The 124,660-nt window shown below is 41.9% G+C and overlaps 2 protein-coding genes across 9 annotated transcripts; one reads left to right on the plus strand and one right to left on the minus strand.

Moving 5' to 3' along the window:
• Positions 1-22,507: 22,507 nt before the first annotated feature.
• Positions 22,508-60,251, minus strand: PTCD2 (pentatricopeptide repeat domain 2). Of its 4 annotated transcripts, none has more exons than XM_043514286.1 (10): positions 60,119-60,251; positions 50,504-50,596; positions 47,134-47,263; positions 46,391-46,508; positions 43,945-44,023; positions 42,519-42,610; positions 39,030-39,143; positions 36,688-36,726; positions 29,913-30,026; positions 22,508-25,580 (listed from the first exon to the last, which is right to left on the minus strand). In XM_043514286.1, exons 1-10 carry the CDS (start codon positions 60,249-60,251, stop codon positions 25,356-25,358), a joined length of 1,137 nt encoding a protein of 378 aa, XP_043370221.1. In that variant the 3' UTR covers positions 22,508-25,355. The 4 variants fall into 4 exon arrangements, with proteins under 4 accessions (XP_043370221.1, XP_038258269.1, XP_043370223.1 ...); XM_038402341.2 differs by having other exon boundaries at positions 36,688-36,762; XM_043514288.1 differs by lacking the exon at positions 60,119-60,251 and adding an exon at positions 58,869-59,137 and having other exon boundaries at positions 36,688-36,762.
• Positions 60,252-60,296: 45 nt separating this feature from the next.
• MRPS27 (mitochondrial ribosomal protein S27) lies at positions 60,297-121,355 on the plus strand. 5 transcript variants are annotated; one of them, XM_043514285.1, is made up of 12 exons: positions 60,297-60,531; positions 66,932-67,009; positions 74,608-74,678; positions 77,184-77,242; positions 104,523-104,637; positions 105,229-105,307; positions 106,027-106,142; positions 110,378-110,480; positions 112,399-112,541; positions 116,725-116,799; positions 117,189-117,273; positions 119,207-119,241. In XM_043514285.1, exons 1-12 carry the CDS (start codon positions 60,297-60,299, stop codon positions 119,224-119,226), a joined length of 1,179 nt encoding a protein of 392 aa, XP_043370220.1. In that variant the 3' UTR covers positions 119,227-119,241. The 5 variants fall into 5 exon arrangements, with proteins under 5 accessions (XP_043370220.1, XP_038258265.1, XP_038258266.1 ...); XM_038402337.2 differs by lacking the exons at positions 117,189-117,273; positions 119,207-119,241 and adding an exon at positions 120,975-121,355 and having other exon boundaries at positions 116,725-116,880; XM_038402338.2 differs by lacking the exons at positions 117,189-117,273; positions 119,207-119,241 and adding an exon at positions 120,975-121,355.
• Positions 121,356-124,660: the final 3,305 nt, after the last annotated feature.

A 124,660-nucleotide genomic window follows, 5' to 3' on the forward strand; every position in this document is an offset into this window, starting at 1 on the left:
AAAAACAGACTCCAACGAGAGACTGCTGAATTGGAATTAATTTGCAAACTGGATACAATTAACTTAGGCTTGAATAGAGACTGGGAATGGATGAGTCATTACACAAAGTAAAACTATTTCCCCATGGTATTTCTCCCTCCCACCCCACCCCCCACTGTTCCTCTGATATTCTTGTTAACTGCTGGAATTAGCCTACCTGCTTGTCACCATGAAAGGTTTTCCTCCTTCCCCACCCTGCTGTTGGTGATGGCTTATCTTAAGTGATCACTCTCCTTACAGTGTGTATGATAAACCCATTGTTTCATGTTCTCTGTGTGTGTGTATATAAATCTCTCCTCTGTTTTTTCCACCAAATGCATCCGATGAAGTCAGCTGTAGCTCACGAAAGCTTATGCTCTAATAAATTTGTTAGTCTCTAAGGTGCCACAAGTACTCCTTTTCTTTTTGCGAATACAGACTAACACGGCTGCTACTCTGAAACCTGTGATAGAGGAAATAGCACATTCCTCTCTTATCTGGATCTGAAAAAATATAATGTCCTGGCATAATAGATTTTAAGGCCAGAAGCATAGGTGCCAACTCCGTGAATGCTCCAGGGCTGGAGCACCCATGGAAAAAAAAAAACAGTTTTGCTGAGCACTCACCACCCACCTGCCAACAGCTGTTCGATGAGCCTCACCAATCAGCTCCTCCCCTCCAGAGCCTCCCGCCTGCCCGATCGGCTGTCTGGCGGCAGGGAGGAGGCACTAGGGGGATGGGGGAGGAGCAGGGGCAGGAAGAGGTGGAGCAAGGGCGGGGCAGGGCATCAGGGGAGGGAAGAGCAGAGGTGGGGTCTTGGGGAAGAAGCGGTGCCTCAGAGCAGAGTGGGGTTGGGGTCTTGGGGGAAGGGGCGGAATGGAGGCAGGCCCTCAGGGCAGAGTGGAGGTGGAGAACCTACAGGGAAAGCTGGAAGTTGGCACCTGTGGCCAGAAGATCTTAAAAGAGAATTACGATCATGTAGTCTAATGTAGTCTAGAGAAGTCTACGATCAATGCAGGCCATAAAATTTCACTAAGTAATTCCTGTATCAAGTTCATGGCTTCTGGCTGAGCTAGACATAACTTTTAGAAAGACATCTAATCTTGATTTAGATATTGCATGTTAGAACTGATCCAAGGAAATACTTTTTAGAAAAATGTATTTTAGACACTGCATAAGTAGTATGTGTATCTCATTGTCACAAGATGTGATTGAGGTCAAGAGCTTAGCAGAATTCAAAATAGGTTAGCCATCTATGTGGAAAGTGACCACACACAAAAAATCTAATGTTACCATAGCGTTAAGTTTGGAAGGGTTAGAAAACCTTCATTCATCAGAGCACAAAAGCCAACCTCTAAATAAAGGGTTAGGAAGAAACTCTCTATCTGGATGGGTTATTCTATAATTGCCCACTTCTGGTTTTCTTGCAGCTTTCTCTGAAGCTTTTGGTATTGGTCACTGTCAGAGACAGGATACTGGAAAATAGGGCACTGATCTGATCCAGAATAGCAAATCCTGTTTTCCTCGGTTGTGTGAGACACAGTGATTTCCTTCCGGTGTGCATTAATGTGTAATGGTGGAAGTGTGTGGCACCAACATAACTTTTCATAATTCTGTATTTCATAGGGCTGAGGTCACAATGAATTATTACTCTTAGAAAACTGCCAATAAATACTGGAAATAATATGTATTTTATTATTTTTCTAAAACTCTTTCACAGGACTCACACTTTCAAGCGGGGACAGTTCACCACTCAAAGGCAGTGTGGGATGACCTCTGTGCCTTCTGCTCCTGAAGTAATCCCCAAACTCAGAGATAGCTAGTTTCTCCATATGTATACCCATGACTGAAGTGTGATGCAGTGCATCATCATACTTACATTCCCCATGAATAAATATAGGCACAAATACATCATACTGCCCACAAAAGATCAGGGAGGGAGACAAAGATGTAAAGATGGAGGATCCTGGAGATTAATAGCACAGGATGCTGGCTGTATAAGAGACCAACCACAGTGCTAAGAAGAATTGCTAATAATAAGCATATTCAGTTTGTCTATGATAACCAATTGACTGCCCAACTAAAGCAGCATGAAGAAAAATATATCGCAAAGGCTAAATGCCACTTTTCTTGAAGTTGAATACATTATGTAAATATCTCATTCATTTCTCTCTACAACTCACTTGATGCACAAATCAACTGTGTGTTGGTCAGCAAAGAGCATAAATTTTACATGATGACCTGGGGTTATGGCTTGAAAATTAACAAAATATTGAACGGCAACTTTTCAATCATTATCATTTTGGCAATACAGTTTTTCCCCTATTACCTGCACCATAAGGTCTATGAACTTACAATATTAGGGACAACTGCTATGATTGTATGCCAGAGATGGGCAAACTACGGCCCGCGGTACCCTTCTGCTCGGCCCCTGAGCTCCTGGCCCGGGAGGCTAACTTCCAGCCCCTCCTCTACTGTTCCCCCTCCCCCGCAGCCTCAGCACACTGCACCGCTGGTGCAATGCTCTGGGCAGCAGGGCTGAGAGCTCTTGCCAGGCAGCAGAGCTGCAGAACCGCAGCCTGACCCAGTGCTCTGTGCTGCACGGTGGCATGGCTGGCTCCAGCCGGGCGGCACAGCTGCCTGCCATAGAACATAGAATATCAGGGTTGGAATGGACCTCAGGAGGTCATCTAGTCCAAACCCTGCTCAAAGCAGGACCAACCCCAACTAAATCATCCCAGCCAGGACTTTGTCAAGCCTGACCTTAAAAACCTCTAAGGAAGGAGATTCAACCACCTCCCTAGGTAACCCATTCCAGTGCTTCATCACCCTCCTAGTGAAAAAGTTTTTCCTAATATCCAACCTAAACCTCCCCCACTGCAACTTGAGACCATTAGTCCTTGTTCTAGCACTGCCAGCCACCGGTGCTCCAGGCAGCGCGGTAAGGGGGCAGGGGAGTTTGGGGTGGTGGTCAGGGGATGGTGGTGTGGATGGGGTTGGGGCCGTCAGGGGGCAGGGAACAGGGAGGTTGAATGGTGGCAGGGGTTCTCAGGGGGGCAGTCAGGAAAGGGGGGTTGGATGGGGCAGCGGGGGGCAGTCATGGGCAGAGGATCCGGGGGCAGTTAGGGGACAGGGGGTGGATGGGGCAGGGGTCCCAGGGGGGCCATCAGGGGACAGGAAACGGGAGTGTTGGATAGGGGGTGGGGGCCAGGCCACGCCTGGCTATTTGGGGAGGATGTGGCCCTCAGGCCAAAAAGTTTGCCTGCCCCTGCTGTATGTAGCAATTGATAAAATAAAACTTAAAATGAGGCATAATGCTGGGGGTCTGATCTACTGGTATGTGTAAACTTGCATTTGTTGGATGTGGTCAACTAAAGACAACATGGTTTCTGTGGCCTTCATTAAATTATTAAAGTAATTGCCATTCATATCACAGGCAACAGAATAACAGGTTTTCATTATATACTCGGAGGAGTCAGTTATCACTGGTATCTGAAATGCAATAGGAGTTTTTATAGCAGATACTCGTGCAGAAATTTGTAAGTGTCCAAACAATAAACACCACTACCAACTACATGTATTTCTGCAATAGGAGCAGCTTGCACAGCACCTATTTTGTTGGGATGAGGATATGGAAATGTCTTAGGACAGCTGTTTTCCACTGTATTTACCTAAATCATATATAAGTGTTTGCTCTTTGAATAATACACACTTGAAAAAACATAACTGCCCCTCTGAAGAACCCCACTGCATGCTATGTAATTGCTCAGCCTTCCTAAAATACATATACTATCCTAACAAAACTGAGAGCATTTCACTGTTTGCAACAGATATTGAAATGTGTCCCACTGCCCTGGTTATCCAAAGACTAAGCTACCTAGCCTGTGGTGCCACATCCCTTAGAAGCCATGTTCCTCAAAGCCAGTGCTACTTCATTGACATTGCCACATCTTCACTCACTCTTCCACTGAATAAATCAGTTTTGTGACCCCTACCCCACCCCGCCCATAAACAAAATCTTAGCCCTATCAACCTGGCAATCCACACACAACATGAATCAATTTGTGCTGGTTCCAACCACCAATCTATTATAAGCTACTTGGCTTCCTTCTCCCTTTGCCTCCCACTCTGTGAAAGCAACAGGAGCCTGCAGTTCCCCAGCCACACTCAATCTATTCCTCTCAGTCCTGTTTTTCTATTCACCCTGGGCAAACAGAGCAGTGGTTTTCCAAAAGCCCTAATTTACAATCCATTTTAAATCTCACTTGCAGTAGTGCTGCCCTTAAACAAAAAGGCTTACTGTCCTCTAGTACATAGGTGTCTTTGTAAACATTGCTCATCAGTGTAGTTGCCCACAGCATGACACTATATCGAACAATCTATGACAAACAGAGCTGATTGGAAAATGTGATATTTTTACTTGCAGAAAACTTCAATTATATATGTTTGCATCTCAATTTTTCATGGAATTTTTTGAATATTCTGGAAAAAAACCCTAAAGTATTTTGACTGAAAACTAAAATGTTTCAATGCTGAAATGGTGCTTTAGTACCTCATGGTGCCTTTCTCTTCAACAGTTCAGGTTTCCTGACTGGAGAACTTCTCCCATGATGCACCATGCTCTCACCTTTCATGGTGGGAAAGGCCAGTCATCATGGCAATTGCATAGGAGATGTAGTCTGGTAGAGGATCCTGATCTACAGAAGAGAATGGGATCATGATGTACCCAAACTACAACTCCCACAAGGCACCACAGCAGAATCAAGATATTTCAATTTGGGGCCAAAATATTTTGTTTTTTCACCAAAAACCAAATACTTTTCAATTTTCAGGTGTTCAGTTTTTCAACAAAATATCAATTTTTTTTCTGTGGAAAGTAGATACTTTTCACAAACAAAAGCTTTAGTCAAAAAACTAATTTTCTGTTGAAAAACAATTATGATGGAAAAATTTCAACCGGGCCTTATGCCAAAACTAGGTATAGTAGGTCAGGGAAATTTGCCTGCATTGTACAGACACAGATCCTATCCCCAAACAACACCAAATATATGACACAGGTGGAATCTGAAAAACTTTTTAAAATTTACTCTAATGGAATGCCTAATTACAACATGTCTATGCAAATTAACAGTAGGCGTGTTTGCAAATACCAAAACTGAGTGCATAACAATTTCAGCATTGGCAACACAGTTAACTGTAGGTTTCAGAGTAGCAGCCATGTTAGTCTGTATTCGCAAAAAGAAAAGGAGTACCCGTGGCACCTTAGAGACTAACAAATTTATTAGAGCATAAGCTTTCGTGAGCTACAGCTCACTTCATCGGATGCATTTCCGATGAAGTGAGCTGTAGCTCACGAAAGCTTATGCTCTAATAAATTTGTTAGTCTCTAAGGTGCCACGGGTACCCCTTTTCTTTTTACAGTTAACTGTATTCACACTGCCTGTGTAACTTACGTTGGTTACCTATGTACATAGCTTACATATGTAGCTTTTAAAAAATTCCTAGCATCACAATGTGTGTGCACAATGAAGGAAAGTCACACAAATGCATGCATTTTAACATAAATCGTTCTGTATTTCTGGTTCACTGCAGACCTCAGTGCTCCATTGCCATCTATTTCCACCTGCCATGTCCGTTCATACTTTATCTTGATATCCATGTAAACACATAAATCCTTGACGTATTCTGACACACCTCTGACAGATTTCTTTCCAGGCCATCACAGCTATTTCCTCAGACCCTGCTGCCAAACATGACATCACTAGCTCATGTATTATTACTCCTACATGACACCAGTCATTTCTCTCTAGGAGATAGTTAAGTGAGTGATTTTTATATATGATTTACATTTTTAAATGTAAGCATTTCTTGTTATAATTCCAAAGTTCACTTTATGTTGTATCTGCCGCATGTGCAATTTAACTAATAAATATGTCCCTCCTGCTATCTGGCCCCCTGTACAACAGCAATAAAGGCATGCAATTAATGCTGAATTATAGAGAAAATCCTCAAAAAGAAAAGGAGTACTTGTGGCACCTTAGAGACTAACAAATTTATTAGAGCATAAGCTTTCGTGAGCTACAGCTCACTTCATCGGATGCATCCGATGCATCCGATGAAGTGAGCTGTAGCTCACGAAAGCTTATGCTCTAATAAATTTGTTAGTCTCTAAGGTGCCACAAGTACTCCTTTTCTTTTTGCGAATACAGACTAACACGGCTGCTACTCTGAAACCAGAGAAAATCCTGTTGAAGTACTTATGATAGTTAACTCATTTGGTATTAATGTGTCTAATGGTCAAGTTTATTATAAGAAATACCAAAGAAATTAAGGATTAGGCCAATACTTTCATAAACTTACAAATGATTTCTTCTAGTCTCCCTACACCAGTTGCAGTCTCTCTCTCTCTCTCTTTGTGTGAGCCTGGTCTAGACTCTAGTAACCTCTTCACAGGACAGGGAAACGAGATTTGGTTTCTTTTACCAGTGCTGACACAGACTTCCTACGTGGCAGTTGGGCAAATATCATTAATGCTTGTGAAGTGGTTTGAAATCTTCAATGGAAAGACTCTCTAGAAGAAAGTATGTTGAACCAGATATGTTCGTATAATTCGCTCCCTAATTTGTTCCTCATTACAGGACATAAGACTAAGCTATATCATTGACTTGCAAAACAACAAAATACTGAACTAAAACAATTCCTGCTGTCCTTTACTATGTAGTACTGTAGATAAACATGTAATTGAAACTGGGAGTATAAAAGATATAATGATCATCTTTCAGTAGCTGACAAAGCTAGCAGCCCCACCTTACTCACCTGGGAATGGGAACTTGTCCTGACAGATGCTGCGGGTCTAGACAATCACCTGTTTGGGTGTCAGGAGGGAATTTTTTCTCCTATGGGCCAACTAACAGAGGACCAGGGAACTTTTTTTTGCCATCCTTGCAGCACCCTCAAGCCACAGTGGGTCAAGCAGGAAAGCAATTAATAGCAAACAGAGGTACTGGAGTGGAGTTGTTTATTGGTCGCAGCTTGCAACTGGTTTCCATGGTGGATGAGAGAATAAAATGAATGATTTGGAGAAGTAAAAGATCTGGGATTTTGGTGATGGGCCTTGGGCTCATGGGATAGGGTGAGACTTTGTAGCCTCCACAGGCCGAGGTCAGACCTTGTGACCCTCATGGGCTGAAATCCCCACCCTTCTGCATCCTCTGTCCCCCTCATGGAAGGGAGGGTGCTAGAACTCAGAAAGAGCTGAGTCCTGGAGGATAGACTGAAGCGAGTCTACCATGCATATATGTAAGGAGCCTTGTAACCCCTGCACCAGAACCAATTAAATGCCTGTTATACGGGCACCTCCCCCCCAGAGGCATCAGGGAGTCAGTATGCCTGCTGGACATTTTGTCAGGGGCCTGGCTTGTGGCTGCCGAATTGCACAAATAGCAGTTCAAAGCTCTGAAAGGTGGATTAAGCAAACAACCAGTTGGCCGGTAGCCCAGGCCTCCTGGTGGGGTGTGAACAATAGTCTATGACTCGGGCCTTCTGAATGTGGGATGAGCAATCAAACAGTCTATATTGCTGGCCTGAAGATTAGCATACAACCAGCTTCATGTACGGAGCTGGGGAGAAGGAGACCCCAGCCCAAGGCCTTAGAAGTGGCAGCCGATCCAGTCACTTGGTCAGTGGGGAAATGTGCAGTCACTGCCTCCCGTTCCAGCAGCACAATGAGACCAAAGTCTTGTTTCCTTGGGCTACTTCCTACCAGTTCCTGCTGGCACTGCTCCATCACTGCTGGGCCCTGGTCCTCAGTCTCGTGGTCAGGCTTCTGGGGCAGCCTTATTCCTTGTCTGGTTGCAGGCTCGGAAGAGGGCTCTGCTCCCTGAGAGGGACATCTGCCTCTTGGTCTGGCCCTGACTGAGCTGCAGGGTCCTGCCCTTGCACTTCCTGAAGAGGGGGCAGGGTACAGTCAGCTGTGCCCACCAGGGGGAGTTAACCCCCTCTGTACTGGAGGGAAGTCACTCTGCCTCGCTACAGGTACGGTTGGTGCATGGGGCTCTCCACCCTTCAGACCCCCAGCGCGTACTCCAGGAGCTGGGGGCAGCCTTGTTGCCCACCTCTCAGGTTTTCCTTGAGCGGGTCCTGCGAGGGTGCTCCCCGCCCACCACTTGCCCCAAGCCCGCCGGACCTTTTTATCAGGCCCCTGTCCTGCGAGCCCCCCCTGGCCTCGGGTGACCAGATATCCCAATTTTATAGGGACAGTCCCAATATTTGGGGCTTTTTCTTATCTAGGCTCCTATTACCCCGCATCCCCGTCCCAATTTTTCCACACTCACTATCTGGTCACCCTACCCTGGCCCCCTCCCTTCCATAACCTGAGCCAGCTGCGTGCCCTGCAGCTGGTTCGCCTCCGAACAGCGCCAAGGAAACAAGTTTACACACTCATTCTCCATACGTTTCACTTCTTCACCCTCATGTCCTGCCCCGAAACCAAGTGGTAGGACTATGTACTATCTGTAGGAGGAACCCCGGTTCCTCTATTCCACCTTGGTGCCGAGGCCCGCCGGGGACATCAGTTGGTGGCTCCTTCATGGAGCTGTGAGCACGGGCATATACTTGGCATGGTTCACTCCCATCCCCTCTTTTTGCGGTGTGAGGGAGACTCTGGCGCATGCCTATCTCGGAGGTGCCAGGTTGTAACCCCTATTCCGGCTCCTCCAGAACCTCCTTTTGAGGTTTTGGCTTTACTTTTCCCCACGCCTCTTCATATGTTCACAAAGTCACGAGACTCCTCATCAACAGCCTCCTAGCCCTGGCAAAAGTGGCTATCTACAATACCAGGAGGAGGATGCTAGATGAGGACGCTATGCTCTGCGACTGTGGGGCCTATTTCCGTTCCTCCCTGGTTTCACACATCCAGGCAGAGTTCCTCTGGGTAGCATCCGCTGGCTCCCTAGACAGCTTTGAGGAGTGCTGTCCACAAGTCTCTGCTCGGTGTCCCCCTCTGGGTCCTTAGTTTTGAACCTGTGACCTCCACTCCTTGCCCTGTTATTTTTTAGTTGCCCCCCATGTTTAGTTAGATCCTGCATCCAGTGGTCCCTCCCGCAAAGTTGGAGGAGGGGCCTTTAGCCAGAGGAGGGCTTGTGCCCACCCGCTTCCCAGAATATCCAATAAGGCCTCGCTTCAGATAGGTATCACCCCTCTCCTTTGTTAATAGTTTAAGAAAAATTGCACCTCTCACATAATTCCATGCATTTGTTCTGATTTTGCTGCTCTGTCCATGCAAATGCTTAGCTATCCATTTTAAAACTTTAAATTACACATCTTTCAACCTAGAGAAAAATATCTGTCTGGAAAAAGAGCAAAAAAAAAAAAAAGAAAATTGTTAGGAAATACAAAACCAACCTCACTAATAATGATGCTTTCAACAATGTGGCATAAAGATTTGAAAATTCTAACATTTTATTTCCATTACATGGTGAATACATTAGATTCTTTGGGCCAAAATTAGCTTTCATATCATAGAATCATAGAATCATAGAATATCAGGGTTGGAAGGGACCCCAGAAGGTCATCTAGTCCAACCCCTTGCTCAAAGCAGGACCAAGTCCCAGTTAAATCATCCCAGCCAGGGCTTTGTCAAGCCTGACCTTAAAAACCTCTAAGGAAGGAGATTCTACCACCTCCCTAGGTAACGCATTCCAGTGTTTCACCACCCTCTTAGTGAAAAAGTTTTTCCTAATATCCAATCTAAACCTCCCCCATTGCAACTTGAGACCATTACTCCTCGTTCTGTCATCTGCTACCATTGAGAACAGTCTAGAGCCATCCTCTTTGAAACCCCCTTTCAGGTAGTTGAAAGCAGCTATCAAATCCCCCCTCATTCTTCTCTTCTGCAGACTAAACAATCCCAGCTCCCTCAGCCTCTCCTCATAAGTCATGTGCTCTAGACCCCTAATCATTTTCGTTGCCCTTCGTTGTACTCTTTCCAATTTATCCACATCCTTCCTGTAGTGTGGGGCCCAAAACTGGACACAGTACTCCAGATGAGGCCTCACCAGTGTCGAATAGAGGGGAACGATCACGTCCCTCGATCTGCTCGCTATGCCCCTACTTATACATCCCAAAATGCCATTGGCCTTCTTGGCAACAAGGGCACACTGCTGACTCATATCCAGCTTCTCGTCCACTGTCACCCCTAGGTCCTTTTCCGCAGAACTGCTGCCGAGCCATTCGGTCCCTAGTCTGTAGCGGTGCATTGGATTCTTCCATCCTAAGTGCAGGACCCTGCACTTATCCTTATTGAACCTCATTAGATTTCTTTTGGCCCAATCCTCCAATTTGTCTAGGTCCTTCTGTATCCTATCCCTCCCCTCCAGCGTATCTACCACTCCTCCCAGTTTAGTATCATCCGCAAATTTGCTGAGAGTGCAATCCACACCATCCTCCAGATCATTTATGAAGATATTGAACAAAACGGGCCCCAGGACCGACCCCTGGGGCACTCCACTTGACACCGGCTGCCAACTAGACATGGAGCCATTGATCACTACCCGTTGAGCCCGACAATCTAGCCAGCTTTCTACCCACCTTATAGTGCATTCATCCAGCCCATACTTCCTTAACTTGCTGACAAGAATGCTGTGGGAGACCGTGTCAAAAGCTTTGCTAAAGTCAAGAAACAATACATCCACTGCTTTCCCTTCATCCACAGAACCAGTAATCTCATCATAAAAGGCGATTAGATTAGTCAGGCATGACCTTCCCTTGGTGAATCCATGCTGACTGTTCCTGATCACTTTCCTCTCCTCTAAGTGCTTCAGGATTGATTCTTTGAGGACCTGCTCCATGATTTTTCCAGGGACTGAGGTGAGGCTGACCGGCCTGTAGTTCCCAGGATCCTCCTTCTTCCCTTTTTTAAAGATGGGCACTACATTAGCCTTTTTCCAGTCATCCGGGACTTCCCCCGTTCGCCACGAGTTTTCAAAGATAATGGCCAAGGGCTCTGCAATCACAGCCGCCAATTCCCTCAGCACTCTCGGATGCAATTCGTCCGGCCCCATGGACTTGTGCACGTCCAGCTTTTCTAAATAGTCCCTAACCACCTCTATCTCTACAGATGGCTGGCCATCTCTTCCCCATTTTGTGTTGCCCAGCACAGCAGTCTGGGAGCTGACCTTGTTAGTGAAAACAGAGGCAAAAAAAGCATTGAGTACATTAGCTTTTTCCACATCCTCTGTCACTAGCTTGCCTCCCTCATTCAGTAAGGGGCCCACACTTTCCTTGGCTTTCTTCTTGTTGCCAACATACCTGAAGAAACCCTTCTTGTTACTCTTGACATCTCTTGCTAGCTGCAGCTCCAGGTGCGATTTGGCCCTCCTGATATCTTTCCTACATGCCCGAGCAATATTTTTATACTCTTCCCTGGTCATATGTCCAACCTTCCACTTCTTGTAAGCTTCTTTTTTATGTTTAAGATCCGCTAGGATTTCACCATTAAGCCAAGCTGGTCGCCTGCCATATTTACTATTCTTTCGACTCATCGGGATGGTTTGTCCCTGTAACCTCAACAGGGATTCCTTGAAATACAGCCAGCTCTCCTGGACTCCCTTCCCTTTCATGTTAGTCCCCCAGGGGATCCTGGCCATCTGTTCCCTGAGGGAGTCAAAGTCTGCTTTCCTGAAGTCCAGGGTCCGTATCCTGCTGCTTACCTTTCTTCCCTGCGTCAGGATCCTGAACTCAACCAACTCATGGTCACTGCCTCCCAGATTCCCATCCACTTTTGCTTCCCCCACTAATTCTACCCGGTTTGTGAGCAGCAGGTCAAGAAAAGCGCTCCCCCTAGTTGGCTCCCCTAGCACTTGCACCAGGAAATTGTCCCCTACGCTTTCCAAAAACTTCCTGGATTGTCTATGCACCGCTGTATTGCTCTCCCAGCAGATATCAGGAAAATTAAAGTCACCCATGAGAATCAGGGCATGCGATCTAGACACTTATATAAACAAGTGTAAATCATTTGTGTTAAATGGGTTCCCTTTCACTTACAGCAGGGCTGGATTTGGCCCTTTAACTTTAATAACAACTTTTTCAAAACAACCGATATATTACAGCTTTATATCTTCATTTGTTTCCTCAAGATCTCCTGTGGAAACAGATTTCAGAGGATCTCAGAGTAGCAGCCGTGTTAGTCTGTATTCGCAAAAAGAAAAGGAGTACTTGTGCTAAGGACTACACCTTGGAGACGAACAAATTTATTTGAGCATAAGCTTTCGTGAGCTACAGCTCACTTCATCAGATGCATTCGGTGAAGTGAGTTGTAGCTCATGAAAGATTATGCTCAAATAAATTTGTTAGTCTCTAAAGGAGCCACAAGTACTCCTTTTCTTTTTGTGGAAACAGAAAGCATCTTTACTTATTTTATGTCTGCTCATTGAATAAGACTCTTCATAGTGGTCTTGTAATCAATTTTATAAGGACTAGTTCTATATGGACTGGTTCTTAAAGGCTGGATCCACTGGTCAGATCTTCAGCTGATATTAATTGTCATGTCTCCATGGTCTTCATTTTGTACCAGTGGAAGATCTGCTCTATGTATTTTTATAGCACTTGGCACAGTGGGCCCCTAATTCTGAATGTGGGCTGTGAGTCCTACTGCAATACAAATAAGTGCTAATTAAATAATATGAATAATTAAATGTTGAGGCAAAGTCAACTTTATTGAATTATCTTGGGTTTGAAAAATTAAGTTGGAAATTTCACACGTTTCAAATTGTCAAGATTTCTGGTACTTCTTACTTGCAGCCAAGGTGAAATTTTTAAGAGAACTTGCCCTTTCCAATGGTAGTGTGGCATTTCTGCTACTAGTGCTAGAATGGATCATGGAAGTGAGACAGCATGGGACTAGTACACACAGCATGCACCTGGGTGCCAGGACCAACTGAGTTCTAGTCAGGATTCTGCCGCTGACTCACTGTGTGTCTCTCAGCAAGTAGGGCTGCATTGTTCAAAAGTGGCCTCTAATTTGGGGTGTCTCTGTTTTTGGATGTCCAGCTACAGAAACCTTGTGCCTGGTTTTCAGAGATGCTAAACATCCACAATTCCAGCTGAAGTCATCTTTGAAAAATTAGGCCCTGGGTGTCGAAAGCTAGGTACCCAAAACAGAGGCACCCAAAATGAGAGGCTACTTTGGAAAATTTGGCTATAAATCTCTCTGGATCTCTGTAAAATCATCATTGTGGAAAATCCCAAAGGGATGTATCTTCCTTTCAGATTGAGCACCACCTGGATCATTTTCTAACTGGGTCCTTAAGTAGTTTGGTGGATATTCAATTTATGTCTACCAGTGACGATCTTACTGCACCACCAAAGTTTTGGCTACCACATGATCACTGTCCATGTAGCAGTATTCTCTCCGTAATTTATTGGTCTGCCATCCTAAAAATATGCCTGTACCAAGAAAGCTGCTGAAATGGAACCAGTGCTAATTGAGGTGGTTGCTGGGTTTGGCCTCGAGTATCTTCATTTCTGATCTCATCTTGTCATTTAGTATGGAGCAGCTGACAAAGACAATGAGACTCTAAAACATCATTCTGCTGTTCTTCAGCCTTCCTTGGTGCTCATGTTTTACTGCTGTACAATAGCGTTGCTATCTACAAATCCACATCTTCGAAATAAGCTTGATGTGAAATCATCCCCACAGAGTCCACTAAAGGGCTCAAAACATGGCAGCAGCTGCTGCCATACAAGTGTCCACATCCTTTGAGCATCCTTCAGCACTGTCTAAGATGCTTCCCAAGTGTTTGACAGTCTCTGTAAAATGAATAAAGATAATAATTCCATCCCATTAATGATGTGAAGGCTTCATTGGCTAATGTTCAGCTTGGAAGTTTTTAAAGCATTGTTTAAGTGCTAAGAATTACTGAGTGCAGAGGTACATAAAAATAGACACTAATGGAGACAAGCTAACTACACATCTGTGATCCTCAAAATGTTGTTATTCTACTCTAACTAATACATCCATTGCTAGTGAAAACATTTCACTTCTCATAACAGCCACTGATTATGAACATGGCAGAATGGATGAGAAAGCGAGAGATGCTGTTCCATCCACTATTCCATTTACAGGAGATTTTCCTCAATTACTGTATTACATAGTGAAATTGATTTTATTAATTACAGTCATCTTCCATGTTTTTGTAAAAGAATATATTAATCAGGAGCTCATTGAGCTGTTTAATAGGATATCATGGTTATTAATCTATTCCCACTGTCCCTGTGAACATGCTCATTTGCTTTTATTCCCAACCATGTGCTCTACCCTAATTCAATAAAGCAGAAATCCAAATGCATCTTGGCAAAGAAACAAAAGCTCTGACGAAGTGAACATTAACAGTGTGATTTGTTCTAAGATGGTGATACATTCCTCTCTTCCTGCCACCCTTCATTGGGCCCCATCTGATTATTCATACTTAATTAAAGAAATCATTTTAAAATATAGGATAGTATTTCTATAACATGTATCATTCATGCCTTCTTATTAACTGCCCAGATTAACTTAATTATAAATCTTCCTCAAAACACACACATTATTGGTCTGACCCATTGGCTATAAGATTGTCCTTGAAAATTTATAAAGAAAAACGTGCATATTTATTCCCATGCCATAGCTGACAAGAAGACTAAATGTTTATGTGACCAAAATGTTAGAACATGCATTATAATCCCAATTGCAAATCGAGCACGAAGTGTTGTTTTTCTTAGACATTGTACTGATCTTTCAATTTTAGAAATTTAAGAGCAGTACTAGAAACAGATCACAATGGGCAAATCATTGCTGGGCCTGGACAGGTGCACTAAAAAAGAAAAAAATATACATGGAGCCAGGCCATAGTGGAACCATAAATCAGCTGACTGGCTGCAGGAGCATGGAGTGGGGACAAGAGCTAATATAGGGGTATATCTGAGGGATGGAAGAGAACAGAAGGCGTAGCAATTTCCCAAGTTCATAATACTGCTGAGTCCCTCTGTGGGCAATATGCCTTACATCGGACTAATAAGCCAGATTCTGCTCACAATAACACTTGTGTAAATGCAAAGTAACTCCACTGACTTCAGTTAGGAGACTGGACACCTGGGGTCAGATTCTGTGAGGTGCTGAGCAACTCCCACTGATGTCAGTAGAAGTGGAAAGTGCTCAGCAACTCACAGAGTCAGACCCAGTATTTGTTGAAACATTGATCAGCACTCACAAAGCCTGCGTGATGGTGAATACGTGTGTAACCTTACTGTCCTGTAGTTTATTATGCAAATCTGTTTTCAATTTTGTGGCTGTCATTAAATGTCTACTAGAGCCAACTAGATACAGATTCTTTTTTCTATAGACAGTAATTGTATTTTATCATTTTGTGAGATATTTGTGGCTTGAAAGCTTGCATCTGGCAGCACTTGCAAAATTAAACCTCTACGAAGGGTAGTAAAAGTAGAGCAGAACAGATTCTGTGGTCTGAATTTCCCCTGAAAGTACTTTACCACTAATGCAATTTTGTACATGTATCATCCTTTCTCCAACATAGTTCTCTTTTTCTGTCATTCTGATGTGAGAACTGATAAAACTTAAAACATAAAGAAGAAGTTCTTCCTTAGGTCTATGCCTTTTATTTCTCCTTTTTTTGCCATTGAGGTGGTGATGTAAGGAATAGCAATGAGACGTTTCTGAGAAGTTTACTAATGCTCCTAACAACTTAATGTATTGGGGATTTTTTTAAATTAGGTAAAGTGAAATTATGTGAACTACTTTCCTGTTTCTATTCTAACCAATTACACCGGGCAGTCTTTTTGACCCCATTCCTGCCATATATTGTACATGGGCCGACCTCTGCACCTGACAGAAGCTCAGTTACTTCATGGAGCTCTGCATGGTATCAGGGGTCCACCTATATGCAACACATCACAGGACTGAGTAGGACATTTACAGTGACTAAGTAGATACTGCCCCCCTCCAAAAAAACCCCCACACAAACAAAAAAATAACAACCAACTGAAAAATCCTAAGGTCCTGATTCTTATTCACAAAGGTCTCTTTACACCACTCTGACAGCACAATCAGGCACTGAAGTGTATGTAAGTTATATTAAATGTAAATGTCATTTACATGGGATTGTTAACGTACATGACAATTTAGGCTTCAATGTCTCAGGAGTACAATATATTCAGTTACCTCTTCCATTATCAACTTTTGAAATTGGTTTGTTCAGGATGCATCACCAACTCTCCCACTACAGAATGGTTACTTGAACCCAGTTCCTGCAGGGCTTAATGATTCAGTAAGTGGGGATGAGGAGGATCCCACTCTAAATGTGCATGCCCCTCCCATGGCTGCAGTCCTCCTTTAGTTCCATCGCAATTAGTAGAGTAGAAGCCTCTTCTCTTGTAGTCCTGAGGAACATCTTCTAAAGCAAAGCAAAAACACTACTTCTTTTTTAATAGGCTGTAAATATAAGGGTCCCTGACGAGGGCTGGGGAAGGAAGAAATGTAGGGGGAAGAGTGTGAAAGCGACTGTGATAACTGTCAGCAATTATAAAGAAAAGGAGTACTTGTGGCACCTTAGAGACGAACAAATTTATTAGAGCATAAGCTTTCGTGAGCTACAGCTCACTTCATCGGATGCATTTGGTGGAAAAAACAGAGGAGAGATTTATACACACACACACACACACACACACACACACACACACACACACACACACACACACACACACACACACACACACACACACAGAGAACATGAAACAATGGGTTTATCATACACACTGTAAGGAGAGTGATCACTTAAGATAAGCCATCACCAGCAGCAGGGGGGGGAAAGGAGGAAAACCTTTCATGGTGACAAGCAAGGTAGGCTAATTCCAGCAGTTAACAAGAATATCAGAGGAACAATGGGGGGTGGGGTGGGAGGGAGAAATACCAAGGGGAAATAGTTTTACTTTGTGTAATGACTCATCCATTCCCAGTCTCTATTCAAGCCTAAGTTAATTGTATCCAGTTTGCAAATTAATTCCAATTCAGCAGTCTCTCGTTGGAGTCTGTTTTTGAAGCTTTTTTGTTGAAGTATAGCCACTCTAAGATCTGTGATCGAGTGACCAGAGAGATTGAAGTGTTCTCCAACTGGTTTTTGAATGTTATAATTCTTGACGTCTGATTTGTGTCCATTCATTCTTTTACGTAGAGACTGTCCAGTTTGGCCAATGTACATGGCAGAGGGGCATTGCTGGCACATGATGGCATATATCACATTGGTAGATGCGCAGGTGAACGAGCCTCTGATAGTGTGGCTGATGTGATTAGGCCCTATGATGGTATCCCCTGAATAGATATGTGGACAGAGTTGGCAATGGGCTTTGTTGCAAGGATAGGTTCCTGGGTTAGTGGTTCTGTTGTGTGGTGTGTGGTTGCTGGTGAGTATTTGCTTCAGATTGGGGGGCTGTCTGTAAGCAAGGACTGGTCTATCTCCCAAGATCTGTGAAAGTGATGGCTCGTCCTTCAGGATAGGATGTAGATCCTTGATGATGTGTTGGAGAGGTTTTAGTTGGGGGCTGAAGGTGATGGCTAGTGGCGTTCTGTTGTTTTCTTTGTTGGGCCTGTCCTGTAGTAGGTGACTTCTGGGTACTCTTCTGGCTCCGTCAATCTGTTTCTTCACTTCAGCAGGTGGGTATTGTCGTTGTAGGAATGCATGATAGAGATCTTGTAGGTGTTTGTCTCTGTCTGAGGGGTTGGAGCAAATGCAGTTATATCGTAGCGCTTGGCTGTAGACAATGGATCGAGTGGTATGATCTGGATGAAAGCTAGAGGCATGTAGGTAGGAATAGCGGTCAGTAGGTTTCCGATATAGGGTGGTGTTTATGTGACCATCGCTTATTAGTACCGTAGCGTCCAGGAAGTGGATCTCTTGTGAGGACTGGTCCAGGCTGAGGTTGATGGTGGGATGGAAATTGTTGAAATCATGGTGGAATTCCTCAAGAGCTTCTTTTCCATGGGTCCAGATGATGAAGATGTCATCAATGTAGCGCAAGTAGAGTAGGGGCATTAGGGGACGAGAGCTGAGGAAGCGTTGTTCTAAGTCAGCCATAAAAATGTTGGCATACTGTGGGGCCATGCGGGTACCCATCGCAGTGCCGCTGATTTGAAGGTATACACTGTCACCAAATGTGAAATAGTTATGGGTCAGGACAAAGTCACAAAAGTTCAGCCACCAGGTTAGCCGTGACAGTATCGGGGATACTGTTCCTGACGGCTTGTAGTCCATCTTTGTGTGGAATGTTGGTGTAGAGGGCTTCTGCATCCATAGTGGCTAGGATGGTGTTTTTAGGAAGATCACCAATGGACTGTAGTTTCCTCAGGAAGTCAGTGGTGTCTCGAAGATAGCTGGGAGTGCTGGTAACGAAGGGCCTGAGGAGGGAGTCTACATAGCCAGACAATCCTGCTGTCAGGGTGCCAATGCCTGAGATGATGGGGCGTCCAGGATTTCCAGGTTTACGGATCTTGGGTAGCAGATAGAATACCCCAGGACGGGGCTCCAGGGGTGTGTCTGTGCGGATTTGTTCTTGTGCCTTTTCAGGGAGTTTCTTGAGCAAATGCTGTAGTTTCTTTTGGTAACTCTCAGTGGGATCAGAGGGTAATGGCTTGTAGAAAGTGGTGTTGGAGAGCTGCCTAGTAGCCTCTTGTTCATACTCCGACCTATTCATGATGACGACAGCACCTCCTTTGTCAGCCTTTTTGATTATGATGTCAGAGTTGTTTCTGAGGCTGTGGATGGCACTGTGTTCTGCATGGCTGAGGTTATGGGGTAAGCGATGCTGCTTTTCCACAATTTCAGCTCGTGCACGTCGGCGGAAACAGTCTATGTAGAAATCCAGGCTGCTGTTTCGACCTTCAGGAGGAGTCCACCCAGAATCCTTCTTTTTGTAGTGTTGGCAGGAAGGTCTCTGTGGGTTAATATGTTGGTCAGAGGTGTGTTGGAAATATTCCTTGAGTCGGAGACGTCAAAAATAGGATTCTAGGTCACCACAGAACTGTATCATGTTCGTGGGGGTGGAGGGGCAAAAGGAGAGGCCCCGAGATAGGACAGATTCTTCTGCTGGGCTAAGAGTATAGTTGGATAGATTAACAATATTGCTGGGTGGGTTACGGGAACCATTGTTGTGGCCCCTTGGGGCATATAGTAGTTTAGATAGCTTAGTGTCCTTTTTCTTTTGTAGAGAAGCAAAGTGTGTTTTGTAAATGGCTTGTCTAGTTTTTGTAAAGTCCAGCCACGAGGAAGTATGTGTGGAAGGTTGTCAGCAATTATCTCCAACATCCATTTGTTTGAGGGAACAAGACAAGGCAGCTCCTGAAGACTAGCTCCTGATTGGTTCCAGTCTTGCTCCCAACATGCCCATTTGTCTGGATGCGGAGGTGGGGTGGGTGATAAAGGAGGCAGTTGACAGATAACTCCTCAAGTATTGAGGTTGTTTCTACAATGGATGCTCTGGCTATGTGCCCCAAGAGCATGGGTGAGCCTTCTGTTTTTGTTGGGGCCGATATTTGGAGGACTTCCTGAAGGGCGTTAATGATGTATCCTCGGTGATCTTAGAGTGGTCCTTTTGAGTTCTTCAGGGAGTGGAATACTTCATCCCTTTTTTTATTAAACCATTCTCTTAGCTTGCGAGTCCTCAGTGAGAAAGATTTACACACTGAACACTTATCTGGGACATACTCTCCTTCAAGAGATATTGGCTATGCCTATTGACCAGGGGAACGAATCCTTTGCAACTCTGAAACAGCTTAGACCCTGAAGGATTAGAATCCGTGCAAAGTGCCTTGCCCCATTGTATTATGCAGTATATAGGGGGGATATCTTTTTATGTTTTGGGATGTCCAAATAAAGAAAATTAACAAAGGTGAGGGTGAAGGATTAAGCCAACTAGTCTAAAAGCTGAGTTTGAAGCTCAAAGAAAAGCAAGTTGGACTTTGGCCAGGTTACATCTTGCTATCCTGGATAGTAAGAGGAAACTGAAGGAGGGTCACAGCTGCTCCATCCTTTAAAACAGTGGTTCTCAATTTTTTTTTCCTGCGGACCACTTGAAAATTGCTGAGGGTCTTGGAAGACCACTTAATGATCTTTCCAAATGTTGTTTGTCCCGTTAGCCAACTATTTTAAAGCATTTTGGATAAAAGCGCTATATATAAAAAAAACAACTTTTTTTGTTCTACAAATAAAAGCACACAACTCAATTTTAATATCAGTAGTCTTACCTTTCTAATGTGATGGATGTGCCGTCTCTCCCCCGCCGCGGCAGCCCCTGAGCTGGGGCTGAGAAGGGGGGGGGTCTCTCCCTCTCTCCCATACCACAGCAACCAGAGTTGAGGCTGGGAAGGAGGGCCATCTCTCCCCGGCAGCCACAGCCCTGGAGCTGCCGCAACCCTGGAGCTGCCGCAGCCCTGCTGGTCCCAAATTCCCCCTACCCCCTCTTCTAACCCCACTGCCCCTCATTCCTTCTGAGGCCACCACCTCACCTATCCTTCTCCAGGATCCAGGCACCTAATTAGTGGAGCCACGCCTGCACAGCTCCACTAATTAGGTGGGTGGCCCTTCATTGTCTCATGTGCAGCCGCCCAGTTGCGCACCTTAGCGGAAACTATCCGCGGACCTCCTGAATGGAGCTCTCGGACCTCTAATGGTCCATGGACCACAGTTTGAGAACCTCTGTTTTATACTCTAGCACAGGAGGAGCATGGCCCCAACAGATACTGGTATTCAAAAATTAGCATGCACATCTACAGTGGAGCAATGCTGACACCATCTCAAAGAACTGGTGTTTTCTTAATGTTTCAGCTCTTAGATTCACCTGATTACCAGATCCTGGAGCTCCCAGCTTTCGTTAAATAAAATAAAAATAAAATAAAAGAGGATGGCACTAGTCATATGTATTATATTCCATGCCTACCTTAAGCAACACTACAAAGATCTAATGAAGGTTAAAGTTACTTAAACTAGTTATGACCTTGTGTAAAACAGAATCAAGACTTATTTTTTGAGGCCTGGGAAGAGTCCTTCTCTCCTACCAATAACATGACAAATGAGTGTTTTGTTGGGAAGGAAAATAAAGTGGGGGGAATCCTAAAATACTCTCTCAAATTACTTGTTGGGAGAGGGAAAATGCACTAAAAAGATATTAAACCAAGAGGAAATGACAGAATGTACAGAGTGACAGTAAAAAGAAAAATCTTTAGAAGGCATCACAGGTGCACATCTTATTTTACTGTGAAAAGTATATGAATATTAATCCCTTGTATAACCTCAAGAGGTACCACTTTAGTCATCAAGATGGTGCTGAGCCTAAAAAACACTTTTCAAAATTTGATGATTTGCAATAAAACATTTGGAAATTTTCTGCAACTCCTAATGAAAACATTATATATCATTCCCTCTTCTTTGATTATGGGTAGATACCTTCTCATGCATGCCATTCAGAATGCTTTAAACACCTTCTGTCGTGAAGTAATGTCAGAGATTATTTTGCTTTAGTAAATTTATTGAGGCAATTTTCCAACTAAATGCCATGGATGTCTGGGTTTTGAGTCTATGCCAAACAAACAAACAAAAAATCACTATCAATTAAAACCCCAATTTCCTATTTCAGATTGTTTAAGCAGGCTTTGGTTGCTAGAGGTCAAACACTTCATTTTGTCATTGTTTTACATGTAATCTCATTAATTAAAAATACCCACTTTTAATCAGATTTTTATATTGCTAGGAGGCATGAGCTGGAGCGCCCTCTGTTGCATGCTGTGTCACATAAGCAGCTAGTGGAAGACAGGAGCATACAGATTTTCTTCTTTCAGACTATACTGTGCAGCGAAAGGATTTTAGTTTGTTTTAAAAATAAAAATACATAATGCGTGATAGAGCCATCAGACTATCAACTGTTAAAGCTGCATGATCCATCATTTATCTATTGTGTGAACAACACAATAAAGATAAACATAAGGAAATGTCATCAGATTATTTATTACTTTGAAATAGAATATTTCTTTTCTTTCGCAGTCATCTGTCAAGAAAGATAACTCTACCAGTTGAGTTTTGTGACACTGGTTTCTCTTTGTTTTTATAGTTTGTCTTCACACATTTTTTTATTCTAATTATTTTTAATTTGTATGGTATTTTGTTGTTGTGTCTGGATGCAATATTGTACAGTGTATTGTATAATAGATGGGTACATTGTACCTGTGAAAGGCTTGATTACCCAGGATTCCAAGCCTTCTGACTCCAATCCAGCAAAGCGCTTAAGCGTGTGCTTAGTTTTAAACATGAGTAGTTTCACCGATGGCTTACATGGCACACATTCAGTCAGATTACTCACATACTTATAATAAGCATGTGGTTAAGCATGCAGCTGAATCAGAGTCAGAGCGGTCAGCACTTTGCTTGGCTGAGCCCTAAATTAAAAGACAACATTATAATACACTGAGATTTTTTTATCACAACTCCAGGACATGCACAATTTGTGAGACCACTGGCAACTTGCTTAGAACTTGACTACATTTAATTTAAACATAACTGTGCATGAATGTAACAAAGCATAAGAACATAACCATAGAGTTTGCTTGTACTCTTATCTTCCTATGAATATGTTTCCAGTTTAAGACTGTTATAGAAACATTACAGTAAACATCTTGGCAAGTATCAACTTATTCTGAATTTTAGCTACCTTTATTTTTTTTTCTTCTCTGAACTTACTATTTGTATTTGGCTGCCTCCTTTAGTTCCCACTAAGGCGTTATTTATTCTTTATACCACACAATTTGGGGCCACCATCAAGCCTTATAATTTTATTACAGTGCTGAATTACACCAGCTCATGTTTATGAGGTCCACACTTCCCTCAGTTTCTTGGAAGGGTGTGGTGCTGCCGATGTGGTATGTAGCAGTTCTAGGAGAGCTTTTCTCAAAGACTGACTCTCTCGTTTTTGCATTATAAGTTTCTTTCCATGATTTTCAAACCTTTCAAAAACACTATCAATACTTATTACAGACTAATAGCGTACTTAAGGGGGAAAAAAGAGCCTCTACTGCTAGGAGATTATTAATCTAATAGACTGATGTATGTTTGATTTTATTTATAAGAGATAGCTAACAGGTAAAGTACATGTGTTTTAAAGTACCAGCAAGAGTTAGTCTCAACATTTTTTCATTCTTGCTTTGTTCTAGGCCTAGTAATCTGAAAAAGAGAATTTCCACCTCCCCTCCTATGAAACACATGCTTCCCATTTTATACATTCTCATTTACCATATTCCACCCCGGTGAGATCATCGCATTTTTGCTTCATTTACAAATTACTATCAAAAGAGTACCAGATTCAATTACCATAGTCACAGTTTTTCCCTCCCGCCCCTGAGGATAAGGGAGTGTAACCTGGTTCAGAGAGAGGACCTCCCTCTGGTCCTCATTTCTCTTACCTCTATGTTCATATCTCTTACCTCTATGTTCATACCTCCATGTTCAATAGAGTGATGGGAACAACCAGAGTGGAGAAATGCCCCTCATGCTATTGTCATGGTATTCACCTCCATCCCAATCAATACAACGGGAATGGAGGGTGGGAGAGAGAGACTGACAGAAACACTTGGCTGGGCAGATGGAAGCTGGTGACTAACCATGCCCTGTTGGCTTTATCCTCCACTCTGGCAAGACCAAAGAAGAGCAAAGGTGGAGGATTAGTCAGCCACGACCTATGCTGATGGTGGACTTTAGCACCATTTTGGCACAAAATAACATTAAAAATAACCTTCCAAGTCGCAGACAGGACAGTGGCTTGGATTGGTTTGAAACACGAAAGAGCGGCCCGGCCAATGAGGAAAGCTGATTTGCAGAATACTGAAATACATACCTAGGAACAGCAGCCATAAAAGGAGCACACATTTTTGTACTAAACATACATTTGGAGATTTAGCAAAAGTAATCTAGCAAAACTGAAGAGATATTAGTAATATAACAAAGACAAGTCGTACTATTTTTCATTATACATAAAAGTGTATTTTACATTAAGCTATTTTTCTCCTAAATGTCAAATGCATCCTTCTGAGTGCATATACAATACTCTGCTCCTTTCAGTCTAACTTCAATTAATGTTTAGCCATTACTGCATTGAAACGCAGTCTTTATCAAATACATTTACAAATATTGTATGAATCTGCATTTCAAAAGACAACATTCTAAGCTTCTTTAGTGTCCATATTGAGTTAGAACTAATGAGAAAATTCCCAACTGAGGATAAGAAGAAAGTTGTCCTGAATCAGTAAGCCAATGAATTACACATCTAACAAAAAGTTAAACATGTTGCACATCAAAACAAGTCTTCCAGAACCAACCGTAAATACCAACACAAATGTGTGTGTGTTGTATTTTATCTTGACTACATGCATGTGGTCATGAAACCAGCACGCAGATTCCTACATTTCTCAAATCATGGTCTGAACTTCAAATGATTAGGTAAATCCTTTATGCTGCAATTGTGGAGGTCACAAAACCAAGCCCATACCCATGACACTGTTTCCATAGTAACTAACGATGACAATACTAAGGGGACAAAGCAGAAGGAGACTTAGTGAACAAAAGACAAGTTGATAGAGTGATGTGTGTCAGCTATAAAATGTGTTGTAGTGCCAGAGCTGCGAGTGGAATTCTGCACCAAGAAGTGATTGGTTGAATAAGACAATGCCAGTTTTATACAACTTGTGCCCCACATGTTTTCAGAGTCATACTGGCTCACGTGAATGACTATGCCTCTGATCCTGCATGGGAAGAGTCCTGTTTCTGCATATAGCCCTACTGACTATAGTGAGGCTACATATAGGTGCAGGGGTCTGCCAATGTGGATTTTATTGAAGGATCAGGGCCTAAGCTTTTACTCCTGCTACTTCTGCAAAGTCACCACAGAGGAGACTGAGTTGGATTCTGTTCTTTCTTGTATGTCTATTGGATTATTTACTAACTTCCACTTATAGGGCCAATTGTTTCAACATGTCCAAACCAACCAAAAGCAATAGAGATACATAGATCACCAAGATCATAACTTGGACTCGTAACTTTTATTACCGGGGGGACTACACAAGAAGGAAAGAACTCTGCTTGACTCTCAGATCCCTGGTTGGGCGTGCAGGGCTAGCAGTCAGAAAACACAACATTTGTTTCAAACAAATGGCTTAAAACATCTGTCTGCAGGATAGGGGAAGAAGAGATGTCTTATTCACACATTTTTTAAAGTGATGTTATTGTTAGTATAATTTTCTGTCAAATAGAGAACTACTCAGCTAACAGAGCAGATTTAAGTGGTCTGAAAGTCCGACGGCTCACTTGCTCTTGCTTTAATAACTGCATATGGCGCTTCTTTCCATAAGGAGTCTGGCACAGCATGTCATCCAGAGTCAGCTTGGTTACCTGTCCTCTTGCTTGCAGCTTGGCACAGATATCTTCTAAGCCGGCACGAAAAACAGAGTTTTCCTCCAACTCTTCCCTGACGGTAGCAAGCTTTGAAGACGAGATAATGGCACATTGTAACAGTCCGGCAAATAAAAATCTCATTTAATCACTGCCTTCCAGGCAACACAAATAACCATTCAATAAAAAAAAAAATGTGGTGACAGTGAGGCGCCAGGTTAGCCTAACCTTCTGCAAGAAGAGATTGTTAAACAGTACGTTACAAGACAACATACCACTGACCATGTGTTGAAAACCAATGAACGAGAGTTTATTAGATTAAGAGCTTCTGTAAAGTATCCAAGTATTCTTTTCAGTCCTAGTACAGACTGTAAAAAACACAATTATTTCTTCTTTAAACCCAAGTGGTATAATTGTATCCTGGAATCTGTTTCCCAGATCAACACTATAATTTAATGAACATAATCTAGCATGTTACACTTACAATGCCATCAATAAAAATCCGGCTGCTATAATGCTCAAAAGTTCTGTACACCATGAAATCTGTACAAAGAGATGAACTCAGAAGAAAATCTACTGTATATGGATTTGATGAATAATGCACTCTGCACAGGAAAGGGGTAAGATTTGTGTTTGGTCTTTGACAAGTTTATAATCTTTTATTTAAAAAACAAAACATTTGTAACCTGGTAAAGAAAATAGAGGGGAAAAAACCCATGGGAGTTGAGGTTTGATCATGAAAACAATTAAATTACAAAACCAGGATGCTGCTTTTTAAAAACCTTATTTTATGTATCTTATTGTTTGTAGTAGTTTAAAAGATACATATATTACATGATAATCTTTCTCGATCACCCCATTGATCCTACAGAGAAGTGTTTAAGCAGGTATTTTTGTATTCTGACAATAGCTCAGTCAGTAAATGTGTTCAAAAGTGAACAAGTTCAACACGCTGCTAAACATTTGCAGAAAAAGGAAAAGCCGTGCTGCCAAACCCAGCTAGTTCAGCGTTCTCCTTGAACATATTCTGCCTATTGATTAATATAGTAATGAAATGATAATACTTTTTCTATAGGAAATCTCAAAATACTTTACAAACAGTAGTAAGCCTCACAACATCCTGATGGGGAAGGTAAGACACGGGTGTACACTTACATGACAGGTCACTAAGTTCCACTGATGTTAAACAAGACTTAGGCTAGTAAGGCCTGAATCCACAAAAGTACTTAGGCATCTAAGTCCTGGTTTTAGGTGCTACTGCGATCCATAAAACCCCCAGTTGACTGCCACCTGACCCTATAGATATCTATGTTTTGGCAGTAAGAAGTTCCCTAGGCACCTAGGTTCTGTCTCTGGGCATGCACACTGCTGCCTTGCTCTAGGCATCCTCAGCTCCACAGGGATCCATAAGCCAGGGGAAGATAGGCATTCCTCTGCCCAACTCACATGTGGGGTCTGAACCAGCAGGTGTGCTCAGAGGCTGCCTAACTCCCCCCAAAACAGTCAACGGGCAGAGGGGAGAGAGAAGCAGCTTCCTTTAACCACTGGGTGAAAGGTTATGGGTACTCATCCGGGATGTGTGTCTCCCCTTCTCGCCCTCTGCCTGCTGAGAAGGGAACTGGGATCTGTCACCTCTCAGGTGAGTGCCCTAACCACTGGACTATAGAGTGAGTCTCACTTTTTCTTTGGCCCAATTAATATTTAATTATTCAATTAAAGAGAAACAACTTCAATAGGACAGACTGAAGGAGACCCATGCGAATATCCTATAGTCCCATGGTTAGGTAACCCATTTCAGAGGTGGCCAGTCCCTGTTCAAATCCCTGCTCCCCCACACTCAGGGGAAGGGGGGGGACTTAAACCAGTGGTCTCCCCCATCCCTAACCACTGGGATAAAGGTTGTAAGAGAGCCTCTTCCTCTGGCTGTTTTGTGTTGAGTCAGGTGGCCTCTGAGCATGCCTACCTGATCAGGCCCTGCATTCGAGTTGGGCGGAGGAACACCTATCTCCCCCAATTTGTAGATCGCCAGCAAAGACAGGTGCTTCCCTGCAGCTCAGACTTAGGTGCTTATCTCCTTGAGAGGGGCGGGGCGTAGCACACACCTTTCTCATTGCCATCTCTCACTGGCTAACTTTGGTAGCTCCCTGCCTAGCATGCTGGCTTTTGTGCATCGTATTCTAAGGAGTCTATCTCTGCCCCATTCATTGTATGGGGCGCATAGGTGCCTAACTCAGGCTTTGTGGACCACAGTGTTGTTCTTATGAGTTTGGAGGAGCCTAAAACTTCAGCACTGTGACGCTGCGCATCACAATGCCTAAGTTGCTTTGTGGATCTGGGCCTAAGTCACTTCTGAAAATGAAATGTAGGCTCCTAAGTTATTTAGGCACTTTGAAAATTTTACCCAGGAAGAACAAGTTAGTAGCTTAAGGTCACAAAGGAAGGTTTTGCCAGAGCCATGAATATAAGACAGGTCTCATGATGTCTAGTCCTGTTTTTAAACAGGTTCATTCTTCCTCCCCATTCCTATTCAACAGAACTGTTGTTATGTTTGAAGAGAAACAGAAAAGTGATCAAGTTTATTCACTTATCGAGTTAAGGTACCTGAAGCTATCTAGAACATTAAATACAATAAGTATAATAGAGAACGGATGATAAACTAGATAAATGAACAGCATTGATGATGATAATAATGAGGTTTTTGAAGTAATGTTTGTTCTTTCACTTATTTTGTTCAATATCTGCAAACTATGCTAAAATAATTACTTAAATAAGCCAAAGCACTAGAAAACATGTTGGAGGAAAAGAAAACCTGCTCTACCAGGGGAAAGGAATCGACTAGATCAGGGATCGGCAACCTATGGCACGCGTGCCAAAAAGACAGCACGCGAGCCAATTTTTAATGGCACGCTGCTGTCTGCTGGGGACCCCGGCAGACAGCAGCATGCCATTAAAAATCCTGCCCTGCCTGGCCTGGCATGCTCTTCTTCACCCCCTGCCCACTGCTCTCTCCTCGCAGGGCAGACAAGCTTCCCCCTCCCCCTGCCTCTTCCCCCAGCGTGCTGGGTTCCTGCCCCTCCTTCTCTCCCTCCCTGCGGCCAATCAGCTGACCGCCCTTGCTATGGAGGGGGAAAGGGAAAACCGGAGCCGCAGCAAGCTCTCTGCTCCAGGGACCTTGGGAATGGGGTGGAATCAGGGCATATCCCCTCCAGCCCCCTGCCATGAGCCGCTCAGGGCAGGGGGCTGGGAGCACCCCCAAGACCCCAACCCACACCCCCAGCCCTCTGCCCTGACCCCTGCACCTCCCACACACCCCCAGCCCTCTGCCCTGAACCCTCCTCACACACACCCCCAGCCCTCTGCCCTCACCCCTGAACCCTCCTCACACACACCCCCAGCCCTCTGCCCTCACCCCTGAACCCTCCTCACACACACACCCAGCCTCATGCCCTGACCCCTGCAACCCCCCACAACCCCAGCCCTGACTCCGGCATCCTCCTCACACACACCCCAGTCCCTGCCCTGACTCCTGCACCCCCCACACACACCCAGCCCCCCCACACCCCATGCCCTGACTCTTGCACCCCGCACATCCCCATCCCCACCCTGAGCACCAAACAGGAACTCCTGCACACCCTCCCTCCCAACGTTCCCACCTGCACCCTTCACACCAAATGGGAGCTGCCCAGGTAAGCACTCCACGCCCAAACCTCCTGCCCCAACCCTGAGCCCCCTCCCTCATCTAGGTCCTGGCCAGACCCTGCATCCCAAGCTGCTCCTTCACCCCCAGCCCTGTTCTCAGCGCTCTCCCACCCTCATCTCAGTGCAAAGAGGGTAAGAGAATGGCTAGAACCAGTGAGAAGGTAGGTACCTACTCTATGTGGACAGGACTGGGACCCCAGACCGGCAGTGGAGCTGAGCAGGGCCGGCAGCCAGGACCCTGGCTGGCAGGAGCCAGTGAATGGAACCGCAGACTAGCAGCAGGCTGAGCTGCTCAGCCCTCTGCCGGTCTGGGGTTTTGGCTGCTGGCCCCTTGCCAGCCAGGGTCCCGGCCTCAGGCCCTGCTCAGCCCGCTGCTGGCCTAGGTGAACGGAACCTCAGGCCGGTAGCAGGCTGAGCAAGCCGGCGGCGTAAGATCAGCATTTTAATTTAATTTTAAATGAAGCTTCTTAAACATTTTGAAAACCTTGTTTACATATGACAATAGTTTAGTTATATAATATAGAGGCTTACAGAGAGACCTTCTAAAAAACGTTAAAATGTATTATTGGCACGCGAAACCTTAAATTAAAATGAATAAATGAAAACTCGGCACACTACTTCTAAAAGGTTGCTGACCCCTGGATTAGATGATCACCTAATAGGTCTCACCTTCAGTGTTAATGATTCCATAATTTTTAATTAACCAAAGTATGGAGTACTCACCACTTGCTCAGAAAACTCAGCTCTTTTCACCAATTGTGAAGTACCTGTATCCAACGCTGCCTCCAATGTCTGCATAAGGTCTTCTAATGCCCCAGACTTGGCCTGTACAAGAATCTTTTTAAAAAGGAAAAAATAGAAAATCATACACACCACCAAAAAGCATGCTTTAAATGTGTTAAAAGGAGGACACTGGCAAGGATGACAGGACTAAATACAAGCTAACTGTAAAGGTTTAAATTTTTAAATGCTCTATTGATCCTCTACCAATCATGGTGGGAGGACTTAACCAGAAGAACCTTTACAGTGTAACAATTGGGCCTTGGAAGGTGAACCATGTCATGGAGACAATGGTCTTCACAGACAGCTGTGTTTGTTGCTCTGGAGGAAACTGGTTTTGATTTTACTGACTTATTAACTTCTGAAAATCACATACAAAGGATTTTCCTCATTAAGCTGGTAAAAAGTGCAGCTAACGAAAGATTCACTGCATGTACATGTGCACAGATCCGAGGCAGGGCTTGGGTGGAACTGGGCAGGGCTAGCTGTAAAGTTTACTTAAGAGTTTTTGCCTGTCTAAATGGTGGTGTTTTAAAACTGTGGTTTTAAAGGGGAGAAAACAGCATGATTAAAGTAACTTGCCCAAGGGCCCAGAGTAAAAGCAATAGCTGAATGAGAATTGGGTCCCAGCTGTACCCTCACCAAACTAGGTCATGCAGCCCCTCTCTGTTACTACAAATATTCAATAAAAACGAATTATTTTTGTAATAATCCAGAATGTGACTTATTTTTAAAAGTGACCATGACAGAAATAGCTGAGTCCATTTTTGGAGCAGCCCATTGCATCATTAAAATACTTACAAGGTACTAAAAACCAGATTCTTCTCCACTGTCTTGCACCTTGTGTAATCATTCACACTTGAACAATGCAAAGGCAAAGTAAGTAAAACAGTGTTGTCTTTCTCTTAGCCTATGTCTACACTACAAAATTAGGTCGAATTTGTAGAAGTCGGTTTTGTAGAAAGCGTTTTTATACAGTCGATTGTGCATGTCCCCACACAAATGGTCTTAGTGCATTTATCTGGCATTTAGTCGGCGGAGTGCGTCCACAGTACCAAGGCAACCGTCGACTTCCACAGCATTGCACTGTGGTAGCTATCCCACAGTTCCCACAGTCTCCGTCACCCATTTAAATTCTGGGTAGAAATCCAAATGCCTGATGGGGCAAAAACATTGTTGCAGGTGGTTCTGGGTACATATTGTCAGGCCCCCCTTCCCTCCCTCCCTCCGTGAAAGCAACAGCAGACAATAGTTTCGCGCCTTTTTTCCTGGGTTACCCGACCAGACGCCATACCATGGCAAGCATGGAGCCTGCTCAGCTCACCGTCACCATATGTTTCTTGAGTGTTGGCAGACGTGATACTGCATTGCTACACAGCAGCCGCTCATTGCCATTTGGCAGCAGACAGTGCAGCATGACTGGTAGGCATCGTCGACGTACTTCAGGATGCTCTTTTAACCAACCTTGGTGAGGTCAGGGGCGCCTGGGCAAACACGGGAGTGACTCAGCCAGGTCATTACCCTTTTAAATTTTGTCTCATGGCGATTCAGTCCTGCCGGTAGTCCTACTGCACTGTCTTTTAATGAGCAGCCAGGAGCCGACAATGGCCAGCAGTCATACTGCACCGTCTTCTGCCAGCAAGATGTATAAAGATAGATGAAGTGGATCAAAACAAGAAATAGACCAGATTTGTTTTGTATTAATTTTCTCCTCCCTCCCCGCTGTGAAATCAACGGCCTGCTAAACCCAGGGTTTTGAGTTCTATCCTTGAGGGGGCTATTCTATTTCTCCTTGATGCAAAGTCACCCCCTTTGTTGATTTTACTTCCCTGTAAGCCAGTGCTGTAAGCCATGTTGTCAGTTGCCCCTCCCTCCATCAGAGCAACGGCAGACAATCGTTTTGCGCCTTTTTTCAGTGCAGATGCCATAGCACTGGGAACATGGAGCTCACTCAGATCACTGTGGCAATCATGAGCACTATAAACACCGTGCATATTATCCAGCAGGATATGCAGGACTATAACCTGCAAGAAAAGCGAAACCAGGTGAGGAGGAGGCAACTGCAGTGTGGCGACGAGAGTGATGAGGACATGGACATAGATTTCTCACAAAGTACGGGCCCCTGCAATGTGCACATCATGGTATCAATTGGGCAGGTTCATGGCATGGAATACCGATTCTGGGCCTGAAAACAAGCAGGTGGGACGGCACAGTGTTGCAGGTCTGAGACGATTCCCAGTGGCTGCGAAACTTTCGCATGCATAAGGGCACTTTCATGGAACTTTGTGACTTGCTTTCCCCTGCCCTGAAGAGCAAGAATACCAAGATGAGAGCAGCCCTCACAGTTGAGACGCGAGTGGCAATAGCCCTGTGGAAGCCTGCAACACCAGATAGCTACCAGTCAGTCGGGAATCAATTTGGAGTGGGCAAATCTACCGTGGGGGCCGCTGTGATCCAAGTAGCCAACGCTATCACTGAGCTGTTGATATCAAGAGTAGTGACTCTGGGAAATGTGCAGGTCATAGTGGATGGCTTTGCTACAATGGGATTCCCTAATTGTGGTGGGGCCATAGACAGAACCCATATCCCTATCTTGGCACTGGAGCACCAAGGCAGCGAGTACATAAACCGCAAGAGTACATAAAACTTCTCAATGGTACTACAAGCACTGGTGGATCACAAACATATCACCACCATCAACGTGGGATGGCCGGGAAAGGTACATGACGCTTGCATCTTCAGGTTTCAGAGTAGCAGCCGTGTTAGTCTGTATTCGCAAAAAGAAAAGAGTACTTGCGGCACCTTAGAGACTAACAAATTTATTTGAGCATAAGCTTTCATGAGCTACAGCTCACTTCACCGGAATGCATCCGATGAAGTGAGCTGTAGCTCACGAAAGCTTATACTCAAATAAATTTGTGTCTCTAAGGTGCCACAAGTACTCCTTTTCTTTTTGCATCTTCAGGAACTCCGGTCTGTTTCAAAAGCTGCAGCAAGGAACTTACTTTCCAGACCAGAAAATTACTGTTGGGAATGTTGAAATGCCTATAGTTATCCTTGGGGACCCAGCCTACGCCTTAATGTCATGGCTCATGAAGCCATACACGGGCAGCCTGGACAGTAGTCAGGAGCTGTTCAACTATAGGCTGAGCAAGTGCAGAATGGTGGTAGAATGTGCATTTGAGCGTTTAAAAGCGCGCTGGCGCAGTTTACTGACTCGGTTAGACCTCAGCAAAACCAATATTCCCATTGTTATTACTGCTTGCTGTGCACTCCACAATATCTGTGAGAGTAAGGGGGAGATGTTTATGGCGGGGTGGGAGGTTGAGGCAAATCGCCTGGCCGCTGATTACGCGCAGCCAGACACCAGGGTGGTTAGAAGAGTACAGGAGGGCGCAGTGCACAACAGAGAAGCTTTGAAAACCAGTTTCAGGAATGGCCAGGCTACGGTGTGAAAGTTCTGTTTGTTTCTCCTTGATGGAAACACCCCCCACCCTGGTTTCACTCTACTTTCCGGTAAGCTAAGCACCCTACCCTCCCCCCTTCGATCACCGCTTGCAGAGGCAATAAAGTCATTGTTGCTTCACATTCATGCATTCTTTATTTATTCAATCACACAAATAGGGGGATAACTGCCAAGGTAGCCCGGGAGGGGTGGTGGAGGAGGGAAGCACCCCATGGGGTGGTGGAGGAGGGAAGGACAAGGTCACACAGCACTTTAAAACTTATTGAATGCCAGCCTCCTGCTGCTTGGGCAATCCTCTGGGGTGGAGTGGCTGGGTGGCCATAGGCCCCCCCCCCACCGCGTTCTTGGGCATCTGGGTGAGGAGGGTATGGAACTTGGGGAGAAGGGCGGTTGGTTACAGAGGGACTGTAGCAGCGGTCTGTTCTCCTGCTGCCTTTCCTGCAGCTCAACCATATGCTAGAGCATATGAGTTTGATCCTCCAGCAGCCTGAGCATTGACTCCTGCCTATCAGCAAGCTGACGCCACTTACCATCTTCAGCCCGCCACCTCTCCTCCCGGTCATATTGTGTTTTCCTTCACTCTGAGATTGTCTGCCTCCACATATTTTACTGTGCTCTGTCAATGTGGGAGGACAGCATGAAGTCAGAGAACATTTCATCTCAAGTGCGTTTTCTTTGTCTTCTAATCTTCACTAGCCTCTGGGAAGGAGAAACATATCCAGCTGGTGGAGGGAAAAAAGAAGGGAGAGTGGTAGTTAAAAAGGCATATTTTATAGAACAATGGGTACACTCTTTCACGGTAAACCTTGCTGTTAACATTACATAGCACATGTGCTTTTGTTACAAGGTCACATTTTGCCTCTTATTGAGGGTATGCCGGTTTGATGTGAGAGATTACTCACGCAGGGCCGAGCAGCAGAATTCGGCTTGCAGGCAGCCATGGTAAGCCACAGTCTTCTGGCTTCTTTAACCTTCATAACATGTGGGAATGGCTTCAAACAGCAGCGCCCTCATTTCCCATACCAAACAGCCGTTGGGTTGCCCATTAAAAATGGGTTGGCAATTTAAAAGGATGGGCTGCGGTTTCCGGGTTCACATGCAGCAGAAACCCAACTAACCCCCCCCCACACACACACCCAATTCTCTGGGATGATGGCTTCACCCCTCCCCCCCACTGCATGGCTAACAGCGGGGAAGATTTCTGTGCAGCCACAGGCAAACAGCCCAGCAGGAACGGGCACCTCTGAATGTCCGCTTACTAAAACTACCCTATTTGAACCAGGTGACCATGAATGATATCACTCTCCTGAGGGTACCATAGAGAGATAAAGAACGGATGTTGTCTGAATGCCAGCAAACACTGGGACCAAACGCTGCAAAGCTTTGTTCTGCAATGATTCCCGACTACGTGCTACTGGCCTGGCGTGGTAAAGTGTCCTACCGTGGAAGACGGAATAAGGCTGCCCTCCCCAGAAACCTTCTGCAAAGGCTTTGGGAGTACATCCAGGAGAACTTTATGGAGATGTCCCTTGAGGATTTCTGCTCCGTCCCCAGACACGTTAACAGACTTTTGCAGTAGCAGTACTGGCCGCAAATGCGAGGGCAAATTAATCATTAAACACACTTGTTTTTAAACAATGTATAATATTTACAAAGGTACACTCACCAGAGGTCCTTCTCTGCCTTCAGGATCTGGGAGCCTGCCTTGGGTGGGTTCAGGGGGTACTGGCTCCAGGTCCAGGATGAGAAACAGATCCTGGCTGTTGGGGAAACCGGTTTCTCCGCTTCCTTGCTGTGAGCTATCATCTTCCTCACCCTCAAAACCCGCTTCTGTGTTGCCTGCCACTCCTTGGACGGAGTCAAAGCACAGGGTTGGGGTAGTGGTGGCTGCACCTCCTAGAATGGCATTCAGCTCATCATAGAAGTGGCATGTCTGGGGCTCTGAACCAGAGCAGCTGTTTGCCTCTCTGATTTTTTGGTAGGCTTGCCTGAGCTCCTTAATTTTCACGTGGCACTGCTGTGGGTCCCTGTTATAACCTCTGTCCTTCATGCCCTTGGACATTTTTTTTTCCAAGTATTTTGACATTTCGTCTTTTTGAACGGAGTTCTGCCAGCACGGATATGTCTCCCCACACAGCGATCAGATCCCATACCTTCCGTTCAGTCCATGCTGGAGCTCTTCGGCAATTCTGGGACTGCATGGTCTCCTGTGATGATGAACTCTGCATGGTGACCCATGCAGGTGAGCTCGCCTCACAGGCCAAACAGGAAATGAAATTCAAAAGTTCGCGGGCCTTTTCCTGTCTACCTGGCCAGTGCATCTGAGTTGTGACCACTCCGGACAGTGCTCTCAACTGAGCACTCTGGGATAGCTCCCAGAGGCCAATACCGTCAAATTGCATCCACAGTACCCCAAATTTGACCCGGCAAGGCCAATTTCAGCGCTAATCCCCTCGTCGGGGGGTGAAGTAAAGAAATTGATTTTAAGAGCCCTTTAAGTCAAAAAAAAAAAGGGCTTTGTCATGTGGACGGGTGCAGGGTTAAATTGAGATACGCTGCTAAATTCGACCTAAACTCGTAGTGTAGACCAGGCCTTAGACCTATGCTACAGGTTACTTTGGTATAATTTATCTCACTAAGGAGTGTGATCCACACCCCTGAGCAACACAAGTTCTACCGACCTAAGCGCCGGTGCAGACAGCTTCTTCCACTGACATAGCTACCACCGCTCTCAGAGGCAGGAGTTATTAAGCTCTCTCCTGTCAGCTTAGAGACTCTCCATGCCAAGCACTATAGTGCCTAGCACAATGGAGTCCTGATCCATAACTAGGGCTCCTATAGGCTACAGTATTACAAATAATAAAGAAATAAATAATAAACACCAAATCAGAGGTGTGGCATTTTACATCCAGACTGTGCTCATTTTGCACAGATATGTGTGACCTATCTGCAATCCCAAAATCACCAATGTTTTTTACACTCCTAAATACACATGCTAGATTCTTCTGAGCTCTTTCAGCTAAAGGTACTAAAAGTGCTATCATACGTAGACATCGATAGGTATTACATAGTCCTGCCTTGAGTGCAGGGGACTGGACTAGATGACCTCTCAAGGGCCCTTCCAGTCCTACACCTCTACGATTACACAAGATGCAAGAGACAGTAGAAACTCAGGATCTAAATGTATACATAACTCCTTTAGTATATTTCGCTGCCTAAGCCTATGTGAACATGCAAAATAAGCACACTTACATTAAGATTACTGCATAGTCTGCTCTCTGTGTTCATGATCTGAGAATAAAAGGACCGAGCTTTTACCACATCATTCTAGAAGGAAGGAAGAAAAAAAATCACCGAACAAATATCGAGTTATGCTTGTACAAAACCTAATTTTATTACAAAAACTTAAACAGCTAGCTTGTACAGCCTCCCAATTAAATATCCACATACCCCCACCCATGCTCTTTCAAAATATTCCAAAAGACCCACTCATTCTATGTAGTGTTCACTCTGTAAGAAACACACCCTGCTCAGCGTTTCTTTCGTCATGAAGCTCTCTATGGTAGCATCTTGAGCCTTTAGAACTTAAGGCCCCAGTTCAGCAAGGTACTGAAGGGCGTGTAGCTTGGAGACAATAGGACTTTCACCTCCTTAAATACCTTGCTGAACTGGTGGAAAAGTAAGCTCTTAACTGTTCAGTGCTTTAACATTGTGGACATAGCCAGGCACATTTACTATGCTATATAAATCAGCTAATTTGTCATACAATACAATGTTACAGTACTATTATTATATGGCAGCACTGATGTGTGATCAAATCACTATATACGCTTCTTAAGCACATAATGCAACATGATGTCACAGTCCCCATATCTTCAGGAATATGGAGGTATGTCCAAGAGTGCTATTCCATTTGTAAAACAGGAATTTAAAATATTTTAGTGAGCAAAATAAAGGCATTATGAATACAAAAGAATGAGACTCCATACTTATACATGGAATGAGATTTTGGTTTTAACCTAAAGGCCATGGAAAGAAGTCCTCATCACGAGAAGCACCACCACAACAGATACTAATAAAAGTACCCTTGTTGATATTATCATTCCGTCTCTATGCTCACAGAGAGGCACCACAGGGGCCAAGGATTGAATGAGAAAGGAGACTGAATATTTAAATACCACTTTACAGAGTCAAATCACTATACACACATCAACTAATTAGTCCTTAGAACACTCTGGTGAGATAGAAAGCATAATTACCATTTTACACATGGGGAAAGTGACACAGAGAGGGTTAATGAATTGCTCAAGATTGCATAACAATCTACTGTGAGAACTGGGATTAGAACTCAGAATTTTCTAATTCCTCGATCCTCCAGACTATGCTGCCTCAGACACCTGAAGGTGGTCCCTTCTATGTCAGGTCTGGAGCATGCTGTCACAGCAGCGTAGAGATATTGGCACTGCCTCTGTATGTGGTGTTCCTATTTTGTGGTATTCTGTTTCAGTTTCGAAAGCTGTTAGTAGACAACTAATTTACAGCAGCCTTTGTATTTATGTTACTATTTCCATGGGTATTTAGTTATTACCAAAGGGCTTTGTTAATTTTTTCATTGATTCAAAGACCAAAAGGGACCATTGCGATCATCTAGACCTGTCATGTAACAAGGGCTATAGAACTTCCCCAAAATATTTCCTAGAGCATAACTTAACTTACAGTTCTCTCTCTCTCTCTCACACACACACACACCCCAATAGCAAGGAAGTCATGAGTTAAGCCATCATTAACACCCTCCCCAACGTCTTCAGGACAGGGTCCACGTTTATGCCTTTGGCCTCTGGGCACTACTTTTGTTAACAGCCATCTCAATTCATACTATGTTGGGATTTTGCATTAACAGGGCTTGATAAGTTTATGGAAGGGATGATATGATGGGATAGCCTAATTTTGGCAATTAATTGATCTTCAACTATTGGCGATATATATGCCCATTGGCCTGTGATGGGATGTTAGATGGGGTGGGATCTGAGTTACTACAGAGAATTCTTTCCTGGGTGTCTGGCTGGTGAGTCTTGCCCACATGCTCAAGGTTTAGCTGATCGCCATATTTGGGGTCGGGAAGGAATTTTACTCCAGGGCAGATTGGAAGAGGCCCGGGGGGGGGGGGGGTTTGCTTCCTTTGCAGTGTGGGGCATGGGTCACTTGCTGGAGGATTCTCTGCACCTCAAAGTCTTTGAACCACGATCTGAGGACTTCAATAGCTCAGATAGGTTAGAGGTTTGTTACAGGAGTGAGTGGGTGAGATTCTGTGGCCTGTGCTGTGCAGAAGGTCAGACTAGACGATCATAATGGTCCCTTTTGACCTTAAAGTCTATGATTCTATGAAATAACTGTGCACTGGACTGAATATGTATTCTAGGATTTCAAAATTCCCACACATTTTAAATGGCAGTTATATTATTCTCTTTTTTCAGAGGCCTAATCACCGTGGATGACACATACACCTCCTTCTTTTTCCTTTTCCTTCTGCTTGCTACCATATTGCACAGAAAGTCAACAGAATCAAAGACTAAATAAAAATAAAACCCCAGTACCTGTTTCAGAGCAAACGCTACAGCAAAGCAGTATGCTCGTCTTGGCATGTTATCTCCTTTTAAATGAGCCTCTTCAAGTAACTTTGTGCAGATTTTGCAAGATTCTGGGCTGTTCTGTGTAGACATTTAAATCCACATTGTGATTGTCCATTTAGAGAAGCAGCAAATGCTTCACATGATTTCAGAATTTTATTGGCTAGATTGCATATAAAAATTTATGCGTCATAAGACTAACAAGACAAACATCTTTTCAAATGGTCATCACACCTGAACCAAACTACACCACACTACAGGGCAGATTCTGTGCTGTGCTTCCTGAGAAGGACAGCACCAAAGGTATAATCAAGAGGAGGCAGGATCGTGGGAGCAAAGGTGACTTTAAACCACCTTTGCATTGCCCTGATTGTGGGCTGCCCGGAGGGCTAAAACGGCCCCATGAACCATTGTGCTTAGTGCTATGGACACTTCCCCTCCCACCACCAGAATGCCTCCTAAGCAAATGGACTTTTCATCGTTACATTGCTTTGCGAGCTGCATTGGATCTCAAAGGAAATCCACATGCTTTCTAGATATCATTAATCTAAGAGAAGTCTGTACCCAGGCACTTGAGAATTCATTGTTTCCAAAAGAATTGTTACAGAATACATTTTGAAAGATGGTTCTATAGGAGGAATTCTAATATTGCTTAGATTTTTGCTAGTTCTTCAGTATGGATAACTTGCATTATTTCTTGGAAATAATCACATAGCTGTTCCACTAATGCCTTAAACATACACTCTGTTAGGGCTAGCTGCTACGAAGACTCTCACACACACACACACACACTTAACTTTATGCACACAAGTAGTCCCACTGAAGTGAGCAGGATCAGGGCCTTTCTGTGCGGATCGATGTGCCAAAGGCACGCATTGATATGACATCACTATTTTCAATGGGATCATATAATTTGTTTGTCCATGTATTTTCTGCTTAGTTAATCACCTTCAATTTTTTTTTCTATTATTTGTTCCTGCTTTCTGTTGCCACGGCTTCAAGAGTTACACCTGCGATGTACCCGCTGACTGTTTTATGATTTGGGTCTTTCAGTGTTTAAGGCTGTTATTTTATTATAGTGATGGATAGTCTTCACTACTGTTAATGACCCTTCATTTGTTATTTTATTTAAAGTATGTTTTTGGAGACTTATTCCAATGATTAGCAGACAGACTTATTATCTAAAGATTTTGTTCTCCGTAAGAGAGGTACTGCCTTTCATGGCAGCAGCAGAAAAGACCACCTGCTGAAATCAGATGATAGCCATCCCTTACAATGACTTGAAATATTCAGTTGTCTAACCTTAAAAACACTTCTGTGCAAAGATTAAACAATTCCTTTTTTTATCCATGAGCAACAATCCCATCTTTAAATCCTATATATATAATCTCTGAGCAGGTTCCTGGTATTGCTATTCAAAATAAATCTATACAGCTATAATTACACATAACTATTACTTATAGTAGCATCATAATTTTACATCCTAAGGTTGTCAACTTTAGAGAGTTTCTCCTTGTAAGAGTGTGCTTATCGCTTTCCTGAAGCTTCCTATATTGCAATATTAACAATAGTACTTTGCACTTCTATAGAGCTTCTGGAATATGCTTTCCCCAAGCCATCATTTTAGCATGTACCACTTAAAGAGATGGGTGGCAGAACCAATGAAAGACTAAAATTTCAAATAATCTCCTTTCAATCATCTTTAGTGCATAAAGGGCTACCCTGGCCTTTCCCCTTATCAAAGGCACCTTGTCTTTAATGAAATGGCAGAAGTATTATTGCTGTTAAATTTTAACTGGGTGATAGTTTGAAGCCACTCCTCAGTTCATCCTACTTTAGCTATGTTCAATAAGTGAGGATGGGCCAGGTTCTCCTAAAAGCACGGCTAGGGCCAAAAGCAATAGAAACCAAGCATCTCCACTGAACCTTTGCAGGATGCTACACACTTGTGTGTGCAATGAAACCAAAATCTTCAGCAGCTCCCTACAGCAGACTATACAAGGAGATTAATCAGAATTTTAGGGGTATGAACAGCAGGATCCTCTAGCCCAAAATTACGTATGTTGATTTGTTGCAGGGGGTGGTGGTGGTAGAAGCAGTGGACTGTATGTGTTGCTGGTACTCCTCAAAACCTATTGCATGCCAGCTACTGTAGGTAGGGGCTAAGGATGCCTTAGAGATGTTGGACTGGTATAAGTAAAGATCAAAGCCCTTTAATGGGGGGTTACTCCTTGGTCCATGATCTGGCTCTATATAAATTAGTAACTTATTATTATTAATTATTAATATAAATTAGTAACTTAGTAGATACCTGGTAGCAACCTCTATAATTTAGATTACAAAACAGTTTGATTATATCCCAAGTTTTTAGATGCTCATGACTTCCCAAATATTAACTTTTTATATTTAAATTATTAGGTCTGGGCTTCAAATCTGCCTGTAGGCAAAGGTCCCCACCTTGTTTTTTTACACAGTAGACAATCTCCTCTCCCATTCTTGAGCACTTTCCACCTCCCATCCTATAGGCCATCAAATAACAACACCATGTGACCAACCAGCACTCCATGGACCACCTGAAAATGGAGATCACTGGAGATCACAGTTTGAGAATGCTTGACTGTAAAACTCACTACCACGATAGTGTTTTAGGTCAACTCTTTTTCTTGAGTGCAATTAAAAAAATATCTCCTACATTTAGCTGAAAAATTCTGGGAAACTGAGTTTACTGTGGAGTCATTATTCCGAAGCCAGTCGCTGTATTACCAAAAAGCATGGTGGAAACTAAGTATGGATTTCCTACAGAGCTATAACTAAAGGAGGACAATCTTTTCTAGGGTGGCACACATAGCAGAAAAAATATTGTGTTAATATCCTTAACATTTCATTTTTGCAGAACTGGGTTCAAATTTAGAGAGAAACAGAGATCATCAGTGACACCAATTTGGGTGCCTCAGTCTAGTCCCTAGATAATGTTTGCCTATGATGTAAAATTAGTGAATGATTTGAGCATACACTAACATTTCTGCAAGGAGCAGATATTCCAGGAAATAATAAGTGCTGAATGCCAAGTTTGGAGTGTGTTATAGTAGCAGAACTGCCATTGAATGAGGCAGGAGTCCTGTGGAAAAAATAGTATGTAATCATATAATTACAGACTGAATCATAATAAATGTGTACACGGGAGATGAATTACAGTTGCACAATAAATCTTAATTCTGGCACTTCCTAACTTATGAATGCTCAACTTTGCAAACTTAACATTTTTTTTGTGGTATGTGCAATATATATTATTGTACACTTGACAAAGAAGCCATCTATGATTGACTTATGTTTCCAACTGAAGTGTTTGCAGCAGATGAGAAACAATGGCAGGGTATCAAATAGAAATTTTAAAGATAAATCTAATTAAAATAAAATACCACAACACTTCTTCATGGAAATAATGAAACATTTTACCAGTTTGTAGCATATTGCAAATGCAAGCAAATAGGTGTCTTTGATGAATTTTACATGTTGTTTTCTCATTTCTCCCAGCACTTCCACGGCACCTGCCAAAAAACAGATATTCATCCAGTAGTTAAGTACTTCACTAATTGGGGCTCTTATACTTAATGCATAACCCATCTACCACTGAAAACACAAGATTACAATATGAGCCTGACATAGATCTTAATCTGCAGCAACATTTTGAAGTCTAAAAAGAGATTTTACATATAAATGACATATTTTCAGAAACCTTGCATTAATGTTACGTGGTTTAAACTGTTGCTTTACAAGAGGGATGTGATGAATACTTGATTTGGATTAATTTGTATGTAAATCCTGTCTTATTGTCACATCAATATTCATACAAATGTGATTCTCAAATCATATGCCTGCCTATCATCCTCTCAGATCCCAAGAGACATCATGCGGTAGCCATTTAAAAAAAATGGCCAAACTCCCTTCACTAACCCTGTACAGAATTTCCACAAGCTCCCTGCTGCTTCTCTGCACCCTGGCCCTGTATCCAGTCTCTAATCTGTTCATTTCCAGGGTAGCTTGCCTTCCTGACCTGGCAATATTTGAAATCAGATTTGCCAAATGCCAAGACATTCTACTGGGTATACTGCAAATTCCAAAAAAAAAAAAAAAAAAGGATTTGTCCCAACCTTCTTTTACATTATGCTTTAGATTTTCATGTTAGAAAATCCTTTTTAGGCCACATGTGACGCCTCCCAGGTCTTCATATAGGGAGAGATTGTGATTTTAAAGACAATGGCAGTGAGCTGTAGCTCACGAAAGCTTATGCTTAAATAAATTTGTTCGTCTCTAAGGTGCCACAAGTACTCCTTTTCTTTTTGCGAATACAGACTAACACAGCTGCTACTCTGAAAAGTGTTGTGGGGGAGACACTCTGACTGTATGTGTTTCAGATCAAACAAACAGAGCCTCTGAACAATTTTCTTACAATGCTCCAACGCCCACAAAAATGCCTGAATAAATTTTCTTCAAACTTCCCCATCCCACAAACAAAACAAAATAGGGGAGGAAAACATGAGAAATTTCAGTCTAAAAGATATTTTTAGAGAAGTTAAGCCCCTGGAAAATAGGAGTCTAAAACAAAAGGCTCTTGCCTCAACCATAATTGTACAGTATTGTTAATGGGAGGCTAGAGTGCTGCTGCAAGTACTTAATGAGTACACATTATGGAGCCCTTCAAATGCTGTTGCATACTGCTGTGCAGCTTTCAAATCCAAGAGTGATCACATATGGCTCAGAGAGCCAAGAGGAGCACACTGTTCAGTGTTATTTATAGCTTTAAAATAGATTCATGTTTATATTTAAGAAGTGTACCTTGCTCAAAATGCATTTGCTTTGACACATTTATTTTAGTACTTACTTTCATAATGACCTTTTTTAAACAACATATCCATCAAAATATTGAATGATGTGCTATCAGAGAAGAAGCCGTGCAGAGTCTGGTGAAGAAAAATATAAACAGAGCAGGTTTTAAACAAAATTGCTATTAGGACCTGCCTTACCACATACAGCATGTCCTCCAGCTGTGAACTGGCCATGTCCCCATAAGTGATATATTTTGCTCTCAAAGCTCTCCTTGTTTCCCCCAATGGAGTAATCTTTAATTTTCCATTGAACTTTAGATCATATTGTGTTACTGATTTTTGAAGAAGAACTTCCCACTGAGTTCTACTTCAAAAAAGATTGATGGCAGGATATGCCCTTTAAGTTAATACAAAGGGAACTGATTGGGTACAAGCTACTTTGAAAGCTTAACAGTTATAAATCCAGGTTTGTGCTTTCCTGTAGCTGAACACTGATTAATGATGTCTTTGAGGGGAAAAAAATGCCAAACTGAAGGAGGGCTTTTTTTTGCTGAACACAGAACAAAAGTGGTGAGCTGACCAGGACTAGGGCTGGAATTACCAAGAGCAGAAAATTTAACGAGAGAGCGCCTTAGCATGAAAAATGAGCATATCTTCCCTCACTGAAATTATACCGAACATGGAGCATTCATGGAAATGACTGTGTGTGAGACAATAAAATGCTAGAGGTATATTAAATTTGAATTTCTATCCAAAGAGGCTGCACTAGTGACAGCGACTGCTGAACGTTACTGTGGAGGATGAAGGGGTCACATGTAAGGCTACGACTTTGGCGGGGAGATCAGTATTTCTGATAATCATGAATCTGAATAAAGTCCGCGATCTTCGCAGCAACAGCTCCTTTCCCCTATGGAAGTTGTGACCTGGCCCACATGGTCACAGGGCCACTCAGGTTTGGTGTGTCCCCACTCTGCAGATGGTGACAAAGGGGCAGAGACACCAAACCTGAGTGGCACTGCGACCCGTGGACTAGGTCACAATGACAATCCAATTTGGCCCTCCTCCATCTATGGAGGGACAGATGAGCCACACCTTAGTGGCGCTGTGTCCAAGTGAGCTGTCTTCCATGATCTAATACCATTCATCAGTTCTGCAAGTACTCAGGGCCTTTCTTACATAGGCCCCAATTTGAAGAGATATTTATTCAAAGGCATGCCTGAATAAGCATGTGAGCAGCCTCAGTGATTTCAAGGGATTTCTTACATGCTTAAAGCTAGGCATGTGCTCAACCATGTTATTAAATTAATGCCTGATCCAAATCCCACTAAAGTCAAAGGGAGCCTTTCCATCAACTTCAGTGGGCTTTGGAATAGGCTGATAATACATTGCCTCCTCTCTCTACATTATAGGGCTCCAGAGTGCATCCTCCCCTGTAATAATGACCTAGGTAGCATATATATATGATTTTATATCTTCAAAATGTTATCCAAAAACTAGTCTTTATAATTGTAAAGCATTAAGGGAATGGTTTTCAGGAGGTGCTGAGCACACACAGTTCTCATAAGCTTCAAGAGTTGCTGCAAATGCTCAACATCTCTAAATCTGGGCCTAATCTTCTATACAAAAACTCAGAATCACTTGATGTCCAAAGATGATGTGACAAAGCAGGTAGTGGGAAGGACTGACCTGGGGCTGTCGCAGGGAGTTTTACTGGGACTGTCTGCATTGGGGATGGGATAGCAGGGGTGACTTCACTTGAGGGATGATACCTGAGCCAGGACGGGGGGTTGGGGCCAAATGACACCTTTGCCCGGGAAACTGGACAAAGGCTGGAGAAGGAGCTGGAGAGAAGCTAGGTGAGACTGCTGGAGGGAGTTTCAGTTTGGAGTGTTCTGGGGAAAACGGAGGGAGCCCCAAGGCTGGGGTCTAAGCTCCCTGCCCGCCAGAGGGACCTGACTGAGGGGTCCTGTTTGTACCTACAAGCTCTGTTTGGAACTGTGTTCCTGTCATCTAATAAACCTTCCATTTTATTGGCTGGCTGAGAGTCACGGGGAAATCACAGGAAGAAGGGGGTGCAGAGCCCCGACTCCCCCACACTCCATGACAGATGATGATATAGAACAAACAATGCATCAGTGAAATATGCTTACCAATGTTAGGTGAGTTTGGTAGATTGAAGAACTACTTTTATTCAATGCATTTTATAGAAAATGTTGTAATTACTTTGAAATACAGCTAACCTTCCAATTACAATGGAAATGCTAGTTTGGTTCAATGTTTTCAATTGTTGTTCCTAATGGAGAAGAGCAGAGACTGGAAAGTCAGCACAGACTAATCAGCCCACGCCTTTGCATCTTAGAAAATAAATTCCCATTATTTCTAAAAATCTTCCACTTTAATATAACTTTGAGTTCACAGGAGGTCAGGACATACAACATATTACTGACCAAAATTAGAATTAAAATGGAAAATAATTAAATAATATATATAAAGGGAAGCTACCTGATCTTTGATGAGTTCTACTGCAGGTACTTCAAGGTCCAGCTCATAACATAGCCTCATAAAAAGGGGTCCAAATTTAAACTCACCAAAGGCCACATTTCTGTTCTCTGTATGGTACCTGATTAGAAAAGATTTAAAAAACGTAAATACATTAGGAGTGGAAAATTGTGACAAATTATGACTTTCAAGAGGCAATGAAATGGCTTAGGTAGACTGTTCTGTCTGTATGCAGCCAATGGCATTTAGAACAACAGTAAGATCATTGCATGGAAAGAAATTATTTACTAATTGGTTGGCGCTGACAATGAAGTGAACAGTAATAATAATAATAATGTCATCTCTTTTGTTGCCCACAAAGTAATCTCTATCAGTTTAGCAATAGAGTGGGCCTATATATTGCTACAGCATTTATTTGTATTGGTTTTTGTTGCATTATTTTTTTAGTACCCTTGCTACTTGTAAAATGTGTTGGTTTGACAGCCTTAAAAACTCTAGTCCTCTATTTACAAAGCAAAAGCAGTACAGGCAGTAGCAGCGCTATTTTAATGCCAACATGCTTCCACCCTTTTCTGCAGGGTAACATCTAGGCGTGAGCGGCTTTTTCACTCCTCATAGCCTTTTTTCTTTTTCCAGAGCTCAACATTTCATGGTTGCTAGAGAGATACAATACAAATAAAATCGCCATAAATGAAAAATACAAGGAGACAGAGAAAACAATTTGCTTTGGATTTTTTCTAAATTACCTGTAAATAACATTTTTAGCTATTTCCACATCATCTGGTGTCTGGCACAAATGCAACAGTGTTTTTAATTCACCTTTGAGGATTATTCCATTTTTCTTCAATTTTTCTTCAATACTTCTAAAATATGAATCTGAAAGTAAACAAATTGTTGCAGTAGTCTATTGGACACAGCTCCTTCAGTAAGCATACTATACTTCTGTACCAGAAGTATGACAATTTCATAGGCTACATCACACTACTGCACCGACGAAGCTGCATTGCTTGTGGTGGAGATGCTCTAAGCTGACAGGAGAGAGCTCTCCCATTGGCTTAATAACTCCAGCCTCTGCAAAAGATGATAGCTATGCTGGTGGGAAAAGCTCTCACGCAGACATACCGCTATCTACACTGGCACTTAGGTTGGTATAATCCACACCCCGAGCGACGTAAGTTATACTGAAGTAACCGGTAGTGTAGACGAGGTAATTCCGCCCACAGAAAAGTACATATCTGGGGGTTTTCTTGAAAACTTGAATGTCTGAAAGAGAGGGGGACTCAGCAACTTTAAAAAGGGCTCCAAATCTGAAGCTTTTCTAGACTCTTCTGCACCGTGTATTGTATGGGATATAAAAGTAAAAACCCCAAGAGCTTTGACACTTTCTTTCTTTCTTTCTTTCTTTCTTTCTTTCTTTCTTTCTTTCTTTCTTTCTTTCTTTCTTTCTTTCTCAGTCCCAGTTGTAGACTCAAACAGGCATGGGACTACACCAATCACTAGATAACATTATTGGTCTGGGGCATTCATATTCCTGGATAAGTGAAAGAAGCAAGGAGAAGAGATGTCTCATACTCTTCTAAAGCTAGAACAGAAATGCACAGGCTATAACCATAGGATCCTGGTAAAAAACTTAATTACTTCTCTTGGTCTCTCAAATGCTATGGTGGGTGCAGGAAATAAGAACATATAACATATGCACCATAAACTAGGAATTTGATATATTATAGATCCATTAGGTCCCAGGGGATAATATAACTCAGTTAAGTAGACTAACAAAGTGAAGTATGACCTGAATCCCTCTAAAGCTTAGTTCCTACCTTTAGCAACAGTGCCTGACCCACATTAATAAGTTCAATATATATCTTATTAATCTTATTCCACATCCTCCGCATACTGAAATTCCACCACTATAGCAGGAATCTTATGAGTGAAGCAAGCAGTGGAAATGGAAAGGGAAGAGAGCCCTTTTAAACATAAAAAACAAACATGTACTTTTAACAGTAGATCTATGCAAATCAATACTAGTAGTATTGTAATTATTAGTCCATCAATCCTTTGCTTTCCTTGTGGCAAAAGCCTGATTGACTGTGGGACTACTAGTCCAAATTTGCGAAACCCAAAGTAAACATTACAGGATGTAAAACCACATTCTAGGGAGAATTCACCGGATAAATGCTATACCAATCAGACACAAAACAAACATTTCATGTTTTAAGAAGCAGCACTATTTTTTCAACATGAAAAGCTTTTAAGAATTGCCCTGTTGCCTAATATTTTTAAAGAATACTGTTTAAATAATGGTGTATCTACACAAAGTACCAGAAAAATGAGTAAGTGTGAAGAAACTTATTAAGCTGCTTTGAAAGAAAGCAAATTTCCACAGCAGATTTGTGATTATGTTAGGCTTGGCAAGCCAGTCAACTGTCTGCTCAAATAATGTCATTTGACACCTATTTATCTGACCACAGTCAAATGTTGCTAAATATTCCAGCAAGAATGGCCAGATGCAGGTGGGAGCCTACCTTTTTGACTGCATCCTGGTGACATTCTTTCATTTTATACAACTTAATTTCATTGTGTTTTGCAATTTTCTGAGTTAAAATAACTATTAAGTAACTTGTTTTTTGTTATTAGCCATAACTATCTACCTACAACTAAGCCTACTGGAGACCATAAAGTTTTACTTTTTTTTTTTGTTTAGTGTTCTAATAAATCACTGCTTTAAAATATCTGAACAAAGTATAACCCAGGGGTCTCAAACATGCAGCCTGCGGAGTTATTTGCTGCTGCCCACCAAGCTCCCTGCCCCCCCGGAGTTATTTCCTGTGGCCGCCAAGCTCCCCTCACCCACCGCCCTCTCCCCCCGACCCCAGCACGCCGCTTCCCCGCTCCTCTACTTACCTCCAAGTGCTTCCCGCCACCAAACAGCTGTTTAGTGGCACTTAGCACTTTCCAGGAGGGAGAGGATCGGGGAACCGCGCACTCTGGGGCAGAGGCGGAGAAGAAGCGGGCAGGGGTGGGGATTTGGGGGAGGGGTTGGAATAGGGGCAGGGAAGGGGTGGGAAGAGGTGGGACATGGGCAGGGCCTCATGGAAGGGCTGGAGTGGGGTCAGGGCCGTGGGCTTTTGTATCTTTATATAAAAAGGTGTCAGTGGTGCGGCCCTCAGGCTAATGTACTAGTCCTCATGTGGCCCTTGTGGTGATTTGAGTTTGAGATCCCTGGTATAACCAGTCAATTGACAGATTATTTTTAGGATTGGTGAAATGGCCAGCCACAGATTATGTCTCACCTGCATTGCTTTTTTCCTCCCCCAGGGCACTAATGTGACACAGTTTCATGCCATCCATCCCATGTTTAAATTATGGGTATCTCACTCTTATCCTATTTTGCGTTACGACATTATACTGCCAATTAAATTTTTTAACACTTGTTTCTATCTTTTATCTCAGGAAATAACTCTCAGCTCCCACCCTGTCCCCCCCACAAAGAATGGGTCATTTAAGATTGGGTTTTATATCTTCACCTTCACAGAACATCCCCTCCCCCTAACAAACCTCATTTTGGTCTTTGGAATAATTCTTGCAGGTTAGCATTAACAGAAATAAAATCTGTGTATAATCAGACAGCTTCATGAAGATAAGTCTTGCATAACCTTTCTGAACTCCTCAGGGCAGATTTATGTTTTATTAAATAAAGGGAGAAGGAACCGCTACGGATTTTCCCTAATGGGACTTTGTCTATTAACAGTAACAATCCAAGACTTTACTTCTCATTCATTTTGGAGAGCCTGAAATCTTTCATATTTCTAATTTACAAGTGTCATTAGAATCAGATGAGATACAAGATGAGAGGTTGGGAGAAAGGAAATATCTGAATAGCACAAAATTGCTAATTTACAAAGTGGATTAAGACAGAATTATTGGCATAACCCTCTTCTGGATACCTAAGCATTTACTAAATTTTGTATTAAGGTTTTCCTGTAGAAGAAAACAGTTATCTGTTCTAAAAAGTTCCAAAGTTGCACGGTGGTTTGGTGGCTTTGACTGGAACAAATAGAAATCTTAAGCACTAATTTTAATATTGATGATATTGCTCAATAAAATAAAGACTTGTACCTTTATTGCCATAAATTTGATGTTCAGTTGCTACCTTCTTCTGCTGAAATTCTTGCAATCGTATAATATCATCTGTTAACAGATATCGTTTTGCTAAAAATGGGGAGGAAGGAGAAGATTCACCATAATATTAGATTTACTGTTTGACAACACTGAAGTTTTCATTTAGGAACTGCTAATATTATTTACAATGTAATCCTGGACCACAAGAAGATTCAGGGCCTGGTTTTCAGAAGTGCTGGGCACCTGCAGCTTAGTCAATGGAAGCTGTGGGCATTCAGTGCCTTTAAAAACCTAGCTCTTAAAGTGCATCATAGTCAAAATGTGATGGTAAACATGGTATCTTCTTCCTCAACTGAGTCTCTAGCCATAGTTGCTTACTTTACTGACAAAAATAAATATTTACTCCTACAGTTTTGCAGGGCAAATATAGACAAGGAGAAGTGAGCAGTATAATAGTTTTGTTTCATGCATAATTAAACTGCAAAAGAATAATTAAAATTGAGATGTGTGTTTCCCCACTAACCAGTCTATGAGAGCAGTCAGAGCAAAAAGGGGGAAAAAAGCTCCCCCATGTGTGAAATCCTCTTAGTAGTGGTCCTTTCCGGCTTTCTCAGGAGATCCCAGAATGCACCATTCTATGACAGCACAAATAGCGGCAGTGAAGAAAATTTGATATTTGTGCTATCATAGAATGATAGATATTTGAAAAGTCAAGGAAGACAGGAGACATTTCAGAAGACTGGAAAAGGGAAAATATAGTGCCCATCTATAAAAAGGGAAATAAGGACAACCCAGGGAATTACAAACCAGTCATCTTAACTTCTGTATCTGAAAAGATAATGGAGCAAATAATTAAGCAATCAATTTGAAAACATCTAGAAGATAATAAGGTGATAAGTAACAGTCAGCATGGATATGTCCAAAACAAATCGTGTCAAACCAACCTGATAGCTTTCTTTGACAGGGTAACAAGCATTGTGGATAGGGGGGAAAGTGTAGATGTGGTATATCTTGACTTTAGTAAGGCATTTGATACTATCTCGCATGACCTTCTCATACACAAACTAGGGAAATACAACCTAGATGGAGCTACTATAAGTTGGGAGCATAACTGGTTGAAAAATCGTTCCCAGAGAGTAATCATCAGTGGTTCACAGTCATGCTGGAAGGGCATAATGAGCAGGGTCCCACAGGAATCAGTTCTGGGTCCTGTTCTATTCAACATCTTCATCAATGATTTAGATAATGGCATAGAGAGTACACTTATAAAGTCTGCGAATGATATCAAGCTGGGAAGGGTTGCAAGTGCTTTAAGGGTACGATTAAAATTCAAAATGATCTGGACAAACTGGAGAAACGGTCTGAATTAAATAGGATGAAATTCAATAAGGACAAATGCAAAGTACTCCACTTAGGAAGGAACAATCAGTTGCACACATACAAAATGGGAAATGATTGCCTAGGAAGGAGTACTATGGAAAGGGATCTGGGGGTCATAGTGGATCACAAGGTAAATATGAGTCAAAAGTGTAACGCTGTTGCAAAAAAAATCAAACATCATTCGGGATGTATTAGCAGGAGTATTGTAAACTAGACATGAGAAGTAATTCTTCCACTCTACCCTGCGTTGATTAGGCCTCAACTGGAGTATTGTGTCCAGTTCTGGGTGACACATTTCAGGAAAGATGTGGACAAATTGGAAAAAATCCAGAGAAGAGCAACAAAAATTACTAAAGTGCTAGAAAAAGGCTAAAGAGGATCTTGGGGATAATGGTAGCATGACAAATGGGAAGGAGGATATAGAAGTAGATATTACCATATCAGAGGTAGAAGCGAAACTGAAACAGCTTAATGGGACTAAATCAGGGGGCCCAGATAATCTTCATCCAAGAATATTAAAGGAATTGGCACCTGAAATTGCAAGCCCATTAGCAAGAATTTTTAATGAATCTGTAAACTCAGGAATAGTACCGAATGATTGGAGAAGTGCTAATATAGTTCCTATTTTTAAGAAAGGAAAAAAAAGTGATCCGTGTAACTACAGGCCAGTTAGTTTGACATCTGTAGTATGCAAGGTCCTGGAAAAAATTTTGAAGGAGAAATTAGTTAAGGACATTGAAGTCAATGGTAAATGGGACAAAATACAACATGGTTTTACAAAAGGTAGGTCGTGCCAAACCAACCTAATCTCCTTTTTTGAAAAAGTAACAGATTTTTTAAAGGAAATGCAGTGGATCTAATTTACCTAGATTTCAGTAAGGCATTTGATACCTTGCCACATGGGGAATTATTAGTTAAATTGGAGAAGATGGAGATCAATATGAACATCAAAAGGTGGATAAGGAATTGGTTAAAGGGGAGACTGCAACGGGTCCTACTGAAAGGCGAACTGTCAGGTTGGAGGGAGGTTACCAGTGGAGTTCCTCAGGGATCGGTTTTGGGACCAATCTTATTTAATCTTTTTATTACTGACCTTGGCACAAAAAGTGGGAGTGTGCTAATAAAGTTTGCAGATGATACAAAGCTGGGAGGTATTGCCAATTCGGAGAAGGATTGGGATATTATACAGGAGAATCTGGATTACCTTGTAAACTGGAGTAATAGTAATAGGATGAAATTTAATAGTGAGAAGTGTAAGGTTATGCATTTAGGGATTAATAACAAGAATTTTAGCTATAAGTTGGGGACGCATCAATTAGAAGTAACGGAAGAGGAGAAGGACCTTGGAGTATTGGTTGATCATAGGATGACTATGAGCTGCCAATGTGATATGGCTGTGAAAAAAGCTAATGCGGTTTTGGGATGCATCAGGAGAGGCATTTCCAGTAGGGATAAGGATAAGTACAGGAGAGGCAGAGGAATTATTTCAGCTCAGCACCAATGTGGACACAAGAACAAATGGGTATAAACTGGCGACCAGGAAGTTTAGACTTGAAATCAGACGAAGGTTTTTAACCATCAGAGGAGTGAAGTTTTGGAATAGCCTTCCAAGGGAAGCAGTGGGGGCAAAAGATCTATCTGGCTTTAAGATTCTACTCGATAAGTTTATGGAGGAGATGGTATGATGGGATAATGGGATTTTGGTAAGTAATTAATCTTTAAATATTCAGGGTAAATAGGCCAAATCCCCTGAGATGGGATATTAGATGGATGGGATCTGAGTTACTATAGAAAATTCTTTCCTGGGTATCTGGCTGGTGAATCTTGCCCATATGCTCAGGGTTTAGCTGATTGCCATATTTGGGGTCGGGAAGGAATTTTCCTCCAGGGCAGATTGGAGAGGCCCTGGAGGTTTTTTGCCTTCCTCTGTAGCATGGGGCATGGTTGACTTGAGGGAGGCTTCTCTGCTCCTTGAAGTCTTTGAACCATGATTTAAGGACTTCAATAGCTCAGACATGGGTGAGGTTTTTCATAGGAGTGGGTGGGTGAGATTCTGTGGCCTGCGCTGTGCAGGAGGTCGGACTAGATGATCAGAATGGTCCCTTCTGACCTTAGTATCTATGAATCTATGAAAACATGACCTATGAGGGAAGACTGAAAAAACTGGGTTTGTTTCGTCTGAAGGAGAGAAGACTGAGAGGGGACATAAAAGTTGTTACAAGGAGGAGGGAGAAAAATTGTTCTTCTTAACCTCTGAGGATAGGACAAGAAATAACGGGCTTAAATTGCAGCCAGGGCGGTTTAGGTTGGACATTAGGAAAAACTTCCTGTCAGAGTGGTTAAACACTGGAATAAATTGCCTAGGGAGGTTGTGGAATCTCCATCATTGTGGATTTTTAAGAGCAGGCTGGACAAACACCTGTCAGGGATGGTCTAGATAATACTTAGTCCTGCTCTGAGTGCAGGGGACTGGACTAGATGACTCCTTGAAGTCCCTTCCAGTTCTATGATTCTGGGATCTCTTGAGTAAGCCAGGAAGTACGAAAATAATTTCATAAAACGGTGGGGGGAGGGGAAATTGAAAGATGAGCATGTATTGTTTTATGCATCACAATAGCACCCAAACTTCCCAATCAAGTTTGGAGCTCATTCGTATTAGGTTCTGTTCAAGTACATAAGAAGATATGGTTCCTGCCCCAGAGAGTTTATAATCTTAAGACTTCAATGCTGAACTCAATTTTGTTTGCATCTCATCTTTTTCAGCTAATTGTCAGCTAAGTTCTGTTTGCAAAATCACTACCATCACACCACTGACTTCCTGAGGAAACTACAGTCCATTGGTGATCTTCCTAAAACACCATCCTAGCCACTATGGATGTAGAAGCCCTCTACACCAACATTCCACACAAAGATGGACTACAAGCCGTCAGGAACAGTATCCCCGATACTGTCACGGCTAACCTGGTGGCTGAACTTTGTGACTTTGTCCTGACCCATAACTATTTCACATTTGGTGACAATGTATACCTTCAAATCAGCGGCACTGCGATGGGTACCCGCATGGCCCCACAGTATGCCAACATTTTTATGGCTGACTTAGAACAACGCTTCCTCAGCTCTCGTCCCTAATGCCCCTACTCTACTTGCGCTACATTGATGACATCTTCATCATCTGGACCCATGGAAAAGAAGCTCTTGAGGAATTCCACCATGATTTCAACAATTTCCATCCCACCATCAACCTCAGCCTGGACCAGTCCACACAAGAGATCCACTTCCTGGACACTACGGTGCTAATAAGCGATGGTCACATAAACACCACCCTATATCGGAAACCTACTGACCGCTATTCCTACCTACATGCCTCTAGCTTTCATCCAGATCATACCACTCGATCCATTGTCTACAGCCAAGCGCTACGATATAACCGCATTTGCTCCAACCCCTCAGACAGAGACAAACACCTACAAGATCTCTATCATGCATTCCTACAACGACAATACCCACCTGCTGAAGTGAAGAAACAGATTGACAGAGCCAGAAGAGTACCCAGAAGTCACCTACTACAGGACAGGCCCAACAAAGAAAACAACAGAACGCCACTAGCCATCACCTTCAGCCCCCAACTAAAACCTCTCCAACACATCATCAAGGATCTACAACCTATCCTGAAGGACGACCCATCACTCTCACAGATCTTGGGAGACAGACCAGTCCTTGCTTACAGACAGCCCCCCAATCTGAAGCAAATACTCACCAGCAACCACACACCACACAGCAGAACCACTAACCCAGGAACCTATCCTTGCAACAAAGCCCGTTGCCAACTCTGTCCACATATCTATTCAGGGGATACCATCATAGGGCCTAATCACATCAGCCACACTATCAGAGGCTCGTTCACCTGCGCATCTACCAATGTGATATATGCCATCATGTGCCAGCAATGCCCCTCTGCCATGTACATTGGCCAAACTGGACAGTCTCTACGTAAAAGAATGAATGGACACAAATCAGACGTCAAGAATTATAACATTCAAAAACCAGTTGGAGAACACTTCAATCTCTCTGGTCACTCGATCACAGACCTAAGAGTGGCTATACTTCAACAAAAAAGCTTCAAAAACAGACTCCAACGAGAGACTGCTGAATTGGAATTAATTTGCAAACTGGATACAATTAACTTAGGCTTGAATAGAGACTGGGAATGGATGAGTCATTACACAAAGTAAAACTATTTCCCCATGGTATTTCTCCCTCCCACCCCACTCCCCACTGTTCCTCTGATATTCTTGTTAACTGCTGGAATTAGCCTACCTTGCTTGTCACCATGAAAGGTTTTCCTCCTTTCCCCCCCCTGCTGCTGGTGATGGCTTATCTTAAGTGATCACTCTCCTTACAGTGTGTATGATAAGCCCATTGTTTCATGTTCTCTGTGTGTGTGTGTATATAAATCTCTCCTCTGTTTTTTCCACCAAATGCATCCGATGAAGTGAGCTGTAGCTCACGAAAGCTTATGCTCTAATAAATTTGTTAGTCTCTAAGGTGCCACCGGTACTCCTTTTCTTTTTGCGAATACAGACTAACACGGCTGCTACTCTGAAACTTATGGAATCATTCTAATCCTTTTTACGTGTTGGCTTAATCAGAAGTTAGGGGAACACAAAAAGGAAATAAGTAGCCTAACTTATGAAACAGCTCATATCAATAGGAAAAAAGGATCGTTTTATTTATACATACACACAAACCAAAAATTCTAAGGAACCAGAAAAAAATAAAGAAAATCCTAAAATTTCTATTTACATAAGAAAATAAAGGCCCGTCTATACATATTAAAATATACACCAATGCAAACCATCCCAACACAGTTGAAATAAATACACCTCATTTCTTTCAAGTATGTCTTGTCTCATGGTAACCTGTTATAACAGGTTTCAGAGTAGCAGCCGTGTTAGTCTGAATTCACACAAAGAAAAGGAGTACTTGTGGCACCTTAGAGAGTAACAAATTTATTTGAGCAAAAGCTTTTGTGAGCTTTCGGATGAAGTGAGCTGTAGCTCACAAAAGCTTACGCTCATATAAATTTGTTAGTCTCTAAGGTGCCACAAGTATTCCTTTTCTTTTTGTTATAACAGAGTGACTAAATAACAATTCTTCTGTTCCCACTGAACTAGAATCTTGAAAATTGGTATATTCATTCCTCCTTCCACCCCCGAAATGTGCCATTTCTAACATATCTCATCAAGAGATCATCAGTTTAATAATTTACAACACATTCTTTATTTTTGAGGTGGTCTTATTAATAAGGCTATGATTTTGTCAGAGATATTTTTAGTAAAAGTCACAGACAGGTCACGGGCTTCCATGAATTTTTCTTTATTGCCCGTGACCTGTCTGTGACTTTTACTAAAAATATCCGTGACAAAATGGGGAGCTGCTGCAGGGGCCGGCAGGGAGCTCTGGGGGCTCCCATCACCACCTGGGGAGCTCGGAGCTCCAGGGTCCCCCTCCCCCTGTGGCTTGGAGCTGCTGGACCCCCCCCTCAAGGCAGTTCAGATGCTACCAGCACCTGGAGCTGCAAGGAGCTGTGGGGTATCCCCCAGCCGCTGCCAGCATTATAAGCTATGCTGACATAAAAGTGCTTCTGTTGCCATCGCTAACACTGTTCAAGAAAAAAGAAAAGGAGTACCCGTGGCACCTTAGAGACTAACAAATTTATTAGAGCATAAGCTTTCGTGAGCTACAGCTCACTTCATCGGATGCATTTGGTAGTTTTTCCACCAAATGCATCCGATGAAGCGAGCTGTAGCTCACGAAAGCTTATGCTCTAATAAATTTGTTAGTCTCTAAGGTGCCACAAGTACTCCTTTTCTTTTTGCGAATACAGACTAACACGGCTGCTACTCTGAAAACTGTTCAAGAAGCTGCTGTTACTATGCCAATAGAAAAATTAATTGGTGTAAGCTGTATCTACACCAATATAGCTATATCAGCAAAGCACTGATAGTGTAGACAAAGCTTCAGTATCAAGTTTGGAATATCTAGACTCTCTGGAAGTATATCTCAAGAAGGCAGACATCCCTTCAACCTTCTAAGGCAAATAAGCTGGGTATCATACAGGACAGACATTCAGTAGCCACTGAATCAGCGCTGGGACAGAGTCTGTGTATGGGACGGAATGATTTTATCTGGGTTGAATTCAATTCTTTGTCTTCTGAAGTACTCTATAGCCTTAAATTTGTAACTTACAGAGTAGAAAATTGAAAAGAAACTTTAGAGGGGAAAAGTAAGTATTGAACTTATCACTAGCAATGGGCATTGTGGGATCATGGAGCTTCAACTCACTAAAAAAGCAGCTCTGTTAAGAAACCTGCTTTTGTTGAAGTGGCCTTTCATGGTCAGAAGCTTCCATAAAAGGAAGGCTCATCGAGGAATTCCCATTTCTAAAAGGATAGGACACTAATAAATGGAAGGCCATTCCCAGTTAAGGCACCCCCAACATCACATGTTGTAGGTAAGGAATGCAACAAGGATGTTGCACAGGCTGTTCTCAGAGTAGCAGCCGTGTTAGTCCGTGTTAGTCCGTATTCGCAAAAAGAAAAGGAGTACCCTTAGAGACTAACAAATTTATTAGAGCATAAGCTTTCGTAAGCTACAGCTCTCTTCATCGGATGCATTTGGTGGAAAAAACAGAGGGGAAGCACTGAAACAGAAATGCAGCTTTTCTTGGGTGGATTCCCTTTTCTTTATTTCCACAAACACAGTAGGTCTCAGATTAGGGCATTTGGAAAATTGGTCAAAATAATGACTGGGTGTTAACAAGGAGAGGCAACAGGGGTTTGGGCAAGGGCACTGTTCTCCCTGGGAAATTTTTACATTAAAAAAAAAAAAGAGTTAAAGCACTTTTTAAGGCCAGTAGGCATGACCTTATATTTATTGGAAAAGTGAAACAAAGAGATGAAGTGATCTGCATATTGCTCACCCAGGGATCCAGTTGCAGAGCTGGAAACAGAACTCGCATCTCCCACCACTTCCCTAACCTAGCCAGTGGCATTAGAACAATTTTTATAGTGAGGGATGCTGAAAGCCACTGAACTATAAACCCTGTATGTGATGGAAACAATTTCAAGCCAGAGGGTGCTGCAGCACCCCAGCACTCCTAATTCCAGCACCCCGATCCAGCAGATCGAGGGATGTGATCATTCCCCTCTATTCGACATTGGTGAGGCCTCATCTGGAGTCAATGTGCCCAGTTTTGGGCCCCACTCTACAAGAAGGATGTGAAAAAATTGGAAAGCGTCCAGCGGAGGGCAAGAAAAATTATTAGGGGACTGGAACCCATGACTTATGAGAAAAGGTTGAGGGAACTGGGATTGTTTAGTCTGCGGAAGAGGAGAACGAGGGGGGATTTGATAGCTGCTTTCAACTACCCGAAAGGGGGTTCCAAAGAGGATGGATCTAGACTGTTCTCAGTGGTAGCAGATGAGGAGGAGTAATGGTCTCAAGTTGCAGTGGAGGAGGTTTAGGTAGGATAGTAAGAAAAACTTCTTCACTGGGAGGGTGGTGAAGCACTGGAATGGGTTACCTAGGGAGGTGGTGGAATCTCCTTCCTTAGAAGTTTTTAAGATCAGGCTTGACAAAGCCTTGGCTGGGATGATTTAGTTGGGGATTGGTCCTGCTTTGAGCAGGCGGTTGGATTCAATGACCTCCTGAGGTCCCTCCCTGATATTCTATGATCCCACCCCAGGAATCCCTATTTCGGGGTGAGGCCCCACGTGGCTGGGGGGAGAGGGGGTTACACGCTCCGCTCGGACAGCGCAGCTGGACGCTGAGCGCAGTTAGTTGCTGACAGAAGCAGCCCTCTAGCCCCCTGTACCGCTGCGGGCAGGGCAAACAGCCAACTCCAACAGCCGCGCTCCCCCGGCGGAGCCCAACCCCAAAAGCAGTGGCGCTCACGCTCCGAAGCACGCCCCTGACAGGCCAAGGGGCCGCTCCACGCCAGCCCAGCAGCGAACAGATAGAGCTCAGAAGGGACCACACATCCCAGCAGCCCCAGCGCCAGTTTGCCTACTCCTCCAAACCCAAAACGCTGCAGTGCATGCTGGGAAGCGTAGTCCTACCGGGCCATGACGCCGTCCCTGGGGTGCGCAGCCGATCCAGCCTGCGCGCACAGGACACTCCCACCCCCACCCCCACCCATTTCCCGAGCCTAGGCCCGGCGCCCGGGGGTACCTCCGTGCGGGCAGTTCCAGCAGCTGGATCCCGCGGCAGCTGAGAGCAGCATGGAACGTTTAATTGTTTCCCACAGGATTCGATTAGAACTTCTAGCTACCGCGGCGGCCATTCTGTCCTCGGAACGTACCATCTGCGCTCAGAGGCGGGGGGGGGGGGCGAAAGAGGTCACTCGTAAATGGAATTCACCCCGCCCCCCTCGCTAGTGCCGGTGTCCCTCCACGGGCAGGGAGGTGCGCGGCTCCTCGGTAGCAAAATAGCTAGGTCAGGGGAGCACTATCTCTGTGGCTGTTCTCGTCTGCCCTCTCCGTCTCAGAGAGTGGTACATTCCGAGATGGCGGCCCCCATGCTCCAGCGAGCCGTGGTCTTCTGGGGCAAGGCTGGGGGCGCGAGAGTGCCTCGCGCCGTGGCAGGTGGGTGACGGTCCAGAGCGGTTGGTCCGGGGCAGCCCGCAGGCTCCACCTGCCCTGGGGCTCGCTGAGGGGTGCGGACTCCCGGGCGGAATCAGTCAGGGTGTCGGGCACCGCTTGGTCCCATCAACTCCTGCGTGCCCCTGGGAACGGAGCAGGTCCGAGCTCGCCCCCCGCGTACAGCTCCTGTATGCCCAGGCGTCATAGGCCGGTGCAGGAGAGCGGGGATCTGCTCCTGGCTCCGTAGTGCACTTAGGAGATGATCAGACAGCAAGTGTGAAAAATGGGGACAGGAGGTGGGGGGGGTAATAGGAGCCTATATTTAAAAAAAAACCCAAAATCGGGACTGTCCCTATCAAATTGGGACATTTAGTCACCCTAAGCGCACTGCTGGGGTGACCTGTAAAATGGGGATAATCGTACCCCTCCCCGCCAGTGTAAAGTGCGCTGGGAGCTCTGCGTGCAAAGGACGAGTCAGAGTTGAGTGTCCTATGGCTCCTGGCTACTGCACCTGGCATAAGGGGGTTGCTAAAGCCATTCCCCGTGCTAGCCCACTGGGGGCTCCAAGCAGGAATATTTTTGGGGGCAGCCCACAACACCTACTAATAATTAATAGGGAGCCTTTTTGAGCTGCTCAGGGCCTTAAGCAATTGTTGAGTCTGCTTATGCTTATTACCAGCTCGAACTACAGCTTGTGAATGTAGACCTACATTTATTCCACATTCACCACCATACTATCATCTACCCAGTCACCTGCTTTTCCAGATAACATGAACTAGCACCCTGCTGTAATGTAGGGGCTGTAAAATCTGCAGGGATAAATGCTTATCAAAAATTATCCATCCAGCAACAAAAGTTAGAGAGGTAAGGTGAGTGAGATAATATTACCTCATCCACCTTGTCTCTCTAATAGCCTGGGATCAATTTGGCTATAACACCACCACAACGGCAGTGGTCACAAACCTGTCAATCATGACTGACTGGTTGATTGTGATCTCTAGCTGTGTAGTGTGGCTGCCTCGAGGGCAGACTCCCTGTCTATCCGGACACATGCCGCTTCCGGAAGCAGCCAGTGTGGCCCCAGGGGGTATGCGTCTCCTTCTGTGTGCCGCTCCTGCAGCTCCCATTGGCTAGGAGAACTGCAGGGCGGTGCTTGCAGAGAGGGGAAGTGTATGGAGCCATGTTCTTCTCTCCCTTCCCCCCCCGGGCTGCAGGGGTTCATTGGGAGCAGTGTAGGGTCAGGGTAGGCAGGGAGCCTGCCTTAGCATCACTGAGCTACTGGAGGTAAGTGCTGCCTGGTGGGAGGCTGCACCCCATCCCTGAGCTCCCTCCCAGAACCAGCAGCCCATATCCCCTCCTGCAACCCAAGCCCCACCCTGAGCCCCCTCTCAGATCCAGCATCCAAACCCCTCTTCTGCACTCCAGCCCTGAGCCCCCTCCTGGAACCAGCACCCCAAACTGTCTCCTGGACCCCAAGCCCTGGTTCTCCTCCCAGAAGCAGCACCCTGTACGCCCTCCTGCACCCCAACACTTTGGACCCTCCTCCCCGAGCCAGCACTGTGATGTTGCACTCCATATATTTTATAGAAATATGCTTATGAGTGTGAATATGATGCAAGTGGAATATGCTTTATGCAAAATGTCTCTTGTAAGGTATCATAACAAAGGTTATAAACTACTGAACATATTTTTCCTATTTCTATGCATGTATCATTCTTAAAAAGAAAAGGAGTACTTGTGGCACCTTAGAGACTAACAAATTTATTAGAGCATAAGCTTTCGTGAGCTACAGCTCACTTCATCGGATGCATTTGGTGGAAAAAACAGAGGGGAGATTTATATACACACACACAGAGAACATGAAACAATGGGTTTATCATACACACTGTAAGGAGAGTGATCACTTAAGATAAGCCATCACCAACAGCAGGGGGGGGGAAGGAGGAAAACCTTTCATGGTGACAAGCAGGTAGGCTAATTCCAGCAGTTAACAAGAATATCAGAGGAACAGTGGGGGGTGGGGTGGGAGGGAGAAATACCATGGGGAAATAGTTTTACTTTGTGTAATGACTCATCCATTCCCAGTCTCTATTCAAGCCTAAGTTAATTGTATCCAGTTTGCAAATTAATTCCAATTCAGCAGTCTCTCGTTGGAGTCTGTTTTTGAAGCTTTTTTGTTGAAGTATAGCCACTCTTAGGTCTGTGATCGAGTGACCAGAGAGATTGAAGTGTTCTCCAACTGGTTTTTGAATGTTATAATTCTTGACGTCTGATTTGTGTCCATTCATTCTTTTACGTAGAGACTGTCCAGTTTGGCCAATGTACATGGCAGAGGGGCATTGCTGGCACATGATGGCATATATCACATTGGTAGATGCGCAGGTGAACGAGCCTCTGATAGTGTGGCTGACTCCAACGAGAGACTGCTGAATTGGAATTAATTTGCAAACTGGATACAATTAACTTAGGCTTGAATAGAGACTGGGAATGGATGAGTCATTACACAAAGTAAAACTATTTCCCCATGGTATTTCTCCCTCCCACCCCACCCCCCACTGTTCCTCTGATATTCTTGTTAACTGCTGGAATTAGCCTACCTGCTTGTCACCATGAAAGGTTTTCCTCCTTCCCCCCCCTGCTGTTGGTGATGGCTTATCTTAAGTGATCACTCTCCTTACAGTGTGTATGATAAACCCATTGTTTCATGTTCTCTGTGTGTGTGTATATAAATCTCCCCTCTGTTTTTTCCACCAAATGCATCCGATGAAGTGAGCTGTAGCTCACGAAAGCTTATGCTCTAATAAATTTGTTAGTCTCTAAGGTGCCACAAGTACTCCTTTTCTTTTTGCGAATACAGACTAACACGGCTGCTACTCTGAAACCTGTATCATTCTTGTGTCTGAAGCTAGACATATGAAGTACAACTCTGAGGTCCTATTATAATTATGTAAATTGTAGGCCATGAATGGTTGTTTAGGATCTTGATGGCTTCCATTGACTAGGACAATTGGTTGTAAATGGCTTATTTACATGCAAGCCTTCCTCTGTACACGTAGGCCAACCCAGGAAGAATGGAGACTAGGGGTTTTACAGTGAGGTGTGACCATGTCACATGATACTGGAATCCATCTTAATCCTTGTACTTTTCCATTGGTGAGGTGGGGGTGGGGACAATTATAGACAAAAGATTCCTGCTTTGTGCCAAAGCTATAAAAAGGGGTGGAGCAGGCCAAAAAGGCCCCAATCATGAGAAAACCCCTTAACACCTGAGATGTCTGCTGGATCCAACAAAGACTGTATGGGGGGAAGGATTGGGCCCAGACTAGGAAGGGGGTCTAGTCTGTGAAAAATGCTTATTAGCTCATCTTTGAGGGTGAGATATTACCTGTAATCAGTTGTAGTGTTTCGGGCTTAGACTTGTGAGTTTATTTTGCTTTTGTAACTTACTTTGTTCTGCCTATTACTTGAAACTACTTAAATCCTACTTTTTATACTTATTTATTAATAAACCCACAGTAAGTGATTAATGCCTTGCGGAGCAAACAGCTGTGCATCTCTATCAGTGATACAGAGGGCGAACAATTTACAAATGTACCCGGTATAAGCCTTATACAGACTAAAATGGATTTAGATCCCAGTAGGAGCTAGGTGTCTGGGTGCTGGAGACAGTTTTTCAGCTGGAGACAGGGCTGAGTTGTTTTTAGTTAGTCTGCAGCTTTTGGGGGCATGGCCCAGACCCTGGGTCTGTGTTGCAGCAGGCTAGGGTGTCTGGCTCAACAAGGCAGGGTTCTGGAGTCCTAAGCTAGTGGGGAAAATGGGCTCAGAAGTAATTTCAGCACATCAGGTGACAGTCCTAAGGGGATCTCTGTGAGTGCCCCACCCTGAGCCCCCTCCTGGAACCAGCATCCCATACCCCTTTCTGCACTCTGAACCAACTCCTGTTCCCCAGACCCCCCTCCCAGAGGCAGCATGTAGTACCCCCTTCTGCACCCCAACACTCTGGACCCTCCTCCCAGAGCCAGTAGCCCCTCCCCTGATCCCTTTCTCAGAGCCAGCACCCTGTACCCCCTCCTGTATTCCAACACTCTGCCCCAGCCTGGAGCCTACTCCTGCACCCAAACTCCCTCCTAGAGCTTGCACTCCTCACCCCTTCCTCCAGGCTCAGCCTAGAGCCCCCTCCCACACTGTGAACCCTTTGGCCCCAGTCCAGAGCCTGCACTCACTCCTGAACCCCAACCTGCCCCAGCCCACTGAAAGTGAGTGAGGGTGAGGGAGAGTGAGCGACAGGGGTGGCGGGCTGGGGGGGGAGGGGAAGATGAAGTGAGCGGAGATGAAGGGCCTTGGGGAAGGGGGGGGGTAGATCCTGTGTTGCCCTTAGATTCGAAGAGTGATCTTGGATGTAAAAAAGATTGGAGACTACTGACCTACAGCAACCCAACTTAACCATTTTTATTAAAGCTTGTTTTTACAAAAAGCACAATTTTGGGAAAAATTGAACTAGAATTCTCCTTAAAACACTGTACATAAACACCTCTGCTGGAGGAGTTTGTTGGGTGTGTTTACAATTTCAGTAATTTGAAATCTCTCCTTGTTGCTTCATAGTAGGTCAGTGTCCATGTCTCAGAAATCACCATCTTTTCATTTGGCACTAACTGGTATCCTTGTGACAAAAGTGAAGTAGCATGGAGACTGAACTACCCTTATGGTTAGGGTTGACGCTCTGAAGGCAGCACAGAAGTAGAAGTGGCAATAACATGATCCCCCCTAAAATAACCTGGTGACCCCCCTGCAACTCCCTTTTGCATAATGTCCCTTCATTATGGTGTCTGTACTGTGTGGAGACAATCACATTTCAGCCTCTACAGCTGGCATTCTTAACCAACTCTAACTGGGTACACAGACACAAACAAAAGGGAAAATTGTTCTAAAATGGCTAATTAAAGTTATCATCGTTTAACACGCCTACTACTTATATTGAAGAATGAAGGATATTAAATGCTTCTTGTGATTTGAAACCTTTTTGTACAGCTGATTGCATACAATAAATGTATTCAGACCACAGGACTCCAGGCCACCAGATCTGTTTGACACACATTCGCAAAGAAATGCGGAACTGGACATCTTTAAAAAGAAGGGTGGTGAAGCAAAAGAGGTTCATTTTCTAGCTTCCAGCTATAGCAGGAAAATAACTGTAGGAGTAAAATGAAAAACTGACTTTAAATTTAATGAGGTTTGTTAGTGCTTTCAGATGAGGACTTGAAAACAAATGCTATGTAGTGTGTGGAACCATAATAGTAATTTGTACTTATAATATTTCATCCAAGTCTTTCAAAGCATTTTACATCCATATCTGTACCTCTTTTCCCTTCAGCAACACATGACATGCTGCCCTTGCACCTCATGTATTCCTTTGCGCAATGGTGTTCCCTATCCTCCAGGATTCAGCACTTGCCCTTGTCTTCCAGAAGATATGAACAGTCTTGCTCATGTTTCACAGGACTGCCAGTCTCTCTCAAATAGAGCTTGGAGAATAACCACTTTTTATTTGGCTTATTGGCAATTTGGAAAAAAAAAAATCCTTTTGAGTTGGTTCTAAAAATGAAAACTTTAGGCAAATAGAAGTAGTAAAAAAAAATAAAATTGTGGGTTGAAAACATTGGTTTTTTACACAACTTTTCCTTTAAATTTTGAGCTTTAACATTTTTGAATTTGCTGAATAAAATTGAATGACATTTCAAAACCTGAAGTCACTTCAAACTGAAAAATTGTAACATTGTTTGGAAAATATCAAAACAAAATGCTTTGAGTTTCAGATTTATATTCTGAAACAATTTGGGGAAACTGCCATCAGTTTACAAACTGACATGAAGTTATGTTAATTGATTCTGCATTTTTTTTTTTGCCAAAAAAAAAAAAGGTTCAGTTGAAAAATTGAAGTCCTAATCACAAATGTGCATGAATAGAGAAGTATGTGAAGAAAAGTATATGTTTGATGCCAAGTGGGTTTTGTTTTTTTTTTACTTCTTGCCTTTGTTCATGAATGTTTCCTGGCCTTAGGTTTTTATTAGAGGCAGAGAAAATAAGTAATGTGTGAACAATAAATGTTTTAATGCCCGAAAGCTCTCTCTCTCTCTCAAATGCTAAAATCAAGTTAAGTGTTGTGGAAGTTAATTTCATGTTGCAGGGGATTAGAGAGACTTCTAGGGAAAAGAAAGTGACCACTGTAATGTCTTACTATGGTTTGAATGCATATATGATGAATTAACTGCTTGAAATATGGAGTGCTCACAAAACAGTTAATTCAGTGAATGGAAAATATAAAAAATTGTTCTAATGTTCATTTAGTTAAACTGACTCCTTTAAGTGACATGACTTTGACAATATACATATATTTTTAAATTAGGCAGAAGATCTATTCTTTCTGAAGCTTACGTGGACAGTTCAAGATGGGAAGAAAGAGAAAAAGAGGAGCATAGCTTGGGTAAGGAAAGTTTTTACATTTACTCATCTTGACGAACTGAAAAACCTAAAATTATGGAAGAGTTAATACCATTACTCACATTTTTAAGTACTTAACACTGAATATTTGTGGAGTAAAATGCTACTAAGATTGAGTAAGAGGATCAGAATCCAATTCTGTAAGTTGGAAATATCTTGCCTGTTTGTACTATTGATCCAAAACAAAAACCTGCAGATACTTTCTCCCAAGGGTAGACTTTATACCTTTCATTAAAATTAGAAAAATGTGTTTTCTGTAAATTGTTTTTTCACAAAAAATACACATTCCATGGATGTGATTTTTTTAATCTGAGAAGCTCAAGTGCCCATTCTAAGTTTTTTATATCAAAATGTAAAAGGCAGTCTCTGTCACTTACAATTAACAGGTTTCAGAGTAGCAGCCGTGTTAGTCTGTATTCGCAAAAAGAAAAGGAGTACTTGTGGCACCTTAGAGACTAACAAATTTATTAGAGCATAAGCTTTCGTGAGCTACAGCTCACTTCATCGGATGCATTTACATCCGATGAAGTGAGCTGTAGCTCACGAAAGCTTATGCTCTAATAAATTTGTTAGTCTCTAAGGTGCCACAAGTACTCCTTTTCTTTTTACAATTAACAGTAAGATGTGTTAGATGTGCAAGATGTCATTTTGTAAACTATTGGAGGATAATTTTCAAAGACTAACTGAAATCTTAGTGTCTGCTAAAGTTTTTGCTGAGATTTATTAATTTTCTCTCAGGAAAACTGAAAGTTAGTTTTGCTTTGTTAAACATTAAACCATCTGCTATGGTGTTTCATGGGAGTTGTAGTCTGTGCACTTGTATTATCTCCTTTGGGCTGAGCTCCTGGGCTGGACTACATCTCCTATCTCCCTACCAAAATCAGTCTATTTTGGTCAATTTCACAGCCATAGGATTTTAAAAATACTAAATTTCATGATTTCAGCTATTTAAATCTGAAATTTCACAATGTTGTAAGTGTAGGGGTCCTGACCCCAAAAGGTAGTTGGGGGGGGGGGGGTGGTTGTGATCCTGCTACCCTTACTTCTGTGCTGCTGCAGGTGGCAGTGCTGCCTTCAGAGCTGGACAGCTGGAGAGCAGTGGCTGCTGGCTGCAAGCCCTGCTCTGAAAGCAGAGCTGCCGCCAGCAGCGCAGAAATAAGGATGGCATGGTATGGTCTTGCTACCCATAGTTCTGTGCTGCTACCTGCAGAGCTGGGTGCCCAGCTAACTGCTGCTGTTATCTGGTTGCCCAGCTCTGAAGACAGCACAGAAGTAAGCGGGCAATACCATGCTCCCCCCCTAAAATAACCTGCAACTTCCTTTTGGGTCAGGACCTGCCCCCCCCCCCCCATTTGAAAAACTCTGGTCTTCCCTGTGAAATCAGTATAGTATAGGGTAAAAGCACACAAAAGACCAGATTTTACAGTGGGAGATCAGATTTCACAGTCTGTGAAACTTTTTTCATGGCCGTGAATGTGGTAGGGCCCTACTCATCGTGCACCACAGTATCCACTCTGAGCTGCATGGCGTATCATAGGGTAGTTTCATGGCAAGCTTCCAGCTTCCTTTGGGCAAAGGGATTTTCCTAGCCATGAATGAGGCTGTAATCTGATCTTGATTATGCTTGGATAAATCCAGAAGATCTGCACTAAGGACCAAGTGTGATTTTTGGGGGGATTGGGGGGTGTGAAGAGGAGGAGGAGAAGGGTTTTGCAACTGTAGAAGTTTAGAGGGGAAGGGAGAGGAAATGTACTGCAGTATCTAGTCAGTTTCCTTGCCAATGCAAGATGTCGTCTCAAATCAAGGTTGGAGGTCTTTCTAAAAGATGTGGTGTAGCTCAACAAGTAGTTATGGGATAGATGCAGGATTACTGGGTGAAAGTCTATGGCCTGTGTTGTGCAGGAGGTCATGATCACCAGGATCCCTTGTAGCATTAATGTTTATGATTTGTGAACTGCTCTCTATAGTACATAACTTTTTCATCTATTCATAAATAACTGACCGATACTAACTCATTTTACTGTACATAGGCTACCAGAGTTTTTTTTTTATATCAATGACTATAGCCCTGATCATACAGCTCTCTTATGACACTGTGGGGAGGGAAACTGCAACCTCTTTTCTGCCTGAGACCTTGGACCAAAGCAGTTACCTTACTCCTGGCTGCTTCTGAAAGTCAAGACTGCTTTCCCCTTTCTCATGGTTATTAGAACAAATTCATTCATTTGGTTTGGGTTTTGGTGTCTTGTTCCTGGAAGGAACAAAAGAAGTTAGTAAAACCATGTCATTCGCATGTTGGCGGAGAGGACATCTGGACTATAGTCCGTTTTTGCTAATTGTGTTGCTGCACATTTAATCGTGTGTAAGAGCAAAAAGATAATTACTACTAGGATGAATTATTGAACAATTTTTCATGGACTTCATCTGCAGAACGCTGAGAAAGATGATTAAATTGGCACTTACCCCTTCAGTACCTGTTTTGCTAGTAGAAGCCTATAATCTCCATGGTTGTCAATCTGGCACATCTCATGATGATTTAAAGAAAGTAGTATTTTTGATATAAAGAAGCGGAATTTGTGTAAAGAACATTTCTCCTCTATTCCACTGCTCTGATGACATGGTTGTGTTTCAGGCTTGTTCCTTTACTGTGTTATCTGTATGGTGTATTGTTACAAACTTGACTCCATAACAATAAATGATGATTATAGCCTAAAGTTAATGTTCGTGGAGTGATAGGATTTTGAGACATCCAAATATTGCAGAGGAGAACATAGCATTTGTTCCACATCCAAAACTAACTAAAGAACAGTGGGTTTTTAAAAGATGAGATTGACATGTCCTGGTCATGGTTTTCAAATAGCCTACTGATAGGGAAAAAATCTGTTTAACAATAGACTCTCTTCTGAAAATTAGATGCTCAAAAAGGAGGATTGGATGGACCTACATTCTCTAAAATTTCAGTTGCTCTATCAACAAAAAAGATAAAGTTAACTGACAGTAGATTGATGGCAAGTAGAGACCGCACAAGTGGTTCATTTTGTTTGAAAAAGCATTGGTGTTTTACTTATCAAAACTTTTCTGTCAGAACAGTAGATGGCAGTGCTCTCTTTGTAGACTTCAATGAGAAGGCCTTTGTTATAAAAATCAGTCCTTTCCTGATGGATCCCAGGAATGTGGAGGCCAGGGCCAGTTGTGTGTGCTGCATCTTATTTGCATGTTGGCAGTTGAGAGCAAAGAGATTTGATGTAATAAAGTTGTAGGCTGAGCTCTTGACTCGAGCAGTCGTTCAGTCTCCCAATATAGGACAGCATTTTTTCCTCCAAAGTGTTTTGTTTTTATAAAAACTGAAGTTGAGCACTTAACAATTCTGCACTGAAGTAGGTCTTCACTCACAGGATGGGTATGTCATAGGTACCGGCTTCCCAACATTGCCTTGTCAGTGGGCTTCAACCTTGTTCTTGATGATCACCATTGTAAGTGAGATGATAGTTCAGTCTCCATGCTAAATTGCATGTTTGCCATAAGGGTGCCAGTTGTGAGAGTGGCTTTTGTGATGGACAGATCTGGAACTGAACTGAGACCACATTCATGTTGCATCTGAAGTGGGTTTTTTACCCATGAAAGCTTATGCCCAAATAAATCTGTTAGTCTTTAAGGTGCCACTGGACTCCTTGTTTTTGAGACCACATTCATATAAGACAGGCCACTGAACAGCAGTCAGATGTTAGCCACTGTTGACCTGAGTTATATTTGAAAAATCAGTAACTTGGGAGGTGAAAGACTTTCTTTCATTAGTAGGTTCCCTGAGCCACCCAATTGTAGGAATTTTAGTTTTCACAAACAGATTTAAAAATAAACAAGAAATGGAAGAGCCCATTATTTCCATGACTAAGGGAGGAAGGGGATGCCTTGAATGTAAGTCACCCCCCACTCTTATTTTTTTAAATAAAAATATGACATAATATATGGTTATACTGTCTTCTGTAGTCTGTGGAAAATTACCTTTTTATGAAAGATAATAATTCAGTAAAAATTAATCTTGGATGAGAGTTGATCATATTAATCTCCTATTTGATAATTACCTCTGCTGAACAAATAGTGTAAAAACATTTTCTGTGGATATTAGTTAGAATTTAAATACAAATTCACTTGGCCATGTAAACACCCCTTTTGTGTTTCCACACACATATGGTCAGGTTTTATTGCCATGAAAGCTAAGAAATGTAAGTTATGCATTTGCATTCAGATATCCTACCAGTAGAATTAATCATTTGACCAGTAAGATATGTCAAACAGTGTTAAAAAAAAAAATGGTAAAATACTTTCAGGACAAATTTATAGATCACTAATAAAAGAGTAAGACATTATGGTCTGTGGCAGGCTTAGCCTTAGATACTTATGCCTAATTACAACAAACAAATTATTTAACTGAATTACTTTAACTTAGAAAAATGCAAAACATAATGAAATGAAATTCTAAAGAATGGCACCATGATGCAATCTAAAAAGGTAGGCCGCTGCCTACTTCAGGGCATTCTTGCTGGAATATTTGACAGTGTTCAAATATTTATGGTTAACTGACATTATTTGACTGGGCAATTGATCAGCTTGCCACACCTACCCACAGCACATGTATAATTTGCAACACAGCTACGTTATTTTTTTATTAAATAGCAATCCACAGAATTAAATTTACAAAAACAACTGAATAATTTAAAATGAATTTCAGAAAAATCAGTCTGCTCTCACGCTCTGCAGACAGAAGCAAACCTGGAATATGGTCACTGCAAAATATTCATTCATCTCTAGTGACTACAATAGAAGCTGCAGTTTGGCGGACAATGTTAAATTTTCAGTTAACCTGATTTCTGTTACTTATATGTTAAGCTTTAATGTTAGTGTGATTTTTATACTAGGGCTGAGGAAGCTGTGTCAGTAGTGCAAGTTACTTTCTGTGGTAAAGTGCTGAGTACAGCTTCATTGACAGATCAAGGGGCTAATCCTGCAACTCTCAAATAGTTCAGGGGGAGTTCTCTGTGTGCCTTTCAGGATTGGACACCAACACTCAAAGCTGTGCTAGACATCTTTCAGTTTCAGATAGAGATGCATTAAATCCTCAACAACTCAATGAAGTCTGAAAAATGACTGCTACAAATGCTCAAATAAATTTGTTAGTCTCTAAGGTGCCACAAGTCCTCCTTTTCTTTTTGCGGATAAAGACTGACATGGCTGCTACTCTGAAACCTGCTACAAATATGTTTCCCAAGCTGTATATTCATTCACCACAGAACCATGTTGTGGTATTGTTTAAATACTGAAGATATTCTTATTGTATATTTTCCTGCCTTATTCACTGTGTAGATTCAGAACTCTAGATAGTCTTAAAGGTGCTCACCTGAGCACGATCTGTAACTAGCCTTTTGCTAATTGCCGTCAACCTGCTGTTGCTGCTACATATGTTGCCCTTGAAGAGTAAGTTCATTTCACTGTTTGAATTTTATCACTGCTGTGAAGAATCAAAATGGCCTCTCCAACTGTTATCAGTTGTCTAGACCTAGATCAGTTGATCAGATGTGGGAGAATTGAATTATTCAGTCCCTTCTACCATTCCCTTTTTCTACACATTTTCAAAGGAGTTTAAAAAAAAAAAAGTACAGCAGATACATTTGCCCTTAAGCTTAGTGACTCAAGGCAATAGGTTGTTGACAGTTTTCCATGCTTTCCCTAGAAGAATCTTGTATAACATTGATTTAAGGGTAGGGAAAAAAAATACTTGAGAAAGATAGTTGAAGTTAATAATTGTGGTAACTACGGCTAGGTTAAAAATCAGTATTTCACTGAGTATGGTCATTCAGACATGGCCTTGAGGTGAAAGGCCTACATTTTCCTACTTGGATATCTTGTGTTTAGACACCTAAATCCACATTTAAGTGCCAAAATAAGTGGCCTTTTTCAGAGATGCTGAACAGTCTTGGGAGCTGCACCTTCTTAGCACCTGGGAAGTCAAGCTGCTTACTTATATGCCAGAATACAGATTTAGGTGTGTAGCTTTAGCCATCCTTTTTTGAAAATTTGGCAAAAGATCCTATCTACAATTGTAAATGAGCTAGATTTTCAAAGGTATTTAGATTTCTAAAGATGCAGATTGGCATTTCTGAAAATCCCACTAGATGCCTAGAAGCCCATCTGCATCATCAGGCATCTAAATACCTTTCAAAAATCCAGTTGTAAGAGCTTGAACTCAGGTGGAATGGCTGGGTCTACAGGAAGCCAGCTGCAGCTCTGTAATTCAGGGCTGCCTCGGGTAAGTGGAGACTGCACAGATACAGAATAATGTATGCCTCTGGTGGTAGGGCCCTCAAAGACTTTACTTACACCATTGGAGAATCAGGTGTAGTGGGTTTCAGAGTAGCAGCCGTGTTAGTCTGTATTCACAAAAAAAAAAAAAAGAGTACTTGTGGCACCGTAGAGACTAACAAATTTATTTGAGCATAAGCTTTCGTGAGCTACAGCTCAGCCATTCTTCCCCCCGTCCTGGCTATGGTCTACCTCCCCTCCCGCTCTGCTGAAGTATAGAGCTTAACATCCTTTGTGCTGGAAAGAAATTATGGCCGTTGCATATTACAATGACAGGTGGAAAACAAATTTTAAAATCAACATATTCCTTCTCTTTGTTGCACTGCAAGAACCTGCAAGATCAAAAGCCTGTTGATATCAATAGAAAGATTCATTGATTGCTCAGTAGGCTTTGGATCAGGCCCTAAGTGAGTTGCAAAGGGGTCAGTGAGTAGAGCTGTTTGGAAAGGGGCTAGAGGAGAGTATTTGCCAGTCACCAGACCTGTGAGATAGGGAAAGTACTCCTGGGGCTGCTGCCAGAACCCTAGAGGCATTTGGTATCCCTGGTATCCCTCCATTTGCAATGGAGCCGATACACAAAAGCATAGAGAGACAGTGAATCTGTCGTAGTTTCATGGATTGGATGCCCTTGGTGCATCTCTGAGATGCTGGAATAGAGCTTTTTCCAAGACATTGTTATTCAAGAAAACTGCAAAAAGATTTAGATTTATCAATTTAGATTTATCAAAGTCAGTATTTAGCCCCAAAGTTTAAAACCACTGTGCAGACAGTTTAAAAAAAAGTTACCATGTTGGGCTACTGGGATGGTAATAAGATACGGACATACAGCCCAGTTTACATTTGACTTGATGTTTATCTTCTTTTGGCTTCTAGGAGTTGCTGATTATTGTTGACTTATTTTATAATAAAATAAGAAAACTAAACAGATGCAATGTCCAGTAAACACCAAACTTGAAACCAACATGAACTTTCAAGGCATCTGTCCAGCTTGTTTAGGCACTTAGTTCACTGAATGCTTTAAGTTTTTTCCCAGTATTAAACATTTTGAAAAATCCTCCATGGATTTTGTTCTAACTTCAAATGAAAATAAAATACATTGCTAAGAACTGGTGTTTAATTTCATTACTGCATGCCCTGTTCCAGTTTGCAGAAGACTTAATCTTTTACTGTCAGTTTCTCTCTGTAACTTTGACTAGTGGAAAATAATTGTTCATGTTTCTACAGCTGAATTGGCCACATTAATGGACAGAACCTATGAAAGAAAACTTCCTGTCAGCTCTTTGACAATATCACGGGTAAGAAAAAACTCCACTATTAACAAAGATGGGAATGACCGGAGAATACTTAAGAAATCAAGTGAACTCCTAAGGGATAATTATTTGTGCTGAGAGTTCAAGTTGTAAATATCTTGTTATATTGTTAAATTGAAGCCTTAGCTCTGTAAAACTGTCTGCTCTATCCACCTGCTTTGACTATTTATTGTACTTGGATTGTAAGCTTTTCAGGGCAGAAATTGTCTTTTTATTGTGTTTGTACAGTACCTAACACAAGGGAACCCTGACCCATTACTGGGGTTCCTAGATACTCACATAATACAGATCAATATATTGGATCAGAGTCTCTGAAACTGGCACAGAAGGGTGTAACTTACAATCCCCTGTGCCAGCCTGGCCCCATGCACCAGAGGTGAGAAGACCCATCCCAGTAGAGTGCCGGCAAAGCTGCTGTTGCCTGCCCTTTTGTGGTTTCTGTCTACGACAGCAACAGCTTTGAAATCCAGCAAGTGCTCCATTGCAGTGGCCCTCAACCTTTCCAGATTACTGTACCCCTTTCAGGAGTCTGATTTGTCTTGTGTACCCTCTAGTTTCACCTCACTTAAATTACTTGTAAGCAAACACTTATGTATTTTTGTAAGCTCTCTCATTTTTTACCATATAAATATAAATATTGTACGGTACTTACATTTCAGTGTATAATATATAGAGCAGTATAAACATGTCATTGTCTGTATGAAATTTTAGTTTGTACCGAGTTTGCTAGTGCTTTTTACGTAGCCTGTTTTAAAACTAGGCACATATCTAGATGATTTGAAGTAACCCCAGGAAGACTTCTGCATACCTGCCAGAGATATGTTTACCTTCTGTTTAGAACCAATGCTCCATAGGAACCCCATCTGCATAGGTATCTACAGGAAATGCACTTAATGTATTGCCTGGCCATGCATGCTCCCTCTTCCACTTCAAGGCCCGCACTAGAGTGGGGGTTGTGGCCACTTTCTACCGCTGCAGTTTTCTCTTCCATCCACAGCAGACTGCACCAGCAAGTTGGCTTGGGTTATATTAAACCAATAAGCGATTCTTAAATCTTGTAAATCTTACCCTCTGCCATACTCTCCATACATTTATTTTGGGGGTGGAGGAGGGAGATGTGTTAAATTCTCTTTATTAAAAAGATTGTGATGTTTTTCTAGACTTTGCTAGATTTCTCCGCTCTGTATTTTCCACCAAATGCATCCGATGAAGTGAGCTGTAGCTCACGAAAGCTTATGCTCAAATAAATTTTAGTCTCTAAGGTGCCACAAGTACTCCTTTTCTTTAGACTTTGCTAGTAAGTGTAGCCCATATGACACTTGCTTTTAAAAGAATTTCAAAGCACAGAACTAGGTCAGAAAGAAAAAGGCTGACTGGCTATATTGGAAACTCAGCAGTACTATTCTCACCCATTAGCGATCACTGGAATCACCAGTGGTGTTTTCATACAATTCAGAAAATATACTTCATGCAGTTACTGAACACTTTGTGGCCTCAGTTCTGGTAGTCCTCTTACTTATAGCTGCTTCCACTGGGAGAACCTGTGAACAGTTTTGCAGCATAGTATGGTCTTGATCCAAAGCCCATTGAAGAAGTCAGTGAAAAGACTCCCATTGACTTGAGTGGCCTTTGAATCAGACAGCTTTGCCTTTTTTGGGTTGAGCTGTACTTTCTGACCCAATACCAAACTTGCGAGAAGCAGATAAGTTCTGAGATCATTATTGGATGTTGGGGAATAAACACAGTGTTTGTCAGTTTTTGATTCTGTGAATTCAGAAAGGCTGTAAAATTGTGCATCGCATTGAGACCACTCAGTGTAACAGATTCCCACAACTCTTCCTGTTCTCCGCTCCTGTTTGAATTTAATTTTAAGACTTTTTTGTAAGATTGTCTAAATTAGAGACTTTTTCATTGGCATAGGTCAGCATAGCTTCCTGGTGTTACACTGGTCTAAATAAGAGCAGAATTGGGCCCTCTCACTCCCATTTTCTTTTTACTATTAATGCCTAGAGACTCTAGCTAAGACTAGTACCTGTTTTTGACAGTGTATATAGACAGGGTAAGATCTTGCAATATAAATAAATAGAGAAGACAAAGTGGAAGAAAAGGATGATTTTTAAAGATAGAGAATGGAAGCATAGAGAGATTAAGGGACTTGCCCAAAGTCCAAGGATGGAACCAGGAATGGAATCCAGGTCTCCTAATTTCTGGTCCAAGGCCTTAACCATCAAACCAGTCTCAGTCTTTCTGGACTGTACGAGATGTAGATGGAGACAATCAGTGACTCTTAAGGTTAGAACATCCAAGAGATGCTGTATATTTTTGTTTCCATTTAAGAAAACACTGCAAAAGTGAAGTCAGTTATTAAACAAAGTGAAGATTATTTTTTTGTGGCTAGACACTAAAATGTGAACCAAAACAAATGTCTTAATGTTCTAATATGCATTGTGACTGCTGTACACTAAAGAATTTTTTTTATTTTAAAATCAGTTTATTGACAACATTTCTTCACGAGAAGAGGTGGATCAAGCTGAGTATTACCTTTACAAGTAAGCATCTTTTTGCCCAACCTGATCTTTAAATCAAAGCCCTTCTCTTTATAGGAATGACAATTTTCCACTCATTGACTTTGATTTCTGTGTTTTAAAGCATGTATCTGTTGTTCTTATAACTTAATTGAGGGACATTTTGATATTCTTGGTGCTGGTATGGATACCCTATTTCCTAGCCTCTGGCAGTGGCTTCCATAGCAAGGGAGAGAGAATAGATTGGGAGGACTTTGTTCATAAATATTTTCCGCTGTTACTCACCCAGGTCTAACTAGGATCCTGCATTTTTTTTTTAAAAAAAGCCTCTCTTCAGATTACATTCTGAAGAAGAGAGATTAGCAGTCCAGAACAACAGTTACAGCTATTTGCTACTTATTTGAAAAAAAAAATGATAGATTTCCCATAGCTAATAAACTGGGATGTAGTTATTTGCGTATGCAGTTTGACTGGTTATCACTGTTTTAGACTTTAATATGATTTAACCTTTTGAGAAGAGAAGAGAAATATATTGTTTTGTCACATGATTTGTTCTCAAAATGCATTAATAAGCAAGAAGCCCAACAGTAAAGAGAAGTCTGTAATCCATGTGAAATTGTAAATGAAACTCAATTATAACCTCACTTTCCCTTTTAAAATAAAATAAATGCGCTAGCTTGAGGAAACTATAGAAATAGTATTGGCGGGATCTGCTTTATTGTTCTGCACATTTCTCACTTAGGCTAGAGTTCACATGAAGGACACGTTTGCAGTGTTCAGCCAGCCAGTGCCATCAGGCATAAAGGGAGCAGGGGAGTTAAAGAAGGAATAGCAACTTTAACTAGCACTCTCTCTTTTTGGGTAGTCACATCCTTAATGTTGTAAAATAGCTCTGTGCTTTTAATTTTCCTTTTGTTTAAATATTAGTGGAAATGTTTAAAAAGAGAAGGAATGGAAAATATTTTTTCTTTGGTGCTGTGTAAAGTTTACAGAATTGGTCCCTTTATGAGCAAATGACTTGTAAATTTCATTATAGCTAACCTGTTAGTGTCACTGGATGAATGCAAGTAAACAGAGGGCTCCCAAACAGCTCTCTTCCTTTCACTAACTAGAGTCTAAACCTGTATCAGTAATGGGGAAATTTTTCCATGAAGTGCCACTTCCTATGGCACTTGTCCTGCGCCCACTTCCAGGAGGAGGTGGAACTTCCAAAGGGATGGCTAATATCCCCCAATACAGAGCTGTCAAACTCATTCTGTGGAAAGGACCATATTACACTTTGACTCATGGGTTAATGGTACAAAGACTATACTGCTTATCCACAGCAAATCTCATATGCCGAGATGTTAGAACATGGCTCATTAATAACTAAACCTTAACTTATTAGAGTTGCTGTTGCATTCAGTAAGACTCAATGCTCTTTCTTTGAAGCAGTTTGTGTGTTGCGCGAATTAGAAGGGCTAATATAAGAGGAGTGTGGTGAACCATGTGGATAGAAGTGGCATGTATCAGGGGACAAGTATGTGTGTGGAGGGAGATGGAAAACAGGAGTGATACAGTGGAACGGGAAGAACTGGAGGGGGCAGGACACACCACGTTGTCAAAAAAAAAGTTTAAAAAGCAACACAACAAGGGAAAACGAGAATCTAGGAACTAGAACAAGGGAGTCAGTGTTTAGGTTTAATGCCAACATTTAACAATGCTAATTCAACCTTTTTGTGGTACTTCAAAACATGATTTATTATTCTTATTCTCTCAGTGTTTTTTGGGGGGAAATAAAATACAGCCAGGCTGACAATACTTGAGCCAGAATTTTGATGACTAATATTTTAACTCTCAAAAAGGGAGCTGAGCAGCTTTGAAATAAAAATGCAAAATGACCCTCAGGTACAATTCCTATATTCCAGTTCTCATTTTCTACTTTTTCCACCTCCTGCTGGCCCTTCATCACGTTACTGTACTAATCTTTGCACCATGTTCTGTTCCATTTCCTATGCTTGGAATTCTTTTCCTTTTCTTGGCAAACAAGGAACCTCCTTCCTCTGCATTTCTTCTGCATGACCTTTCATCAATAACCCACTGTGTATTTACTGTAGATTTATACCATCCCTCACTCATGATGTTACATATACAGTTTACTTTAGCTAGAGGGTGAACCATTTATATGTGGTTTTGCTTGGTTTTACTGCCTATGCTTAAATTAGTCTCTCATGCTCCCCTTCCTATATGTACATAAAGGAAGACTGCATTTGTGGAAGTGGCCTTAGGGACACAAAAGGGAGGAGAGCCTCCTCAGTGCCCCCCTTCTCTCCCTCAACCCCGTCAGAGGCTCTGGAGTATGAAGGGCTTGGGGCACCAACCTGGTCTCCATTGGATTTTCCTACCTCCCACCCAAAAAATCCCAGTGGCACAGCAGAATAAATTACAGCAATGGAGTCTGCAATAATTAACATTTCCTCTTCCATGCTGCAGAACACTGCCCTCATGAAGGGAAACTTGAGGGCCCAGGGAGCATAGCTCCTGCAGTGGCAAACATCAGTTCAGATGCCCTTGACCACTGCATAGATCCGCTAAGACCGACCTTGATTGCAAAGGGGCTGCAGGTTTAGGATGTGGAGCCCTGTCCCTTTTGCAAAGGTCTTTGGAGCAAGAAGCCGAAGGAAATATACAGAGTTTTCACTCCCATTCTATGGTTATGTCCGTATATGGGAGTACTAGACCTTTAAATTGTAAACTGCATAGACAGGGACTTTTTGTACATTGCCAAAACAGTGCAGATTCAGTAAATACAGGGACATTCCAGAGCATTGCTTAATATATTTAGTGAATTGAAATACAATATGCTTAATATATTTAGGCCTACGTAACTTTATCTGCTTTAGAACCGTCGGTCTCTAGCCATACCACAATATCCTGCGCTCTCAGGTATAGCTGTGTGGAAAAAAACATACCACAATATCCTGCACTTTTAAGTATAGCTGTGTGGTGCTGCATGGTGGGGAACGTCAATAACAAGAAATCCCATTTCTAAGCATGATGTCAGCTGCTTGCAATACTCTTGTTTTTGTTCTCTTCTGAATACCTTTTTTCTTGTTACCGTCTGACTTAAAATCCTTTCATCTCCTAGCATCCCAACATGAGTTCTAATCAGAATTCAAAACACTTTGTCTGCATCAAAGGCAGACGGTTTGCCCCACTTTGTCCTGTCTTACTGAAATGTCACTTTTCCTCAGTTCATGACTCGTGTTCTCAGATGATATAAATATTAGTATATTGGGGCTGAATTTTTTGCTGTCATAACTTCATGGATTTAAGGCTTTATGCTAGCAGAGAATGACCCTTAGTGTATCATAGCAGTAACATGGAATTTTTACATGGAGACCCCTTTACAAGTGGTTTTGTATTAAGCACACTACCATAATGTTGAGGGTGAAAATGTAATCTATTAAAAAGGTACCAATCCAGCATGCTACATCTATTACAGATGAGTCAGCTTTAACAACAGTGTTGATCCGATATGTGCCAGACTCAAAGCAGCAGGAACATGGATATACTGTGTAAGCACACAATTTTTGTGGAGTGGTTTATTAGCCCTGCTGGTCTGATATCAGGGTGGGGATATGAAACTGTGTCCTTTGAAAAATGAAGGTACTTCCATAGATTTGACTGTATTACAAGATTTAAAAAAAAAACAAAAAACAGTATGTGATTATAATTGCAAAATAATGCAATATCAAGCTATAGAGCTTTTTATGTATTCTATTCTTATAGCTCTGCTCGTAGCAAATTTACATTTTTTAAAACTTAATTTCAGCTCTCAAACCATTTCAGGACCACAAAATTCTATAGATGCATGAAATTAACTTTGTTCCTCACAGTGTCAAAGTATCAATCTGATCTAATATTCCATGTTGCAAAACAAGTTTCATCTGAAGTTAGCATGTATGTATGCATGCATGCATGCCTCTATTTGCTGCCACAGATTAGGTTAGATACTTTTTTGCAAGTCAAGCAGTTGAAGCCACACATCATCCCAGAATGTTACTTAATAAAATGATCACAATGCGTTAAATAAAAATTGCTCCTGCACCTTTGTCTAGGTGCATTATTTTTGCACTATTATAGTTCCACTTCCTTTCTTTGTAGTGTATGCATATACTGGTATTTCATAATATATTGTAACATATTACAAAGCAAACTAAGGGCCTAGTCTTGTGAGATGCTTAATTCTTCCCCGAGGTGCCATAAAGCCATACCTCCCATAGATTCCAATCTGGGTCATAGCAACATCATAGGAGCCCTGGTCCCAACCATCTATGGTTTTTCAGAGTTTGTACATTGCATTCCTGAGTTCATAAACTCTTCAGGAATCATTGTGGACTGGTAACCAGTCTTTAACCTTCAGGCTCCTGAGCACTTCAGGCAAAGCATTACAAATCTCACAATCTTCAGTGCTCAGTAAGAACCCAATGCTGCAGCCCCTATTCACTTGAGTAGCTGCACTTAAATCACTGGAGCTGTTTGCATAAGTAAGAGGTGCAAGACCCCCTCACAGAAGAGTCTTTCACAGCATTGAAAAGTTGTCTTTTCCTGTAGCGCACAGTTTTTTTTCAATTATCTGATCAACTCAGTCTAGCTCTGTACATTAGTTCTCCCTCAGACCTGCAGAATGTACTGAATTTGGAGTTGCTAGATTACACATACAATGGCCAAAAGAGGTAGACTAATTACTTTTTAGGAAGTCAAGTTTTGAAGTTAACTGTTGAAGACCTGCAAATGGTTAAAAGTGTGTGTGTGTGTGTGTGTGTGTGTGTGTGTGTGTGTGTGTATGTATGGGGGGGGGGGCTAGGAAAGCTCATGCAAACTTCAGGTGGAAAAACCCTTTTCTGGGGAGGCATCACTTTGCTCAATTAACAAGGTAAGATTCTTTCCTTTTATTAAGCTGTCATTTCTCAGACTCTAGAGCTGTTCATCCACATGAGAAATCTAGCCAAAAAGTAGTGGAGAAATCCTTGCTTGCCCTGTTGAAGTTAATGACCATACTGCCATTGACTTCAGTAAGGCTAAGATTTCACCTCATGCTAATACTGGGTAATGGGGAGCATTAGGTAAATATTGTCACTCCCAATGAGGGACGGAAGAGCGAGTTGAAAATTAAGGACCAGATCCTCAGTGTAAATTGGCCTAGCTCCATTGAAATTAAATGAGTAATGCCTGATTACACCAACTATGGATCTGGCCTTATGTGTCTTGAATCAGAGTGACCTAAGAAAAGAGGCTGTTTTTATACCAGAGGGGAAATACTCAATATAGAACAGGTTAGGTACATTTTCTTGTCACGTACTCAGATAGCTATTTGTTGCCATGCTTGCAAAAAATAAAACATCTTTTTCCTGCCAGCATTCCAAAACATTTTGTATAGTAGATTAAATCAGTAACAGGTTGAAATGTAATGTAAGAGGCATTTTACAGTCAAATCTTGAGATGTGCTGATCACTTCTGATGTCTATCGAAGTCATTGGGAATTACTAACCATTTTAGGTGACAATTTACTAATTCAAAAAGTGATGCAGCCAACCCAGAGAATTCTATATTAGACCTTGTCCTAACTGATAGAGGAGCTGAACACAGAACTAAAAATTAATGGTAGCTCAGGTATAAGTAATCATGACAATCACATTTAAATTGTGCAAGCAGAATCTAGTCCAGATGAATATATATCCTTAATACTTTAATAGGGCCAGTTTCAAAACAATTGACCCAGATCAGCTGGAAGGAAGAATTTAATCAGAAAAATGTGAGTGATAATTGGGAATCCTTTAAGAATCCCTTACTAGATGTCTCAATAGCCACAAATCAAGGAAGAAGGCCATACTAATTAAAAAATAGACTTTATTTAGAGGGGAAGTGAAGACAGCTGTAAAAATAAATAAAAAACAAATGGAAGAAAAGAGGAAGTTGATAGATTAGAAATGAAGGGTTGTAGAAAATTGATAAGGGAAGTAAAGGGAGACAAGAAGTCTATGGCCAGCAGAGTTAAGGACTATAAGAAGGCATATTTTAAATATTAGAAACAAAAATAATCCTGACAATGGTATTGATCAATTACTAGATGCAAATAATAGAATTATCAATAACAATACAGAAAGTGTAGTGTTCAATAAATGTTTGTTCTATATTTGGGGGGAAAGCAGATGAAATAGTCTCAGGGATAACACTCTTTCCTTTCCACTAGTATCTCTAGAGGCTGGTAAATAGTAGCTACTAAAGTTAGATATTTTTAAAATCAACAGGTCCAGAGAACTTGAATCCAAGAGTTTTTAAAGAACTGTCTGAGGAGATTGCTGGACCTCTAATGTTGATTGTCAATAAATCTTGGATCATTTGGGGAAAAGGTAAATAGGCTGACCCAGGTAATCATAGGCTTGTCAGTCTGACATCAATTCTGGGCAAGATAACGAAGCAGTTGATACAGGACTATATTAATAAAGAATTAACAGAGGGTAATATAATTAATGCAAAACAACATGTGTTTATGGAAAATAGATCCTGTCAAACTAGCTTGCTTTTTTTTTAAAAAAAAAAATTACAGGTTTGGTTGATAAAGGTAATAGTGTTGATGAAATAAGCTTGAACTTATGTGAGGTGTTTGACTTCATACCACATGACATTTTGATTTTAAAAAAAATCCTGGTATAAGATTAACATGGCACATATTAAATGGATTCAAGATTGCCTAACTGATAGATTATGTAACTAAACATGGAATCAACACAGAGTGGATATGTTTCCCAAGGGGTCCCAGTTCTTGGCCTTAAGCTATTTAACATTATCATCAGTGAGTTGGAAGAAAACATAAAATCACGATAAAGTTTGTAGATGACCCAAAAATTGGGAAAGTGGTAAATAATGAAGAGGACAGGTCATTGTTTCAAGAGTGATCTGGATCACTTGATAAACTGGGTAAATGTATACAACTATGAACAAAGCGTATAGGCCATACTTACAGGATGGGGGACTCTGGGAAGCAGTAACTGAAAAAAAGATTTGGGGCTCATGTTGGATAATCAGTTGAACATGAGCCCCTTGTGACACTGTGGCCAGAATGTGATCCTGGGATGCATGAACAGGAGACCCTTGAGTAGGAAGAGGGAGGTTATTTTACCTTTGTATTTGTCACTGCTGCAATACTGTGTCCAGTTCTGCTGTTGATAATTTAAGAAGCATGTTGATAAATTGGAGAGGCTTCAGAGAACAGCCGCAATAATGATTAAAAAACATGCCATACAGTGCTAAGATAAATAGATTTAGATCTAGAGTCTAACAAAGATAAGGTTAAAGGGTCACTTGATTACAGTCTATAAGATCTACATGGGGAACAAATATTTATTAATGGGTTTTTCAGTCTAGCAAAGAAAAGTATAACATGATTCAATGGCTGGAAGTTGAAACTAGATGAATTCAGTCTTGAAATAGGCATACAGTTTTGACAGTTAGGGTAATTAACCATTGAAATATGTAACAGGCTCACTCACCATTGAGGCGCCCCTCCTTAGCTCTTCAGGAGTCTGATGCCCCCCTCCTTCACTTGCTTGCCCCATAGTCAGCCTCTCACTCTGGACTCAGTCGCTCCCTCTCCGTAACAGCCCTCTGGCCAGGTCACTCTAGTCCTTCCATTCCAGGGTAAGAAAGTCCAACCCTTCCTGTCCACTGCCCAGTCTGTGCCACTTGCCCAGTGCCCAGTAGGGGAACCTGGGCTTGCCCACTGCTCTGGGTTCTAGCCTAGGTACTCTGCCTAGCAACTAAGGTCTGTGCAAGTTCTGACCTTGTTGCTGTTTTCCTGGGCCTTTTCCTACCTTTCTTCCCTATCTTCTGGCCCTTTAGGTTACCACTGGGACTTCTCTTCTCCATGTGGCTACTTCCCCCCCCCCTTTTGGGCTCTTGCCAGTGTCTATTATCAAAGGAAGGATCCTAGGGCTTACTCTCCTTCTAGACCTCTTCCTTGTACCTAGCTGCCTTCCTTTTTCTCTAAAGAGAGACTGCAGAGCTCCTTCTTGCAGCCTTCTCTTGCTACCAGTTTCCTCTCTTTATAAGCTTATCCCAGCTAGGCTTCCTAAGCCCTTGGGCCTGATCAGGCCTCAGCTTTCCTCCAGGTGCAGCCTATAAAGTTAATTGGCCTCTTCTAACCAGCTCTGCCTTGGGTAGACAACCCGTTACGGAATAATTTGCCAAGGATTGTGGTGGATTCTCCATCACTGACAGTTTTAAAATGAAGATGGGATGCTTTTCTGAAAGATCTGCTCTGGGACTTATTTTGGGGAAGTTTTATATCCTGTGTTACACAGGAGGGCAGACTAGATGATCACAGTAGTACCTTTTAGCTTTTGAGTCTGAGTTGCTGCAGCAAGTCTCAGGATTTGGCTCTTACTCTTGTCCAAAGTTAAACTGGAGTGCATTCAATATCAGTCTGAAGGTTATTTCAGAGCCTGGACCCATAACAGCAAAAAGCCATACTGGAGACAGATTGTGAATTATATTTTAGAAATGTTAAGAGATGAGCCATAGACAAAATAAAGTTGCAGCCAAAAAATGTAGAGAGCTAGTAGTTCAGATGAATATAAATGAGCAAGACATGAGATTCAGAAAAACATTTTTAAGAGACAGAGATGTGTCCAGAAGCCAGATCAGACATCTAACAACTGGCAAAATCTATTTGAGACTTCAGTCCTATCCAGCTACCATTGAAATGATCATCTGCTGCCATAACACCCTTGGAGGACTATAGGCAGCCAGTATAAGGCAGAGCAGCCTCAGGTGAGCACAAAACACACACAAAGCCACCCCCACTCCAGAATTGCACTGAGTTGCTCCTAGGTTAGCATAGGGAGTTTGGTCATCTTATTTGCAAGATCTGTGTAAACTATATAGTCGCTTACTTAAGAAAGATTCATAAGCTACTGCTTACTACCTGCCAATTTTCATCGTTCCTTTACAGTATCAAGTGATTTTTTTTCCATTTCCTTTTTGTGGCAAACAAAACATAGATGTAAAACAAAGATGAAACACAGAATTAATACAATTGTATTGTATTAATACTCAAGGAGCTGACAGGAGATATTTGAGCCATTAGTGATTCTCTTTGAAAAGACATGGAAGACAGGAGAGATTCCAGAAGACTGGAAAAGGGAAGATATAGTGCCAATCTATAAAAAGGGAAATAAGGACAACCTGGGAATTACAGACCAGTCAGCTTAACTTCTGTACCGGAAAGATAATGGAACAAATAATTAAGCAATCAGTTTGCAAACACCAAAGATAATAAGGTGATAAGTAACAGCATGGATCTGTCCAAAACAAATCTTGTCAAACTAATAGCTTTAATAGCTATTTAATAGCTCTAATAGGTTTCTTTGCCAAGGTAACAAGCCTTGTGGATGGGGGAAAGCGGTAGATGTGGTATATCTTGACTTTAGTAAAGCCTTTGATGCTGTCTCGCATGACCTTCTCATAAACAAACTAGGGAAATGCAACCTAGATGGAGCTACTATAAGGTGGGTGCATAACTGTTTGGCAAACCATTCCCAGCGAGTGGTTATCAGTGGTTCACAATCATGCTGGAAGGGCATGACGAGTAGGGTCCCGCAGGAATCAGTTCTGGGTCTGGTTCTGTTCAATATTTTCATCAATGATTTAGTTAATGGCATAGAGAGTACACCTATAAAGTTTGTGGATGATACCAAGCTGGGAGGGGTTGCAAGTGCTTTGGAGGATAGGGTTAAAATTCAAAATGATTTAGACAAACTGGAAAAATCGTCTGCATTAAATAGGATGAAATTCAAAAAGGACAAATGCAAAGTACTCCACTTAGAAAGGAACAATCAGTTGTGCACATACAAAATGGGAAATGACAGTCGAGGAAGGAGTACTGCAGAAAGGGATCTGTGGGTCATAGTGGATCACAAGCTAAATACAAGTCAACAGTGTAACACTATTGCAAAACAAGCAAACATCATTCTGGGATATATTAGCAGGAGTATTGTAAGCAAGACATGAGAAGTAATTCTTCTGCTCTACTCCACGATAATTAAGCCTCAACTGGAGTATTGTGTCCAGTTCTGGGTGTCACATTTCAGGAAAGATGTGGACAAATTGGAGAAAGTCCAGAGGAGAGCAACAAAAATTATTAAAGTTCTAGAAAACATGACCTCTGAGGGAAGATTGAAGAAATTGGATTTGTTTAGTCTGGAGAAGAGAAGATTGAAAGTGGAAATGATAACAGGTTTCAAGTACATAAAAAGTTGTTACTAGGAAGAGGGGGAAAAATTGTTCTCCTTAGCCTCTTGAGAATAGGACAAGAATCAATGGGCTCAAATTGCAGCCAAGGAAGTTTAGGCTGGACATTAGGAAAAACTTCCTAACTGTCAGAGTAGTTAAGCACTGGAATAAATTGCCTAGGGAGTTGTGGAATTTCCATTGTGAACAGCAGGTTAGACAAATACCTGTCAGGAATGGTCATAATACTTAGTCCTGCCATGAGTGCAGGGGACTGGACTAAATGACTTCTCGAGGTCCCTTCCAGTTCTATGATTCTATGATTCCTATTGATTTTGACAAAGAAGAGATAAAAATTACTTTGAATTCAATGACAGTTTAAAGAGGATGACCAGCAGGTTGATTTTAGAGATTAAAGCAGGCTTTAGAAACTACAGTTCTTGGAAAAGTGGCAGCGAGGTGATTTGGCCCACATATTTTCAGATGTCTGGGGAAGAGTAGACACAGAAGCAATGTTTTAATTTTTGAAGGATGGAAAGTGGTTGCTCAAAGACCAGTAGATAAGATATATTTTAAAAATCAGCTAAGCATGTCTTGCAGGCCAATAGATTTCTTTCTTTGTCCAGTAATAAAGAAGTTTAAAAATTTAAGTGTTATGGCAGGCACTCGCCTTTGAGCATCCCCAAGAGTGGGGTGTCTTTCTGCATGCCCTCTGGTGGCCTGGTGTGGAACTGCAGGTACATCCTTGCCATGGTGAGCTTTCAGTGAGGCTTTGATGCAGTGAATAGTGCCCCTTCAGGGGTCTGATTTATTTAGTTAGAGGCCAAACACGGTACATAAACAAGCCTTCACCCCAGCATCACTTCACTTCCTACAGAAAAAAAAGGCTTATGGTGCAAATAGAACAAAATAATGTTTTAGTATACTTTATAATGACAGGTTTCAGAGTAGCAGCCGTGTTAGTCTGTATTCTCAAAAAGAAAAGGAGTACTTGTGGCACCTCAGAGACTAACAAATTTATTATAGCGTAAGCTTTCGTGAGCTACAGCTCACTTCATCAGATGCATTTCCACCAAATGCATCCGATGAAGTGAGCTGTAGCTCACAAAAGCTTATGCTATAATAAATTTGTTAGTCTCTAAGGTGCCACAAGTACTCCTTTTCTTTTTGCGTATACTTTATAATGGCACTGATAAGCCCAAGTTACAGCTTAAAAATTTGCTGAGTTGACATTTTAGGTTAGTATCCTCTCTCCCAGGAACGGGAAACTAAGGAGAATAACTTCTGAAAATGAGACATTTAAAATATGCCTACATGGGGAACAAATATTTAACAAATATTTTAAAATGTGCTCTTCAGTGTAGCAGGGAAAGTCTAACCTGATCCAGTAGCTGGAAGTTGAAACTAGAAAAATTCAGACTGGGAATAAGGCTATACATTTTTAATGGTGAGAGTAATTAATCATTGGAATAATTTACCAAGTGTTGTGGTGGGTTCTCCATCACTGGCAGTTTTTAAATCAGTATTGGATGTTTTTCGGAAAGCTGTGCTCCAGTAATTATTGAGAGAATTGTTATGGCCTGTGTTATACAGGAGATCAGACGGATCACAATGGTCCCTCCTGACCTTGGAATCTATGAATCTATGAAACCCTTAAAGCAGTGTACTAAAACTGGCAAATTAAGACTGCCTGGTATTTATTAATGCTGTTTGAATAGTGATCACTTGTAAAGCTGTCTGCTACAAGATAACCTGCCCATAGCATCTGTGCTAGAGTGAGGCCAGATGCATTTCCTTTGCTTCTCTGAAGCAAGCACTCCAACCATTATGTGCAGCTATTGGTAGAAGCTCAATCACTTATTTTCCCTTCTTTCTACCAACCCCATCTCTTCATCCCAAAATAATAAATCCTACAGCCTTCCTGTGACAAACATCCTCCTCAGTGACAGCACCAGAGTCCACTCACCTCCCAAAACCTTGTCTCCTTCAAATGCTAAGTGTCCCCAATCCAACCCACTCAGCTATCAATTTTTCTCTATTGTGCTATGCCAGATCTAAAATATTTGAAGCCCAGAGATTCTGCAAAACAGAAGCTTGGTCCTCTCTGGAGGAGGGCCACCACAGCCTTTTTCTGGTGTATGTTTCCATCTTCACCCTCTAACTGTCCATAGATAGGATGTGGGCCCCCTCAGTATATTCGTGTTAGAATTTGTGGCCCTGGCTTCCCGCACTGTTATAAATGACCAGCTCTGGTGAAGTACCTCACATATATGCTTAGTGCGCGAGATCCTCAGGTCCACTGACGTCAATGGAGCTATACTATGTCTGGTTACAGTTGTTTAGGATTTGATCCAGAGTGTTTTTAGGGGGCCTTTGAACAGTTTCTATGGTCATTGTCATTTGGATTAGAAGCGTTTATTCAAAGCACTTCAGAGAGCAGTTGATGATGGAATCTTCTGTTTTCTCAGCTGTAAACTCAGATGCAAAAGGTATGTCCTTTTTGTCATTTCTCTTTCTGGAAAAAAAAATGAATGGAGTTTTGGATTTTATTCTTTTAAGTCTAGATCTCCTCAAACTGAAAGTGTTCAGATTTTGGCAATTGGTTTTATAAGCAGGTACATGCCCTTGAATAATACACTTTTCCAAGAATTGTAGTTTCTAAAGCCTGCTTTAATCTCTAAAGTCAACCTGCTAATCATCCTCTTTAAACTGTCACTTATTTCATTGTGATCTTCCTTTGTCTTCACTGCAGTTCTCATTAACTTTTTACCAAGGGAAAAAGATGTCGTCTTACTCCATTCTAATTGTCATTTTGCTGTTCAGCTGTGCTGGAAATTAAGCTTAGGGAATGATTTTAGGACTTGCTTCTTGTACAGGTGAAGTCCAAGCCCATCAAGGCTATCACAGGTTGCATTTTCTGGGTCACTCTGAATGAGGTTAGTAAAGATGTAGGAAGATGCTGTAAAAGCAGCCAGGCTGGGGAAAGGTAGAAGGAAGGCAGGGCTGTATAAAAATCATGGGACTTAATAGTGTCAGGCCTATTATGTGTTGATTTGGGTGTATTGTAGTGGAGACACAGGCAGGCAGGAAGAGGAAATCCTGAGGGATGGTTGGTTGGCATGTATTCAGTGGCTCTAGGTATGCCAGCCAGTTTGGGAAGGAACTACATACTGACCATGTTTAGTGGAGGAGCAGTCTACCACCTGGCTGGGTAAGTGAAGAGGCAGTCCAGGTGTGGAGGTGGTGGAGAAAGGAGGTAGGGCCATATGAAAAGAGCATCATGGTGGAAGTGCTGCACTTGTAATATTTCTGAACTGTTCCTGATATGCCACCAAGTTATGAATTGGGCGAGGGGGCTACTATATAAAATATTACGGTCTATTAGCACTCATTGTGTTGTTTGGCCTTGATGTAAGATGGACAAAAACATGTGTCAGAAAAAGAGAGGTGGGCAAGGTGCCATGGCTGGGGTTCATGTGTCTGCAACTAGCCAAAACTAAAAGGATTTTAATGAATTTAAAAAATATTGTGTCTTTCTTTCCTGAGACTGAAGATTTTCTCTTTTGCCATCATGAAGATTCTTTAAAAAGATGAAAGATGATGATCATGGTTCTGTTATGATCATTATCCCTCTACCACTGCTAGTAGCTATTCTGATTGATTGATTTTGTTGCACTTTTCAAGTTACTATAGTAGAAATAAATAATAATGTCCATAGGCCCCAATCAGGGCTAGGGCCCCATTGTGCTCTCTGTCTAGATTGTCACAGTATTTAAAGGTCATACAAACACTTAGAAGGACATGGTGCCTGCCATGAACATCTTAAAATGTTCACCTGAGTATCCATTGGAATACAGCGTTATTGCTTTAAAAAGGAAGACTACACCTCTTCATGCTCCACCAAACTACTATTTTTCAATGGGTACACATACCCAGATGGCTTCCTTTATCCAGGCCAAAGATTGTAGCTCCTAACTTAATTTTAGGATTTTATTAATCTATTTGGAAAGCCATGGTTCTTTGGGGGTTTTAAAAAAAGCCTGCCTGGAAAATAAATCGGTGCCAGCAACTGTTTTAATTCACTAGTGCATAATATTTTAGCTGTGATCACTGGCACAGGAATGTGATATGCACACATGTAGTACTTTCGCCTGTTCTGCCTGTCTGCTCTGGTTTTGTATGCAATGGGTAACATGACGTTTATAAGCTTTATGCACGATGAACGCTTCAGAGAGCTGGATGCTTGTAAATGTCAGTTAACTGTCTGAATACAAGCGCTGAGTAAGCCAGCATGGTGGGGTGGAATAGCATTGCATGTACACACTTGCACCATGTTCTGATGCTCATCAGCAATCACAAACCCAACAGGTGGGTCATATTTTCTGACTACCAAACTTGACAGTGTTCATTTTCAAATGGGAAAGGAAACGACAATAAAATATCCCCCAGCATTTTCAAGTCATTTGTCTGAGCTTTTGAGCCACACAGCCTAATTGAATGTACATGGTTTTTGCAAGCTGCATAATTCCCAACAACTCTGACCATTTATCCTGTAATATATACAGAACTTCAAGTTAGGTTCTTGCTGTCTCTCTTTTTAAATAAAAGCCTTGACTTTTCTTTTTTTTTTTTAAAGAACTGTGTAAAATGCAAAAATAGCCATATTCCTTGTATAAGTATGCTTGTTAGATTAAATTCAATATTTGATAAGGAAGTACTGGCGTATTAAGCAGTTGATGTAAATCCAAGAATGTAGTGTTCCCCACCCCACCATTAGTAAATTAGTTACAATACATATCTGTAAGTTGTATTAACTGTGACTTACTATTGACTTTAGGGCATTTACCTTCAGTCCCCCTTCCCCCCCCACACACACTATTCTTTTGGAACAAAAATGCTTGGACCAGCTCTAACATTATTAATTGTTTAGTATTCACAACAAGTTTGGCACGGCACAGTACAGTAATAAAGACTGCCCCTGTCCCAAAAAAATTAGAAAAGGCTAGACACACAGAAGACAGGATGTATTGAGAAATCTTCAGGTGGGCTAACATAGTTTGGATACAGGGTTGGATTGTTTGTTTTTGATGAACTCAAGGTTTGAGTTTTGTTTGGTAACTGAATAAAAGAGGCTTAAATAGATGAGGGGTTTGTAAAGAAGGAGATACAAATAGATTGTTATGATCAAAGTTTTATGATCAAATCCTTAACTAGACTGCATTACTTATATTACTTCATAGCACCCAACAGGATGGTAGGTGCTGTATAAGAAATGGGTGGTCTGAGTCCTTCAAAGCTGACATCTGGACATCAGACATGTCACAAAAAGTGATGTGACAAACAGCAGAGAGGAGATACAGGTGGAAAGATGTTACTACAGTAAAATCATGCAGTTGCTGAGATTGATCTAATTTTAAAATAAGACTGTGATGAATGGTATTGACTCACTTATTGGCAGAATCACAAAAAAAGGGAGTTTTCAGAAGGATTTAAATGAGGAAAGGTGAATTGCCTGTCAGGCCAGCTCACAATGGGTGCTCTGAACGTAGAGGCTGGAAAAAAAGCATGGAGGTGTTAGCAAGAGAGTTGGATTAAAGGAGTGCTCTCCATGGGCAGAGTGGGAGCAAGATGGCAAGAGATGAGGCTGGATAAGTAGGGAGTGGCAAAATTATATATGGCCTTGAAATCAAGGACAAGAAGTTACAATTGATACCAAGGAAAAGGGGAGGGCTAATGGAGAGATTCATGGGGGTTAGTGAGGTCAGAGGAATGTTTTAGGAAGATAATTTTAGCAGCTGGATTCTGGATGGACCAGAGAGAGGCAGACACTCTGGATGGACCAGAGAGAGGCAGATGTTGGGGAGGCTGGAAAAGAAGGGGTTGCACAATAAGTGGGGAGCTGATTGAAGCATGGATAGGCTGGATCTTCAAAATGTTGTGGAGAACCAGCAAGACTGAGTATAGCCTGGATGCTGGAGGCGAATGAGAGGGACAAGTCAAAGATGATTGCCAGATTATAGACATGAGTGACGTGAGGGGAGGTGGTAACGTTGACAGTATCAAAGAAGGAAGAGGAGAGAGGTGAACCCATTATCCGGAGCTATAGTACAATATGGCCTTGACAATATTGTACAATGTAATATTGTTCAGTTAATAGTATAATAAGGCTTTTCTACTTCACTTATTATACATGATAAACATGACTAATGCTGAGATACAGCACTGATTCAAGGTAAGCAGCCCAGTAGCAGCCTTCAGAGAGTGGTCAGATAAGGATTTTGCCTCCTATGAGTGAATTTTTCTCTGTATTCCCCTAGGTGGGAAGCCTCAGGATCTACTAACAATGCGCTAACATTTTACATTTTGGAAATAGCTGCCAATTTGTGGCCAAAACATCAAATGAGCCTGAATCAATTGGTCAGTGTTGTGTGTGTATTTAATATGAAAATCTCATTTGTATTCCTTAGCAGTTCATCTGATTCATTCTAGCTCTGACTCTATTGATGATGAATTCGGGTAGCAATGCATAGTGGATTGTATTAGTGAAGAATTGTGAATACAGAATAGTAAAGTAAAACCATATTCATCTGCCACATGGACTCGTGTTCCGAGTTGCGGAGCAGGGACAGGGCAATGGTATCACCCACTTTGGGTTAAAACATTTTGAAATGAATGATCATAGTGGTGAATTTTTAAATTTGGAAATTGGTTCATGCCAGTGCCACTTAAAATTTTGTGGCAGCAACTGTGAAGTTCACCTCTGAAGGGTTAAATCATCTTATAAAATCTGTTCAGTAGTTACGTTGTTGCAGCACTGCCCTTTTTTGTTTTCTGCCTCTGGAGCATCTGGTCTGAAAGTGACGACATTGCAGAATAAATGGCTTGGTCTCAGAACCCAGAAGAAAAGGTTGTTGCGTAATCTGCACGGATTCAGTTTTGGCCCCTGTGATATTCAAGTGTGTAAGTAATTGTGGCAAGTGGCACAGTCTTAAACTAGCATCCAGTCTGTGCCAGAAAGAAATTATGTGAAGTATTTGTAATTTGAATAGAATAAGCAGATTTCGCAACACGTCTGTTACACAGTGAAGGCTTTCTAGGTGAGCTATATATTATCCACCATTAAAAAGTCAGTATTTACAAGTGCTTCCCACAATAATTTATTGCAGTTTTTTCTGTTCTTGGAATAGAAGGTCATGGTGGTAATGCAGTATTTGTTGGCAATATTTACTTTTTAATGGCACCCACAGTGTATTATTCCATAACGTGAAATGGAAAGGCATATGGTAGTGGTCTGAACATGGGACTGGAATCCTGGAACCCCAAGTTTTAATCCTAACTTGGGCACAGATTCTTTCTTTGGCCTTAAGCAAATTATTTAATGGTCCTGTCAGCTTGAAATTTTTAGTTATAGACCATTCCTAAGTTAAAACAAACTAGGTACCTTTTAGTTCATGCCAGCAGTGTCCACAACGGGGAGTTAAAGCACAGCATGCTAGTGTGCGCTAGAGTTCACACCCTGTAGTCTAAACTGTGGGACCATGTAGACATAGCCCTTAGGCCTTCCTTTCCTCCTGCAAGGCAGCACAGCTTTTGTTATCACAAAGTAAAAAGTAGGCCATCACTTGTAAAACTCATTTTTTTAAGATTAAAATGAGCAAAACTTTTCAAAGCAGCTGAGTATGGAGGGTTAGCCAGAGGCTGAAATATTGGCAATCTGAGCAAATAACAAGCAAGGAGCTGAAAAATAAAGCTGTCATTCTCTAAAAATGAGGTCATTTGATATCTAGTGCTTGAGTAATACAGCATTTGAAACGTACCTTTTTGACACTGTAAATTAATAATAACTTTCAATATGAGATTAGCAGGGGCAGGGAGTGGATTTAATTGGCTTGTTGCCAGTTTTTGGAAGGCTTCCACACTCTCACACTCTCTCTCTCTCTCTTTAATTGTATAATGAGCCCAGATGGGAAGGTGATGACTGCAATAGAAATTTAAGTACGTTTTCAACAACATGTTTACTTGTTTTTGAAAAATGTATCTGGCTGATAACTTGTGTGCCAAGTTTCAGACAGATGGAGAATCAGTCAGAACGGTGACAAGCATCCAGAAAGGCTGAGTGACTAAAAGGACACAAGGAAAAAGTATTTTGCTTACATTTGCTGTAGTTTTATAGCCTTGTGTCTAATTAATTTTCAGAGATACGCAGATGCACAATGGCTCCATACAACTGCTCTTTTGTCAAAACTTAATACAAATAAGTTTTAGCCTGAAACTTTGAAATTGCTGATATTCAAAAACCTCCCCAAAGCAAGAAATCTAAAGTGTTACTCAGGTCATAATTTTATAACCTGTATTTCCATGCCAGTATACCAGGGGAAGATATAATTAATGTAAGTGTTGGTTGTAAATTAGACTTTATTATGGTTGCACTGGGACTAAGGAAGGCACTAGAGATTATCTTCTGGTAGAATCGCTATAGCAACAGCTCACCCCATCATGCTCCATGTTTTCCTGAGCCTATCGTTCTCTGCATCCTAACACTAGATTATTAGTGGCATTTGTATTCAAATCTGGTCATTTTCAACTGTAAAAGCCCAGAAGTATTTTTAAGAGGCAGAATTCCTAGGAGTTGTGTCCATTATTGTCAGTAAGATTTTTTTGTGTTAAGAAAAGGTTTTTTCCATTTACTTGCTTAATTGCTGCACCTCAAAGGAGTTTCAGCTTTATGATGAAAGTCGTATAGGTTCTTCATACCCGTGGCAAGAAATTCTGATTTCTTCTCTCCTTCTATCCCCTTTTCTTTTCTGTTAGGATTGAGAGAGAGGGAGATGTACAATCAGATACTCTGTTCATCCTAAGGGCAGGGGAGAATAGGGCCAGTATTTTAAAGTATTTGTTGGGTCTCTGTCTTTCATCGGCGGTTTATCCTTGAGCAACAAGGAGTGAAACTAATCTCTTTTTAATGCATCTTTCTGTCCTGTTGAGAATCTGAAAAAGTAAAATCCAAAAGATGTTTGTTCATTAGTTTGTGTTCAAATGTAAAAAAAAATTAAAACACTGATAAAATAATTGACTTACATTCTACAGGAAACTAGGCTAAATGCCATCTTCTGAGTTTATTAGCAGTATTTGCATTTCCCCAGTGCTTTTCTTCTGTAGGCTCCCAAAGTGCAATATAAACTGCACAGCAAACAATTGGCAGACATGGCTTTAATTCAGTTACCTCAACTGCATTAAAGGCAATATGTCTTGTCTGTTCTAGACTTTTTAAAGCATGTTAGTTAGTTAGCACCTTTAAATCCTGGTCTAGACAAGGCCTGAGTCTGAGGAACTGTTATTCTGGGATATGAAAAACACCCACAGTTCCTTAATCAAAATCATGTTGAGGAGGACTTGAAGCATGATGAGAACCTTGTTTTGAGAACCAAACTTTTGTCGATGCATCTTAAGACTATTGCTAGTATATTGTTTCATATTGTTCTGAAGAGATGTGGCCATTAGAAGATTCTGGAGGAACTGCAGTAACAGCCAGGGGAGTTTTCCATCAATTGAGAAAGTATCAAATCCTGAAGGGGGGCACCTTGTGTGTTGTCTCTGCTGGGCTTTGCTGCAAGTTCTAGAACTGCTGCTATTACTATTTCTTTTCTAATGCTGATTTTGTGTATTTTTATGAAAACACAGCATTTCCTTTGTTTTTGTGTAGTGAGTCTCCATTAATATTTTCTTATGAAATGAGTAGCAACTCTTACGTTTTTTTGCAACTGCTTGACAATCCTGTTTTCCTCTCTAAACATAAGATTGTTCTTTTCTGTTTTGTTCAGAGAGATGTGTTAACTCTATCAAAAGAAAGAGGAGCATTTGAAATGACATAAGGCTAGAGATTGACAACATTGGGCAGAAGTGCTTGTTGTATCAAAAATTCAGCTTGTCAGTCATTTGTAAGGCAATTCACATAAGTGACTGTCAGAAATACTAAATGGGTCACTAATGGATGGACCAGATCTTGCCAGCATATGGCTTGATTGCCCCTCAGCCACTGATGGAAAGAGACCTTTTGAAGCTGTTCTTTCTATGCAGCAGAATAGTTTTGAGCAAAATGTTAGCCTTTTCAAGATGGTTGAATGGTAAATACCATTCCTTATACTGTTAAGAGATTGTTTTCCATGATCATATGAATTTCTCATGCAAACCCATGCACATCTAAACTCCTCCTAAATGACGGTATATGCAAGAGTGTACTTCTCCCAACAAAAATCCACACCAAATGTGTCTGGTGCTTTTACCACTCTTGATTATTACTGCACATGGGGGTTAAAAACAAAAACCAACCAACCACACTTTGGACAAGATGAAAATATAAGGGCAGTGGAATCGGAAGGGGAGAGAAGGGAGTGGCAAGTATGATTAAGTGGTGAAGCCTGGCCACAGAGTTTTGAGTTCTGGGTTCTATTCCCTGTTCTGCTACAGACTTGCTGGGTGACTTAACTATGCTTCTGTGCCTCAGTTTCCCATCTCTAAAAGACATTAATAATTTCCCCCTAACTGAAAGCCTTATTGTGAGGCTAAATTCATCAGTGCTTGGAAAGCTCTTTGTGATGCTAAGAAGGAAGGTGCTACAGAAATTACAAATTACATGGGGAAGAAAAAAAAGGCAACCGTATAGATGTTGTGGCAGTGGGTGGAATACAAATGCTTAGAATAGCTCATAGGCAAGGGATAACAGGTTTAAACTCCTTTAGAGAAAGCTGATAAAGAATTAATACGTAATGGTTGATAATCTAAACACATGACCCTTTTCAGGTAGTGCAGTGAGGCTTTTCTATAGTGGCCTACTTGTAGGAGACAGCAGTTATGCCTGGCAATTATTCTGCTCCCCCAACTTACAAATATTCTGCCCCCTCCCGCACTGACTTGATCAATCTGTTTTTAAAAGATAATTGATTTGTTATACTATGTAGCAACGGTATTCTACATTAATTCTATGTAATGTTTTTATTTTACTTTAAAAGTAAAATAAAAATAAAAAATTGTTCCCTCTGCTCCTACCTTAAGTTAGTCATTATGTTAAGAAATGACTTGTGTCTTTCTTGCATGAATGGTATGACTACCTACTGTACTGGATTTTAAACAAAGTATACACACTCATGCAGACAAACACACACACATACGGATATAGCTGAAAAGAGAGAAAACTGACACTTCCTTCACTAACTCATGTTTTAAAAAGGAAATTTCCAAACCACAAAGTTTTTCAGGGCAATTGTCTTGACATTGACACATGATCACTGCCTCTGGGCCCATTTCAAATGCCGAGGATTTCTCCCAGGGTATACAGCTTGACATGACGAACAAAGGAGACATTTAGGTGACGTTTTTCTTCACATGTTAGTTGCCAAGCTAAGTCTATTTGACCATTATGCACTGTAGCTTGAAAAATGTGCCTTGGAAAAAAAAAAAACCATGGCATTGCCAAGGAGCTTTGCATCTCCATATGACTTGCATTTAGAAAGTGGAGTGGCTTTGGATTAATTCCAGAGAGGCAGCTTCTTCCTGGCAATTAGAGATGTTTCTTAGGAGTTGAGGCATTTTTCATCTTATTTCCATTTCTATGTTGCTTTTAGACTCTGAAGTGGATGAGAAGAAGCCTGACTCTGTTCCTTTTCCTGATTAAAACAGATAAGCATCCAGATCCATCCCTCATTTTGGTTCTAGAGAACTAAAAGACATCTTAAAAGTTAAATGAAGAATTTCACTGTAGTGTTCAACATAAGACAGGATCCATGCTATGAAAGGGAGATAAATATACACCAATCAGCTGATAGGTTAACTATTATGAGGAAAGTTAAGACAAGTGAAAGATATGAGCATCAATTATGGGTAGAGGTGGGAAATATGATAGAAATCTTCCAAATATGTGAAATCTGTCATTGCCAGAGAGAGAGAAAAAATTATTTAGGGTAGTTCAAAGTTGTTTAGGAGTAACAAGATGACATTTAAAAAAAGGGAAATTTCAGTAAAAATCTTCTACAAAATGCAATTACTACAAAAGCGCCTCGAGGCTTCAGAGATCCCATTGTACACTGCACATACACTTCATAAGAGACAGTCCCTGCCTTGATGAGCTTGCTGTGTAAATAGACAAGACCGAGGAAGTTGTTGTTCCCATTTTACAGATGGGAAACAGAGAGATTGCACGCAGGAAGTAAGTCTCTAACAGAGCTGGAAATTGAATCCACACCTTTAAGTCCTAGTCCAATACTTTAACCACAAGGCCATCCTGAAATGTGAAATAATATCCCAAGAGAAGCAATGACAGAAGCCCCATCAACAACTGGACATTTTAAAGTAGAATTTAAAAATCAGAATTTTTTTCTAGGGAACCATCTTGAATGGTTTGGGGGACAGAGAGGACTAGACAGCTCAATTGATCTGTTCCATCTGCCACTGCTCTGATTCTGTGAATTAGTTCTGGAGCATGCAAGTTCTGGCATCTTTACTTTTCTTTTTCTTTTCTTTTTCTTTTCTTTTTTTTTTAACTGAAGAGAATTTGCTGCTGTCTTTACCATTCTGTTGTCGGTGTCAGGACTACTGTAATTTCCTTGAAAAACTGTATATGAATGTGGTAATATATAATTTCACCACTTGGTGGCATCAAACAAATTTTAAAAGGGCAATTCTTATATTTAAAAAAGGAACCAACTCAGCTGGTTCTGCACTTCCTACAGTTTTGAGCAGAAAAGCCAGCCCTAACGCATTTTCAGCATCTGATAAATTGCTTCATTATTCACTGTCTTCTAAAACACTGAAATATTTCAGTATTACTATAAATAACAAATAAAGTCCTGGTGCAGGAAATCAGTAGTTTAGGGCTATACTCTCAGTGTAATATGAAGGCTTTATCTACAACTCATTGATAGTAGGGAGTTTCTCTGCTGAAGTCATGTCAGTTGTGCTGAATACATCTGTACATCATAGCTGCCAACTCCAAGATGTATTATTAACTAGTTTCTGCAAGAATTAAGCAGTAGTTTGAATCAGTCACCTTACTAAAGTAGATTATTTGAACATTTTTCCACATGGGGGAGGAAGAGGAGACATGCTACTTTTGGTAGTACAATCATAGTACATTATTGCATTCTACATATTTAGTTTCACAATGATCTCTCTAGTTCACTGACTCCTTGTCTTAAAGATATTCCTATCTGGGTTCCCTGTAGGGAGAGATGTTCTCAGTTCAGTGGCCATGAGAATCGCCATATTGATTTCTCCACCATTAACACTAAACTATTCCAACACTGAGCTACACTAATATGGTATAGATTCTTCCCCTTGTCTTTTCTGAGTGTGTCATAAGAATCTGATATTTCTTGAAGTTTTATTAGACCTGCAAGGAATGAATCTGTTTAGCTGACATCTGGATGATAACCTCCTGGTCTTTCCACGGAACATACAGGAATTGCTAGAGGCTTCTTTAAATTCAGTATGTATCCTCTGGTTTGCCTTAGCCAGCTTTCTGTGGTTTATCCACCTCCTAACTTTTTGTCTGTCCCTGCACATATTGCATTCCCTAATTATATCCTGTTGTGTGTTTGAGAGGAGGGAGATATTGATATTTGTCCAAATGACCAGCATTTTTTCCTCTTCCATTTCAAACAAAACTATCTGCTACAACATTTGGATATTTCATCTGGGTTAGTTATAAAAATGGAATGATCTATCGGCTTCGGTCCCCAGCTGATACAGTAATCTACCCAAGCACAGTCGGAGTCATAAAATATGAAAAGACACATCCGATATATTTTCCTTTCACAACTGATTCCATCCACCTCTCTGCCAGGAAAATATGCTACTGCAAAGGGGTCTATACATGCACGCGCATACATGGCGCACGCGCACACATATGTAGTCTTGCTAATATGGAGACAAAGTGAGTTAATTTGGCACTGCTCCCCGCCTTCCCTTTCCATGCACAACTGTTTAGTAATTATTCATTTCTTAGATAGTAAGCTCTTTTGGGGCAGGGACAAGCTTTGTTCTGTGTTTGTACAGGGTTTAACACAAGGGGGTCCAGGTCCATGATTGGAGCTCCTATGTGCTACAGTAATACAAATAATTATTATTTGTACACCAGTGGTGCACACATCATATTGGGTGCTGTTCACCCACAAAGGAAAACCAGTCCCAGGTCACAATCACCAGTGTTTTAGTCATCTTTATTGTATACTCTCCGAGGACTTTGATGGTCATGTCATTTTCAGAAATTTTAACTAATTTAAATTAATTTCTGGCTGACTCCAGTTTTTAGACAACATAGCACTTCCTGCCAAAGGCTTTTTCCATTCACTTGCAATTTAACTTTTGAATCAAGAAAAATTTCAGCATTACAATATACTGTAGTGCTTCTAGCACGCAGGGAGAAATAATGGAAGCATCACTGTGTCTGGTATCTTTTAGAAGAGAAACACAGCTCTGCTTAAAGATGAACGTTCAGATCCATTATTAGTCTTAATTCTTTCAATGTTCCCTTCAAGCCTTTACTACCACCCCATTGGAAAAAGATATTAAAGACCAGATAGAGGTCAGTGGGATATTTTTAGTGTATCTGAAAGTATTAAGGTCATGTCTTTCTAGTGCAGGACTGTAGTTTTGCACTTAGGAAAGGATGTTAGCTGTTAAATGAAGCAACTTTGAATTATGCTGGCAGTGGATGTCAAGATTTCATTCTGACCTTCTTTTTTAAAATGACTGGTGAAATAGTCTGTAGTAATTAGATAATTGTTTCATCAAGATGTGATTAAGTCTGAATGTGTGTAATTGATGCTTTTTGTAAGCATTAGTGAAGCAGGACTTTCATTGAAGCAAATATAGGATCCTGCTGTTCCCAATATCAGAGTTGGGGGGAAGAAGAGGGAGAAGAGTAGAAAGCAAGTAATATCTTGATATTTAAAAAGTGTGCTCTCATCTGCCACGTAAATAACTCTATACTTAGACCTTATTTAGTTGTTTACGTCTCAAAGCCACTGCTTTTGGCAGTCCAGTCTCTAGCAACTCCGCAGATTCTATAGACTTGAACATTTTCTCCCAGGTTTCCAAGCTTGGTGATCTGTATAGCCTTTAGCCATAGGATACAATTTGTAGGAATTCACGGGGGGAGGGGAGGGGGAGAGGGTTGGTGCTACAATAATCTGATAAATGTTCTGGAAAGCATGCTCATTCAGATGGAAGAGCCAATCCTGCAACTAAATGGTGATGTAGCGTAGCTCCCGGCTGCTAGCATCTGCACATTAGTACAACTCAGCCATCGCAGTTTTCTGCAGGAACTGTAGCTTTTGTACTTTAGGCATAAAACCTTTTCTTGATGCACAGTGCAAAACATGAAAGGTTTCAAGTATCTCTTGGCACTTAGATATGTAATTCGGCCCAAGAGCAGGACGGACCCAACCATTGGGGCTTTTAGTTTATTTTTCAGACTATAACTATTGCAAGAATCTGCAGGTTTTGGTCACTAATTTTCCAAACAAATTGTGAGACATATTTGGGTGAATAAGGATGAACCTTCCAGCATTTAATCTTGCAAGTTTGGATCTGCACCATCCCAAAACCTCAGCTGTTCATCATAGGCTAATGCCCTTTGTGAAAATGACCAGCAGCAGCAGGAAGCTGACTGTGAGGTTTATGAAAACCAATTGGAGCGACTATATAGGATGGAGCATGAGTTCTAGGTTTTTCGTTCTCTGGTGCAAAATATTATTTTCAGATACTTTTTTTTTTTTGTGGGGAGGGAGATGGGGAAGAATAGGCTTTCATTGGAAAATACATTTAGTCCTAAAACCTTGTATCCTGATCAGAATTTAAGGTTGTCTCAACACTTCCATTTTAAATCCTGCTTTCCTCTACCTCCTCCTACCCCAACTTGATAAAGGCATAGAGATTTGTTCTGGGTTGCAACTTGGCTTGTGAGGTTTCCTCCCCAGAGGAAATTCATTTAAAGTTATGATTGTAACAAAAAGTAAATACAGGAAGAATTAATTAACTTGTTTAAATTTAATGTTTGTTTTTATTCAGTGGGCACTTCCATGGGTCTAATGGAATCACCAGTCTAATCTGACTGACTATGGTGTAAATCAGTGTAATGCCACTGAAAGTAATTGAGGTACTCGGGTATGTGAGGTGGGATATGTGAATCAGCACCTGAAAAATATTTTCCAACTGGAAATAAACCAAATTTTTAATGGTAAGAGTAATTAACCATTGGAACAACTTACTAAGGCTCGTGGTGGATTCTCCATCACTGACCATTTTTAAATCAAGATTGGATGTTTTTCTAAAAGATCTGCTCTAGGAATTATTTGGGGGAAGTCCTATGTGTTATAAAAGAGCTCAAACTAGATGAACTCAGTTTAAAAATTAAGTAATCCTTTTCAGTTCCTTTCTGTCCCCTTTATAACATGATTAAGTTATATTCCTCTAGGAGAATGGAAGGACTGGCTAGATCCTTTCTTGATGAGCATAGATAATTCTTGCTAATACACCTCTACCCCGATATAACGCTGTCCTCGGGAGTCAAAAAATCTTACCGCATTATAGATGAAACCACGTTATATCTAACTTGCTTTGATCCACCGGAGCACGCAGCCTCACCCCACCCCCACGGAGCACTGCTTCACCGCGTTATATCCAAATTTGTGTTATATCGGCTTGCATTATATTGAGGTAGAAGTGTACTACAAAATCATGAGGGGGTCAGGTCCCATAGTATCTGACTCATCAAAACTCAGATAGACAGGATAAATTTATAAAAGATTTGTGTATGTTTACCATTCTAATATTAATAAGTTGGGCCTAAGGCATCAAAGTATGGGCAGAGCTTTCATACTGCTGTAGCTACAAAAAGATGCACCTTTTTTTGTGGGGTGAGGTAGTGATGGTGTTCTTAAATACTGCTGATTGTTTTAAATGATGCCCTTTGCATCTGTGAGACTTCTGGGAAGAAATTAATTGTAACTTAAAACTCTTCTGTGTTGTCCTTCAGGTTTCGGCATAGTCCAAACTGCTGGTACCTGAGAGACTGGACTATCCACAGCTGGATCAGACAGTGCTTCAAATATGGTGCACAGGACAAAGCCTTGTACACATTAAAAAACAAGGTGTGGTTTTTAAGAGAAAAGGCAAGATTTTATTTGATCAGCATTAGACAAGTGTAGCTTATTCTGAATTCCTATCATAAGCAATGTCTTCCTATAGACCGCAGTCTTGGATTACATACTTTTGTGGAATTTAAAAATATAGATGGAACAGAGCTTGAAATAAAGCTCTTTCCAGCTTTTTTTTTTTTTATCTTTTTCCCCACTTGATGTCTTTTCGCCCGCATGCACTGTGGTAGTGTCCAAAATGTGCTGGCCCCTGTACAGACATATGGGAAGACAGTTCCTACCCAATCCTGAAGAAATCTAAAAAGAGCACAGAAAACCACCAATGGTAGAGGAAAGGACATGTCATAGAAACGTAGTTATCAGGGTGATAAGCACATGGGCTCTGATTCTGCACACTTGCATCCATGGCCCAAGTCTGCAAGCAAGTGTGTTAGTTCTTTTGTTATTTAAATTTAAACAAATAAACACCACATTATACAAGATGCCTCTCCCATGTTCTAATCACTGAAGCACTTATTAAAATCACAATTCAAAACATGGAACACATGATATTTTTCAATGTGTTTTTCTCTCTCTCCTTTTTAGGTACAATATGGAATTTTCCCAGATAACTTTATCTTCAATATATTACTGGATTATTTTATAAAGAATGAAAATTATGAAGGTAAGAAACCAAATATCAGTTATGTCATCAATTTTATGCTTTTCATAACAATGGTACATTGGATTTTTAAAAGTCTTATAGTGAATTAAAACCAAAATTGTTTTTCTTAAAGCCCTTTTTTTCTCTCTAGAGTTTAACATATCTTCCTCTTGCCCCCAATCTACTTTTCCACATGATTACATTTGGTTCCTCTGTTTCCTTTGGTGTCTTTGCATAATTTTGAAACACTTAGGATTCGTCAGCTTTCTACCATCTTTAACTTCGCTTCAATCTAAACTACCTTTCCCCATATTTTTGAAGTCAAGCATATTGTATATTATGTGGTGGGGTGAGGGTAGGGAGTATTAATTAGATAGCTGAGATAGAATACTCATTTAATAGCAGATTTATTGCAAACAGCTTAATCATGAAGTCATTTACCAGTTTGCTGGTAGATGTGTGCAGGTTCTCCACCTCCCTGAGAGACAGTAGTTATCTATACCAGGGGTTAGGTTGTAGAACTGTCGCGTAGGGCAATGTAGTTATACCAACATAAAATTGTAGTGTAGACCAGGGCTCAGAGTAGCCTGAATTGTATATAGTAGTTCTCTAGTACTAGGCATAAGGAGGCTGGGTTTTTTTCCTATTGCATTATGACTCTGATTCTGCATCCATTGAAGTCACTGTGAGTTTTGCTAGTGTTTTCAACCTGTAAATTATTGTTTCATTTTCCTCCGTAGATGCTGTGTCAGTAGTTACTGAGATCATGCTTCAGGAAAGCTTTGATGAATTCTCAACACAACTTCTCTCCCTCCATGTCTTATACAAATACCTGGCAACCAAATCAGAATTTACAGTAAGCTTGCTGCACATTAAAACTATCTACAGTGCCTCAGGTTCAAAGGGTTACTGCATCCTCGTGGGGGTACTAAGCTAGGTAAAGGCCATCCGAGTTAACTTAGAAACTGAAGTAATCTAGTGCCAACATTTCAGCTGATTTTAACAGCATAGGAAAAGCAAAATCAGTGTCCCTTTTAGTTATCTCTGTCTCTCAAAAGGAGGCTGGGTATTTCTAGATGTTTGGGAGATTAAATGAAGATGAACCAGAGTTTACGGTGCAGATTAGGCATCGTTTCTTTCTATCTGCAGAATTGACTAGTACTGGGCTCCAAGTCATTTGAAAAGTTTTATAAATGCAAATAAAGAAAAGGTATAAAAAGATATATTTACTATTTATTAACTAAACAATGCAGTCTGGGACGCACCACAGAAAGAGAGTGTAAGTGTTACTCACAGGCAGGGATGTTCTTCAGTGGCAATGATGGCAGTAAGGGTCTAGTGCTGTGTAGTTTTTTCACTAGGATTTCTGACACCTGTTGCAAAAAGAAAAGGAGTACTTGTGGCACCTTAGAGACTAACAAATTTATTTGAGCATAAGCTTTCGTGAACTACAGCTCACTTCATCGGATGCAACAGCTGTAGCTCACGAAAGCTTATGCTCAAATAAATTTGTTAGTCTCTAAGGTGCCACAAGTACTCCTTTTCTTTTTATGAATACAGACTAACACGGCTGCTACTCTGAAACCTGTTGGGTTCTGGAAATATTGGATTCAGTATACAACTCAGATTTTTTTTAACTAGCTTTGTCTCTTATCACTAAGGCTGCGAGTTTGTCACGGATTCCGTGACTTTCCATGACTTCTGCAGCGGCTGGTCTGCCTGGCTCAGGGGCAGCTCAGGCAGCCCCTGTGCCAGTCACACCAACAGCTGCTGGGGCAGTCTCGAGCCACCGCGCCCCCCCACACCCTCCCAGCAGCAGAGTTTGGATATGGGAGGGGGCAGGGGATTGGGGCATGGGATGTGGTGAGGTGGGCTCTGGGGGGCGCTAACCTGGGGGTCTCCCCAAAAGCGGCGACATCCCCCTCACTCAGCTCCTGGGTGGAGCACTTCTTCTATAAGAAGAGTGTTTAAAGGCCCCATTTTTGTTACTTGAAACATAAACATATTAAAAGAAACCATGGATGGCATAAGGTTTTAATCAATTGGCTAGTAATTTCATATATTTTTCATTGCTGATAACTGTTTTTGTTCAATTGCCCTGTTCTCCTTTCTTCCCTCTCATCTATAAAAGTCAATCATTTGAGTTGTCTTTCCTGATTGTATGATCATGAATCTAGGGGAACAAAAATCCCATTCTCTATTTGGGTATATGCAAATCACCTACATACATCGCTTGCACTGTTACCATGACCACAAATGCTAGTCAACATGACAGAATCCATTGTGTGTTTGATATGCATATTCAGACACCATCAGGTGAATAGAATATACACACACAAATGCCATGTCTTGAAAATGTGCCCCTAAATGACTTGTTAATTCAGGATGCTGAATCCCTCTGCTATTGAAAGCCCATGTACTTCAGGAGTCTCTTGGCTCAATTTTTTCCCCCCATGAGGATATTAATTTGTTTAATAGTTTTTCAAGGGTGAGGGGATACACCAAGGTACTGGAGTGCAATGCAATAAAACAGAGTTATTGAAGAGTTTAAGGTCCCTTCCATTCACTGTCTTTTACTTTCATTCTCTTTTGTGTTCATAGAAATAATAAAAATGAAGGGTTGGAAGGGACCTTGAGAGGTTATTTAGTCCAACCCCTTGTGTGCGGAGGCAGGACCATGTATGCCTAGACTGTCCCTGACAGGTGTTTGTCTAACCTGTACTTAAAAACCTTCCGTGATGGTTCTGTTGGAAGCTCATTTCAGTACTGAACCATCCTTATTGTTAAAAAGATTTTCCTAATATCTAACTTAAAACTCCCTTGCAGCAGATTAAGCCAATTACTTCTTGACTTGCCATGAAGAACAGTCAATCACTGTCCTTTTTATAACAGCCTTTAACATATTTGAAGACCCATATTCGAAGACCGTTATCAGATCCTGTCCCTGCCCCCTCAGTCTTCTTTTATCAATACTAAACATGCCTAGTCTTTCCTCACAGGTCAAGTTTTATAAACCTTCTGTCATTTTTTGTTGCTTTCCTCTGGACTCTCTCTAGTTTGTCCACATCTTTCCTAAAGTAAGGTGCTCAAAACTGGACATAGTAGTCCAGCTGAGGCCTCATCAGTGTTGTGTAGAGTGGGACAATTATCTCCGTTGCCTTAGACACAACACTTGTATTACTCAGAATTATATTTGTCTTTTTTGAAGCTACATCAGATTGACTCACATTCAATTTGTGAGCCACTGTAACCCCCTAGGTCCTATTCTGTAGTACTACTGTCTAGACAGTTATTCCCCATTTTGTATTTGTGCATTTGATTTTTCCTTCCTAAGCGAAGTACTTTGCACTTATCTTTATTGAATTTTATCTTATTGATTTCAGACCAAATCTCTAATTTATCAAGATCATTTTGAATTCTAATCTTATACTCCAATGTACTTGCAATCCCCCTCAGATTGGTGTCATCCACAAATTTTATTGACATATTCTCCTCTCCTTTAAATGAATGAAAAAATGAATAGTAATTAAATGAAAAAATTGAATAGTACTGGACCCAGGACAGACCCCGCTGGGCCCCATTAAATAGGCCCTTTAAGTTTGACAGCAAATCATTGATAACTAATTTTTCAACCAGTTGTGCATCCACTTTGTAATAATTTCATCTAGATCATATTTACCTAGATTACTTATGAGAATGTCATGAGGGATTGTCAAAACTTTCTCTAAAATCAAGATATATCACATCTACTAAACCAGTAACCCTATCAAAGAAGGAAAGTAGGTTGGTTAGGCTTGATTGGTTCTTGACAAATACATGTTGATTATTGCTTATCACCCAATTATACTCTAGGTCCTTACAAATTGATTGTTTAATAATTTGTTCCAGGATCAAAGTTAGGCTGAGTGTCTATAATTTTTTATATATATAGGGTCCTCTTTGTTCCTCCTTTTTAAAGATAGGTACTGTGTTGGCTTTTTCCAGTCTTCTGCAACCTCACCAATCCTCCATGAGTTCTCAAAGATAATTGCTAATGGTACCAAGATTGCATCAGCTAGTTCCTTACCTAAGCTAGGATAAATTTAATCAGGCCCTGCTGACTTGAATATATCTAACTTATCTAAATAATCTTTAACCTGTTCTTTTCCTGTTGTGGCTTGTGTTCCTTCCCCTTGTAAATATTAATTGTGTTAAGCATCCACTTACAATTAACTTTTTTTTTAGAGACAACTGAAGCAAATTGAAAGCAGTCTGTGGCTGACAACTGTTCATCCTCTTTCCCTTAATTCTTTAAGTCTGCTTCTTTGTTTTTGTTCTTCTGAAGGAGAATACTGTATGTTTCCCAAGGCCAAACTACTCGTGTGGTTTTAGTATACTTACTAATTTGGCCCCAGTCTCCTAGCCTCAAGGGTGGTCTGGATCTTTACAGAAGCTCATACAGTGCTCCTTCCTAAGAGCAGAGCCCTGTCTCCAGTGAGTCCTAGGGCATTACTAACTAGACCAATTGTGTTGGTACGATGCATTTTGTTTGGTTTTGCCCTAATATTCCTTTCACAATTGTTGATGAGGCATTCCCTCCGCCCACTGATTTCCTACCCTGTTAGCATTCTCTTCACTGTGGTTGCAAGACTCATGCATTTGAATTTCTGGTCCCTTGGCCTGCTCCCACCCCCTTTTTTTTTTTTTTCTTTGCAGGGTGAGGGTGACTGCTCCCATGCAATTTTGTTTTCAATAACATTACCCTGAATACTATGAATTTCAGAACGCCAGGTCAGATCTTCAATTGGTAAATGAAGATTGCTCCGTTGATTTCAACAGAGTTATGCTTAATTATTACCAATTAAGAGTCTGGGCTACTGAATTTGTATTAATACTCTCTTCCAAGAAGATACAAATCCTCTTAAATGCAAGCTAAGACTGTAACTTTGAGTTTTTGGTAGGGGGTGATTTCCAGTATTACTGACATATTTAAGGATTTTTTACCTCTCCATGTTATATGATATAAGGCAAGCACATGCTATGTTTGACTGTTGCCATTGTAAATTAATGTTTTATACAAGAAAGACTTAATCTGTTTTGAATTATTTACAGTGGGAAGAGGAAAGAAATCTTGGAGCCTCTCTTCTGCTTACTGGCCTAAAACAGACAAACACTGTGGGTTTTAGCTCCCAGCTGTATGGTTATACATTCCTTGGTAAGTTTGTAAGTTCCTTACATACCAATATTTGTTTCCTCCACTGTACTCATTGATTTAATTAAAAATAGTCCCATTAAATTATTTCTTTGGTATATTAAAACATCATCATTCATAGACAATAGAATTAGGCTTAAATAAAGTGAAAGTTTTGATAGAAACCAGATCTGAGTGATTTTCCATCCATATTCAGCTTGCGTCAGTCAGGGTGGGGAGGTCACCAGGAGGTGAACTAAGAATGGAGTAACAGATTTAACTTTGAAAATTGTGCCTAAAATTGTCATCAGTTTCACACCTTCCCTTCCCTTCCCTGTGGGCTTCCCCTTCAGGTTGCCCTGCTACAATGGAATAAGTGGAGGTATTCTTTTAAATGTTTACATTTCATTGGAACTTCAGTGTTTCCAAAGTGAGATAGTTGATATAGGAAGTGCATTTTCCGCAGTATACCAAGTATGCTGGATGTGTGTAAGTAGCACCAGGTGTGGTGTGTTAGGCAATGTTATTTAAATAAATAGTGTTCGATCTGAATTTTCTTGAAATTTCACATCTGTATTTCTTTTAACTTTCATAATTCCTGCGTTTCACAGAAGACTATAAAATGCATAGTGATTTTCTTCCCTATCCACTGCAAACTGCCATTTACCTCTGGGTAAACACTTATTTTAACAGCAAGCTTTACACGATTGCTCCATCATTGTATCAGTTTATTTTAGAAATCTATCAAAGGTAATAAAAACTAGACATGTTTTGAAAATGTAACCTCTCAGTAAAATGTGTAATGGCAGAATACGGATGTTGATTCTGATTTAACCTGACTGTAAGAAAAAATTGCACACTCAATCAAAAGGGAGATAAAAGTTGTAAGTAAATTTGAAAGCAAGTTTTCCATGGAGCTGTTAGTTTACCATCCCTTTGAGATATTGTTACAGATAGATTTTTGCTGTTTGATTGGCATTCAGATTTGTTATGCCATATAGATTGGCTGGGAGGTGGTTCTATTTAGAAAATGTACTTTACTGTTGTCTGTGAGGAATAGTCCTTATCCCATGACATTGACATTCAGTGGATCAAAAGCTATTTACTGCAATGTCACGTATTCTGCAATCTTGCCAACACTAACAGAACAAACCTCTGCAAGAGTGAAAGATGTCTCTAGGCATAGCCTGACCTGGAGCACTTTAGCAATTTAAATTTAGCCATAGTCCAATAAGCTTTGTCTGTACATTTGTTACGGTGCTTTTCCTAAATCATCCTCCTCCATGTAAGAAAAGTGTGTGTTTGAATTGCTTGCATTGTCAGAGCCATAATTTTAACTAAGTTAGACAATTAAAAGGTTATATGAACTCCAGTAAGCGAGCTAAGGCTGGATCAAAAGGGTATAACAAAAATACACCATTAGTTACCATGGTGACAGTCAAGAGCTTACACTGGTCACCATTGGAAGTCAGCATTTACCAACATATAATCATACTGTGGAATGTTGATCTTCATTTCTCTATATGTAGAATAGATGTTTCATGTTTTATAATGTGTTAACTCTTGGTAAATGGGCCAGATTTCTAGAGGTGCTGAGCACCTAATACACCAGTGAAAGTCATTGGGAGTTGTGGTGTTCAACATTCCCAGAAATGAGGCTTAACATGTCAAGTTGGGCACCCAAATTAAGGCCTCTGCTGAAAAGTTTGGCCTAACAGCTGTCTTAGTTTCTCCAGCTGCAAGACAGATGTTAATCCTTACCTAGCTCACTAGAGAGTGTGGTAAGGCCAAATTAGTAAATGTTTGTAAGGCTCTGGAGCAAGTTATTATTTCCTTAGATACTACAAGAGTTACTTTCACTTTTTTAGTGCAGCCCTTTGTCATTCCTTATCTCAGGGCTCAAACAGTAAAGTATTAACTCTTAGATATTATTGTACAACAGGAAAAGTGGAGTTGCACAAAGGATTGCGAGCTGTGTACCATCAAATGCCACTGATGTGGACACCGGGATACCTGTGCAGAGCTTTGCAAGTGATGGACAATGTGGCCTCGCTCCCAGGGGATATAAAGCTCTGCAAAGAAGCTGTAAGTGTAAAAGACAGTTTAGCATGGAATAGTTGTGCACAGTATAATGGCCTTGAGGGTCACACATAGCCCATGGAATCCTGAAGTGTGACCAATGGACTCCCTGTCTTGGTAATTGCAAAGTGGGGCCAAAGCTGACGCACTGCAGGTTTCTGATGAATCCTTGACAGCAAGCAATGTCTGTTTAGTGGTGCACAGCCTTTCCAGCCTGAGAGCCAGACATATTACAAGGTCATGAGGCCACAGTCAGTACTTAGGGACAGATTCTCTGCTCTGGACCTAAGCCATCTGCTGAAGATTCCCCTGGTGTGAGAGTTCACAACGGGCACAAAGCCAGCAGAGCCTACTCCTATGCCTCCCTTCTCACAGCCCACAGCTCAGGGGACTGGAAGGGGGAAATGGGTTGGAGTGCGCCGCATTCAGTCTATTCCCAATGGACTCGAAGGGACCATTGGCAGCTGGTGAAAATCAGAGCAGCCTGGGCTGGGGCATGGAATCAGAGAATCCTTAGCTGGTTGTTGGTTTTCAGCTTAATCTTTTTATACCCTCTCCTGGATGGCTGGCGAGTGGGGGGTTGCTAGGAGTTCCTCTCGGCTCGGGCAGAGCCAGCCAAGCTCCTGTCCAGTTCTCCCCAGTGCTCTCACAACCTGACAGGGGAACAGGAGATGACAACTAGAGCACCTCTTTACCTGCCCCTGCCATGTAGCAGGTGGCCAGCTGGGGAGTTACTGAGCAGCTTCTCCAAGCACCCCACAGGCCCATCACAGAGCAGTTTCTGGGGCTGCAGAGGAAGCAGTGAGGAGGTGGGACTCAGTTTGAGGCTTTTTTTGGAAATTACAGGGTGCAGCTTGAGGGATGCATTTCCAATTCCTAATCAAATACTTAATTTTCTTCTGAAACATGAAATACCATTTAGAGACACAACTCAGAGCCCCAAGGACCACAGTTGGCCCCTTGGCCACAGTTTGGACACCAGTGATCTGAGTCATTAAGGAATATAAAAAACCTAACAAACCCCACAAAGCACCAGTTAATGCGGTGCATGCATTTGGTTTTGATTTTCAAGCCTTAAGGATGAAGCCTTGTAGGTCCTGGCAAGTCTGTGTGTTTACATTTATAATCACACAGTAAATAAGCACCCATTCAGCCTGCTTTGGGCAGTGACAACATGGCCCGTGGTGCCACAACCCTGAAACCAACTTTTGTCTCTGTTTATAGAAATTTAGATCTGATCTAGTCCCTTCTAAATTTGTGTTTCTTTTATCTGCATATGAAATAACGATCATGGCCTGATCTGGCAGAGCCCTCTTTGTGCAGATTTTAGTGAATGAACCATCAAGATGATTTATAAAAATTTTCAAGAGCATGTAAGTGACTTAGGCTATGTCTACACTGCACTGTAGGTCCAGAGTTCAAACTCAGGCTCAAGCCTAACCCTCCTTCCGTCTACACAGAAATCACACTAACCCAGGATTCCAGGATTCCACGAGCCTGAGTCAAGCTGGGATCCAGAGTTCAAGCCCTATTGCTTTGCAATGTAGATTCGTGCTGAGGGAGTCCACCAAAAGTATTCCACAATCCCACAAGGCAACTGTGTGTCTTCTGGACACTCAATCTTGGTGGACAGTCAAATTTTCTCATACTGCACTACTAACAAAGAGCTAGAACAGCTTCATTTTGGGAAGCGTTAGGAAGTCTGGGAGGCTGAACTCAGGCCTGAATAATGTAGATGCTGGATCCACGGTTCAGCAATTCCTAACCTGGGATTACATATGAGTGTAGCTGCTCAAGTCCTAGGTTAACAAACCAAGAGTCTGTTAATTGGAGTTCTATTAACCCTGGGTTTACATTGCAGGATCGATACACCCTTAGGTACTTTTGAAACTTCTACTCGGAAGAGTTTTATCAAGTCTAAATTGCACCTTTTTTTGGGTCAGACTGTAACAGAAATTAAAGTTGGTGCTGATTTTTAACCACAGTCACAATCGAAGACACTCGTCTGTAGAATCATAACCTGTATCCTCAAGGGCTGAACTATACATGAGGTATATGTAATCAGCACCAAGAAACTTCATTTCTGCTGAGGATTAATTCTGCTCTCAGTTACCAGTGACTTATCTCCAAATCATTATCATAAACATGACACGAAACAGCAAAATATTGGTCCATATTCAAACCCAACTGAGCTATGCTAACTTACATCAGCGGAGGATCTAGCCATCTCCATTTAAAGGCTCATTTTAAGAGCTAGCTTTTTTGGATATTTGTAATCATTATCTCTGAGTGAATGTAGTGCTCATAAGAGAGAGAAACTAATAGCATTGACCAGTTGAGACACTGGGGCTAGTCCTGCTGCTGTTGAAATCCGCAGCAAATCTTTAAGCGAGTCCACTGGAAGCTGGATCAAGTGCTGTAAACCCTTCTTTCGCACAGTGCCCTGGGGCTCCCTTGAATGAGACTGTCAGATATGCAGAATTATATTAATTGTGGGGTGGTTTAGGGATGTCAGTAAATAGAGGCCATATCAAAACCACGAAATTCACCCACGCTTCAGTGACCCCAGTTAGTACAGTTGTTTGAGAGATCCACTAAACCATCCCACAACCTACTCCCATGCGTTTAGAGTGTGCAGGTATTTCTGGTGGGAGTTATTTTGTTATCTAAAGAGAAACTTCAAAACCACCATCTCAATAGTATGACTTACTAAATAAGTCATAAGCTACTGGTTCTATATTGTGGTCTGCTTTTACAAACTCTAGAGTGGTCTAGAAAGATATTTAATTTCCTACTAAGGTTTAAAGCTTCCATTAATCTTTGACTAGCAAGGCCTTTGTTTCCCTGCTGAACTTATTCTTCTAAGAACTCAGTGTCCTTTTCATTATCATTATAAATACTGTAACTATTATTTGACTGCTTCTGTGCACAAAAAAGATACACATGCTCTTAACAAATCTCTGGATGCTCTGAGGAATTCCATAAATGAGAGTACACATTTCTATTTTTTGTTCTTGCCACTTATCTCATCTTGTTGTTTCATCATTGGTAGTTTCAAGCTGGTTCATGCTCCCATTAGATTACAGTCTCAAGAAACAGCAATTGAGAAATGTTCTATTTCAAATAAGCTTGATGTTGGTTCATTAAGTGTTATACAAATGCAGACAGTAGGAAAATAATTTTTAAAAATAAACAAACTGCAGGCATCAAGATCACTTTTGCTTTGTGGAAAGTATCAGAGGCTTAGAATGTTCAGTGGTTATTTATAGACCCACTTCATCCTAGTGGCATGCCTGCAGAATTAGGATTCACAGTAGGATAACAGCTCTTTGCATTTGTAACAGTTGAACCTGAAAAAAATTCAGACTAGACAGAATTTTAACTTGTTATAAAAACCTGAAATTTTCCCCAAATACCACAACAGCATCAAGCTAGCAGTACCATCCTTTGCATTGATCGTACGTACAAAAATTGTTTATGGAGTTAATTCATTAACCAAATGCATTCCTTTTGGTTCTGCTACAATTAGATTATGAGACAGGGCAGTTCTCTCGGAGAGCCAAAGTACATCTAGCTGAAAGCAATATGAAGAGAACCAGGATCTCACATAAATTAAAACCAAGTCTGTACTGTGGATGCTATGTGCTAATGTGTTTTCTTTCTGTTCCTCCTATTAAATTATCAAATTGCTGAATTAAAGATGTTTTTTCTGCCAGTTAAACAGAACATAAATTCCCAGTGCACTTTAGCCAAAGATGAATTGAAATGTCCTATGAAGATTCTATTACAGAAGCATTCCGAAATAGCTCCAGAATATAAATGCTGTGGTATATTGTGTCTGTACTATTTTCACCATGAAATATTTATAGCCAGAAATTAGAGTAGCGGCCGGGTAGGATTTTTCAGAAAGACCAAGCATTGGCCTAACTCTGCTCCTAATGAAGTCAGTGGTAGTTTTACCATTGACTTGAATGGCAACAGAGTTTCAACGCTTATGAAAATCCTAAACTTCACACTCCCAAACATATTAGACAGCATTAATTCTTGAAACAATGAATCATGTTCCTTGTGGAATTGTTCAACTTACAGTAAAGCCATCTCAAAATCAATGTTTATATTTAGAACACCTTCATGAAATGTTGGATTGTGTTTGCAAACTACATGGTAACAATTCTGATTTCTTGTTCAGATTGATGTTCTGGAGACTATTTTGCAGTCTGTCCCTGAGGTAAAAACTGAGGCAGAAGCATCAGAAGAAGTCAAGGTATCAGAACACAAGCCAAAGCAAATAGAATCTGAAGAAACAGAGCAGTCTAAACTGCCTGAGTACCTTACCCAATTTAAAGTAAGATTTTCTTTTTTACAGTTTTAACCAAGCTATAGTAGGTTTCCACTATGTACAGCAGCAAGTAAATATGTTTTCCTTTTATGCTGATGGACTGATACCCCCACCTGCATCAGTAAAGCTAGCTGGCATTTTTAAAACTGACACTGAATTACATTTTTACTGCCTCAAACAGGAAATTGCCTTCAAAGAAACAAATGCTCAAGGCCACCTGTCTATTTTGTCTGTCTGCTGGGATTTTATCTTCTTTTCATAACGTCAGACTGAGAAATCAAAATCCTGTTAGCTAAAATGGTGTGTCATTACAGATCCATTATTTGACCATATGTGGGCTCTTGCTTGTTAAAACAAATGCCGTTGGTCTGACATTGTCCAGGATTTGTTGCCAATTAGGTATGTTATCATTAAATATGACTGTTATAGCTTCTAACTTCAGTCTGGGAAGTTACATGCCCACCCCCTTTTTTGGTCTTTAAACTACTACTACTACTGTGCCCAGTACAAATTATTAGACAGGTGTGCTCAAGGAAGATTCACATACACATATTAAGGCTGCATGGATTTTTTTTTTTAATTTAAAGCGTATGAAATCGTATGCAAACGTATTGCAGATTTAGGCTTCCGTCAGGTTGCCCTCAGTCTGGCAATGTCTGGGCAAACCCTTGCCTTAACATTACTCACAGGTAGTAGAGTTTCTCTTTTGGCTCAGATGATATTGGCCTGTGTTTTTCCAGCTGAAATTGGTTAGTTCTGTTGTTCATACTGTTTGTATAGGGGTAGCTGATGACAATGGTGTCTCTGTGCTACGTTTTCATTCCATGTTTACTTCAAGAAATTACTAGGACTGTTTGTTTCATGGTTGGGCTTGCTCTGCCTGGCTTTTCCACACATGCTTTTGGATTCATTTCTGTGCTTTGTATTCAAAGGGGCCGTTTTTGGAAACGGCATGAATAACAACAACAGATTGGCTAACAAGGAAGATGTTCGGCAGAGTGCCTCCTTAGAGGTCCTGAGTGCCCCTCCATCTCTGCTAAAGAGACTGAGAGTAGAGGATACTCACCATCTTTCAGGATCAAGCCCTTAGAGCAGGGGTGGGCAAACTTTTTGGCCTGCAGGCCACATCGGCTTTCCAAAATTGTATGGAGGGCCGGTTAGGGGAGGCTATGCCTCCCCAAACAGCGAGGCTTGGCCCTGCCCCTGACAGCCCACCTGGGACTCCTGCCCCATCCACCACCCCCTGCTCCCTGTCCTGTGACCTCCCTGGACCCTCCACCTCTGACTGCCCCCCACCACCCCATCCAACCCCTCCTCTCATTCCTGACTGCCCCATCCAACCACCCCTTCTCCCTGTCTCCTGACTGCCCCCCACTGCTCCATCCGACCCACCCCTCCTTCCTGACTGCCCTCCAGTGACCCCTGCCGCCATTCAATCACCCTGTTTCCTGCCCTCTGACCTCCCCGACCCCTACCCACACCCCCGGCCTGACCACCCCCTCAAACTCCCCGCCCTCTATCCAACCCCCCCTGCTCCCTGCCCCCTTACCGCGCTGCTTGGAGCACTGGTGGCTGGCGGGGCTACAGCCACGCAGCACAGAGCACCGGGGTAGGCCAGGCTCTGCAGCTGCACTGCCCCAGGAGCTCAGCCCACCGCCCAGAGCATTGTGCCAGCAGTGCAGTGAGCTGAGGCTGCGGCGGAGGGGGAACAGCAGGGGAAGGGCGGGGGTGAGCCTCCCGGGCCAGGAGCTCAGGGGCCAGGCGGGAGGGTCCCCTGGGCCAGATGTGGCCCGCAGTACATAGTTTTCCCACCTCTGTCTTAGAGTTATAATTTAGACTGTATCTGACATTGTCCTGTAATAATTACCTGTCCTCAGCTACCACACCAAGGCCTACAGTTCAGTACAACTTTCCTCTAGTAACTCTTTCCAGCTGTTTAAATGATCAGTGGGCAGGGCTTTCATTACATAAAGGCTTTACAGACAGCTCATGCGAGGCACCAAGCCACACACAAACCATTCTGTCTAAAAGCAACGTTCCTTTTTGGACTGTCTGCATGTGGAGCCCAGGGGAATTGCTTTTAAAAAAAAAAAAAAACCTAATCAATGATTTAGCTATTTACAAATGCCTTCTGGCATCTACAGCCTGTTATTTTCCTAAATGAGTTTCATTTATGTATTAGAGTATTTCCAGAGAGTCCAAGAGTTCAATTGTTATAGGTGACAGAAGATCATCTAGTTCCTCATTCTTTTGCATTTCTTTTTGTTTAATGTCTTGGCATGTGGATGTCCCTCTCCTCATCTCTCTGTACTCCCCTCCTCCTGGTATGCAGTAGGAAAAGTTTTGGAGTGATTTTTAAACAAAAAAAGACTAATTTGGCAGTGTGAAAGTAGCTGTCAGGAATGCCGTCACCCACAACCAGATAAGTACTAACTCATCACATTTCTCACTGACATGCCATTATGTTTACTAACAATATTTCAAACAAAATAGGAGAGCTGTATGTCCAGATATGAGCATGCATTTGCACGGTCTGGTGACTTCAAAGCAATTGTTGATCTTTTGTCATATCAGAGTTTTACAGAATCCACTATTTCAACCATTTTAAAAAATTCCCATCGGTCCAGAATACATAGCGTTCAACCCCGCCTCCCTCCCCCGCAGCGTCCACCAAGGGCAGGCAGTCTAAGAAGTGCAGAGGCTGCTAAAGGAACATTGTAGTCTTCTGGGCACTGCAGAGCTGAGCTCCATGGCAACTCTCCCTGCAGGAGATGAGGGGGGAAAGATTTTGAGCAGACAAAGGAGAAGGAGCAGTCAGTGGGTCTGCGAAATATATAGAACACAGTACGGGTTGGGGCATGGGCTTCAGCTTGCAACAGGAGCCCTAGCCCAGCTGTCCAGGTGCCCCATGTCTGCCTTCTCGTTTGGGAGCGAATTACACACACGCACTGCAAAGCCCTTATTCAGCCTTTGTGCAAGGGGCTATGGTAGAAACATAGCTGCACACGCTGAAGAGGAGACACTATTCATGTGTCTCCTAGTAGAGGTCAACTCTATGAAATAGATATTAGAATTTTATTTAGACCACCACAGTGTGAGAAAATGTGATCCTTTCAGAAGAGTGAACAAAGGGTAAACAACTGCTTTTTAAGCTGCTTGATGCCATGTCATCTTCCTCCGCCAGGAAGAACCCCTCCCTCTATTCTCTGGAAGGTTGCACTGACAATGGCATTTTACTACTTTAATGATGCAATATCATACTATACCGTAAGCTTCCAGAAAGCCACAAACGGCCTTGTTGAATGGTCTAAGTCTTGAAGCACTTAAGCAAATTAATATTCGTGTGCTTCATCAGGTACTCCACAAGAAATACTGCACAGTCAATACATAACAAAGCTCAGAAGAAAAATACTGCATGGCTTTCTGATCAAGTTCTGCTGTTAACAGCACTGGTGTAACCAAGCATAGAGTCAGTCTCTGAATAAACAGCGCTAAAGCAAGAATTATTGCAAAGTCTGTGTAAGCATAGCTGAGCTTCAGATCACATTAATTGGAAAATGTCTGTAATGGCATTCAGTAGTTCGCAATGGCTGCAAGGACTCATGGGAGCTATTTAGTATGACATTACTACAAGACTATTTAAATGATTTGCATCTGTTGAAAGGGATTCTAATAGAGGCAATCCAAGGCAATCCTTATATCATCCGTGGCTTAAAAATACCAGTGAGGTGTTTAGTTTACATTTGTCTTAGTTGGCTGGTCATCTATCATTTGATACATAAGAGTTTTATTTATGGTGTTTCTCTTTAGTTTTGTGAGTTCAGTCAACTCCAGCACTTAACTGAATTAAAAATTGATTGTCTCAGCTTGGTTATTGCCAAATGAAAACTAATTTAGATGTTGTGTGTTTGGGAAGAATGGCAAAAAAGGACAGTTACTGTAGTGAAATCACTTTGCCAAGATAAATGTATAAGTTAAATTATCCGCTAAGAATGGCACAGTCAACAGTTAAATAAAAACAGCCATTTTTTTTCAGGCCAGGAAATAATGTGGACATTTTGGGACTGACTGGATATTTTTTTTTTTTTTTTTAATGACAGGATCTGTATTCAAAACTGCATTCGCTTGGCAAGGTTGAATCTGAAAGCCTGTTGACCCTGACCACTCACCTTATCAAGGAAAAGCTGCCGGCATGTGAAGTGGAAGACATTGCAAAATATGAGCAGAAGCTAAAAGAATGGGAGCGGGAGCAAGCACTTCTGATGGAGAGAGAAAAAGAGATGAGAGAGAAGGCTAAGCAGGAGCAAGCAGCTAGGGAATTCGCTAAAGCATCTGTTTAATATTGCAACTCAGAGACTGCTGTTATGCTACATATTCTTCTGGTAATAAACTTAAGCACATGTCATTATTAATACTGCAATGCAACCTTGCTGTAAATGTGACATTTGTGGTATGCAAATTAAACTAACTGATCATTTCCATCCATTTTGACTGTTTCCTGGAGTACATGTGCAGTTTAAAAATTATGATCCTGCCTAGAATGAACTCTCCTTACAGGGGGTAGAAGGAGAATGAGTATGTGAGGGGGGTGGGGGGGGGCTCATGGCAAAGGCAGAAACACAGTGAAACAAAAAGGAGCTTGTCATTTGTATAGGGCTTTGACACTGGAGCAAGTTTGAAAAAAAAAAAAAATCCAAAACGCTCATGGCTTGTCCAACCTTTTCTTCCCTGTGCTTTGTTTTTATTAAGAGCATGTGGATCATCTCCAGGAAGGAAAGGAAAACCTGTGGCTACTTTAAACCTGAGAAACATCAGGATTAATAGTTTAATCATCCAGCACCTCCTGTTTGGAAAAATTGGGCCACTAAATATAGACTTAGGAGCCTAACTTGAGGCACCTTTTTTTTTTTTTTTTTCAGATCTTAGCCTCTATGTTTACTATTTGTACAGGTACTATAAATAAATTAAGCCAGCCCCCTCCAGCTTCACTAGCCCCCCTCTGCCCCACCACCAAGATCTGTAAAAAGGCACTTCCAACCACACCAGAAAAGGTGGCAGGGAGTACCTCATGCCGTGTGCCCACTTCCCCTCAGTTTCTGGGCACCACTGCCCCCTTTTTAGTCGCAGTTCTTCCCTGGCCTCAGCTGCTCCTCACAGTCATTGGTGCCAGTCTTTGAGTGGGTTAATAAGCAGATAGTGGGGCATGCTGTGAGCATAGAGCAGAAAAAGATTAGGGCTGAGGGAATCATGGTAGATAGGGACTCTCCTAAGATGGGGCTGGGTCAGGACTCTTATCTACTTATACTCCCCTCATTCTAGTAGCTGAGCACCTATTGCCAGAGAACCTCCTTCCTTCATGGCATGGAGTTGCCCCTTTAGAAATAGGGAATCCCGGGTGAGGGCCTTGGTGTGTCGGGGATTGGTAGAACACTATCTACCATAGCATTTACAGCTGACTATTTTTTAACAGTGCCAGCAGTTGTCTATTGTTGTGGACATAAAATTCCTATCGTGAAGTCAGCATGATTGAGAACCTAAAAAACATGCTTCAGATGTCTGTGCAGTGAAATTTTAAATGTGCAAAGGGTTCTAAGTAAGGTGTATGTTGAAAATTAAACTCTTTCCATTCCCCGTGCATCGGCTCAGAATCAGCCCTAGCTTCTCTCTGTTTCAATAAGATCGTAATAAGGTCATTCACCTGGTCTTAGCATCAAGTTGCAGAACCACACCTCCACTTCCCCTCACTGAAGCAAATCTCTCCCAAGTTGGTAGATGATCTGGAGTTTTGCCCCATGGCCAAACCAATGAGTCTTTCTTGTCCCAGGCAAGATAAAAATCAAACAGTCCCTCACTCTCCTGGGTTGAGTCCTTTTCCTTAGTTAGCAGGTTGACACTAGTTTGTGTCCCTCCTTGGGACAAGTCTTTCTTCCTGGCTGCAAGGAAGCAAAGGAGCCAGGGAGCCTTCTCCCAACCCCTTCTGGAAGCTCCAGACAGACTCCTTAAGAGCAGTGGCCTCAGGCCTGCACTGCCACACCCATTTCAGGCCAAACAGTCCTGCTTCCCACAGGTTTTAATCTTCACAAAAAAAAACCCCAACCCTTCACTCTTCTGCACAGGGCCCACTGCCCCTTGAATCTGGGGCTCGCAAATAGTCCTTTATCCCTGGACTTCTTCCACAGCCTCTTAGTAGACAGCCACATCTACCATCCACACTAGCTCAACCATCTCCCCTTCCTTGAGCTGCTTTCTCAGCCCCTTGACTGCCCTAGCCATCCCCCTAGGCCTAGGCCCTGCCCTATACCACTGTGAGAAGACACAACATCCCAATGGCTTGAGCCCTAGGCAGCTGTTATAGTCCTGCCATCACATGACTGTCATGTGACCAGCACCCTCCAGGCACTATAACAGCAGGGCAGAGGCCATGCTCAAGGCCATGTTGCTGCTGCTGGATCACAAGGGATGCCGCCATACTTCTCCCTGGTTCTCCAGCTACTACTGCCTGCCCACTGGCAATACATGGAGCCTGCCGTGCTTAGGGTTGCCAACTTTCTAATCGCACAAAACCAAACACCTTGCCCTTTTTCTGAGGCCCCTGCTCACGCCATCTCCCCTTGCTCTGTTGGGCGCTCACTCCCATGCTCATTTTCACTGGGCTGGGGCAGGAGGCTGGGGTACGGGAGGGGGTGAGAGCGCCGGCTGTGGGTGCAGGCTCTGCGGTGGGGCTAGAAATGAGGGGTTCAGGGAGTGGGAGAGGGTGCCAGGGTGGGCCAGGGATGAGGTATTTAGGATGCAGGAGGGGACTCCAGGCTGGGAGGTGGAGCTGATGGGTTTGGAGTGTGGCTCCAGGCTGAGGCAGAGGGTTGGAGTGTGGTAGGGGGTATGGGCTCTGGGCTGGGGGTGTGGGCTCCAGGATGGGGGCCAGAAATGAGGGGCTCAGGATGTGGGAGGGGGCTCCGGGCTGGGGCAGGGATGTGGGCAGGGTTTTGGGGTGTGGGCTCCAGGAGGCATTTACCTCAAGGGCTCCCCAGAGGCTACATGTCCCTCGGCTCCTAGGTGGAAGTTCTGCGTGCTGCCTCTGCCCACAGGTGCTGCCCCCGCAGCTCCATTGGCCGTGGTTCCTGACCAATGGGAGTGGCAGAGCTGGCGCTTGGGGTGGGGGCAGCGCGCTGAGTTCCTCTGGCCGTGCCTCTGCCTAGGAGCTGAGGGACATGTTGCCTCTTCTGGGGAACTGCACGGACCCAGATAGGGTGCTTGCCTGCCCCACCCACTGGACTTTTAACAGCCCGGTCAGCAATGCTGATCGGAGATGCCAGGGTCCCTTTTCAATCAGGCATTCCAGTTGAAAACCGGCCACCTGGAAAGCCTTGCTGTGCTCCTTTCCTGCTTCAGTACTTCATACCTCTAGTCTCAGGTATGCTCCCTGTGCCATTGCACCCCATAATGCTTTATGAGTGTAAATATGACATAACTGGAATATGTTTTATGCTAAATATGCCATGTAACATTGCAAAGGTGTTCTTCTGAATGTATTCATCCTATTCATATACATGTATTATTTTCATATCTGAAGTTATGAACATTGGCTCTATGTTGCCCAATTTGGGCTGTTTTGGACTATGGTCCACAGTCCTGGAGCCAGCACAGGGAATGATGCCCTGAGGACAGCCCCTCTCTTCTATAATGAGGGGGCTCCCACTTGAGCACATTTGCCAACTGTAGTTGTGGCAGTAAGGCCTGGAGAAGATGGTCCCTCGCAGAGGAAGGGCCAACACCATTTAGAGCTTTA

The sequence above is a fragment of the Dermochelys coriacea genome, chromosome 5 (genome assembly GCF_009764565.3).
Source record: "Dermochelys coriacea isolate rDerCor1 chromosome 5, rDerCor1.pri.v4, whole genome shotgun sequence".
NCBI classification, from domain to species: domain Eukaryota; kingdom Metazoa; phylum Chordata; order Testudines; family Dermochelyidae; genus Dermochelys; species Dermochelys coriacea.

What these genes read in the sequence shown, in the direction of transcription:
- PTCD2 (XM_038402341.2), bottom strand. Translation starts at nt 60,251, where the DNA reads ATGGTACGTTCCGAGGACAGAATGGCCGCCGCGGTAGCTAGAAGTTCT. An exon ending in TAAAAAAGGTCATTATGAAA is followed by an intron (nt 42,611 to 43,944) that starts GTAAGTACTAAA and finishes GTTTTTTGGCAG; the next exon opens with GTGCCGTGGAAGTGCTGGGA. An exon ending in CTGAGTTTTCTGAGCAAGTG is followed by an intron (nt 25,581 to 29,912) that starts GTGAGTACTCCA and finishes TCGTCTTCAAAG; the next exon opens with CTTGCTACCGTCAGGGAAGA.
- MRPS27 (XM_038402337.2), top strand. Translation starts at nt 60,297, where the DNA reads ATGGAATTCACCCCGCCCCCCTCGCTAGTGCCGGTGTCCCTCCACGGG. An exon ending in GTATGGTTATACATTCCTTG is followed by an intron (nt 110,481 to 112,398) that starts GTAAGTTTGTAA and finishes ATTGTACAACAG; the next exon opens with GAAAAGTGGAGTTGCACAAA. An exon ending in TAAAGCTCTGCAAAGAAGCT is followed by an intron (nt 112,542 to 116,724) that starts GTAAGTGTAAAA and finishes TTTCTTGTTCAG; the next exon opens with ATTGATGTTCTGGAGACTAT.